Source organism: Juglans microcarpa x Juglans regia, chromosome 2D (genome assembly GCF_004785595.1).
Source record: "Juglans microcarpa x Juglans regia isolate MS1-56 chromosome 2D, Jm3101_v1.0, whole genome shotgun sequence".
In the NCBI taxonomy this organism is placed as follows: Eukaryota; Viridiplantae; Streptophyta; class Magnoliopsida; order Fagales; family Juglandaceae; genus Juglans; species Juglans microcarpa x Juglans regia.
Window position 1 is genome coordinate 9752457 of NC_054596.1, and position 121896 is coordinate 9874352.

Consider the following 121896-nt stretch of genomic DNA (forward strand, 5'->3'; position numbering starts at 1 on the left):
TATAGTCTAATATTAATCATAACCCCGTATATAATTTAGGAAACTTTTAAGTGGAATAGGCTCATAATGACCGTACTGTTAAGTTTACCCACCACCATGCACCACCACCATCGATGATCTTAAACAACTAAAAAATATTATTATACATCTAAAAATTTCTAATGATTCAAGATTCGTGACATACATACATACATACATACATACATATATACAATTTGTGTAAGATTTTTAAGTTAATTAGGGAGTGAAGAACAAGTCGTATTGGCCGGGGGCCGGGGTTGGCAGCCCCCCAATGAATTAGTAACAACAAATCCAACTTCCCATAGACTAGTTCTACTTTTACTTTCATATGGCATGGTGATAAATTTGTGCAAAAAAAGTGATAAGTGAAAAGCCTTAAACTTAGGAGAAAAGTAGTCCCCGCGTCTTTTAATTTAGTTGCTCCGCATGCAATACAATATATATAGTCCTTGAGATTCACGTTTGGAACATGTGCAGTAAAATTTAGGTAAAACCTCAACAGAAACGATCGAGTGCATGCATATAGAAATCAAAGAAACTATCATTGTCCAAAGCTAAATTAACAATGGCAGAAAACAAAAATAAAAACAAAAAACTGCAACCAAACAAAATGATGGCCCCATCAGATCTCCCCCAAACATAAAAATAAAATATTCAACAAAGATTTTGAGTTACATCATGAGAATTATAAGTACTGCATATGTTATCATCTGCTTATAACGCGTACGTACCGGCCGTAGGAGAATAGGTCTAGTGCAATATTTATCAAAAAATTAAATCCAAAAATCATTGAAGATTGTTAATAGATAAATAATATTTACAGTTTTAAGGTGTGTAAGTCTTACACACTCATTTTAAAAAAATTAGATAAATCTAGTAATCACATAAAAAAATTTTTCTTTTTAATATAATAGTAGACTCTACTTTTTTTCAAATAGAGTGTGTAAAATTTTCACACTTCATAATTATATCTAATATTATTCTTTGCAATATTAATCCCCAGCACGTTTGCCACTCCTAATTATCAAATTTCGTTTTGGTTTATTTATTCCAAGATTCTGAGCTCTAAGTCGACAACATCCATATTCCAAACCATATGGCTCGATAATGTCCAAAAACCCATAATTACCAACTCATCTTGGGGAGCACTTTCCTTTCAAATAAGGGTGATCCACTTCAACAAATTTGACTTTTAGGGATCAATTAAATTTCATCCTTAAAAGTAATTTTTGGAGACGAAATTTAAATTTCGTTCTAAAAAATTGATGACTTTACAAAACCATTCAATCAGATAAATATCCGTTTGAATAGAATCTTCTGTGACGAATTAGATCATCTCAAAAAGTTTTGTCTGTTCGAACAAACAAGTCTTGGCAGGGAAGTAATTTATTTTGCCGAGAAAAGTTCAAAGCTGTCCGAACGTAAATTTTGTTGTTCAAATGGAAAAAATTTAGTGGCAAAATCTTACGAGAATGTTTCTAGACCGTTCGAACGGAACATATTTAATTTGAACATATTCAAGCACCACATTTATACATTCAAACGTATATATTAATCTCAATACGAAACTCAAAATATAATATATATAATATATACGAATTCATAAATTAATTTTATATAATTAATTTAAAAGTATTTTAATGATTTCTTTTATGTTAAATAAGATTTTTAATTAAATAAACATTATCAGTCATATACCACATAATATAAATCAATAATTAATCCAGAAAAGATAAAAAAATATTTAATTCATAACTAAAGCAATTATCAAAACATCATATACTGTCCATAACTATAACAAAAAAAAATAGAAATAAAAAATAGAAACTACCATGATGCGAGGTCTCTGTACACATCCTTGACTGCAACTAATCGTCTATCTACTTGTGTCAGTCGAGTACTGAGCGTGACTTGAGTTGCATTACTGGCATGAATCTATATACGTAACTTAGAGATGCTAGTAGTAATCTCTGTACGCAACTCAGACATGGCAGTATGCACTGCATCGATCACCGTTGATGTGTATATGCCGATCTCAGCATGCAGTATGTCAGCCATCTCCTTGTGAGTAGGTGTGCGTGATGTCTAGGCCTGTGTAGATGCCTCACCAGCCGATACTCCAAGATCTCGAAGCTATTCATCTTTCTGAATATCAGCCCGGTCAAGAATAAATCCACGAAAATGAAGTATCGAGTGTCCCGTACTCTGTGATAGGGTGGTGCTATTGATCGGTCACATCGGCTCCCATGCACGCTTAGCAACATCTAGCATGACCTCAGAATGTAGCAAAAATCGAGTAATCAAGATCCGGAACAGCAACATATCTATCGTAATATACCAAGCTTCTAATCAGATCTTCTCAAATATATACCCCACGAGGTCGATTAGAATGCCACGAGCGACCCGTATAATAAATTTTGCTCAATCCATGTCAACCTCGGTCTTGTGCTACCGAGGGTCAATATTGTTAGTGATTATCATATTCATGATCTTAAAGAAAGAAGATAAATCTGCCTGCCTAATGCTCTTCGTCCCTCTATACACTAGAGCATCTGGACCAACAATTAGGTCTCTGACCTCATGATCAGCGAGTGTATTGACCTCATCTGTGTAAACTGGTCCCTCGTCCTGAGCCATCTCTGCATCACCTGAAAGATCAAACTCTCTAGGCAGCAAGTTCGGATGGGTATCGACCAGCCTAGGAATACTGAGATATGCAGCGTGTCCGTCCGCTAAAAATATAACTGGAGCTCCTCGGACATAGACCTTATATGCCTTTCCATCGTCTGGGCTAGCACTACCGAGCTCTTTATAGAACTCAGCGACGATGTTAATATAGGAAATTAGCTCCATTGTTTCTTTTCGCTGATCTAGGATTGGTACCCAACCACGATTGTTGAATACTGATGGGAAGGAATGACCCTCCCATATAAGAGCCACAAAATCAGACAGTTTTACCTGCCGCTCCAGTAAAACAATCCACTCTTGAACTATTTGGATGGAAGGTTTACTTAATCTACCACGTTTACTGCCCCTATAAGATATTATTATGAATCTGAAATTTAAAATAAAATATATATTCAATATTAGTGGTTAAATCTAATATGAGAAAAGATTCACAAAATTATATACTAATAGCAATTTAATAAATTAATTTATAGATCAATTTAATAAAGCAATGAAAATAAATTAATAAGCTAATATAAAATAATTGGTTCGAACAGTATTTGTAGTGGTTGAACGGACACTATAACGTTCGAATGGACAAAACGTGGTCGAACGGAAAACATCTTGTTTGATTCAAATCGTTCAAACGTCACAAAAGTGTTCGATCGGACAGGTTAAACCCGTTCAAATGGAAAACAGATCAAGTTCGCCCATGGCTGAGTCAACTCAGTGGCCATGAAAATACTTAAAAATACATCGATTCGGTGGGTTTTTTCGACAAAAAATACTACTCTTCATTTCTAAACATTTTACGGTGGATTTATGGTGTTTTACGATGCCTATTAATGGAAAAATATAAATTTTCTAGAGAAAATGAATAAAACGATAAAAAGAAACGGTAAAATAATTTATAAAGAGCATACCTTCACTTAAGAGGAAGAGTGTTCGAGGTGGGTGGTGATTATAGCGGCAAACAGTGGCGATTGATGATCGTTCAAATATTTCTCTCTATTTTCAAACAGTTAGGGACAGCGGCGTTGGAATGCCTTTGCCCGCGATAATTTATATGTGCATAACCGTTCGAACGCTATATTTAACCATTCAAACAATTTTAAATTACTGTTCGAACCGTAGTATTTACCGATTGAATGGTATTTATTTCAAATTTAGTAAAAATGTATATTATAGTATATTATAATTAGTATATGTTTTAAATGAAATTTATAATACTATAATTTAGTATAATATATATACTGTAATATATATATATATATATAATATTATAGTATATTATATATATATATATATATATATACTATGATAGTACAATACTTTAAATGAAAACATAATAATATATATATTATTATAGTATAATAGTAATATATTATAATACTTTACTATCAAAGTATTATATATGATAGTATATAGTACTATATATATGAGTTTATATTTAACTAATATATATCATACTATATATTCCATTATACTTTACTATGCTATATATGATATTATATATATGAGAGTATAGATTACTAATATATATGATCTTATAAATTTCTCTATACTATACTATATGATCTTAGTATATTTGAGGGTACATATATGTGAGTATATATTACTAATATATATGATCTTATAGTTTCCTTTATACTTTAGTATAATATAATATATATGATATATAGTATAGATTACTATATATATGATAGTATATATTACTGATATATATGATCTTACATTTTCCTTTATACTTTAGTATAGTATAATATTGTTGATACTTTATAGTATACTATTATTTAATATGTATAATGATGAAAATAAATATATTTAAACGTTATGGTACATACGTTCGAACTCTATCCATAAACCGTTTGAAAGCTATATTTGCATTTGAATCTATGAAAAAATCATTCGAACGGTTTATTACAGTGGTGGAAAAATATCTCACCAATTAATGACTTATAAATTACCGTTCGAATGTACTTTATCATCATTCGAACGGATTATTGCAGTGGTGAAAAAATATCCCACCAATTAATGACTCGTGGATTACTATTCAAATGTACTTTATCACCGTTGGAATGCTTTGCCGAAAATTTTTGCAAGCAGGAAAACTTGCGAGCTGAAAATGTTTCGTGTTTGACTGCCAATTATTTCTATTTGAATGTTAAGTGAGAACTTAAAACATTTTCACGTGCCACTAGTCCCTCATTTTGCTCTCATCTTTTGCTCTCTTATCTGTTTTCTCTCTAAAATCTTTCATTTTTTTCAGACAATCATTCATTTTATCATCTTATAAAGAGGGTTGCACACTTATATTGATTAAAAGTATGGTTTTCTTTTTCAAAATAAATTATTGATTATATTTTTTATATATATTGTGTAGTTTTTTATTGGATTAAATTCAAAATATAGGTGTTTATTGATTTTATAGTGTTTATATATATATATATATATATATATATATTGTGTATGTGTATATTTGTCATGTTTTGTATATATAGTTGCTATTCAAAGTATATATGTTGTATATTTGTAGTGTTTTATGAATATGTGTTTATGATGTTTTCTAAGATTGTGTTTCGCCTCTGACGGGCGTTTGAATTATGGGTTGAAACCGTTTGAACACTATAATATTTCTTTTGAACAGACATTTAAGTGATCGAACGGTTATACTCATGAGTTGTGATACTTAAGTTATAAATAACTTAAAAATAATAAACATAAGAATTATTAATACTTAAACTCACATTAATGCTTAAAAGATAATTAATTAAAAATTATGAGGACTAACTTAAAAAATAATAAAATTAAATTTTAATTAATACATAAAAATAACTATAATGCATAATTAATCTAATAAGTAATTAAGTATTCATAACTATAATGTATAATTAATCTAATAAGTAATACTTGAAATATGATTTTGCAATGATAGTTAAAATATACTTAATATTTAATATACTAAGGATATTTAAAATACACTTAATATTAAAAAAACATAATAATCAGGATACTTGCACTACACTTAATATTTAGAATACTTAAAATACATAATTAAGATTTGAGGATTCTCATATCTTCTATTCTCGTAGCATCTTTGTAACACCCCGTATTTTAGTGTATTTTTACTGAAGGATTATTTTTAATAATTTAAAAATTTATTCTCTTATTTTATAATTATCGGATATTTTAAATGGGTTATTTTATGATCTTTAAATTGTGAAAATTAAATTGTTATGTTTTCTTAATATTTATTTATTGTTGTACATTTAAATTGTTCTTCTTTTAAATTAATTGATTGTGGGATTTAATTATTTTATTTTCATTATATCATTACGTTTAAATTATTTTAATTGATTTGCTGTTTTAAAATCATCTTCATTGGATCATTTTTTGTGACCTAAGAGGTAAGGATTGGACCTCATTTCTTTTCCCCACTTTTCTTTTTTCTCTTTGTCTTTCCTTTTTCCTTCTTTCTTCCGCGGTTCTCCTTCCCCGCGCGACGCACCCCCCTCCCTCTCTCCCGTGCGCTTCTCTCTTTCACCCGACCCATCGCCGTCACGCCGCCGTGCGCGACACCGCCCCTCCCATCAGCTTCCCCACCGGCCGGCGACACCACCCCACCAATCTCAGCCTCCCTCGCACCGCCGACAGCCTTCACGCACCAAACCAAGCTGCAGCGCTCTCTTCACTCCAGCGCCGCCGTCGCGCCACCTCCGGCTACCATTTCTTCACCACTTCATCCTCGACCTCCTAGCAACCCAATGGACCCAACCCCAGCTCCGATCCGTCACCGGTGAAGCACATCCAACCCCATTTTCGATTTGGGTATTTTTGGCCTAAAACCACCATTTGCGCAGCCACCCACGACAAACCACCACCACCATTAGATTCACCGACCTCTCTAGGCCCTACCCTATCAATTTCGGGTCTTAGTTTGCCTCCGTTGAAAAGTGAGTTTTTGAGACCCACAGCCACAGTGTATTTTACACTGGTACGTTGCTGAGTCACCACTTCTTGCACCTTTGAGATCCTTCAAAAATCATATTATAGCGCTGTAAGTATTTTTCCAAAGAACTATTGTGATTTAAATATATTTTTGCACTAACTCATATTATTGTGAACTGGTTGGACATGCCGGACTGAGTCCAAGGAGTTCGGGGGTCGGATGGATTGTGGACGGAGTTGTGTGTTTGGTTGGTATTGTGAATTGTTGGTTGTTGATTTTGGTGTTGTTCATGTACATGACATATTGCACGCATGATCATGTTTGTAAATGAAACTGGGTTTTCGCGTACATGCATTCATGTTCATGTGTTTCATGAAAACTAGATTTTCATGTGTTAAAAGATTTTGGGTGCGTGTGTATCACGACCCCAAGTCGAGATGGGGCATTATCTCGGTGGAGCTCTTCTGGTCACTCGGGAGCGGTATATACTGAGTGACGTCTCCTGGATTGTCGCTGGGCGACGATGGGATCGGACGAGATGGTCTCGTGCAGACTCTGTGGCCCCTCTGCTGGCGGGGGCTAGAGGATGCTTGGCCACGAACGCGCTGGGCGCTAAACTGGGCATCGCTCGTTGCGTAATGGGTGCTTGGCCACGAAAGCCCTGGGCGTGGAACTGAGCATCGCTATGAAGCCGGGACGTGCGAATGATCCCTAGGGGAGATCATGGTGCATTGGTTAATGGAATAATGGACTGTTTTCTGGGAAAATAGCGTGTGTTGATTAAAATGATTTTATGTGATTCATTTTCTGGGAAAATGATGTTTTATTGACTTGGGTCAGTTTCTGGGAAAATGACGTAATATTATTTTTGGGCCAAAATGGGATTTTGGCGTGTGTTGAAAATATCTATTTTCGAGAAAAATAGTATTTTTGGATCTAATGCATATTTCATCATATGCATGCATGTTGGTCGCATTAATGTAATTTTATCCCGTAGTTGTAAAATATTTATTTCGAATGACTGTATAATATTTAAATCTTTTTACTGATTGTTTAAATTATATTAACAATTCTAGTACTTAATTGTATTAATTATCTGCTGCGTTATTTTTGTACACTGTTGCATTTACACATACTTGGCAGTAACGTTGGGATGTGTGACTCTGTTGTCATCATCCCGGCGTCTCGATTCCCATGTCTCCTTACATGGGGGTCGTGGGCGCCACAATCTTGTTTCTCGTATCTTGTATTGTTGTTGTGTTTTAATATCGTGCGCATGACAAAACGAGCATATTTGGAGAACTATGGGAAGATACTACCAAAATTTTGTTAGACGTGACAGATAATAGTTGGTAAGATGACGATTATGATCTTATAATCTCAAATAAGATAAAACCAACTACTAAATGAAAGGAAAAAATCACACAATATGTTAGATAATTGATTGTTTGTTGATGCACGTGACTGTTTGAAATATTATATTAGACATGGATAAGAGTTGGATGCGAGTTAGAGATCGGTTGGGTGAGGATTACAATGTATATGCTGAAGGTGTTAAGAAATTTTTGGAGTTCGTATCCTGTACAATTAGCAGTGACGATCGTATTAGATGTTCATGCCGATTTTACAAGAATTTACGTTCTCATAAGATAAAGTTGGTGAGAGAGCATCTGTTTGTTAAAGGTATTGACTAAAATTATACCAATTAAGTCTTACATGGATAACCGTATCTAACGTCATTTGAACTTTGAGATGAAGAAGAAGATATCAATGAAGATGTACATCCTGAGAATGTTAGTGATAATCAAGAGGATGTGGAGCCAATGCTGGACAACATTGGTGCTGGAATGTTTATGGATGAAGGTGATACGAACCCATCAAATTCAAATGATCTATGCCATAACACTTTTACCCGCTTGTGGAATGATTCATAGCGTGAGTTATATCTAGGGTGTAGAAGGCACAGTAAGTTATCATTTACAGTTAGACTACTTCATATAAAATCCATGTGCTGAACATCTATTAAGGCTGTCAATATGTTGTTCAAGCTGTTTAAAGAGACACTTCCATCAGACAATATTTTATCCTGCAACTTCTACAAAACAAAACAGTTGAAAAGAGGACTTGGGTTTGATTACAATGCAATACATGCATGTAAGAATGATTGTGTGTTATTTTGGCAAAAGAATGAGCAGCTGAGCGAGTGTCCCATTTGCCATGAATCAAGATGGACAATTGAGAAGCCGAATGTGTTGCGAAAAGTTGTACGTCACTTTCCATTGATACCAAAATTACAATGGTTATTTATGTCACGTTCAACAGCTGTGGACATGACATAGCATTCATCATCTAGAGTCAAGAATGATAATGTTTTGTCACATCATGCAGACTCTTAAGTTTTGAAAGAATTGGACTTGAAATACCCATGGTTTGTTGAAAAATTTCGTAATGTTCGACTTGGGTTAACAACAGATAGATTTAATTCATTTGGAAACATGAGTACTAGTCATAGTACTTCCAGTTGTACTATGCAGTACAATTTACCACTGTGGAAGTGTATGAAAGATCCATATTTCATGATGAGTTTGCTCATTCTAGATTTGAGATCACCGAGAAATGATATAGACATATACTCACAGCCACTGATAGCGGAATTGAAAGATTTGTGGAAGAATGAGATCTTAACATTTGATTCATCAACAGGCAAGTCATTCAAGATGCATGATATGGTGTTATGACAATAAATAATTTTTTCGCTTATGGAAACTTGTCAGGTTGGAGCACTAAGAAGAAATTGGCATGTCTGACTTGTAACAAATATACCCAATCTGAATGGCTTACGTATGAGAGGAAACTATATTTCATGGATCATCGTCAATTTTTACCTAGTGACTATAGATGACGTGAAAATGGTAGGATGCTTGATAGCACTGTTGAATGGGCGGACCCTCCACCATCCTTGTCTGGCGAAATGTTATTGCACAGTTTGTGGATGTCGGAAGTAATAATTTTGGTAAAAGACAACGGAAGAGAAAACGAAGTGTGAATGAGTTGAGTTCGACAAAGAAGAGTATATTTTTTGAACTCCTCTACTAGTCGACGTTGAAATGGTGGCATAGTCTAGATGTTATACATATTGAGAAAAATATATGTGAGTCCGTGTTAAGAACATTGATATCAATTGAAAGTAAAACGAAGGATAATATAAACTCACGGAAAGATCTAAAGCAATTGAGAATCATTCCTAAAATGTACTTGCAACAAAGTGGTTGTTTATCTACATATCAATTGGGTGTATACATTGTCAATGAACAAAAGGGTTACATTTTGTGAATGGTTGCAGAAGATTAAATTACCAGACGGGTATGTTTTGAATTTAACAAGGTGTGTGCAAACAAATAACTGAAAAATTACTGGACTAAAAAGTCGTGATTGTCATGTATTTTTAAAATGTATCTTATCTGTTGGTATCCATGGATTCTTGACAAGAGATGCACGGGTTACTTAATTGAGTTGGGTGTATTTTTTAAAAATTTATGTGCTAAAACGTTGAATGTAGAAGTCTTGAATCGTATGGAACGAGAAATTGTTATAAAATTGTGTAAGTTGGAGAGTATTTACCCACCGTCATTCTTCGACATCACGGTTCACTTAGCCATTTATTTGCCACGTGTAGCTCGACTAGCAATACCAGTTCAGTATAGATGGATGTATCCTATTAAACGATTTTTTAAAAATTTGAAACACACAATGGATTACAAGACCCGCCGAAAAGAATCAATTGCAGAAACATATATTAATGATGAGTGGCATACATTCTGTTCCAAATACTTCCACGACGTTGACACAAAATTTGATCGGCCGGAAAGAAACTTTGATGTTGACCAAGTAAGACAACAGAACAGGTTTTTTGTATTTTCTCAACGAGTACGTCAACTTGGTGCTCAGCGTGGTTATAATTTGTGTGAAAGGGAGTTCGAGAAAGTTCAGTAGTACATGCTAAACAATTGCCCTGAGATAGAGAGCCACTTGAAGTAACTTCAAATTAATTGTTAATTAATCATTGAATTTACTTATTAAATAGTTATACAAATATACTTATTGCCGGTAATTTTTTATTTCAGTGATCATATTAACGTGTTCAAAGAATTAGGAGTAAATAATATATACTAGAAACATAAATAGGAGTTCCCGAAATGGTTCGAAAAACGACTAATGACATTAATACAGATGCGATTTTGCACTAACTTAAAAAATAAGTTGGATTGTTAACGGTTGAATGTTTATACTTTATTTAATATGTAGGTTGTGCAAATGCATGCGAGTAATCCAAACAATATATCAGACAAACTATATGCATTGGCGCATGGCCCCTCGAGACACGCTGCTCGATATTCTACATATATTTTTTGAAAAAATAGGTATCACACAATTGATCGAGAACTTTATGGGAAAACATAAAATAGTAGTGTCCTTGTCGAAGGGAGTCATGATGAAGACAAAGTTGATTTCTATGAAATTATCGTAGATATAATTGGAAAGAGATTTATGTGGGAGTTTGTGATTTATATATTTAAGTGTGATTGGTGGGATTTAAGTAATCCTCGAAGGGGAAAATGCCACGATAAATATTTTCTGAGTATTAATACACCGAAAAAATGGTATGAAGATGATCATTTTATTTTAGCTTCTCAAGTATTTCAAGTATTGTATTTAGACGATCCTCAGTTAGGAAATCAACGGCAAGTAGTACAAAATTTTTCTCTTAGAATATTTATAATGACGTTATCCCTGAGGCAGAGGGACAAGATGAAAAAGAAAATGATCCCTCTACTCACGAAGCATACCAAGAGAGTCAACCTGCTTTTAACTTATTTATAAATTTGAGACAATATGAGATGATCCCATTACATAGGGAAGATATCGAGACTGAAATAGTTAAAGTGATAGTTGATCAAAGTATTGAGTCATCTGAAATATCTATAGATGATAAGAGCGAATTTACAAATAAAACTGATACAAATGATTGACCGATTTTGTCTTCATATTATACAGCATCTCACAATTATGTCACTAAAGAGGAAGGAAGTTCGCATTCTATCTCCACCAATTCCTAACTCTTTGTCTGACTCACCATTAGAGATTGACTTTATAGAAAAAAGTAAATAGTTAATACTCATTTTTTCAATTAAGATAATTGATACAAGATAAATAACTAAATATTATTTTATAGAGATAACAATACAATCTCATCACGGATGAGGCACTGCTAAAGGCATGATATTGGAGAAATATCACAAAGTGGGTAAGATTAAAGTTAACATTCATGAAGAACATACTAGAGGCGAGGGACAACAAGCAGCTTGGCTTGCATCTCATGTGAGTGCTCTTACACAAACTTATGCACATTTGACTACGAGTTCATGGCATAAAGTCTTGCAAGATGTAAAAGAGCTTATAAAGAAGCGTTGTGTGGTACGTAATATTTAAATAATAAATTTATATTGATATTATTTAATATTCTAAATGATAATATCTTTGTGTATATATTTTTTCAAGAATGATTTTGAACTAAATTTTGGTGGAAAGGAGGAGCGTAAAGCTGTCAATGAGCTGATATATAATGCATTCTACAAGTATAAGGTGAAGTGTCACGAACATTACAAGAAGTACGACGAAAAAGAAGATGCACGCCAGTATCCTTTTCAAGATGTCCGACTTGAAGATTGAGAAAAATTTTACGACATGTTTGAGGATCCATCATATAAGGTAAATTAAATGAATTCTTTATGTATTCTATTTGTAATTTTCACTTACTAATTTTTACAACTTCTATGCAGGAGCAAAGTTCTATAAACAAAATAAATAGATCGAAATTGAAAATTCATCATCATGCAGGCTTAAGATCTTTCCATCTCCTCTCTCTAAAATTGGTAATGTACTCTTTTCTTTTATTCTATATAGTTTACTTTTAATATTGACTTTATATCTTAACAATGTCTCTATAGAAATAGTCAGACACCAATTATGATTTGACAAAATTATATATTGCATCACATGCTAATAGTAATGGAAAGTGGACTAATCCCGATGCTCGTGAGAATTATGTAAGTTTTATAATTTGTTTTAATTAAATATATTTAAATTATTGCGTCAATATTAATTTTATATGTTGTGTGTATGATAAAATAGTTGCCCTCCGTGCTGAAATTGTATCAGATCATAATTCATCAACAAGTGATGTTGAAATTTTTATACAAGTTCTGAATCAAAGTTCAGGATATTTAAGGGGTTTGGATCGCTGTGTAAAACTTTCAGATTCTTCATCAACATCAAATTAGTATTTTTCATGAAAATACTAACCGTTCGAACGATCATCAAACGTTCGAACATATATACATCAGACACAACTGTTCGAACCTCATAAGTTAGAGTTTGAAGGGTAAAAAATGTTGCGTTCCGTTCAAACATATTCGAACAGGAAACTCATTCTTTCTGTCCCAAACACGTTCGAACGACTTAATCAATTATAAAAATTAATATAATTTACGTTCAATCATCAATTTGTTTGTTCGAACTTTTTTCATATGTATTTGGTTGAATGGACTGGTATCGATCGACCAGCCATGAAGTACCCGTTCGAACAGACATATTGTTCGAAAATTTTTTGGTCGTTCGAACGACTTCCTGAAACGAATTTCAATCGTTCTAGAAAAAAAATTTCGTTCGATCGTGATCAAACGGTCCAGCAAAATATCGTCCCAAAAGATATTTTTTTGGACAAATTTGTGATTTTTATCCCAAAATATTTTTTGGTACAATTATATTTAGACGACCTTGAGACACTTTTTTTTCATCTCAAAATATATTTTGAGATGAAAATCCAATCTCTTGGGATGAAACTTTTCATTCTAAAAGACCTTATTTTTTGTTGTGTGATGACTTATATTTGTAAGTTGTGTTTGTGCCATGCCGAGGCATAGGTGTACTATTATATATGTCAACTTGAGCACAATTCATTTACTTAAATATATTTAACTGATATATACCCTCACTCAACCTATTTAAATAATAGATAAAACAATACAAATATTTTTGTATAATCCGTTTAATAAATAAATTATATTGACAACTTGGTTTATATAAATAAGTTGAATTGACACAATTATTGATATAACTTAATTAATAGTTTTTTAAAATATTTTAAAGCATAAATTAATAATAAAATTATATTTTATAGCATAGAGTATACAAATTGACAACCATACATCCAAAAGTACAGTAAGGTCAAAAAACGTAAACTCATATACAGCATTCGTGTCAAAGTTATGACCGGACAATGTAAAATCATGACCAAAACTTTTTTTAAAAAACTTATATGGGTCCCAAAAACCTGCAGGACGGCTAAATAATCTGCTTGTAGGAGGTCGTTGATCGGTGTGGCATTACCTGATCGGACGGTTGACGGGACAATGCAGAACACGAGGCAATTGAATTGCACATGATATGCATAGTACATGCGTACTCAATAGGGTGCAGAAGGCTGACGTGTGGCAATACGTCAGACACATATGTTGTATGGAGAGTAACGACAAAGAATCACTTTTGGTTTTGCTGCCAAATTACTTAAAGTGACCTTTCTAACGAATGGGGAAACACATTACTCCGGCCTATATATGTACATCTCAATGGCTTATTCACGCACTACCCCTTTTGAACCATTAATACCTTTGATCTTTCGGCGTTGATCTCCACAGTCCATCTTTATATATATATATATATATATATATATATATATATATTAATGATAAATGGTTGACCCTTCCTTCTTAATATATCACTCTCTATTCTATTTAGGGCCAGCCGGCCAACTTCTTGCCTCTTTTCTCCGCACATTTCTCTTATTTGTTTTATTGAATTACTAATATGGATGATTATATAATTTGGATTTATAGTGATAGAAATATGAATTCATTACCCTACAATGAAGAGGTATTGCTCATCAATTTTTTATTTTTCTTTTAAAATAAAGAATAATCTAAAAATGATAAAAAAACACCACATTTTATATAATGAGATAAAAGTAGCATGAAAGATTAATTGTATTTTGCGTTACGTACTCTTCTAAAAAATATAAATATTTACTAAATAATGTACGTATCACTCATGTTTATATATATATATATATATATATCTCTTTTTTACAATAAGTCGTAGTGTTTAAATAGAAATTAAGTAATCTTGATCGATCCCATGTGTGTTTTTCTTAACCTAGTTTTTACGAAAAGCATCTCTCAAAATTTAGGTATTATAAGAAAACTGCTTAAGTAACTATTTCTTACGAAAATGACTATTTCCTGTTAAAATGAGTATGTTTTTATAGCAAATAGTCATTATCGTCACAAATACTCGTTTTTCTTGTAGTGAGGAAAAAAAAAAGGACAAAATAAGGGTATTGTCTTTGTCTTGATAAGTAATTAGACCCTTAATATATATACAACTTTGCTACGTATAACCGGCGTTTGCAACCGTGATGCAACTAACTGACACAGTTGGGTCCCACTTTTTGTTTTTTTTCTGCCTTTCTTCCTCCCTCTTTCTTTCCCCTTCATTTTTGTGTTCAATGAAAAACTCAGAAACTATTCTCTATACCTCCATTTATTTCTCTATCAGTTTCATTTTACCCCCGGCCCCCTCTTCTTGTTGTTATCCCAACAGCTTCTGTTGCAACCTCAGCCCAACCACAATCCTCACAACAAACCCGAAGAAGATTTATCGACTTGCCAAGGCGAGTTGATATGTTTTTGGGATTGATATTTTGGTCAAGTATTTGGTGGGTGTGCAACTCAGGACGAGTTACATGAGGGAGAAAACTATGGTGGTGAGTCTAACATGCAGTAAAAGAACAGATACGTACAATAGTGAAACTTTGTGAGCTCTTCAAATATTTGAAGCTCAAAATCATTACGGCAAACATCACCACTTTTTCTCGGAGGCTTGTGAAAACAGTCTTCATTGAGTTTAGAAAAAGTGGTGATGTTTGCCTTAATGAAATATTGAAGCAAACACATTTGATCTGCAAGAATAAGGAACCTCTATGCTAGACGACGAGCTAGAAGCCGAAGGAACCTCTACGCTGGAAGACGAAGGGGGGTACCTCTGTGTTTGGGAAAGATGAAGGAACAAATGTGCTTGTTTGATTTTGAGATGAATGAATGGTTGGGGAAGATGAAGACGTTGAGACGAAGTGTGGAAATGAGAATGAATAGTTAATTTTGAGATACGAAGAAATGAAATTGTGCCATTTTCATTTAATGCCACATAAGACACAGTTACGCCGCGGTTACGCCGCGGTTTTCTCTCTCGGTTGCCTCCAACATTAGCCATATATATATATAATCATGTGGAGGCTTTCCAGGATCTAATACTGTTGTTAGATGCACGTGTAATTTGCTTTTCACCTTAATCATTTATAAAAGAGTTACATCTTATGTACAAAGAGGCAAGCACAGGAAGACATTCCCTTGTTTCCTGGGGAAAGAAAAAATACTTATAAACGATATATACTTCGAACAAGTGGCCATGCATGCACCACGACTTGTACGGAACTTGTAGTTGTACATTAATGTATGTAACCTATACAAATATTAATTAGGCCGAAACACAGTTAAGTGATTAGTATGCGTGTACGTAAGTACGTACGTACGTAGGTCATCACATGAATAACGTTTAATTAGTTTCTAATTCAAGGAAAAGCTAGCCAAACTTGGCTTGCTTAGGAAAAGACTAGCTATAGCTGGTTGTTGCCACGTAGATCATATATAACGAGATGAATTCTTTAATTTATTACTAATTGATTTAAATGATGATCTTTTGTATTCTACGTACGTACCTAATTGCCTCACTATAAACGTTAATTCGACCGGAAACGAGCCAGAACGCCCATTAGTACATCTCAAGTAATTTACTAGAACGTCCTTAATTCCCGGATCGATTTGATATATATATAGATATATTTAGACACACTAGTAGTGGCTCAACGTGCAAGGCATGTTTGCTAGTTTGGAATGAAAAAAAAAAAAAAAATTCAGAACATAAAAGTCTCAGAATAATAGTACAAATTGATTAAAAAAGGTATCCATTACAAACATCATAAATGTATTGGTAGTAAAGCTGTAATAGCTTAGACCATAGTAAATTACTTCATTTCAATATACTGTGCAGTTAGATTTCCATGTATATTACGTAGCAGTCATCAGTTCATCTCCAAGTATGTTTTTACTCCAAAAAATAGAAAAAATCCAAAATGAGCATAATTGTTTGAATAACAAAACAGAGCTCCTCCAAATGGGAAAAGTTCAAAATGAGCACGTATCCGCTTTTTCTTTTGTTGACCATAAAAATAGAGAGACTAATGAGACACGAGCTGAATAGAAAGTTAAGCCACGATTACTTGGGGCAAAAAAACTTTCCTTGAAAATGAGTAACTGTTAACCTCTTCATAAGGTCCTTTCTATTCTTCTATCATGTCTTTCCACTCTTCACCAGTGATCTTAGCAACCTATTACAAAACCCAAATTCATCAATACAAAATATATATAAAAATCCTTTGTAAAAGCAGATAACAATACAAATTTATTAAGAAATATGTTCATTACATAGAACACAAAGGTAATGGTATTAAAACAGTAAGAGCTTAGAACATAGCAAATGATTTCGTGCATAATTATTTCAAGTCCATCAATATAAAGCTTTGATGAAATACTTAAGTGTTCACCATATAGTAAACGTACATAATATGATACTCTACATGTGACATAGGATTGAATCATTGAGTACCTATTAGTTCATAAAAATTTACAGTATAAGCCCACAATAGTAAAAAAAAAATTGGTGCTAAATAGAACCAACAACTTATTTTCATAATGCCATCTGAAAGAAATCTTGTATGCCTGATGAAGTCAACCCTTTGGCCTCCACCTATACTTGCAAATGAGAAACAAGAAAAACAATTGTCATGCACAATCATAAGAAGCAATTGAGAATGACTTATTATGTCGTATTTCTTGTATGTCGGAACAAGCTCTCTGTACCGATATTAGAGGGTGTGTGTGACTAAATTCAGGCTCCTCTCACCAAAAAGGAAATAAAATGGATAATTATATAAAATTAACAATAGGAGGTATGTAGAACACCACATATCATTCTTTTATTTATTTATTTCTATTCTAACCTGATTTAACTGTCAGCTCCTCATTTCCAACAAGTCAATTTTTATATCGTAATGACAGATTTGTTTAAATGACTCTTAACGTTTAAAGACTTATGATAAAATATGATTTTTACCCAACTACTTAGATTGCATAAGTCTCTTTTTCATAGAATTTCTAAATGAGACAGTATCAAGTTTGTACGGAAATATTAGAACAATTTCAAATGAGATGTGAAATCAATTTTTAGCATCCAACAACTACTACTTAGTAATTGCAATAATAAACTTGCAATAGATTAAATAGAAGAAATGCTAGAAAAAGAAAACACAAGATGTGGATTTTTGAATTTTGATAGATTGTACAAGAACATAGAACTTGTCAAGGGACGCCTTCACTTTCTTTATAATTAGCTGGAGCTCGCATACCCCAGTAACATATGCCAAAACAACATTAATATCCATATTAGACACACAGCATTACTATCCATATTAGACACACTAATGTGTGAATAAGTTAAAAAGAAGATGCTAATGCTAAAGTTAACTTAGAAATTTCTTGTCAAGGAAGAACACTGTCAAATTTACAGTATACCTACAAAAGAATATAACAGTTCACAAAACAATACCAATTAGTCTATTCAATAACATAACAAAATCCTGCTTTTGTTTACCAAGTGACAACAATGTCGACTATGTAATTCTTGTGAGAGGCTATAATTAGGAGGCTCGAAATAATGGCAAGTAGTGAAGCAAACTGCTTAAGATACCTGCAAGGATAAGCCCACAATATTTAAAAAAAAGTTAAGGCTACATAGAACCAAAAAATTATTTTCATAATGTCATACATCTAAAAAAAATCTCGTATGCGTGATGAATTTAGCACCTTTGTCTCCACCTATATATGCAATTGAGAAACATTAAAGACAATTATCATGAACAAGCATAAGAAGCAATTGAGAATGACTATTTACCTTATTGTGCCTTATTTCTTCCATGTTAGAACAAATAATAACGTAAAAATCATGTGTGATGAACAAATCAAATCACCACAGCCATATATCTCCCCCAATGAACTGCACATCAATTCAGATCATATGAGCAAGTTGGTGATGATTATATAATTACGAAAGCATTGAGAGGGGAAAAAAATAACAGACTACTACAAATAACAATCCAGGAGCCTATCATAAAAACCCTTTTGACTAACCAAAACTTTTCTCTATTTTAAGAATAAATAATAAAACATTTGATTTCCAGTAAGAAATTCCCTTTCAAAAAAAAAACCAAAGTTCAATATTTTAGCATTTAAGGCATTTCTATTTCTTTCTCTTAGCATTCCCAGAACTAAAGGACCAAATTCAAAGCCATAAGAAGAAGAGAAATAAAAGGAAACCTCAAAGGGGAACTTTTTTGGAAGGAAAATAATAGTTTGAAACATACGATCCTTAACATTATCTAATACAATATCATTTGTGTATATGCAGCAGGATTTGACTCGAAAACTATAGCACACAAAAAGCAAAATCCAAAACCTTTCATCTCATCTTGTTAATATATTTGGAAACTAATGCACGTCGCAATATACATAAAAAAAGGTGCAAAGAAACAGGGTGTTCAAAAAATATAACAAAACTTTCACGGTGTTTGGCTACCAAGAAAAAATTAGAGAAGTTTTGAATTCGAAATCCACATCTCTTGTCATCTAAAATCCCAGCAAAACGACAACGTAACATTCAAAAGTACCAAACCTTCATTCCCTTCCCATTACCTCCGACATACAAAGACCGACGAAGACCACTAATTCCAAATGCAACACCCAAATTAGATATGAAAATAAGAGAATAAGAAAGAAGAAGGAGAAAATACAAAACTAAAGAAAATCTCTATGTCCGTACCTTAAACAAATAAACTTTGAATCGGTGTTTATTTTCAAAATAATCCAGATTTCGGAGAAAGCATAGGAAAAGAAGAAAAGCCCACCTGACAGCACTGGGAAAGAAGTTTTCCCCAAGCGGCTTTGGAACACGATTCGGTCAGCTTTGTAGGACACTTCTTCTAACATAGTGCAGTGCCGACCGCCTTTGATTTATCTGCATCGCAAGTATCAGTGGGCTTTGACGAACCAGTGTCCCTCCCTCCCGAGTTCTCTCTTCAATGACATGAAAAAAAAAATCAATGTTGCAAATACGATTCACGAAGACGAAGAGAAAAAAAGAAGATGAAGAAACAAAGAATGAGAAGAGTTTGGTTTTGGAGAGCTGTTTGTGCCTGTTTGTATTTCATATTATGCAAAAAATGGCCACAAATGGGGTTTTACTGGGATTTAACGGAAAACAAGAAAACTAACGGTAAAAGAAGAAAAAATCATTGTTCACAGTTAGATAGACACTTATTATAATAGAGTAGATATATATATATATATATATAATATTATTTCGCCTTGTTGTTCTATTGAGAAGACGAATATATTGTTAAATTATCTCTTGTTTCACAAATTTAGATTAATGGAAGGAATATATTTAATTAATGAATTTTGCTACAAGTGTGCCACGTACACCACTTAAAGTATAACCCATTATAATTTTAAAAAAATCAAAACACTAAAGAATTTTTAGCATTGTTAATGTGAAAAGCTTAATTCCACATGATTAACTATGCGTTGGGTGTGTTAAAAAGAAGACTTCTAAATAGATTTTCTCTTAATTATTTAAATTATAAGAAGTTTTCATAATCAAAGTGTTAATATAACGTATTAGCACATTAATTATTTGATTCAATCTAGGTTGTAGCCTTATATATATGTATTTGGACCTAATTATGTTACATTAATAGTCACCATCATATATAGATATATCATATGTAGGAGTACTGTTTGGGTTTGATGATGTCCAATTTTAAATTTATAATAGTAATACTTAAGTAATATTGCATACAGTCGCACAAACGTCGTGCAGTCATTTTAAAAAATCTATCATTAAAAAATTAATTTCTTTTCATATAGGTTCTGTATTTATTTATTTTTTTCAAAATAATTATATAGTATTTCCGCACTTACGAGTGCAACTATTATTTCTCTAATAATAATAATAATAATAATAATAATAATTGTAAATTAACAAAAAAAAAAGAGTACCGGTTGTGGTCGTATATTAGTTGTTACAATATATTGTGTACGGCCTAACTGGATTGCAACGTTGACTGAATCATTTCTCACCGCGGCTTTGTTAACTGATATACGTACGTACGCCAATAGTACAGATTCACGACGAGACATATGATTTCTAATATATGGCAATTACTAAGTAACATTATTTATTTTGGTGGGCAATAAATTTTTATAATAACTAATATTCTAGCCCAGAAAAATATATATGAATTTTTTTTTAATAAGATTCAAATTAATTGCATCCGAAAAATCTTCTTTTCGATTTTTCGTGCAATTAATCTATAATATTAATCCAAAAAATTAAAGCTACACATATGATGAATCCCAATTAAAATCCAAGCATGCATCACGCGGTACGTAAAGTACGTCCTTATATAGTAATAATCATGCATGCCCAAAAACAGTCGTGAAGTGTATACGTACGATACGTACGTACGTACTGATCTCCTAAACGGGAAAACATAGTAGTAGACTGGTCCCGACTCCCTTAAAAACGACATATATAGGAATTGAGACGTTAATATATATTTATATATATGAGAAGAGGCACTAGGGAACGTATTTCACACGTCCACCAGTAAAAGTGCAGACAAGCTCTAATAATATTAGAGCAATTAATTCTGCCAAAATCTCCTATAATTATAAGCTGCTAGCTAGGATCAGATCATGAGACTGGCATTTAAAAAAACTAATATTATAGTATTCATGCACTAAGTCAATTATCTACAAAGATAAATTAGCTATATCATGTATAGCTACCAATTTATAGGCATTAGTTATCAGCCAACAACCATCGGCATTAACACTAGTCGTAGTACTCTTACCAATGGAGAAAATAGTAAGTAAAAACATTGGGCCATACATATAATATATATACAATTAAGGATGATATTATTCAATATTTTTTTTTTCAAGAGACGGAGTCACATGTCTAAGAGTGACCTCCTCCCAATTTTATTCAAAAAAACCTTACTTATGGCGGAGGAATACCATGGTACCATTAGACACATGGGATAAACCACAAAACCAAAAAAAACCCAATCCCATGTACCTAAAACACTCCAAAAAATCATGAAATACTACTACTAACCTTAGATAACACAGACGAAACGAGACTAAAATTAAAATAACCGAACCTATAAACACCTACGATATTAAGGATGATATTATTCTCCTTAAACATCTAATTAATTACCTCTGTAATGCACAATTCAAACTCCCTTGATGGGCATTAATGACCTAGCATTAGTATTAGAGTCGTGTTACACCCACCAGGGTGTAGTTTGAGGATGGGTCCTGATAAGACCATTTGACCTTTTTTATTTTTTTTTTTTTCATTCATTTTCTTATACCCTTGAATATTTTAAAAAAGAATTCATAACATTATTAAAAAAACACTTTCTAAATTACAAAATTAAAAAAAAAAAAAAGTATCGAGACCCATCCTCGAAACAATGACTAGCATTATTTTTAATATTATTGCACTCCAAGAATTGGATATTCAACTACGAACTTCACCCACATTAATTTCTCTAATCAACTCAATCCCGCACACAAAAAATATTGCCTAGTTAAACCTAAGCGGTCTACGTACGTACGTAGGGCAGCAACGGAACGCATCAGAACTGATCTGATTACATGCATGATCAAGTATTATATATGTGTAACAGTACAACGTACGAATTATGAAGAACTCCACCGGCAAAATTAGTTATAAGAGCCTAAGCACACAGTATAAACAGATTATAGCTAGCGGCTGCACCATGCATTAATTAGAGCATTGGCATTGGCATTGGCCTAGCCATTACTAAGTCTAAAATTTAGCTAGAATCTTAACTTTTGGCTATAATATCAATTTTTGACTAAATAACTCTACATTGGACTAACTATCTTAAAGTTAAAATAATAATATAATATAATATTTTTTATTTTTTTATTTTATTTTTATAAATACAATTCATATATTTCCTAGATCTTCATGCTTTGTAGAAAAATGTGTCTACTCTATCAATATTCGCAATCAGTAGAATAAATAAAAAATTTTACTAGTGCATGCCATGCATGTTTTACCATTCAAAGAGAGAGGGAAGTGATGAAATAATAAAATATTACTTTCCATTGTGAATAGTAGCTAGCCATGTTTGGAGAGGACTTAAGATTTACTGTAACTCAAGTCTTAAGTTTTGGACTATTGGCTAGTCCAATGTGGAGGCTTTTTCTCACATCTAGCTAAAGTTTAGACTTGCATTGACATTTGACTAGTCTATTACCAATGCTCTTAATAAAGAAAACGCTAGCTTGTACTGTTCTTTTTAAGGCATAAAAACCAAATTAATGCACTGTTCGATCGGTCACATGATGCTTCAATCACCACCTTTGAACAACGTATATAGCAGCCCCTTTAATAAACCATGCATTTGTAGATCATTTCCAAGCAGCTCTAGTTCATCGAGATGTTTGATCAAACCTAAATAATAATCAACTGATCATCAAAAGTCAAATAACAGCTAAGCTAGCTAACCTTTTTTTCTCCTCTACTTTTCCAAATTCAAAAATATTAAGTCAGTATGTTTACATGATATAAAAAGATTATATATATATATATATATATATATATATATATGAACAAAAGGAGGTTGATTTACTGCCGCATTTTTATTCCAACTTGATTTCCATGGATCATTACGGCCATAATTGTAAGCTGTTTACTCTTAACTTTTCTTATTTTCTACTTTCTCCTTTTGAAATTGAAAATTGAGGTCGGTTCTGACACGATGTAACAAAAGCTAGCTAGCGAAGAGACAAAATGCTAGGCTGCTAACTGCACATGAACCGGATAAAGCCAAAGGTTACGGCATTATATGTCTTTTTTAAACTAGGTACGTTTACATATGACGTTGTGTCATGCATGGTTGATGTCACAATTACTACTGTACCTAAGAATTTAATGGTAGGTTTGGACCATGAAACGAGTTAAAATGAATTAATATTATTGTTGTTTTTCTCAATTTCTTAAAATTATTATTATTATTTTAATATTTGAGAGAATTAAATTGTTAATTATATTTTGTGTGAAAATTTAAAAAAATTATAATGATTAGATGAAATGAAATATTTTTTAGTTAATTAATAAGAAGTCACATACAAATATTAGAGGGTGAACAAATTTCTATACAACAAAAACAAATTGCCCAATATATGCATGGTTTTGAATTAAACTATGAAATTAAAACACCTATTCTAAAACGCTCTTTATCATGAGGTTGCACCAAAGTACTGGAGTTCATGCCTGATGCAGTAGTAAGACGATGTTGAGATTGCTAGAGACAAGTGCAACCAAGGGATTTAGCTCAAGCAGTTAATTTGTTTCTGTAGATCCTTGAGTGTTCACTACAAGAAAAAAGGTTTTTCCCATTGATTTTAAGATCATCGCAAATAGTCCTTATTTGCGGCGGTTTTCATTTTGCCCTTGAATTCCAGCACGAATTTGGAAAATGTTAAGGGAAAAGTTATTGTTAAGTTTTTTGCCGTGACTTTTAGACCTATTAATTGCAACGATTTCATTCGCTGCCAAAAAAACTATTTTTACTGTAGAGGCTTTTTTTCTGTCGAATATAAAAATCGACGCATTTGATACTTTTTGCGACGATTTATTAAGTATTTGTGACAAAATTTTTTGTTGCTATTAACTTTTTTCAACGATTTAGTGATAAACAGATCACACTAGTTCCGATAAGTTTTTGTGAATTTGCGATGACTAAAAATTACAGTAAAAAGTAATTTTTTTCGACAATTTTTATAGTTCACTGGCTTAACTTATAATTAAGTAAACAATTGCGAAGAACGTGAGGTGCAGTATAAATCACTGAGAAAGATTAAATGCAGCAATATTATAGATTATTTCCGGCAATTATTAGTACCGAAAAAGACAGTTTTTCTTGCAATTTCGTTATTGTTCGTCGCAGTGATCGACACGTAACTGCGTCGGACTAGTACTGAATTATTATATATATATATATATATATATATATATATATATATATATATATATATGCATGGCTAGAAAAGCGCAGATCATGATCGTAACAAAAGCCGGTGAAGAGAGGAAAAAGCATTAAAGGAAGAAATAATTAAGAGAGTAGGTACGAAGAAGGGAAAAATGGGATCGACCGAGGAGCTTCTCTCCTCAAAGCTTCTGCAAAAGGGAGTGGTTGGAATCTTGAGGGATCGAGAAATTAAGGAGACAGCTAGCTAGCTAATTAAAGGGAATTAGGATTGCTTTTTTTTTTTTTGAACCCACCCCGTTCCTATTAGTTTGGAATTGAAAGGAAAGATCATATTGACCGCCAAAAAATCATGTTGGAAGGAAAATAGCTACAATTCACTACTCATGTTCTATATGTATATATATGTGTGTTGTACTTTTTCTGAGATTTTGTTTTTCACTGCCACCGACGTTCTTCAATCACCTACTCCATTAATATCACCACTACACATATTGTATAGAACTAAAAATATTTACAATAGGGTTAATTATGCTGTATTTTACACAAAAATTTATATATATATTTAGATATATGTATATGAATTGAATACAAGAATCAGTACGATCATGGCCTAATCAATTTTTTTGATCATCTCGACCGTGGTTCGCATGTACGTACGGACGTTGCCAAAAAGGTCAAAGGCAGTACTCAAATCAACTAACGTCGAAAATAGTCATTGGTTGAGACCATGGAGTTCTTAGCACGGCTTCCACACTGAATGAGAACTCGATCGTTTGGCGTGATGGATAGGAAGTATGTAGGAAATAGCCAGATAGGAATTACCAAAATATAAAGCTTGACAAAACAAAAACAAAAACAAAAAGGCAAAATATAAAATTAGTCTTTTTGAAAATGTTCAAACCTGCTTAACGCGCGACGGGTCAAAGCTCCGACATTCTTGAACCTCAATCTCTTGAGCCGGTCCTATAAATACCCATAAAATTCTTATTCATATCCACCAACATAAGCAAGTCCATTATAAGTGCTTTGAGATCAGAGAAGCTAATAAAGAAAGAGCTTTCAGAGAGATTGAAAGAGATCGATCGAGAGATCAGAGAGAGAGAGAGAGAGAGAGAGAGATGGAGTACTACTTTTTCGAGCTTTCTCGAGCTTTTAGCATAGCCATGGTTGTCTTTTTTCTCTTCCTCACCTGGAGGATATTATTCTCTTGCTGGATTTCACCAACTCAGGTGTATCAGAAGCTTCGGCGAAACGGGTTTGGAGGTCCAACTCCAAGTTTCCCATTGGGTAATATTACTGAGATGACTAAGAAGAACGGAGGTTCTTCATTGGGGCACTCCAAATCCGCCCACGATATACACTCATCTGTTTTTCCTTACTTTGCACGATGGCAAAAGTCTCATGGTGAGCTTCTAGCTAGCTAGCTAGATTTTGTAAATTCTTTGAACTGCTATGAGAATGATAAAAGAAACTATATACGCTGTCAATTTCGGATCGAAAGATCTTTTCATAATTTATTCCGAAAAATACACGTCCTTTCGGTTTCGACACGGATACATGATATATGGTGCTACTAATAGAATCCATCAGCTGCCTTGCATCAGGTTTACTTTGACGATACTATCATACTAGTAGATAGGCATAGATATTGGTGCGCATAGCCAGTGAAAGATCATGCATATCATGATTTACGTGCAAATTGGATGATAGAGCTAGAGCTTTAATTGTTTATATGTTTCATCGTGCAGGAAAAGTGTTCGTCTACTGGCTGGGCACTGAGCCATTTTTATATATAGCAGAGCCTGAGTTCCTCAAAATGATGTCAGCAGAGGTCGTCGCAAAGAGTTGGGGCAAGCCCTCTGTGTTCAGAAATGATAGAGACCCCATGTTTGGCAATGGTTTGGTTATGGTTGAAGGAGATAACTGGGTTCGCCATCGGCATGTCATCACTCCTGCATTCCACCCAACCAACTTGAAGGTCTCTGATCTCTCTCTGTCTCTCTCTCTCCTCTCTGATCTCTCTGTGGGACGTCTTGCTGTCATGCATCATTATACACTAGTAAAATTGGTTGAAATTACAACAAAGAAAATAATTACATGACAAACCACCCTTTTTGACAATCGGGGATGATCGATCGAAGTTGTTACTTCACATTAGCCCAATATGGAAAAAGATGCAATTAATAATTAAGCTAGTAATTGTAATATGTATTATCTTTGATCATTATTGTTTTTATATTATTTAAGTGAAGCCTATATATACTTTCTTCCTTTGTTGCCACTTTTAAAACTTCTCCAGCCAAAAGCTTGATCTTAATTTCCAATCGTTTTAAATTTTCCACTAAATAATATTTCTTATTAATTGTCTAGGTTATGGCTACATTAATGGTAGAGTCCACCACCAAAATGCTCGATAAGTGGGCTACGCTCATCAATTCCAGCAGACCGGAGATTGATGTTGAGAGCGAAATCACGACAACGGCTGGAGAAATCATTGCTAAGACAAGCTTCGGAATAAGTTATCAAAGTGGTCAGAACGTGTTGAAGAAATTAAAAACTCTACAAATGACTCTATTCAAGTCTAACCGTTTCGTCGGGGTCCCTTTTAACAAATTATTTTGCCCTAAGCAAACCCGAGAGGCCAAAATGCTTGGGAAAGAAATTGATCAACTGTTTTTATCAATCATTGATGATCGAAAAAAATCTATCAAAGGGCAACCTCCACAGGACTTGCTAGGGTTATTGCTTCGGGGAAATACTCATGTAGACGGCCGGTTGGGGAGGACCTTAACACCACAAGAACTCGTCGACGAGTGCAAGACTTTCTTCTTCGGGGGCCATGAGACGACAGCATTGGCAATCACCTGGACATTGCTACTTTTGGCAACCCATCCAAAGTGGCAGAACCAGTTGAGAGATGAGATTAGAGAAGTCCTTCAAGATCATAAAGAACTTGATGTCAATAAGCTTGGCGGTCTAAAGAAGGTAAGACGCATTCTCTTGCAATATTATTTCTATATATGTCGGTTGCCCCTGTAGTACCTGATTATATATATATATATGAACTTAATTTAATGGAAGAAACATAGATATTGATCAGTCTTTAACGACTAAAGGAAGAACGTCAGAACATGATATATAAATATAGAGGTATCATGTAGTCTTAGGTTGACAATTCTTGTTACCGAGTCGATAATCTTAATTTAGTCCATTTAATTAAATAAGTCAGATGACTCGACCCTTGATCATTATATTAAAAATTGTCTTAACTCTGCATATTGCGTGTTGGCCTGGACGTTTGTTCGGATAATGTCAAGAATAGTTTAGATTATCCTATGCGAATCGAACTATAACACAATATATTTGATTACAGGAATGATCAACGATTTCTTTCTTTGTCAGTTAAATTTAAAAAAATATTTTAGTTACAAAAAAATTATATAAATATGAATTATTAAAATAATTAAATTTGAATTGATATGTTAAATTATAAAATTATTTTTATCATAAAATTGATTTAAAAAATCACATAAAATCACACCATTTTATAAACTAATTTATATATTTTATGTATACCACGTCTCCTAGAATTTTTTCCTTACTCGGTGACGCACTGTCTAGCTGGTGTCAATTAGCCGACTTTTCCAAATAGGTCGTTCATAGGTCAACGGTCACCAAAGAGTGCTAGCCCACGCGTTAAAGCGCGTGAGTCGGTCGCACATGATTATAATGTCACGAGCTGAAGGCTGCTGTAGAAACTGGAAACGTCATTGCGTCAGCATGTATTTATTGCATCAGAGTACCAATAGCCTACTCCAAACACCCCTGCCATGACATCTGGCAACAGTACCCCCGACAGTTTGTTAACCGTCCAACAGTTGTCTCTATCTTCACCATGTTGACATGACCGGCCACATTAATCATTCTCTGTTATTGTCTTATTTGTTTGTGTTGAGAATAAAATCTAACAGATGAAAGCGTGAATATCATGCAGATGGGATGGGTGATGAATGAGGTACTTCGACTATACCCAACAGCGCCAAACGTTCAAAGGCAAGCAAGAGCAGACATTCGAGTGAATGAGCAAACAATTCCTAAAGGAACAAACATGTGGATAGACGTAGTGGGGATGCACCACGACCCGGCTCTATGGGGGGAGGATGTGAATGAGTTCAAGCCAGAGAGGTTCGAGAATGACATATACGGGGGATGCAAGCACAAGATGGGATATGTGCCTTTTGGGTTTGGAGGAAGAATGTGTGTTGGTAGGAACTTAACATTTTTGGAGTATAAGATTGTCCTAACCCTAATTCTCTCAAGGTTTTCCTTTACAATTTCTCCAAACTATACTCATTCTCCTTCTATTTTGCTATCCCTAAGGCCTCGGTATGGGTTGCCTCTCATAATAAAACCCCTTTAAATCCCAGCTAGCTAGCTAGAAAGTTCGACTCACCAAATTCATTGTACCTGTAGAATTTAAACTGGGAAGATTTACTGTATTTTTCTTTTTGTTAAATTTAATGTAAACTTCATTATGTGAAATGAAATAAAGTCCCGAAATAGATGGCGCCTTTAGTCCTTCATCATTATCATTGATCTGCAGCCTAGTCTCCAATGGCCCAAAATCGTCCGCTTCCACGTATCATGTGTACTTACTTAAGAACTCTCTGTGCGATCTAATATATATCTTCCAATTATTTGGTTGATCATGAGCTTCTTATAATATATCCTGAAGTCTACATGACTTGCCATGCATGCAGAGAACGTTAAATGAGGGATCTATCATCTATAGATGAGACCAGCTGCTAGCTAGCTGGTAACCAAGCCACGTACGTTCGTTGTTGAGGTCTCCATGGAGAGGCGCTTGGATTCATTCGAGAACCTTAATTTATTCTAAACTAATTAAACCCAAGACATCCTAACCCAGGCAAAAGAAATTTTGTACTAATACAAGTATTGTTTTCGGATGCTTATACGCTTGATAATGAACATTAATAATTTAGAGGTAATTTTGACTTAATTTTAACTGCAGTACGTCCATTATATATACATCACATTTTTTTCGAGTTTCAGCATTTAATGGATAGTAATCAGAAACTTAGACCAAACATGGATATTAATTAGAAAAAATTAAGCAGGATCGGATATTAATTAATCTTAACTGCACGTATATACGGCCATACACGTACGTACCGGGTGAGCTTTTTGTCTACCGACTTCCTGTCTCTTGAATGCCATCGATAGAGGTGGAGTCCTACGTTTTGACTAGACTCGTTTTTTAGGAAAAACGCGAAGATTCCCGTGTCGTGGGCTGTATAGCTAACTAATTAGTAGCTCTTGAAAGTAGAAAGATAAGCCGCTAGCTAGCTAAGACGGGTCAAATATATTTAGCTAGCTAGCTTGCCTCAGGGAGCGTTTGCAAATCCCCGTTTAAGACTTGAGAGACATTCTTGAGTGTTTTTTTTTTTTTTGAGATTAGATGAAATCAGAAGATGAGTTAAAATTAAAGTTAAAAATTTAAGTAATATATTATTATAATATATTTTTTAATATTATTCTTATTTTAAAATTTAAAAAAATTAAATTATTTATTTTATTTTATGTGAAATTTTGAAAAAATTATAATAATGAAATGAGATTAGATGAGAGGTTTTCAAAGTTTTGAATTTTATCCCACAATGTCACGTGATGCCTATATCACTACTTTTACAAAAGAATAAAGTTATATATAGGCAGTTTGGATTTAGAGATAAGTTGAGATGATTTTAGATAAGTTGAATAAAATATTGTTAGAATATTATTTTTAATATTATTATTATTTTGAGATTTGAAAAAGTTAAATTGTTTATTATATTTTATGTGTAAATTTAAAAAAAATTATAATAATAAGATAAAATGAGTTTAGGTGAATTTTGAATTCAAATAAGATCATCTTACAAGTTTCGCGAATTTTTTAAAAAAAAAAATTTTTAATCCATCATAAAACAAAATGATTTCATCGTATGCGTTCAAAATTTTCTTATTTTTCTCAAATAAAATGCATAAATCTTACCGGCCCACCCTATACTCAACTTTCATTTTTCTTTCAAAAAGTCGTTTGAAGCTAGCAACGATGAGCTGGCTGCAACATTCCGATCGAGTATCTACTCGCTCGTCACTAGTCAAGGTTATAATTTTCTTTTTTCTTCTATTTTAACCACAGACAATATCGCTAGGTATTTTTTTTTTTCCTTAGTCAAAGGGAAGGTGGGGGCGAGCAACGTAGCAATCTTGCTAGACGTGATTATAAGAGCTCTTCTTCATTGTGAAATATCCAGTTTAAGCCACAGCTACTACTCCGAGAACAAGCTCGCACGTCATTACAACACCCCAAAATATTCAACTGATCCAAAACTTGATCCCATAATCCAAAAGTCAAACTTTACTACAACAAATTTTTTAACTTATCTCCTGACTCGAAAGAAGACATACCAGCCATCAAATACCATTTGAAAATCAGAGAGGACCACCTTGAGTAAAAGAAAGAATAAAATTATGGCTGCTGCTTGGAATATATATTTTCTTAAATTAAAGCAACTTTACTAGTTTTCCGTTGATGTCATTCTCTGCCCCTGCTTTTTATATCCAAGTGGAGGAATTGGATTGCGTGGTTACCCTAAGATCAGAGCCTATTGATGTTGTCCTCAACTAGCTATGCAGACGATTTTTAAAAAAAAAATTAAGATCAGAAATACAAAAGAATCAAAAGGGTCAATTCAATATACGAAAAAGAAGAAGCAATTAATCTAATAAAATAAAGACCTGGCTCATGTTCCTTAAAAAAAATGATTTGTTATAATCAAACAAATGAACCGAGGAACTCATGCGATCGAAAGTCTTTCAACGGGTACAATAGCACTACAGTGACCGTTTAAAGTGGGGTGAATGGGTTTCGTCGGGGGTGAAAGAGATCATCGACCGGATGCACGCGTATTTGACGGTCCAGTGTAGAATTTAGTATTTGCGGCGTCTTTTTTAGTCTTACCCACTATAAGCATGTAGTCTCAAATTATTAAACGCCTGAGACTCGATCAATACACGGAATCAATTAGATTTTTGTTCAGTATTGGAGGGCTGGTCTTAGAAAATTAAAAGGATTACTAATAAAAATGATCAATACATGTTTTTTTTTTTTTTTTGTCTGTTTTATAGTAATCATTTTAACGTCAAAAGATCTAGTAATCTTAAATAAAAAAACAATGGATCACGTAGATAAGGTTCAGAATTGGAGGGCTGGCCTTGAAATATAGGATTACTAAAAATGGTTTCTTTTTTTGTTTTGAGGCATCATTTTTTATGTCAGAAAGAGTAGTCTTAAAAATAAAAAAATAAAAATAAAAAAAAAATACCGCAGGATCGAATTACGGTTCAGATTTGGAGGGGTGGTCTTTATACTGAAGGAGTACCACACTCCCCTTTATTTTATTTGTAAATTAAGTTAACATTTTGATATCGAAACAGTACAGAAACTGGTCATTTTATTTTGTAAGATTATCATGCATACAGAAATCAAATCACTTGACTGGGTCTCCCCTACTTTTCCAATCCGATAGACCTGATCTGAAATGGAACAACCTTAAAAAAGTGGCAAGCTGGCCGGAAAGCGCACATACATCCATTGCCTTTCATATGCTGCCAAATGACTCCATCCAATCTCATCAAGTAAAGAGAGCTTTAGTTCATAGAGCTTCTTCTTTGGAGGATCCCCGGCTTCTTGAATTATGTCATTCAATACCTGATCCAGTAAAATTTTAAGTTAGACAAATGACGGATTCGTTCAAGAAATTCTTCAAATATAAAGTTTTTTTTCCTGTCATAACACCATGTCCAGTAGGGGAAATGCAATGTTATAGATTTAGGATCAACAGCATTGTTGGGCGTGGCTTATAGCAGAAGTATTGCTTAAAGTAATACCAATCTGAAAACTTTAAGTTGTCAATCATATGAACCTAACATCATTTTGATCGAAGCATGTAAAACATAAAATAATTTTTTTATGCACATAATGAAGTTCGATGATACGAGATCCAAGAGTTAAATAACTCAGTCATGGAAGCAAGTTAAAAACGATTGGAATATACAGCACTAGTTTAACAACATAAGGTACTATTCACATGTCCATGGAAGCCACCAACCTCTGAGAGAGTTTGCTAAGTGACTCCTCATTGTCCAACAATAAACATTTTTTTAGGTAAAAATATAGACATTAAAACCACGAGAAGTAGAAAAAAATGTCTCATGGTTCTAACAGAAAATAAATTACAGTAATGGTGAAGAAAAATACCTTCAATGCTGTTCCAAGCCTTCCACTACGTCTCTCGTGTAACACTAGGAGGGTGCCATACTTAGAAGACTTCGCATCAACCCATTTCTTCAATTCTTTGAAGTTCTCTTCAAACACATCGGGCGGAATACCAGAGTCTGATTGAGGTGGATCGCGAGTCTTGTCCACATCTTTTGCATCAGATGAAACCAAAACCGACACATTCTCACCCTGAAATAGTTATAACAATAATGATGAGGAGGATTATACACCCAGTAGGCCTTGAATTGAGGACCCTGCCCTCCACTCCATTCTCATGGGCAAAGAAATATAATTTTTAGAGCTCATCAGCAACTTGCTCACTCTTTTTATTGGTGTTACAAATATGTATTCGCTTGCTTTTCGTTATAAAGTTTCAAAAACTCCAATTAAAATTAGAATCTAAAACTAAAAAGGGAAATTGACTTTAACAGTGAGATGGATGAGTTCCACTAAATCACCAAAACTTCCATGCGGAAGCAATTAGAGACTTATAACATTAGCCATGCATGTCTCTAGATCTCTAGAGAGATCATGTATGAGGAGTAGTGCCTACTGTGCATGCCAATGGCTTCTAATAAAACTAAATATAATGCACACCTAGCTAGAAACGTAAAAAAGAAAAATTCAGAGAAAAAGCCGCAAAGTATGGTAATCATAGCTCTCAGGAAAAGACGCATGTTTCCCTTTTCAATCGGGAATTTGAGACAATAAGCGACGGTAAATGGTAATCACAGCCCACAAAAGGCGACATTGTTTCTGCCTTCTCAATAGTCACTTGCTTTTATAAAGGAACAAATCACTATCAACTATTACCTTAAAATCACACACATTGGGTTGAAAAAGAGACATAAATCAAACAATAGATATTTCCTATTATCAGAATGGGGCTAGCATGGGTTAGTATGCTGCTCAGTCACTAGGCTTGTGGTTCGTTCTATTTTTTTTTATAATCTCAGCAGGATAGAGCTAGCATGGGTTATGCTCTGGAAGGTAATCAACTTGATAGTTGGAGAAGCCTTTATGGAGTTCCACAAATCGCAGCTATTTGGAAGATAATCCCTATTTGCCTCATGCGGTGCATCTGGAGGGAAAGAAATGGCCGAAAGTTCAAAGACAATGAGTGCTCCGTAGTGGATCTCAGAAGTTTCTTTTTCAAGGCACTATTTCTTTGGACCACTGTAATAGATTTCAAAGGGCTTAACTTTTGTGATTTTCTTGCTTCTATTCGTCCTCCTTCCTAACTAGATGTCTCTCTTGTATACATTCTGTGTACTCGAGCTTTGCGTAGATTCTATTACTAAAAATTTTTCTTACTTGTAAAAAAAAAAAAAGTCTTTTATCTCTCTTTTCCTTAATTTCTTAATTTGTCAAACTTTTTCCAAGACAAAATCAAGTTTTACAGAAATTTACATTAGCGTCTACACATGTTATTCTTCATAATTGATCAAAACATATAAATATTAATTGAAACATAACACTCCTACCTCTAGGGATTCAATATCCGCCAGAGCCAATCCTTTTTGGTACAGTGCCTCTGCTAATTGATCACGGGTCATCTCCATCTTCTTCTTGATTTTCTGGATTAAAGAAGAAAATATTAATTGCCTCAGACCAGAAAAGCAAACGTATGAGAGAGTGGCATAAGGTAAGCATTGGTGTAAAACAGGCACCTCTGCCTCCTCATCTTCAGGGTCACTTCTGAGTGAGAAAAATTTTGCCAACTCATCTTTGTCAATACTATCAATCACATCATTTGCAGCATCAATAACCTGCAAAGTTGCACTTTGTAAGTGGAAATAAAGCTACATTTCATAATATTAGCAGTATCATTTAGGAATGTAGACACTTTCGGAGAACGCTTGGATTTTTTTTTTTTTTTTTTTTGGAATTTTCTTTTTATAAGTAAGAAGAATTTATTAATCCACATATAGGCGCCCAAGCACACAAGAAGTATACAAGAGAAAATCCTAATTACAAGCTAATTGTTGTGAAAAGCAGCATAAATGTCATTAAAGCTAGTCCCATTCAATATAATAGAAGAAGCCCAAGATAACAAAGTATGGAAGAAAAAATCTCTAAACCCTCCCATCAAATGTTCCCTATTATCAAAACAGTGACCATTCCTCTCATTCCAAGTACACCACATTAGGCATAATGGCACCATCTTCCAAACAGCCGCGATTTGACGATTGCCCTGAATTCCTCTCCAACATGAAAATAATTCTACCATCCTCCTAGGCATTACTCAAGCGATACCTAGCCTAGTAAAGATTTCATCCCTTAAAGCATTAGCCACATCACAATGAAGAAAAGGTGGTCCACCGATTCTCCATTTCTTCTACACATAAAATATCAATCCATTATAATGATGCCGCGCTTTCTCAGCTTGTCGATAGTCAGAATTTTCCCATGGGAGGCCGGCCAAACAAAGAAAGCAACCTTGATAGGTACTTTGCTTCTCCAAATGCTCTTCCAAGGGAAATCAATAGAAGAATGGGACGACATTACCTTGTCAAAGGATCTGACCGAAAAGTTCTTACTTCCCAAGTGAATCCAAAGCAACCTATCCTCCTCTCCAGCCTTTAAATTCAGTGCATATAACACTATAAAACTCAGTAATGTCCCCCACCTCCCAATCCTGGACAACTATAATAAACCTTACAGACCACTGAAGAAAACCAGTAGATATGTCCATGTAATCAGCCACAGAGGCACCCTTATCCAATGCAATCATGTATAGAGAAGGGAAAGCATTCTTCAAAGCAACATCGCCACACCATATATCTTGCCAAAATCTGATTTGTGTTCCCCTTCCCACCTCAAATCTGAGATTTCTGAAAAAACTTTCCCAACCATTACGGATAAATTTCCAAGCACCCATACCATACCCCTCTTACTTCATTTGAGCACCAACCTCCCTAAATACTCCCATATTTGACATCAATAACATCCCTCCACAGAGAATCCTCTTCCCGATGATACCGCTACAACCGTTTCCTTAAAAGTGCCTTATTGAAAATTCTCAGTTTTCTAACCCCCAATCCTCCACAAGATAAAGGGGTACAAATCTTATCCCACTTGATCAAATGGGATTTTTTCTCATCTTCTAAACCTTCCCACAAGAAAGCACGAAAAATCTTTCCATTCTATTAGCTACCCTTGCAGGCAAAGGAAATATATGTTGGAAGGTTAGATAAAGTGCTCTTGATTAAAAGGTGATTCTACTGCCTTTGGACAAATAAGTCATTTTCCAACTAGCCAATCTACATTCAATCTTTTCAATAATCTCATCCCACATAGCCTTGGATTTATGAGGAGCCCCAAAGGAAGACCAAGATACTTCATAGGCAAAGATGGCACCTTGCAACTCAGAATATCAGCCAACTCCTCTAAATTATTAACCAAACCAACAAGAACCATTTCAGATTTTGATAAATTCACCTTAAGTCCGGAATTAGAGAACGGCAGAAAGATTTATGATTAATTCATTGCATTCTTAAGGAAAACAAATAAAAAAAATAAAAAAAAAAATCAGCGCCATATTAAAATTTATAAGAATATTTAGAAATCACAAATAATGAATTTGGACAAGCTCTGTTTGAATAGCATCACAAAAGGAGTCAAGATGCTGCTATTTCCTGTATCTCCAATGCTATAAGAAATAGGTGATCTAAAACAGCTGCTTCCCCCACCCTCTCTCTCTACGCTCTCCCCCTTTCCCACTAAATTCAATAATTTTTCATTTCTGTGGGTAGTGGTCAAGAAGAAAATGCAGGAACCACATTGCAAGCAACTAAATCAGAGTTGGTACTCGACCCTAGGTATTGGGAAATGGCATACTTATGTTCCAAGATTTCTAAACAACTTTGCCTCTGAATCTCTGAAGGCTGTTGCAAAAAGCCCATGAGATAATTTTTTTTTTTATAAGTAAACAATTGTATTAATGATTATAGGCATAGCCCAAGTACACAAGATGGTATACAAGAGATAAAACCTATCTAGGTCGTAGCAATAGAAACAAGAAAGTCATGAAAATCTAGGCCATTAAAGTCTGCAACTATGGCCCATAGGAATGAAGTTCTAAAAAATAAAGATCTAAGTTCCTCTAGTGAATGCTCCTTATCTTCAAACGTTCAGTCGTTACGCTCCTGCCACAGGCACCACATAATACGGATAGGTATTATCTTCCACACGGCTTTGATTTGTGGAATACCTCTTGGATGTGTCCAACTAGCCAAAAACCCAACCATTGTGGCAAGCATTACCCAAGCTAACTCTGCTCGAACGAACACTTCATTCCACAGCGCTCTAGCAATCTCGCAACGTAGTAAGAGATGATCCACAGTCTCACTGGATTTCTTACACATGCAGCACCAATCTAGTATAATCACCTTGCGCTTCCTCAGGTTATCTGTTGTCAAAATCTTACCTAGAGAAGTTGTCCAAGGAATAAATGCCACTTTGGGAGGCGCCTTATTCTGCCAAATCCTTCACCATGGAAATTGATTATTCGGCGAATGTGAGGGACTTGTAGAAGAATCAAACCGAGAATGTACTCTTACCTGTAAGTACCCACCACAACGTGACAACTCGTTGTCTACTCGATTTCGCAAAATACAACAGGCTAAAAAAAGTCCTCGAAGCTGCCCACTTTCCAATCTTGTGCTGCCCTACTGAAAGTGATGTACCATTGGACTTGATCTCCCGATAACACCATGAGATTTGCCATTGAAGCTACTTGACCACATGCAACCCGGAAAACTTAAGGAAATGAGTCCTTTAGGGCATTATTTCCACAACATTTGTCAATCCAAAATTTTATTCTAGAGCCTGCTCCCAACATCAGTTTGGTATGGCGAATAAAAACCCCCCAGCCTCATCTAATGTGCTTCCAGACTCTCACTCCATAAGCCCCACTCATCTCTCTAGTACACCAAACCCCCACAAACTACCATATTTGCAATCAACTACCGACTTCTATTCCATATTATATCTCCACAACCATTTCCCAAATAAAGCCCGATTGAAAATTCTCATATTTCTAATTCTCAACCCAGCAGAGGAGATTAGAGTGCATACTTGTCCCAACTGACTAGATGGAATTTGAATTCATCCCCCACACCACTCTACAAGAAATCATTGTGAAGTTTTCAATCCAGGCCGCCACACTAATTGGAATTGGGAAAAGAGACAAGAAATATGTTGGTAAGTTAAAGAGAGTACTCTTGATTAAGGTAATCCAGTCACCTTTCGACAAGTATAACTATTTCCACCCTGCCAATCTACATTCTATCTTCTCGATCACTATATCCCATATTGATATAGCCCTTGAGGCAGCCCCCAACGAAAATCCAAGGCATGGGAAGAGAGGAAACCTTGCATCCAAGCGTACTGGCCATTTGCCGAATGTTGCTAACACTACCAACTGGCACTAACTCTGATTTATCAAAATTCACTTTCCAACCTGATGCTGCTTCAAAACACAGTAGAAGTGCGTTCAGTGCATGGAACTGGTTTTGGTCTACCTCACAAAATATTGTGCGTCATCTGCAAACAATAAGTGAGAGATGTTAATAATACCCCCATTGGGGTCACCAACCGAGAAGCCTGGCACAAAGCCATTCATAACCAAAGCCGATATCATCCTGCTAAGTGCCTCCATAATAATGACGAAAAGGAGTGGGGACAACGGATCCCCTTGTCTTAGGCCTCATGAACTGCTTAAAAAATCAACCGGACTGCCATTAATCGAAACTGAAAATCTTGCCGTTGAAATGCACCATCTGATCCATGAACACCCTCTCTTCCCAAATCTGCACCTCCAATAAGTAAAGTAGAAAATCCCAATTTACACGATCATAGGTCTTCTCCATATCCAACTTACAAAGGATCCCTGTAGAAACAGATTTTAGTCAGCTATCCAAGCATTCATTGGCGATAAGAACTGAGTCCAGAATTTGCCTACCCCTTACAAATGCATTTTGTAATTTCATAATGATCTTCCCCAATACCTCCCCTAAGCGATTTGCAAGCACCTTGGAGATGATCTTGTACACTCCATTGACAATGCTAATGGGCCTATAATCATTTACCTCTGATGCCCCAATCTTCTTAGGAATCAATGCAATAAAAGTGGCATTTAGACTTTTCTCAAATTTTCCAGCAGAAAACAGCTCTTAGAACATCTTCATTAGATCCTCTTTCACTACCTTCCAACATGTTTGGAAGAATCCTATAGAAAAGCGGTCCGGACCTCGTGCTTTGTCTTTGACCATTCTTCTTACCACACCATAAACCTCCACCTCCTCAAAAGGCCTCTCCAACCAAGAGGCATTCTGCGGCTCAATAAAAGCTAGTCCATCATGCTTTGACCTCCACCCCTCTTGCTCTGTAAGCAAATGTTCAAAAAAATCAGCAACATGCTCACGAATCACGGGAGCCTCCATACGATCCGCACCATTGATATTTAGCATCAATGACATTAGTTCTCCTATGAGAGTTAGTTATATTCTATGAAAGAACTTCGTACTTCGGTCCCCTTCTTTCAACAACAATGCTCTTGATTTTTGGTGCCAAGAAATCTCCTCTAAAGAGATTACCTCTATAATTTTGAAACCAACTTGTCTTCCGAGATATCTCTTATGGTGAAAGAACCCTATCCTCGTGTATCCTCTCTAACTCCTATATCTCCTCCAACATGGTTTTCTTATGTTCCCCTATATTTCCAACGGATTGAGTATTCCAAAGCTTGAAATCATACTTTAAAGCTTTTAATTTTCCTGCAAGGATGAAATTGAGGGTGCCATGAATATAAGGACCACCATTGCCTTACCTTGTCCACAGAGCCTTCAGTTTCAACCACATATTTTCAAACTTAAAATACCGCCGCCCTCCTTGGATACCACCACAATTTAGCAAGATGGGGAAATGGTCCGAACAAATGCGATGCAAACTCTTTTGACAAAGATCCGGATAGTGCATTTCCCATTCCAGATAGACTAAAAATGTCTAATCGAGACCAAGTCTGAGTATTAGACCACGTGAAAGTACCCCCCCCCCCCAAAAAAAAATGAGAGGAAGGTCCACCATATTCAAGTCGAAAATATACTCCGAAAATTCTGTCATTGCTGGTCGCAGCATACTGTCTCCAAAACGTTTGCTTGGAACCTTATAACATCTAAATCACCACCTATGCACCATGGAAGGTCCCACAGCTATGTACACTAGCTAATTCTTCCCATAATAATCTTCTAGTACTGTCTAAGTTCAGCCCATAGAAACCTGTGAAATTGGAAGGAAAAAACTGAATATTCCACTTGCCTTTGAAAAAGATTACATTCCCTTCAAATAGATGATAATTCTCATCTAATTAATCGGGATATTTACAACTTATTGAAAATAGAATCAATCCTATTTAAGACAGAAAACGGTAAAATAGGAAAATACTAACTAAAGGATCGGGTAACATGCTACCTATATCCCCTAAAATCGTGGAGCCAAAATGGCTAACAAATTGATTTGTTAGCTGTAAATCTCCTAAAGATCAGCCCCTAATAAAGGCTAACAGATATCCAATTAATTCTACAATACTTGCAAAAGCTCACAAGAAATTATCTTCCACACTCTTAAAGGAACATGCCACTGTATACTCCCCTATGAAGTCCTCCATTTTCTCCACCACCCTTCTATCCCAAATTACTAATACTCCTCCCGAAGCCCCATTGGAGGCAAGAGACACCCAATCCACATATGGACAGCTCCAAATACTTCTCATAATTCTTCTTGGAATAGATTTCAGCTTGGTTTCTTGTAAGCATATTACGTCCACCTTCCACTCACGAAACAAATTTCTTATAGGAAGATGCTTGTTGGCCTCGTTAAGCCTGCAAACATTCCAAGACACAATTTTGGGCTTCATATAGAAGATACTATCCCCTTCCCTTTGGATTTGTCTCGGCTTGAGCTACCCTCATAATTCAACGACCACGTAAGTCTCTTTAGCTCCTTCTGTTTCTTAGACCCAGATTTCTTAAGTTGAGTGTGACCCACCTCTATGGCAGTAAGTAAAGCCCTAAACTGTTCCTCAAAGGCCTCACACTTCATCCCCACACAATGTTGAATTTCTTTCACCTTAAGCAGAACCCAATCAGACACACTAGATTCGTTTGGTAATATGCAGCCTAGGGGTAAGGGCTCCCCCTCTCTAGTAACCCACTGCGAGTCCAACAACATCCCCATCACCTCCTCCACGAAGTTTCTACATTCCCACTCATAATAGCCTTGCATTAGAATAAGGCTATTAACATCTCCCTCGTCACTTCTAGAGAGGGGAAAAGCATCATCATGAGATTTCCTTGCTGCTCGTGTCTCGAAATGCTCCTCAAGCTATTGTAGAGCCTCCGCCGGAAGGGATAGAGCTTCCTTGCTGTTCATCGGGGGTGTCTGGCCACAATATGCCAGAGTCCCAACACACAGTGGTAAAGAAAAGTCTAGTTCTCTTTCGAGAACTACTGTCGCCAGTACCCTCTGGGTCTCCATCAAGGGTTCCTCGACTGGTTGTGGGGCCCCCGATGAGATAATTAAAAGAACGAAAGAGCAATATAGGCGATGTGTGGAACCAGTCTAACTCCACACATTTGGTCTATTGAGCCAAGCCTCACACCTAGGTGGAAACCTATTTTTTGAGATTTGACTGAGCCAAAACTAATATAATGGATCAGTATTGTCTAGACTTCGGTTCTACTTAGACAAGAAGAAACCGCTTTTAAATTAAGTTTTTTAGGTATGCACCCATCACATCGCTGGGTTAAGAAGGTACCACCCCAACACTAGTGAGAGTCATCTGGAAAACCCAAGACAAATTCAACAGCCAGCAACTGGAAAACTACATTGCATCACATGCTATAATGAAATAAACCTCATCTATCGACATTAAAAGCAAGATAGACATTGCATGTTGACAGCATGCTTGGTATGATACTTACCTCTTGATCATGGCAGATTTTGTCCTCAACATTACTCTGAGAAAGCAAGCTTTCCAAAATCTTTGCAAGCAACGGAGTGTATTTTGGATATTCACACTGCCAAAGAAAAGATGACACAAATGGGGTTTAGCGTCGAGTATAATTCGGCAGTCCGGGAGCTGGATAAATCGGTTTAACTGCAATTTAAGCTGATAAGAAATGGTGAATTCAATCATTAAACCATTATTCTAGCACCCCCCCCCCCCCCCCAATCATGTGTGAGCCCAAACTGGATAGCTGCTCGATGGTAGGGCCCAACACACGAGATTTTAACTTTTTAAGTGGGACGTAGAGTGGAGTTAGGGTTCAAACTTAAGATCACCTATTTAAAACCATGTCATATATCAATTATCCCAAAAAACTTATAAAAAAAAAAAACCATCCAAAAAACATGAGCTAAATAAAAATGATGAATGGAAGCACTTAACCATTAAAAAGTATACATATAGTTGCTGCTAATGTTGGCAAATCACCCCCATGGTCTGATTTACGAATATAAGTTTAGCTTACCTTAAGAGAGGAAGATAACTTTTTCCATTCCAAATGTTCATCATCATTGTCTTGCTTGAGGCTTGAAAGAACTTTAATCTTCGCATCTCGAACCTGATTGACACAAGTAACAACATTGTGTATCTGTAAAACTCAGGTAACAAAAACTGGAAACCTTTTTTTTTTTTAATCGGTAAACAAAATTTTATAGAGAATTAGAATAGGCAAGAGCCCAAGTATAAACAATAACAAAAATTGGAAACCTAACAATGTAACAAGTCAGAAAATTATTATTATTTTTGTTTTTGGATCAGTAACAAGCCAGAAAATTAAAATATTGCAAGAGAAGGCTATACACAAAATAACAGGATCATAGAGAAGTGAAAGAACTCAACAGAAATCTGCTCTCAGTTTCAAAAGTTAAAATATAACTGGCATGTGCAATTGCATGTGTAGAGAAAAACTCTAATACAAATAATAGCTATTCCTTATCCTAGTGACACTAAAAGAGGAAAAGATGAATCATCAATTGCTTCCCTATACAACATAATTGTTTGATGCGTACATTAAGAGAGAGCATTTAAGGGCACTATTTTTGGTTTTTAAGCCTTTCTATGAAAAGGGCAGTCTCCACGGTGACCAATATCGCCCCATTCATATATATCCTCCACATAAAAGGAGCCTACTCTTATCTTTCAATATAAATGACCGCATTTAAAGACACTATTTTTGCTTTTTGTGCCTTTCTATGAAAAAAGCAGTCTCCACAGTGTTGGGGTTGTCCCACATCGGTTGTGGAAGGGGCTGGAGGTCAGTTTATAAGTGTGAGGAAAAGCCTCATCCCTTGAGCTAGCTTTTGGCGTTGAGAGAGGCCCAAGACCACCCAACACACTGTGACCAGTATAGCACCATTCATATATATCAACCAGATAAAAGGAGACTACTCTTATCTTTCAATTTTGTTTTTTTTTTATAGGTTACTCTTATCTTTCTATGTTAATCGCCATGTGTTGAATTTACTTATAAAAAATGTCCACGTGTTGAACTCACCAGTGGAGACATAGTTAAATTCCGCTTAAAAAAAACAGTAATTGCACACAAGGCAAAATTAATTTTGTGAATAAGTACGTCTTTCTTGATAGGCAATGCAATTAAAGACAAAACAAGAATGAAAAACAGACAACTCCGGGTGAGATTCTATAACTAAAGAATGGAAGCACAAAATTATACCAGACAACATGATTTAATTATACAGAGTCCAAATTTGAGCCAATGCAATGGAAAATCAAATTTGAAAATATATCACATAAAGAGTCCAAATTTCAGGCATTTAATAAGGGGGCACATGCTCAAGAAATAATAATACTAGGAATAGTTTAGAACGTATTTCAATTTATGGTGTACAATATGATGCATAATCAACCTGAAAAACAAAAAAGGAACAATATATGATACACAACTTAACAATGATTTTCTTTACAAATACACACGATCTAACAACTATTAATTAGATATATGTGAAAAAGCAAACAATCACCATGAAGCTTTATCACACAAAAATATTTCACACATGTTCCTCACCTCTTCTTCCAAACGTTCCAAAACAGTCTTAGTGCAAGTTGATGAAGAACCTTTTCTCTTGTCCTCATCAAGCTGTTGAACGTATTTAATACAATGATAAACGGACATTATTTAGCGTATTTAATTATAATGCTAACATCAGATGTAACTGAAGCTCAGATCATAAGTATCACTAGAAACTTTACGACTTGGTCTTAGACCATTAAACGAGACGAGGAAAAGTATGTCACAGCATGTTCTACAACCTTATTTGGTGGCACTACATAAGAAAGCTGATATGATGCAGGGTTCTTTTGAGGATTTTTCTTCCCTTCTCGACCAGCAAATGAAAGCTTTCCATATGAGATTGCTCCTAGCAATACAGACCCTTGTGGACAACACTGCACAAATATTACAAGCACCATGAACACGTTCGGAACTTTTATGTAAGTGGAAAAGAAAATTGGAGAATGTAGCACCTTAGGGAGCTTGTCTTTGGATGGTGGACCCAAATAAATTGCTTCTTTTTTTCTAAGAAAGAATTCATTAAGTCAAAAAAAACTACTATCGAAAAATAATAACACAAGTATATCATGTGAATAAATCATTCGGCGGCATACCCTGGAACTAAAACTGAGGATTTAAAGCTACCATTTCCCATAACAGGGCCATCAGGCTGGGAGAAAAAGCTCAATCGGATGACATCCTGGATTAAAAAGAAACCACTGGAACAGTTAATAGATATTTAAAATGTGTACTCAGCATTGATGACTTCTTAAAGCCTTTGCAAAAAATATGTTTTAAAGAAACTGCCCCATATATTCTGATTATGTCAGTGCGCATATAAATTGCAATAAATTATCCTCTTTTGAACACTCAAGCACATATTTGGTACCTAAAATCACAGACAATTATTTTATATGCACCGTTAAATTCTGAACTGAAATGATACCTTAAAACTTCTAATATCGCAAACAAAGTTTTTTTATAGGTAACAGTTTCAATGTTTTACAAAATAATAAATCCCAGAGAAGACCTCATACAGCATAAATGTAGAAGCTATGCAAGAACTCAGGATAAATAGCAAGGATCTCCTTAAAAACTACTAACCACATTCAGTATAAATGATATCATACATGGGACAAATCCTAGTCAAAAGCAAAGTTTAAATACATTGTATGTGTACCTGTGTGATTTACATACATAGCAATATGGAGTATAATATACATAGAAACATAGAAGTAGATTTGATTAGGGTTAGGTGACAATAATAATAAGGTGATGAATACCCATATCCGCCAACCAAACTATGTATATATTTACAAAATAACAAACTAATTACTTTTCAAATACTTGAAAACCCAATTTCCCAACAGTTCCATCATAGCAGAGAGAAAGAGAGTAATTCAATGCGTAGAGGCAACAATAAACCCCCGATAATTAAGTAACCAGATACTCCCACCTTCTCTTCCAAATTTCTTTCGATGAACAATACCAATTGCTTCAATTTTTCCAGATACTGCATACTGTCATGCCTGGAATAAGATAATTGATATGAGAGAGGAGATTGGGGTGAAAACATCTTTTATTAAATAGTATTTAAAATCTTCAGTCTAATTCTAACTGTCACAACATTCAAGGATTACGCTGGTATACATTATCGAAGCGCTAGAAACAACACCAAGGTGTTCAAATTAAGATAATGTCACAGTTCAAACATTACCATTTTCAAGATGAAGAGTTATTTTGATACGTCACTACGATCGGAATACCAAATTAAGTAGCAAAATCAAGCCCAAATGGACACAAGTTTCACCAAAGAAGAACAGGAAGCAAACAGAAAAATAAAGCAAGTGCAACTTGGTGCCTGTTATGTACTGCCTTGGAGTGGCCCATACCTTAGATATAGTTGTAGATTATATTCTCCCCCAGGAAGTTTTGAAGCATTTGGATAGGCGTCACCCACTGCATATACACGCTGCAATTGGAAAGGGAAAAAAGAAAACTGAGCATGTCTACACTAATAGAAAGCAAACTAACACTAAAACAGAGATAAATAGGAAAAGAAAAGGCTGCCATATTTTTACGGGGTAAACTTCACCAATTGTAATGGCACGCAAATCTCAGAACATAGAATTGTTATGCAAATGCAGCACTATTATTTCAGCATACATTTCTTGTTTCAAAAAATTTACATTCAAGAATGGTAATTCTACTTCCTAACCACAAACAACAAGCATGAAAAATCTCACTCTAGTGAAAGGTCAACGTACATTGTTTGTGTCAGAAATCATATAAAACTGAGACTCAAATTTTGTGTCATATATGCGGTTGTTTAGTAACGGTATTTGAGGTTTTACTTCAGCTGCATCTTCCAATTTGAACTTGTAACTGTGCAATAGAAGTAATGGATTAATATAAACTCTAAACACAGCCAAATGAAACATGAAATGAACAAAAATACACCATAACTCACATTAAAGTCAGTGTTAGAATCTGTTTGCCTGAGGGCAATTTGTCACGATCCGTTGCAAGAGTGCTAAGTTTAGACTCAATAGGACGATATGGAGTTCTTATCTGAAGGAGAGAAAGAAAGGTAGAAGACATTTCAATACAGTCGACAGATTTCTTTTAAAAAATAATAATAATACTAATAACAGAGTAATTAGCAAAAGGCATATAAATTTATAAACCCATCATCTGCAAGATGGGACCGACTTAACCTTGTTTAGAAGAGCAGCAGGTGACAGTTTCTCAGCGGCCAGTATAGCTTCAGCATCAATTCTGGTAGGTGCTTCACTGCCATCAAGTACTACTTCCTCTTTATTGATGTTTATCCCATGAAACACGACCTAGGAAACAACATAAAATTCACGTGTTGGGACTCCAGAAGAATTATCCTGCTCTTGAAGAAATCACAATAGACATGATAACTCTAAATTCACGGGAATAACTGCATGCCATAAAAAGTATTTTCATTCACAACATAATCTGTAGCTTAGAAAAATCATCCGCAATAATATTTTTTTATAAAAAGAAGCGCATATCAGAGAGCCATAAATACAATGTGTAAAACAGCGTTCCCTAGGAAGAGAGCCACAAAAACAAAACAAAAAAGGCAAAAGGTATCAAAGAAGAGAAAAATGGCGGCATCGACAGAACACTTTAAACCAAATTCACAATGTATCCAACAATTAGATAAAAGCCTGCTACCTCAAATTCAACAACAGTGATTTCATGACTTCCTATGCCACTTGACCAAAACTGAGCTATAGCTAATTCCATTGTCTGACCACCCACAACAGCAAAGGCAAAGCTTTTGGCAGCAGGAGAAGAAAAAGTTACGACGCTCTCCCACTTTTTAGGCCTTTGTAAGGGACAAATCTGAAAACTCCAAAATGTTAAAGCAGGTCCAGAAAGTCTGATATAATTTATCATTAGAACATGTACCTGAACAGCGTCAACAAAGAATCTTCGTGTTGTATCAAATCCTGATGTTTGTATTGTGGCTTCAGCCCAACTAGCACCAAGTGGCACTTCTATATATTTCCTCTCTATTTGGCCTAATAATGCAGTACATCCATCAAAGAGAAGAAGGAATTAGTTCCAGTCATTAAGGCAAACCAGGCCCTAGATGAAGGACCACATGTCAAATTTGCCACCCTTTTAAGCAAACCAATTCAAGACTATCAAATCAACAATAACAATATTGGTAATAAGGAACAGGAGAAAAGGCCAGTTGACACTACACCTGGCTGAAATGGCATCCTTGAAAATGAAACAACAGGTGGCCGATTCACTACAGCCATAGGCTTTGTGATAGTAACCGGGATTCTGAACAGAGGACCACGACAGGGTGCTTTGCAATCAACCCCATACAGTTCAAAGTAGTGAAGACCCTCACTAAGATTGGTTGGATCCACAACTATACTGAAAAGAAGATAAGATTAAACTGTGATTTATTACAAAAAAAAAAAAAATGGGAAGAACTTGTAATTAACTGGTAGAAGCAATTATAAGTCAGCATTAAAAACCGAAGTTACAGCAAACTAGAAAGGATAATTTTTTTTATATTGCAAGATAACACAACAATATCCATAAAGGTAGCAAACCAGCTAAATAGGTAATCAATAAAGATGCTTGGCCAAGGTCCCCTAAAAAATAAAGCCCCCTAAGAAAGTTTTTTTTAAGCAATGCTATATAATCTTTTTTATATGTAAAAGCAATGATATAATAGCCTGTGTCCAAGTATTCAATTACTTTACAAAGAAGAAAGGAAGTCCCGTGTGTATTTTCTCTTTGTAAGAATATTTTCACCAATTTAATGCAATAGAATCATATAAACCAAATCCCAAAAAGTACCGAAATGCCACAATTAATCAAATATCTTTCTCTATTTGAACCTAAACATCAGGAGCATTAATTCGTTATCATGATTTTTCAGCACTTTCCTCCTATTTTAATTCATGAGTCTTACTTTATCGGTCTATCACCACGCACTAAACTATTGTGATGAAGGTCCTTAATATCTATGGGCCCTGCGTTCTTCCCAAAAAAAATTAAAATAAATAAACAATACCATCTCAACAAGCAGGCACACCACCTACAAGTTACCCATCCACATACATACACCCGTGAATGCTTATATAGTAGTATGTCTACATGTTCACAACAATTGATACTGAGGCATTCGTCCCATTGGAAAGATTTAACAAAAGAAAAGAGAAATTGAATGCTAGAAATAAATAATACGTACAATTTAACAAATTTGTGGATGCTTAGAAAAGAAAACAAAAGGTGAAGTATATGCTAACTAACTTGAAGCTACGCCCATTGTAAGTAAGAAGGAGATACTCAGGAGCCCTCACAACTGCCTTTTCACTGGAATGCAACTCAATACACTCCTCAAAAGGAACCAATTCTTCTAAATTACTTGCATCTTCATGAAATTTCGGCTCAATTTGCACTGTCCACTGTAAAGGATGATACTCAGGTGGTTGTATTAGAAAAAAATGAACAGGGGAAAAAGAACATTTCTTCACAAAAAATATATCCTAAATATATTCTACCTAAGAATAAAACAGTAAGTACATGAACATATTTTACAAAACAGAAGGAAAGAAATATCATATATATTTTTTTGATAAGTGAAGAAGGAAAGAAATATCATATATACTCGGTGATACATATTACAAAGCACGATGTAATGAAAACAAATTTGATACAGCATAAAATGATAAGTACAATTCACAGTTACTTCATGATGAGAATAGGTTTCTTGTGTGTGTGAGAGAGAGAGCGTAAGAGAGAAATTTCTGTAAATAACCAATGATTACAACAAGAGGCTCAGGAGTACTCCAAAAAAATCAAGAGAAACCACACCACAATTAATCAAAATAATATTTCAAAATGTCTCATATTTTTACTAAAATACCTTTTTCCCTTAAATAAAAAGAAGAAATATAAGTCACGTCTTAGCCCAGAATACAACACTAAAATATTTAATGTCCCAGTCATACTGATTGCTCCAGCAATTTCACGCTCGGAACAAGGAACAAGTTGGTAGCCTATGTGTCATGGCTCAAGAATTAGTACAAGCTGCTGTCAAGCAGCCATGAATGAGTTGGATGAGTTGCAGTGGAATGATGGTTTGTTGTTGAAGTGTAGTTGTTGTCGTTTACTTTGGTAGAAAAGCTGTAAGTCGTGTAGTGGTAGAACGGCATCGTGTGTGTTAGTAGAAGGGTGTTATTGTGTCGGTGGGATGCTGTCGTTTTAATTGGGAATAATTGTAGAAGATCATACAATGTCGTTTGTACATAAGGGATGTATAAAACAGATGAAATCTGGAGGGAAAAGGAAACGGAAATTTGATATTCATCTTCGGTTTCTCTCTCTCTCTCTCTCTCTACTTCTTCGAGATTGACTATCTCGAATAAGTCATTGAAGGGGTCCATTACACTATGGATTGCAGCAAGAGTCCACTTCAAGATGCCTAAGAAGTTCTTTTTTTTTAAGAAATTTTTATTACCATGAATAGGAAAGCCCAAGTACACAGGACATATACAAAGGAAATACCTACTTCACACTAGAAACAAAAAGAGGCTAAAGCAAATCCCGAAAATTACCAACATTCAATACAAAAGCCTTAGCCCACAAACACAAAGTACTAAAGAAGAAATCTCTAAGTTCTCCCAATGAGCGTTCTTTGTCTTCGAAGCATATCCCATTCTTTCCAACCAAAGACACCACACCAAGCACAAAGGAATCATCTTCCATATGGCAGCATCACGTTTTCTTCCTTCAAAACCATTCCAACATGCAAGAAGATCCACCACTTCCTTAGGCATCACCCAATCAATACCCATCTGACCAAAAATCTCATTCCACAAAGACTTGGCCACCTCAAAATGAAGAAAAAGATGATTTATAGATTCCTCATCTTTCTTGCACATGAAGTACCAATCAACTACACACATACCATGCTTTCTTAAATTATCCGTGGTCAGAATTTTACCAAGAGATACCAACCAACAGAAAAACGCCACCTTCGTAGGTGCCTTCACTCTCTAGATGCTTTTTCCAAGGGTACTCAAAGCCAAAATGACAGGTTAACACCTTATAAAATGAACTAACCGAAAACCTGAAATTTCCTGCATGATCCCACAGCAATCTATCCTAAGAAGTTCTAGTAAACATAAACTATATATTATTTAGACTGATTAATATGCCCTGTCCATGAGAAAGAATTCAATGTTGTGTTGTCCACTTAACAAGACAAGCTTAAAAAAAAATATGAAAATCGATTGGTATATAATTGTTACGCATATGATTTCTCAATAGCCTATGGTTATGCCCGCAATATAATCTTCAAGTTTAATATCGAGAATATTAAACCATAAGCTAATTCTTGTTTTGACCTTCCAAAACAGCATTCTAGTAACTTCGTTTTCATCCAGCGTTCTTACCCACCAGTGAGCCGGCACATAATCTCCCCCTAACTCATACCAAACCCTTTTTTTTTATATAAGTAAACAATTTTATTAATCAATGAATAGGCATAGCCAAATACATTACAAAGGTATGCCACAACTATGTAGGCGCAATAGAGACAAGAAAAGCATGTAAATCCAGGCCATTAAAGTCAACAGCAATGGCCCAAGTACATAGAGTTCTAATAAAAAAAGCTTTTAGATCCTCCATCGATCTCTCCTTATCTTCAAACGTTCGATCATTGTGCTCCTACCACAAACACCACATGATGCATATAGGGACCATCTTCCACATAGCTTTAATCTGCTAAATGCCTCTTAGATTTGTCCAGCTAGCCAGAACTGCCACCACTGTCGCAGGCATAACCCAGGCCAAGTCCAATCTGCTAAATACCTCATCCCATAACACTCCAGCTGTCTCACAATGTAGTAGGAGATGGTCCCCAGACTCGTCCCCATTTTTACACATGCAACACGAATCTGCGATGAACACCCTGCGTTTCCTCAAATTATCGATTGTGAAGATCTTACCCAAGGAAGTTGTCCACACGAAAAATGTTGCTTTGGGAGGCACCTTACGTCTCCAAAGCCTTCTCCACAGAAACTGAATATTCGGCTCTTGTGTTAGAGACTTGTAGAAAGAGCGAACCAAGAATGAACCTTTACCTGCGGGTATCCACCATAACATATCTTCTCGCTGGTTACTCGGTTTTATGGAGTACAAAAGGCTGAAAAAGTCTTCAAAGCTGCTCATTTCCCAATCTTGTGCCACCTTACTAAAATTGATATTCCTTTGGATTTGCTCCCCCGATATCACCATGACTTCAGCCACTGAAAGTTCTTTGGCACTTGCAACCCAGAAAAGTGAAAGAAATAAATCCTTTAAAGCACTGTTACCACACCAAATATCACTCTAAAATTTAATCCTAGAACCCTCACCCAAAAGAAATCTTGTGTGTCAAGTAAAGACCCCCATCCTCTTCTTATGTGTTTCCACAATCTCACTCCATAAGCCCCTCACTTCTTTTGTACACCAGCCCCCCCATAGCCTCCATACTTTCTCTCAATCACCAACTTCCATAGGGCTTTCAATTCCTTATTGTATCTCCACATCCATTTTCCAAGTAACACCCAATTAAAAATTATCATATTTTTAATACCCAAACCACCACTGGAGATAGGGCAACATACATTCTCCCAATTGACTAGATGGAATTTGAACTCCTCGCCCACTCCACTCCACTCCACAAGAAATCACGTTGAAATTTCTCAATTCGGATAGTCACACTTGTTGGGATAGGGAATAGAGACAGAAAGTAAGTTGGTAAATTAGATAATGTACTCTTGATCAAGGTAATCCTACCACCTTTCAATAGGTACATTCTCTTCCATCCTGCCAGTCTCCACTCCACTTTCTCAATCACCATGTCCCATAATAAAGAAGCTCTCAAGGCAGCCCCTAATGGGAGTCCAAGGTAAGTCATAGGAAGAGAGGCAATCTTACACCCCAACGTGCTAGCCAGCTATCTTTATATTATGAACACCTCCAATTGGCACCATCTCTAATTTGTCAAAGTTTACTTTCAAACCGGACCCCTGCTTTAAAACAAAGGAAAGGAGCCTTCAGTGCTCGAACCTGGTTATGATTTGACTCACAACAAATAAGTGTCATCTGCAAACAACAAATGAGAAAATATTAATAATTCCCCTATCTGGGGCTCTAATCGAGAAGCCAGCCACAAAACCATCATTAACCAGTGTCGAGGTCATTCTGCTTAGTGCCTCCATCACAATAACAAAGAGCAGTGGAGACAACAGGTCTCCTTGTCTTAAACCTCGTGTGCTATTAAAAAAACCAGTTGGGCTTCCAATTATCAAAACTGAGAATTTCACCTTTGATATGCACCAGCAGATCCACGACCGCCACATCTTCCCAAAACCACACCTCCCAAGAAGGTAAAGTAGAAAATCCCAGTTAATGTGGTTGTACGCCTTCTCCATGTCTAGCTTGCAAATGATCCCTACAGTGCCAGCTTTCAATCTACTGTCAAGACATTCATTGGCAATAAGAACTGTGTCTAAAATATGTCTACCCTTTACAAATACATTTTGGGGTTTTGTAATTATCTTCCCCAATACCTCACCTAGACGATTCGCAAGCACCTTGAAAATTATCTTGTATGCCCAATTTACTAAGCTAATGGGCCAGAACTCCCTAATCTCCTCTTCCCCAACCTTCTTCGGTATCAATGCAAGAAAAGTGGCATTAAGGCTTTTCTCAAATTTTCCAGCCAAGAATAGCTCCTGAAACACCCTCATAAGATCATCATTTAACACATCGCAACATGTTTGAAAGAAGCCCATAAAAAAGCCGTCAGGACTCGGTGCCTTATCTTTGACCATTTTCCTCACCACTTCGTGAACCTCTGCCTCCTCAAAAAGGCTCTCCAACCAACAAACATCATGCAGCCCAATGGACTCAAAACCAAGCCCATCAAGCGTAGGCTGCCATCCCACCTGCTCGGTAAGTAATTGCTCAAAAAAATCAACTACATGATTATGAATCACCTGATCTTCCTTACAATCAACACCATCAATTTTCAGCATCTCAATGTTGTTGGTTCCTATGAGAGTTACCTATTCTGTGGAAGAACTTCGTGCTTCAATCTCCTTCCTTTAACCACAATACTCCTGATTTTTCATGCCAAGAAGTCTCTTCTAATAAAATAATTCTCTCAAGATCTGCGACCAACACTGTCTTCCGAGTTAATTCTTCCTGAATGAGAGTCTAATCCTCTTGTATCCTCTCTAACTCCTAGATCTTCATCACCTTACTTTTCTTGTGTTTCCCTATATCACTAAAAGATTGAGTGTTACAAAGCTTTAAATCTTTTTTTAGACCTTTCAGCTTATCGGCAAAGATGAAGCTAGGGGTACTCTATATATAATATGAGGACCACCATTGTCTGACCTTGTCCACAAAGCCTTTCAATTTCAGCCACATATTTTCAAATTTAAAGTACCAACGCCTTCTTTGGAGACCACCACAATCCAGCATGATCGACCAATAATCCGAACAAAAACGAGACATTCACTTTTGACATACATCTGGAAAACGACTTTCCCATTATGGTGATATTAAGAATCTATACAGTCGAAACCACGTCTGATTATTAGACCACGTCAAAGAACCTCCCACTAGAGGCAGATCCAAAATAAAAATGCACTCCGAGAATTCTGTCATTGCTAGCGCAATCTTCAATTTCCGGAGCACTCACTAGGAAATCTTATGACATTAAAAACCCACCAATGCACCATGGAAAGTCCCACCAGCTATGAACTCCAGGTAATTCTTCCCACAATAGTCTTCTGTTGTTGTCTAAGTTTGGTCCATAGACACCTGCAAAAGCCCACAAAAAGTTATCTGTCACACTCTTAAAGGAACATGCCATCGTGAACACCCGTACGAATTCCTCCCTTTTCTCCACCACCCATCTATCCCACATCACCAATACACCTCCTGACACCCCATTAGATACCAAAGACACCCAATCCACATGTACACAACTCAATAAACTTCGCACAATTTTTCTAGTAATTAATTTCATCTAAGTCTCCTGTAAACATACAATGTCCGCCTTCCACTCACGAAGCAAGTTTCTTATTTGGCAACGCTTTTCGGCCTCATTGAGCCCGCGGACATTCCACGACACAATTTTGGGTTTCATTGGGGGGAGGCTAGCCCCTTCCCTTTTGATCTATCCCTACTAGAACTGCTCCCATAATTCCGCGACCATGTTAACCTCTTAAGCTCCAACTGATTTTTTTAGCCAGCATTCCTATGTTGTTGGTGCCCCACTTCAATGGCGGTAAGCAAAGCCATAAACAGTTCCTTGAAGCCTTCACACTCCATCCCCACACATTGTTGTATTTCCTTCACCTTATAAAATACCCAGTCTGAAACACTAGATTGATCCGGTAACAAATAATTTAGAGGGATAGGCTCACCCACTCTGAATTCCAATGACAGACCCTGTGTCTCTTCCACAAAAAAATTTCCACCCTCCCCAACAAACCCACTGTGCACCTAGATGAGTCTTTGAGAATTCTCTTCTTCCGAAAATGAAATTTCTTCACTACCAAATTGGGAAAGGTCATTTGAACACACCTCCCGATTTTCCTCTAAGTGTTCGTCCAACGCATAATCATCAAGGAGTTGTTTTTGGGGGTTCGTCGGAATATACCCTTCTCTCCCACTAGATGCTTCACCGCCATTTTCTAGACACACGGCGTGTACTGACCACCAATTAACCGTTCAACCAACATCGTCGGCGTCTTCTGTGTCCCTATTGATGAACCCTCAGACAGCCGCGCGCTTCACGACACATTTTCCAGTGGAAGAGTAAGGCTTCCGCGGTTGGAGGGAGCCCATTTGCATTCTCTCCACAAGGGCTGGGTCTCGTGACTTCTTCCATCATACTGCCCCATGGGCTGAGGCCCAACCCGTCGACCCACTTGACTTCTCTCCATGGGCGGAATCTCATTATTTCTCCACATAGGCCTAGCTCCCTTACTAGTTCAAGCATCACCCCCCTTACTAGGCCTAACAATATTCGAGCTCATCCCTATACTCTAGCTCTGCTGCTTATTTGTGGCCTTGATGGGCCTCCGTTCACCGAAGCCCACCCCAGTCCCTTTACTTGCCTGGTCCCTGTCTCTTTCCTTATTACCATCAGCAAACCTCAACACTTTTTCCACCTCATCCTGCAACTTCCACAATTGTGTCTGCATCTCCACCAACGTGTTGCGCACATCAACCTCCTCCAAGCCAACAACCTCCCTGCCAACGCCCCCTTCTATAGAGCAAAACGAGGGGCTCTATGCATATTTTCAACAGTGTACCCATTTTTAGACCTACCATCGCCATCCCCTACTCGCGGTTCACGGTGATTCCCCCGTTGGCGTGAGCACCTCCTTATAGGACCGTGTATTCGGTTGAAGCCCCACCATTGGCCTCAACTATGCTCCTCCATGAGAACCACCCATGCTTCTCCCTTCTTGCATACACTCCCTCAGTGCCTCCCTCAATCTCTTCCATCCCCTCCCCACCTCATCCTGCAACTTCCACTATTGTGCTTGCATCTCCACCAACGTGCTACGTACGTCAACCTCCTCCAGGTTGACAACTTCCCTTCCAACGCCCCCCTTCTGTAGAGCAAAACGAGGGGCTCTATGCATATTTTCAACAATGTACCCATTTTCAGACCTACCACTGTCATCCCCTACTCGCAATTCTCAGTGATTCCCCACGGGCGTGAGCACCTCCTTATGGGACCATGTATTCGGTTGAAGCTCCACCATTGGCCTCAATTGTGCTCCTCCATGAGAACCACCCATGCTTCTCCCTTCTTGCATACACTCCTTCAGTGCCTCCCTCAATCTCCTTCATCCCCTCCCCCCCTCCTCTTCAGGTATAAAGATAAAACTTAGCCTTCCTCCCTCACTATATTCCGCTACCGCCATATATCAACCACGGCTATTCAAGCACCACTATGCTATAAAACTGTGATATCCTTCCTTAATAGTCATGTAAAACTCTTTTTTAGCTCCTTTCAGACAGTCCTCCAGTGCTCTCCCGAGCCATTACACTATGGAAAATCCCAGCAATAACTCGTGCTCTATCTTCCATCCTCTCTCTATGATACGTAGCAAACTACCTTCCTTCACAAGCGAAAATAACTTTGATTCTATCACAAGCTCTCTTGTATACACCATCTGGATACCACCATTGTGCCACAACGATCGTTAACATAGCAACACCATCGATAGAACAGAAAAACTTAATCTTCGCAAATGTACGAAGAGAAGCTTAAAGTTAGTTACAGTGTTAACTTTATGCCAAACCCTTATTTTATAAGGTATCTAACTTTTTCCAATTCTGCCTTTGTGACTTCATCAGTCTACCGGTAGCAGCATGCCAGTACTTCTCACCTTAACTACGAAGCTTGAACGAAGGCTTACGGGTATAGCAGTGGTGAATCAGAGCTGGCAGGTAGCCCTCGCCTCAGCGGGTGTATGTGATAGTAGGAAATCTGAGTTTGAGTTTATGTTCCATAGGGAGAGGGGAGCTATTAAGACATCAATTCATTACATCTCTGTACTAAAGCAAGCAATCAAAGACAATTTAATACTACAATCAAGAACTCAAGATAGATGCAGCTAACTATTCCTATACATTCTGATTAAATCAATCCATCAAACTGGATTTTGTAAGCACCAAAGGCACAACTCAAGTACACAAGAAATATAGAAGAGAAACGCCTACAAGAAGGTGAAAAGATACAAGAAAATCATCATGCCTAGTCCATTAAAGTCTACAGATGCAGTCCAAAGGAAAAGGGTATTGATAAGACGTTCTTGGACTCCTTCATCGTCCATTTGCAGTCCTCGAAGTTTCTATCATTTCTTTCCTTCCAAATATGCCAAATGACGAAGATAGGAACCATCTTTTGCACTGCTGCAACTTACGAGCACCCACCTAGCCTTCTCCAAGAACAAAAAATCCACAATTCTTTTGGGCATGGCCCAAGCCAATCCAACCCAACCAAACCGAAGAAATTATTCCACAATGCACTTGCAATCTCACAATGATGTAGAAAATGATCAACGGACTTCTCACTCATCTTACGCAGGCAACACTAATCAATCACAACTATGTGTCTCTTCCTTTTATTGATCGGAACTGTGCCTCTTCCTTAAATTATCTATGGTGAGAATCTTCGCAAAAGAGGCTGCACAAGCGAAAAAACATAGCTCTCAATGGCACCTTGAATGCCAAAGTCTCTTCAATGGAAATAGGTTGTCAACATGAGAAAATTGTATATTATAGAAAGAACACACACTAGACAACCCTATCTTGGACGAGGCCCAATGAATCTTGTCTTCGCCTCCAAATCTTGTGCCGCTCTAATAAAGCCAACATTCCAAGAGGAGCACCACTCAAAATCTCCAAATTGTCCACCACAGAAGCATCTTAAGCATGAGAAACACGATAATGATCCGAGAAAAATTCCTTGAAGACCCTATCTCCACACCACAAATCATGCTAGAATCGGGTCCTGTATCTGTCTTCCACCTCAAATCTGATATAGTTAGAAAACTTCCCCCAACCTTTTCTGATATTCTTCCATAGACCTATCTCATGAAGCCCTTAGACCTTGTAAGTACTCCACCCACCTCAAAAGCATCCATTTATGGAATTTCCTACTTCTTTCTACGCATCTCTCATTTCGCTAATGCCAAAGCCATTTTCCTAGTAATGCTAACTAAAACAGAAGCAGATTGTGAGCCCTCAACTCACCCACCATGTCACCAATGGTTATTTCTGTCTCCAGTAACACCTCTGAATCTCCACTTTACAAAGCTCTCAACCTTAGAAGAGTACTTATCTAAGTCCACCAACTCTTCGTGTCCCTCTCAGCACTACCCCCACAATGTAGAGATGGACTTTCAAACATCTCAACAAACCCAATACTCTTTCCATGAAGAACTTCTTCGTCCATCCATCAATTGAATTATGATACCCTTGGACAAAGCATCAATCACAACACCAGCCAGATGACCACTAGTCTCCAGCTACCCTTTCTGTTCATCCACTAACTAAGGAAACCAAGTTGCCAGTGCATCTGTGAGAATAACCAATTCAAGACCTCAACCTCTTGAAGTCAATCCCCATAAAAAGATTTGGCCCACCACTTAAAACCAACGGCTGGGTTTCAGTCAACCACTCCATACTGATGATGAAGAAGATAGAAACAATGACAAAGCTAGTAATATAATCAAACTGGAAAGGACAAAACAAAGATCTCCTTCAAGAATTTTTGCTAAGCAACAAGGTTGACTTTTTTATATAAGCAAGCAACAAAGCTAACTTACAAGCTAGCTTTAAGGCCAACCACTCTTCATACTGATGATGGTTGGAAAGTTAAAAGCATTGGCATGAAGTGACAAAATTAGATGAATTCATATCAAAATGTGCCAAGGGAAAATATAAATACTATTTGCAGTTACTTATCCCAAAAAAATATTGTTTGCAAAAGACAGAAGATACTTTCATGAACATATAAATGATTGTGATAGAAGATAACTAAATTAGTAAAATCTAGCTATGTAGTAGCACTATTTGGGCATAACTAGAGTGAGGGAGAAACTGAAAATAGTGGCTGAAGCATTTATTGGAAAATAGGTAAGCAACCAAAATTTTATCACTATATGATGTCTCAAAGAGAAATTAATTTAGTTTAAAAAGAGGCTTATAATTCAATGAATTAAAAATTATATTATAATATATATCCACCAAGTCTATCAATATTCTCACCTCAGTGGATTGTTGGCAAGCACTAGCCTCCCTTAGGTAAATGCCTCGATATGTAGGAGCTGTAATCAATTAACATAACAAACAGTGTAATTTTATTTCACAATCTAAAGCATATGATTTGTCAAAAAAAATTTTAAATATCAACATAAGAGGGAGAAAAAGTAGTCACTGAAAATTGCTGAAAGCTTTATAGACCAACAGAATGCCATAGCATAGGTTATATACTTGATTACAGGCAAGACAAAGCACTCTCTATATCTTTCAAGTCCAAAATATTGATAAATCAAATACCATAAGAAAAACCTTACAAAAAAATCACCAAAAGAAAAAATTATCAACTCTGACACAGGCTGTCCAAAATCCTTTTAGAATCTCATAAAGATTCAACTGTGGAGGGAGAGAGGACCAAAACTTACTTGATTTTCCAGATTGGTTAATCTTTATTTGATAACATACACTTGGAACATCCCGAGACTTCTGTATATATTCATGTGCCCTGTCATGAACAAATCCGCATCATACTTATATAGAAGCCAAACAAAGTATGGAGATAAGAATGAGCTAAGGTCAAAAGCACAAATCTAACTTGTCAACTTGCATAAGCCCTTGTCCAGTGGTTAATTTATCTTCAGGCAAACTACCGACAGAAACAGCTGTATTCTCAAAAGCCTTTCTCACACTATAGGGGCTCACAGGAATGCCCTCGGCCTGCATAGAAAATGTTAAATATCTGAAGCTTCTGCATAAAGAGCAGCAGCAAGATGGCAAAGACAAAAACATGACTAAAAGAAATGCAAACCATAAGACCTTTATCGCACTTAAGAGTAATGCAATTCCCCCACATGCAGACGGAGACGCCATTGACGTTCCATTCATAAGCATTCGTCTTTGAAGAGTCCATGTAGGAACAGGAGCAACAGCCCCACCAGGAGCACTTATACAGACGCCAAGATCTCCATCAGCCGTTGGTCCCCGACTGGACCTGCATGCAATTTAAGCCAATCATGCCTCCTTAAAATACGAGCCAGAAAAGAGACCTCAAGGCTGCAAAAGTGGGGAACTCGTGCTATAATGTCAGAGTCAGACAAAATAAGTTTATTTACCAAGTGTATTCAAGCCCTTCACTGGGAGGTTCAACCACACAATGAGCCGCAGAAGCCATTGCAGGAGAGACATAAGCACCAACTCCTATTATGCTTGAGGTGGTACCACCAGGTGCACCAACAGTGCTCAATGCTGGCCCACTATTGCCAGCACTACTCACAAAAATCATCCGATGTTTATTCACCACCTAAATTTAAAGGCAACAGGAACATTTATAGCATATGGCTTGAAAAGACAAAAATAATGAAAAGAGCAAACCAAAACCATCCCAGACGAGTTCACATAGTTAAGAATGGATACTTCATTAACAAGGTCAACAAATCGACCATAGTCCGGCAATAATGTAGCTTCTCCATAACTCATGTTGATGAGATCGCACTTGTGCTGGGAAAAAAAAAAATGGCCATGGTTAAGATGTCTTGAATCTAATCACTTGCAGTGTGTAATATAAAACAAACACACCCACAATTAACAGTATTAAAATCCTTAACCAAATAAAACAAATTCAGAATGTACAACATTTTAGATAAATACATAGTCAATACAAATAAATGACAAGGCACCTCCACTGCAGCTATCAAAGCCCTAGTCAAGCCGGTGCCTGTCTCCATTGAACCCAACCGTGTATCTCCAATTTTACAAGATATTAACTGTGCTCCAGGTGCAATCCCATTCAACAAGGGCTCCTAACAGCAATAACATATATCAGAAAGTATAATAATTTATTGAGGGGAAAAAAGGCTTCAGGTGAATAAACTTGAGACAAACTTGTACAGTTGTACCTTTGGGTGGAAAGCAGTGGCAATACCAGCAACATGAGTGCCATGAGGGGAGCAATCCGTTACAATACTTAAAATTTTCCCTTCATCGTACACATTAGCAACAAATGAACAGGCATCTAATTTGCTAAAGACACCAAACTTCCGTTCAGCCCTGGGAAGGTAGATTCTATAGAGTTAAAATATCCAAATGCAAAGATCTATAAAGTCCATCATCACCAGTTACAGAGATTGTTCAAAATTAAAGCACCAAACAGGAATAAGTTAACAATTGCTACAAATAGAACATCACACTCTCCGAGATAATAAAATGTGTGATCAAGTGCTTAATAAACCAACAATAGCAATACTTAACAAGAATAGATACTAATCCAACAAAAGCAATTTCATATGTCAAGCTTCTTTTTTCTTTTCTTTATTGACAAGTGATGTCATATGACAAGTTTCATTGAAACTAAAAATAGCTTAGCACTTACAAAAGAGAAATATAAAGAAAAAAAGGAACTTCACATTTTTAAAAGCATGGTTTACAGACCTACACATGAGGACCAAATCTTAAGCAAAGGCCTTCCAGGGAACATGCTGACAGTTCAGTGTCATAACCTCTCCAAAGTGCCAGAGTATGGAATTTTTAACACAGTTTTTTTTTTTTTTTTTTTTTTGGCACCAGGTGTCTAGGAACAGTGTCCCGACTAATCCTGAGGGTGCACAGGCCCTCGGCAAAGAGTTTTATGCAAATACACCTCAGATAATTCAAGGGGAAAATCCCCAAGTTCAATGGCCCCTAGAGGTTGTTTGCACCCAGTGGGATTCGAACCTTGGCCTTGGAGGGAGCATACCACCCTTGAACACAGTTAAATACAATAGTTTCACTTGTCAAAGGCACCAAAATTGCAATTCCAATACAGATACCAAACTATTTGTAACTCCTTTTAACAGGCCTTCTAAGCTGTAATTCATAACGACTTCAAATTCGAAAAACATTAAAAGTTACGGGTATCTGGAGCTTGTTGGATTAGCTTACAACCGGACATAAAACATAATAGCATCCAACAGAAATCAGCATGTGATGAACATATAGATACTGATGGTAAAATACGTATTGAATTCCAGGCAGAAAGTAAAGTGTGCAATAAAACAGATATTAGCATTCTAGCATTTCAAGCTTCAGCTGGACTCCAAAAACACTTGTTCTAGAACCCCCAATCTCACCAACAACCCATGCTTATAGGGGATGCAGGTGCAAAGAAAAACAGAGAGGAATCTTATGCCCACAGGATAGAACAATTTTGATTTCTTCAATTGCACAAATAGGCACCATGACTGTTCCCAGAAGGATTATGAGTTTCCAGTTTCATTTGCCTCAGGGTTGCAATTGTCCAGGGCAGATGTCCCAGGACAAGGGCAAAACCTATATCTGACCATCAGGGGTGTTAAATCAAACTCTGGACAGAGTCCTGTGGGCACCCGTTGCAACAGAATTTCATGGCCCTTTCCCTTACTAGAAAGATCAGGTAGCCATCAAGTTTCTCTTACATTCCAGCTTTTGAGTAAAACTGAATGGACCTTTCCTATAGCCTAACTCAAGCTGGACATTTACTTTCTCTTCTCAGGTAATTTGTTATTGATGGTGTGGTTTGAGTTCCTATGGAGGAAATCTCTTCATCTTTGTTTGTACTTCTTCATTGGTTCTGCATTACCGTTTCATCTCTATCAAAGAACTTCAACTTTAAAAGGAAGCTCCTAATCTTTAAGCAGTTTACACACAGCTATTACAAACCAAATAACAGATATCAGTTTAGCTAATGCAGATAACTAATTTCCTGAGACTGAAAGGTTTACCACACGGCATTTCAAAAACCTAAAGCACAACTCTCAATTGCACCTATTCGTTCCGATGAACAGCCAACACACCACTGGCTCTTGAATTTAATCATCTTTCCAGATACAAATATCAGAAAAAGCAAACTTCAGGTACTCTATGCCAAAAAAGAAGGGATAGAACTTTTATATGCAATGACCATATGAGACCAGTATCAGTCAATTTATAACTGCAGCGATCAGTGATGTGCTGAACTGCAAGATACATATACCAATATACCATCAAACTTAAATTGCTATTTTCAAGGATTTTGTAAATTCTATCTTTTCCTTTCAACATCTTTTCCTTTCAACATCATCCTGATTCTATCTAAACAAGAATCCTTTTTAATCTTTTGAAGACATGCAAAAGTCACAATCAACCGAGCATACCTATAATTAGTTAGGGGGATAAAGTTAGCAAGTTTCCCAGAATCCAGGTCATCCTCAAGACTCTGTGTGTCAAGAGCAGCTCTCCATGCTTCTCCGTCATGCCACACGACGGCATCAATGACAGGCCCCTCGTCATCAAAGCTCTAAAACATAGAAACATCACAACTTAGCAACAAAGGAAACTCAGCAAATATAAAAAATAAAAAGATACTTAGGACTTACTTCTGCTTGCTTTCGTAGAATGTCGATTCTGTTTTGGAGGTCTTCGCGGGCCCTTTTCAGGTTTGTATCTTCCACTTTAGTGTGTTTCTAGAAAAATAATATCATGATAAGTTATATAAAGAAGAGAGAAAACACAGCAAGCTATGCAAGCACATTCAAACATATCTAGAAACTTTTTTATAGGTAAAAGTGAACGAGAATGAAGTAGGCATTGCCCAAGTACAATATTTAGAAACATGACAACTGAAGACTTTGAAAGATGCTTGTACAAGATTTTATCATCTGAAGGATTAATTCGGCCACAGATGCATTTACAATTTTCACATATCCCACCATCCCATGTTGTTGTCCAAAATAACGAACTGTCTCAAAATGCTAAATTAACTATACTTTAATTTCCATAGCCTTATCTGCATGTCAAACAACAGAAAAAACAAATGTTTCCAATCTAGCAAGACTTGGGGAATGTACAAAACATGAAAAAGAATCTGCAACCCAGAAGGGAAAAAAAATCAAATATGCAAAGGCCCATGAAACCCAAGTCCACAGGAAGACAATACAGGAGTCATTAATTCAAATGCAACAATAAGCTATAAAAATCAATCTGATTTCCCGTTAACATAATATGCTGAGTCTGATTCAAAAGCGCTTGTGCGTGAGAGATACACAAACTTCTAGTCTAAATCTAATTTAATGGAAACTAGCAAGCAGGAAATGCAACAACCTGATCGAATTCATCAAGATGCTTAACAGCCTTAGCAATTTCTTCCTGGTTCTTTTCATCCCACTTTTTCTTTCTTTCTTTCTGTCACCGGGGGGGGGGGGGGGAGTAAGTGCAGCATCTTTAAGGCTAGAAACAAAAGAGTGCAGTTCACTTAATCCACCTGATAAATCCAGGCAACACTTACTTTCAAGCGAGAGGTTAAAGTGTCCGTAAATAGCTCATACACCAACTTATAACCCACATGCCATTCACCAGAAGGATTTTTCCATGAAGAATTGACAACCAGAGTGGTCCCTGCACAAAATATAATCTTCAAAGCAGATCATGATAATTTCCGGAACAGAACTTGGCACAAAATCTAGATAGACATTTCTCACTAACAATTTCTAAGAGGCAACATGCGCCTAAATATACTTCATTAGTTGACAGCAAAGGAGTCAAACATTGGTTAATTTATTATTTTTTTGTCATTTTCCACAGGGAATCCTCTAGGTGCATAGACTAGAGTTCAGATACAAGAATTTGATGGAGCCAAGTTACTGATAAGCCGTCAGAACATAAATTTATGTCGTGTATAACAAGGAACACTTTCACAAATCTAGCATCTATAGATTCCGTGTGTGTTATGTCTCCCCTCAAATACTCTCTCATATATCTAGCAATAACCAAAAGAAGTCCACAAACTTTCCATTTGAATAATCCAACTAATATTTAAATTTTGGCAAAGAAACATTCTGGTGGGAAAGTTTGTGGTTACAAACAAAGGACACAAGATCCTTAATTGTCATAGCTTTAGAAAGCCCACCCACTCATAAAATATTTACACTAATTAATTATATAACCTAGAAAGTGACTAAGACTCTGTAAGTTTCAACATAAAAGAACCTTTTTGTCAAAAAATGTCTTGGGTGGGAAATTACTAAATTTTGCTGAAACTAGAAAATAATCTGAAAAAACATTTTTCACGATTTAGCTCGTAATAAAATTCGTTGACTATCACAACACCACTCCATAATCTGAAAGAAAAACCATGAACCACGAACACCATACCCCAGGACTGTTGCCAAAAGCCGGCAGCCAAGTCAAGGACATTCCCAAGCCATGCAGGAGTCAATATCAATAACATGTCAACAAAGAAGGCAAGGGAAAGGGATTTTATGGTACTCGAGCAGTCCTTGTAGTAGCCAGGGATGGGCCTAGCTATCATAGCTGAGATGGCTTTGATAGAGAAGCTTATCTTAATAGCGAAACTGCCTTGCGCTTTTTAAAATGTCTATTCATTTCCGTTAAGCAGGGAAATATAGTTTATGTTAATTAAGATTCTCGGCTGCGCCAAACACCAGAAAACATCAAAAACGTTTTCGGCACCAAAAACACGGCCTGTGATCAACTTAATAAAATATGAAAAGAGCGGTTGAAGCTCCAGGCACAATTTCCTGCTTATTAACTACGAACTATCTGTTTATATATTATAGCATTAACCTGAAGCTCCACGAATACAACCGTCCGCATCGGTTTTCACCACCTTTGAGGTATCAACATCTCCACTCCCGGTGCTGAAACGAAAAAAAAAAAATATATATATATATATATATATTGATTGGATCCAACACTTATCTAGAAGTAATTTAAGAAAAAGAAAACACTTCTCTTCTCAAGTAGCTTTCTAAATACCAATCAAGGACATCTAGTATTTTCGGCTTCCCATCCGAGGTAACTTGCAAGCCAGCAGCAGCCGGGTCAACACCAGTATCTGAAAATAAGTCATCCTTATAATTTCAGTACCTATAATACGTGTTTCTAAAAACACTTGTACCTACGTAAAACAAAGGTATCATTTGTTCTCAATATTGTTTCTGCAATATCAGAACAAACCGCAATAAAATGTCGAGAAAATTTTGGATTTTCTTAGTTAAGGCGCCACCTTTGCACTTAATTTGCCAAGTGATCAAATTTCCTTAGTATTATTTTCCAGCGAACAGAAATATGAAGGAAAAATCAATACCGAAGATAGCGATAAGGACTCCACGGCCGTCGTATTCCGGGTGAGCCTCGATGAAGCGATCGGCGGCAATCTCTTTCTTGGGCATGAGGGAGGCCAGGAAAGTGGACTCAGTCAGCTTGAAACTACGCAGACGGCCATTGTCGTCACTGCCGGAGTCTCCGAAAGAAGAGCAAGGCATGGCCCTCACCCTACTCCCAATCCAACTCCACTCTACCTTTCTTGGTCTTCTTCTACCTCTGCTGACTCTCCTAACAATGACGGACAGAAATGGCCGGGGAGGAGAGCGAAAAAGGTTAAGTAGAGGGTAAAACGGGGGAGTCTAAATAACAAGGAGTTCTGCATTTTTATTTTTTATTTTTTTATATACTTCTTATGGCGAGAGGGTGTTTTGGTAATTTCGAGTAGAGATGGTATCATGGTGGGGTGAGAGCGTAGCGGTGGAAGGAGTGTGAGAGTGCGGGCGCAAGCCGCAAAGGACAGCTGGTGCCTGGTGTAGAGACTGTTGGAAGGGGTTTGGTTGGATTGGGAATATGGGTGGGCGGAGGTCTCGCATTGGGTGGTAAAAGTAACAAGATATGTGTCCCTTGCTTTGGAACTAATGGCATCCGTGTCCCGACCTATGGGGTCCAACCGGTGGGTCGGACTTAAGATTCGCAGGGACCGGTTAGGGGAAATCAAGAGCTTGGGCTTGAGCTTCAATCTTCCTAATTAATTAATTAATAATATTTTTGGACCGATAGGTATAAAGGAGATAGATTAAAGCAAGCTAATATATAATTATACGATCCTCCTATAATATATAATTGTTCGCCATTGTCCCCCAGGAATAAATAAAGCCATCCCCAACTACAAACTAAATAATCCCAAGTCCTCCGTACTATGTTACACATTATCTTTTCGTACTACATAATGGGGGAACCTATTCTTAACCTTGTTTGATTTAAAAAGAAAAAAGAAAATGATTCCCATGTACAAATATTCGAATAGCATCCCATTAATTATTGTTTTATTTTTTAGTTTTCCTTAAAAGCTTTTGTGGGAATGGGATCCCGAGTCTCAGTCTATATATATATATATATCACTAGTGTGCTTAATTCCCTCTATCTAATAATTTCATAATCTGGGATGTAAATCAGTCTAGTCCAGTCCGGTTCAAGGGTGATGGACCCAAACTCATTTTCCCTAACCCGGTTTGATCCGGTCCAATTCAATTATTTTGTTATTTTATTTCATCTTTTTTTGTAAATAAATTAATTAAAAAATTGTTTAAATTACTAAAATTTAAAATTAAATAACTAACTCATTAAAATTAATGTAGATTACAAAACCAACTCATTAAAAGAATATTTAACTCTAATTATATTTATGTTGTTGATAGTTATTACTTACTAACTTAGATTTTACTCTTTAGTATGCATAATTATTAATAATGTAATACATTTTATATATAGTTAATGAATATCAAATAATTTCATTGTGCATAGATTATTCATGCTTGCTTGCAACTTAAGTATTTAAAAAAAATTATCTAATTAATTTAATTAAGTGTAAATAGTAGTGTATGTATGAATATATGATGTATTAATTATTTACATATAATGACATAAATTATCATATGATTTATTATTTATTATTAATTGGTAACATATATTATTTAATATTTTATATAGTCAATGATAATAAATTTGATGAAAATTACATCATTAACTTATATAATTACTATATAAAAATAATATATTAAATAATTAAAAATATTTTAAATATATATAGTTTGATCTGGTCCAATCCAAAATTTATAGACTTTGGGATCGGACCGAAATTCTTCAGTCCACAATTTGTTGGATCGAAACAGACCGGTATAATTTTTAGTCCGGTCTGGTCGATTTTTCCAGTCTAGGCCGAAAGTTGTACACCCCTAATTTTACGTTTGAAGAAATAGTTGACCAGTAAATATTGTTTAAAAAAAAGAGATGCAAAAATTAAACGTTGAATAGAAAATTTTAGTTGCAAAGTAAGATCGCATAATTCAATATGAGAGTTTTTCTTATATGCAAAATCAATTTTTAAAAGATGTAATTTTACATATGTATGTAGAGAAATCAATATTAGTGCTCTAAGATAAGTGCTTAGATCAAATGCCATTACATCACAATTCACATTATCGTCATATGCACTAATGACCCATATAAAACTAGGACATAAATTTTAAAATCAGTCTTAGTGCATCACGATTCAAATTATGTATTTAAACTATATGCATGGTTTACTACTGAAACACGTTTTGCTATAAATATTTACGTGAATAATTCCAAAAAGGACTGTAGATGAATCGAGTTTTTCTCTTCTTCTTTTTTCCCTTTCTTTTTCTCTTTCCATTATCATGACATTGGGACAACATTCTGGAGGGGAGACTGAAATGATATTCATGAGATATAATTTTCATGTGCGGTGTATTTGTAGTTTTCTGAGTTCAACTCCAATTTCTGAGAAATTTCGTCATCCACTGTAAAGGTCTATTTTTGTCATGATATGTAAACACTTCTTCTATTTGCTAGGATGTTTATTTTCCGCCTCCCATAAGAAGATACTTAGAGCATGGGCAATGACGTATCAAGTCTAAATTTTAACTAAAATATTAGATTTTAGTCATAAAATACACTTGTAGTTAAATGAGTCCACATTAGACTAGCTATTTTAAAGTCTAAATAATAATAATAAATATTATATATTTTAACAATATATAATTTTTTTTAAATATTTTACAAATATACTTCATATATTAATTAATAATTTTATTAATAAATAAAATTATTATTTTTCAACACTTCATATAATTTGTTGTTGTTCCATAAACCGAAACAACAACAAATTCAAAGAAACAAATTCTAAGTATCTTTCATTTCCTAGCAATCCCCAACAAACCGAAACAACAACATCAATAAAGGTACTTCATCAGCAAATTTTACCCTCGCAGACTTGTAGATATGCCAAAATCAACAAACAATATGCCAAAACAGAAATGGTAGAGAATCAATACGCAATCAAATACCAAGCAAATCCGTGGATACACCAAGCAAATACCAAGCAAATATCAAAACAGAGAATCAATGACAGATGAAATCACAAATTTCAGATCATGGAACCCAATCAAATACCAAGCAAATCTGTGGATACACCATAAATCCACCATACCATTTTATCGTCAAAAGAAAAAAAAAATTAACAAAGCATTTACCCAAATCGCACAACTAGATTTCTAGTGGTAGATGTTGTATAGGGTAGAGTGAAGCCGATTCGTGGGTAGTGCCTTCTGGACGATTTGTGGAGCCAGCCGAGAATGCGACCGCTAGAGAGAAGGGGACACTGCAGGCTGGGGAAGAATGGGGCAGAAGGAAAATCTCTTGCGGGTTAAAGAAGAAAGGGTTGCGGGTTGAATAAAAAATGGGTGAAGACAGAATACACAGAGGAGAGAGAGAAGATCGAGGAAGAGAAAATAACTGTTGAAGACGACGACTTTTGGCTAGAGAATGCGACCGCTAGAGAGAAGGCGACGTTGCGGGCTGGGGAAGAATAGGGCTGGAGGAAAATCTCTTGCAGAGATGAAAGGAGCGAAGACAGTTTCGAGAAAAAGAAAAAAAAATAGATGAAACGAGGGTTTTGGAAAATGGCTAGGCTATTGCCAATGCTCTTAGATACCATGATGTATGACTAAAATTTCAGAATTTGGAGGAAAACGAGTATTTTTGTAGTTAAATCCTATAGAAGTTAAAATCAAGATGAGAAAAAAAGTCTATTATGCAGCCTGGGCATAACCGCTTTCTATGCCGCCTAGTACAATTTGTACTTTTTTTTATTACATTTTTTAAAAATATTTTTTAAACATGTTTAAATATTCTAAAAAAAAAAATCAATACACTAATAGCTACTTCCTTAACTATTAAATAAATAAATATATGAGCGATCCAAATGAGAGGACAGAATGATGAGGCATACTAGCATTTATATATATATATATATATATATATATGAATTTCACTAATCGAAATGAATTGTTCCCGACCATTTATTATTAAGTTCTCTTAAACATATATTAAGAATAGGAACTTGGTTTTGGCCTTTTTGATTTGAGACATGACAAATATCTGTAGAGATTAATGATTTTTTATTGTTTTCTCTCACGAAAATGTGAAGGAAAATGAATTGAGTATAATCTGAAGACAATGAAGACGAGCACACAACATTGTTTTTTGGGTACGATGTCGTGTTTTTTTTTTTTTTTTTTGGTTATTGGGTCCGTACATTCGTCATTGAAGGCTACAGTCTTACATGCATGCATGCCATGATCAACTAGAAAGAATCATTGCTTAATTATCCAAGTACATTACACTTTCATAGCCTAAATGATACAAAAACCATTATAGAATCACACTGCAATCAGTTGTACAAATTCAATCTTGTATGCAATCTGTCTTTGCCAATAACCAATATAGTCCTTTTAGTTTCTGCGAGTCTGGAGAAGAATCAGTGTATTCTATTGATCAATTGAATGAAAAAAAATGTTTTAACACCTGAAATATTTTCTAGTTTTCTTTTTGTAGAGATGCTATAATCATCATTGTTGTATGAATGGTCCCTCCCCTTGTCCCTTAATATCTTCAAAAGCTACTAACGGCTTCATTTTTGAGAACTAGAGAAGCCTGTGAAAACAACTTTATCATTCCTCCTAACCTTTGAATCTTTATATGGTACCTGAGATATGACTACCAAGGGTCAGATTAATGCAAATGTGACTACCATGCCTCCAAAACAAGGCCATAGAATATATTTGAATTCATAAGGACATCACCTGAAACTACGGTATAAGGTTGTGGCAGGTCCTGTCGCATGGATATGCACAATCAATCTCTTTGGTCACCCTTCTGCTGAAGTACCAATCACCAACCGCTTCTGCAATGGTCTGGCAAACATAATTCTTGATTTTAATAACAATGCAAATAGCTAAGATTCTCTAAGCCTAAAAACCTATGCAATATGGATCCTCAAAATTGTTGTTGCATCAATCAGTTACAAAATATGTTAACTCAAGTGCTGTTGATCATTTCAACTGAACGCATGTAGGCTGTTATGCAATGATAGTGACCAAAGCAACACATACTACTGAACCTTCCTACTTAAAAGAATTCAAATCAGACTGTCGTATCCAAGCCTAATTCAAGAGTAAAAAAGTTGCCTGTTGATTCCATCAGTCCATTCCCCAAATCAGGTTTGAACATGCAGAGGTAGATTTATCACGTAACATTCTTGGATTTTAGCATTCTCCACTTATATGGTTCGATTGGCACACAGTTGTACATGGATTTTATGACAAGTACTTATTGAAGTCGAATGGAAAACAAAACCTTGTTTGTTGATCCACATGCTTGGTAAACAGAACATGGTCTGATCCACTGACTGGATTACACACATTTTTTAGCTTACTTAAGAACAAATTGAGAGTGAGATAAAAACAAGCATCATAAGAGATGAAACTAAATTCCTACAGCGTACAGCGGTTCATATTATAACAGGCACAGTGCAAGTTAAGTATCATTTAAAAAATAAATAAAAGGTACCTTGTTTTGAATTCTCGGTGAGTCATCTCCAAACCATGTGTCTTGTGACTCACTCTGGCAATGAGCAAAGCATGAATTTATGAACATCCCTCCTCTTCTTGAATATTTGAAGAATACTCTCAATGTTAAAAGCATATCACGCCTGAAACCTAAATGCGGAACGCAGGCGGGGGATTCAACAAGTGAGTCAGCAAGAACACTAGTGAAAGTAATATATGCAATGCCTGAAGATTTGATGCTACTTAACCATGTATGTATTATAATTGTCAAAGTGTGAATTGGAGAATAACCTTGCAATGTCTCTATCTGGTTTTCATCACATGCAGCTGGATTCAGCTTGCAATGATTCCAGTGTCCATGCAAATCAGAAGAAGGTGGCACCAATATATGATGAAACTGTAAAAAGTTAAAACTTTTACTCATTGCTCATTATAAATCCACTAGAAGCACAAAACGGATACTAAAATCAATTATGGCAGAAGAATTTTTTTTTACTTGGAATACATCATAAGCCGAGTTCAAGATAAAAAATGGCGTGGTTATGTATTTCAATGCATACTGTGGGAAGAAGCACTGCATGATAACAGGATAGATGTCAGGACCATGCCATTTATAGAAGCCAGGATACGAGAGGCTGAAAATTATGGACTTCTGCAAGGACCATACCAGATAAGGCAATTTGAGGGAACTAGTGCAGTTTTTCTCAAGATTCTGTTCCACCCCCTGTCATAGATGCAGCCACACACACCTCTCATAAGTGATTATATATTAAGAATACAGAAATTATAATCAGAATGGAAATTTATTCTTCTTATCACATATAGAATCACAGTAGTACCTGTAGCGAAACAAGATTTTTGTAGAAGGACCTCATGGTGTAGTTCAAACTTATGTCTCTTCTGTAGAAAAGGATAGGAAAAAAAAATGTAACTTGCGTCCAGTAAAGGATAAAAATAGAAGGCAAGATTGCAGTCTAGCTTGGTTTAACAAAGAGCAAACTTACTTATCAAGAAAAAATCCAGCATCGCTTAAGCACTTCACACTGGCATTCTCTGGTAAGTAATTGGTGAAGTTTTGACAATGCAAAAAGGATGCTAAACCTCCAGCTGAGCAACCTGAAAGCAAAGCCTTTAAAAAAAGGGAGTCAAACCTGGGTCAATTATCATGTTGAGAAATAATCTCATATTGCATGTGAACAAGGTCTTGGGTATGTTTATAAAGAATAAATAATTCTCTCTTATAGAACCGGTTTTATGAGATGAGTTAGGCTCATGAATTTCTTCATGGTATCAGAGTCTGTCATAGGACGAATGGAGGCCCACATTATTTATCCTGGGACAAGGATCAGAAAAAAAAATACTGGCCTGCACGTGAGGAAGGGTGTTGAGGAATAATCTCATATTGCCTGTGGACAAGGTCTTGGACATGTTTATAAGGAATGAACAATCATCTCTTGTAGAACCAATTTTATGAGATAAGTTAAGCATATGAATTTATCCGTATCATATGTCAAGTAATCCGTTGAATAGTCGTTTGAATGTGGATAAACCTCATTGCTGCTCATGTAGGCACATGAAGCTTGCAGAGATAAAGTGATTAGAGTTATGCAACTTAACATAGCAGCAGGAGAAATTTGAGTTTACCTTACGCGCACCCCCCAAACCTTTTGGTAGAAGGTCATGAATGATTGCTTCCCAAATTTTTTGCCCTCTGAAATAAAGCAATGACGTCTGTCATTTGTTTTTCACAAAAAAAGGAGTGAAGTTAATCACTTAATTCAAAACAATGCATGAGCTTTTACAGCAAAGCAACACACACACACACACAAAAAGGAAATTAAGAAGGCTCCATCGTAAAAGTGGGAGGAAATGTTTTATTTCTGGAATTACCCCATTGTCAAACTCGGCATCTCCAGCAAATGAGGCTCCATCGCAATATCTAAGCTTCACACGGTTCCAGTTGTAAAAATCTGGTCCACATTTAGTATATAATGATTATTTCTCTAATCAAGACAAGTGACGGCAATTGTCTTCAAGAGAAATACTAAAATCTAGAGACATATGGGGCTTCAAATGATTTTACAAAGAGGTATTGACAATTTGACACCACCAAAGAATGAAAGAACACAACTAATAGACTGAAAATGGATTAAATACCAGATAGACATGTCCCATAAAATGTGTTTATGAACAGAGACTATCAACGATGTAAACTAATACCTTAGCTTTTCTAAACTGGATCGAGCACAAATACAATATTTTGTACAAAGACAAGATTGTCTTCGTCGTTTTATGTATGTCAACTGTCACGAGTCCACAGACAGCGGACAAAATCTGCAAAGCCTGTTAGGCTGGAGGGGAATTCAGTCTCGAGACAGATGTGGGCAAAATAGCTATTACCCAAGGTGTCATATATTAATTTCGTGAGTGAGACAATAGAGAATGTGACCATGTTCAACATGGACAATCAATGCCAATTGCCATGGAACTTTAGTGGAATTCCCCGATTTATCCTTCTTTTACAAAGATCCAGAGACGCTGGCTTCGCAATCCAAGACACCAGTGTTGAGGACATTTATGTCTGGAAAATTTTAGAAAAAACATCCAGCGTGACATCAGGTAAAGAGGGACATTTATATCAGTGATGCTGGCCCTAACTTGGCTTTACTTATAAAGCAATCAGGGCCGTCAAAGATGCTCATCACGTGAATTGGACAGTTTAAAGCGAACTTCGATGGAGAAATATCAAATATATATATATATATATATATATATTCGTTTCTTACTTTAATGCATACTTTTAGTAAATAATTGATTACACGTAATTGTTATGTATCAGTGGGTTGATAAGAAATTTTTGTTCTTTTTCATCAGGTTAATGTTCCTATTTATTTGATTATCATTCAAATAAGCAAAAAAATTTCGGGACAGACAGAGAAATGAAGCGACATGCCTGGATTAAAAGAAGCGTTGTTACTTAGAATTCCAGAAAAGACTTCAAACTTGGTCATGAGACGCGTTGATCCTCTGCGTGTATTGGCTCTCTCAAAGCACGACGCTAAATCATTGCACCACCCACCACCCTGCAGACAAAAGAGCGTGATCTGTCACTATGAATGAACAATAAAACCCCCCAATAATGGAATGGATGGATGGATACCCTCGCACGGGACCCCTCCTTTAAGTACAATTTCTTCGGATCAAAGCTTCCAACACCCCCCCACCTCTGTATATAGTCCCCCCCACAAACACACGAAAAATCATCTTCGTTTTTGGACAGTGGTGGGGCTCCCAGTCCCAGGCCAGTGTGATGGACACTGGAAGCCACACCGTTAAAAGTAAATAAAAAATAAAAAACCCTTTTGACTTCGGACAGTTAATCATGTTATAATCACACAGATTTGCGTTAACTATATTTTAATCAAAAGCTGGCTAAATTTGTATCCAACTCATTGTTTTCGTAATATGAGTCATGACACCTCTTTTGAAAACTAACGAATCCACGTGCTAATGTTGCTCGTAGCAGTGGTATAATGAGTACGTTGTTTTTGTCCTTTTTGTCCGCACATGTCCCGGCCATGTTCACAAACAGGAACGAAGGGGATTAACGCGTGACATAACTGATATTCCAACACCAAATTCAAGTGGTAACCGATACGGATCGATGCGCACATCGGCAAACCACCTAAATATCGCCAATGGTAAAAAAAAAGGAAAAAAAACTTGCATCTTGGCCGGAGACATGCACAGAACACTAGGCCACACAAAAAGTCTGTCGTCTGTAGTACTTTTTTTGGAAGACCCGTCCAATCATCCAGAACCACCTTCTCTCACTGGATGTCAAGGCAAACCTTTACCAAACCAATTACACAGGATCCAGGCCTACCCTTCCCCACTGCCGAGGTGGCTTTTCTGGACAACAGAACCACGCTTCTTTTTTTTTCTGGTATGATAATGTTTTTGAGCAAAATAAAAATTACCTCGAACTGCAAAAGCCAGTTGTTTGTTCCGGCTCCGAATCCCCTGTGCAGATGATACGCCGGCAAACTCCCATCCAAGCAAACTATTCCACAAATAATATATCCAAGAACAAATATACTCGTTATAAATATTCAAACAAAGACATCGGAAAACCTTTTTAATGGTAGTACTGAATATCTAGAGAACAGATCGAGCGTAAAAGCTTTTGAGTTTCTTACAAGCACCGAGAGCGGAAGCGTTCCGGACAACAGTCATGGGCACGAGGAGCCGCTCCTGCGCGTTAATGCGCAGGGGCACGCTCGTGAGCAGAGCCAACACGACCACAACGAATCCAATATTCAAATTCATCTTTCACGGATTTCTCAGATTCCCATTGAAACTTCGAAAGAATAAATTAGAAAATTAAGTATGAGCAGTACGTATATCTTGGATATATGCGCGCTCCAGGCTTTTATGCAGAGCGCAGTGGAGTAAGTGGGGGAAGTTGAAACGAAGAATCTGTATATATAGAGAGAGATCCAGAGGATAGCCGAGTGTTTGATAGGTGGGAAAGAAGCGTGCTTTTTACGTATGTATATTTCAGAAGAAGAAGATGAAGAGATGATGATGAAATTAATTAGGATAACCTAGCGCTAGCTTGCAGCTTGAAAGCGATTAGCCAATGTGACAATGCGATGGTAAGGTGGTGGCTTGTCTTATTGGAGTAGAGAGGGAGTTTTCAATAAGGAGGCAATATCATGGCCATTAGGGTAGTAGTGGAGCCAAAGTTAAATTTTGGCAAAATTATAACTAGGTTGTTTAAAAATCTTCTACACCAAACTCAATAATTCTATTTTAATTTTAGTCACCCCCTTTCATTGGCCAAATATAGCCAATCCAGATTGCTGGCCAAATAATATTTTGGTCATAAAATAATCTTCATGCTTCTATCTTCATCGCACGATACACCTGGAGAAATAAAACATTGACCATTGTTGTTGTAGTCTCTCAAAGCTTTTTCGGTTCTTTTTTCAAAGATCTCTATTCCACTACAATAAAAATAGACTTTTGTGACTAATTTATTGTAATCAAAAGATTATTCGCAACCAATTTTAATTGTAAATAGTCATTTCGCTAGAATTAACTGATCGCAAATAAGCAGTTTTCTTGTAGTGTTCCTTTTTCCGGTAAGCTTATGCTACTTGATGTTCATTGTCATATCAATTTCTTCCGATTGCATGATTTCAATTTTTAACATTTCAATAAATTAATCAACATTTTCTAATTTTTCTGAATCGTGAAATTAGATCAAGTAGGTTTTGTAGTTTTTATTTTCCTCTACTGTCTACCACTTTTCAGGTTGGCTTTGCATTGAGATTCTCTTGGTTGAAATTTTAGAGTTTGGAGGATCATATATAGTGGAAACGGACTAGATAATCAATATTTTAATAGAATAGATTTGAAGAGTTTGTTATTTGGTGTTGTTGAAAAGTTATTAACTAAATTCATAAAAGTGAAATTTCTAATCAAATTTTAACTAATTTTTTATTGGGCCACTACTAATATTGCTCTTATAAAAACATAAAAGATGGTCGACTTGGATTAGGTTATGGACCAACAGCGCCACCAATGGTGGGTGATGAAGATGATGATACCACTGAAAAAAAAGAATGATTTTAATAATAGATTTGAAAAGTTTGTTATTTGGTATTGTTGAAAAGTGATTAGCTAAATTCATAAAAGTTAATTTTCTAATCAAATTTTAACCAAATTTTTATTAGGCCACTACTAATGCTCTTATAGAGACATAAAAGATGGTCGACTTAGATTAGGCTATGGGACCAACAGCGCCACCAATGGTGGGTGATGAAGATGATGATACCGCTGGAAAAATAATGACTTTAGGAGTGGTTTGGATTTAGAGATGGGTTGAGATTGATTGAGATGGTTTGTGAATAGTAAAATAAAAGTTGAATTATTTATTATATTTTGTGTGAAAATTTAGAAAAATTATTTGGAGATTTGAAAAAGTTAAATTGTTTATTATATTTTGTGTGAGAATTTGAAAAAATTGTAATTATAAAATGAGATGAGTTTTGAATGCAAACAAGGTAAATGAGAGTTTTCCATAATTCTAGATTACTTTTTCTTCAAAATGAATACAAGCTCCATTTAACTTTCAATGTGCATTTGGCCTCATGCGACTTTTCTCCAATAGTTTGTTGACCTGATTATGACACCCTCATTCCGTACCATATTTTACTTGTGAAAATAATACTTACTACCTTCTCGTGTATTTATATATTATGCCTAATAAAATAAAAGTGAAATGAAAGTGTAGTACATTCTTTCATTTCTCAATATAAGAACATGGTGTATTATATAGTGTATAGCTTAAAATTTGTTGACGTGACATTATAATTAGTTTCAACGACTTAAAATATATCATATAAACAAATGTGATTAAAGATGAAACATCCTAAAATTAAAAATATATATATATATATATTTCTCAATTTTAAAAAAGGGATCGTGATAAATTATGTTACTGTAATGTAATATACTCGTTGGTATAATTTAGATGAATCAAGAATAGTTAAAACACATCATCAAAATTTTAATTTAAAATCTACAATTGAAGAAAATGGGCGACTTCAAGTTGAGTGGCATCTACATGTTGTAGAATGATTACCCTGAGATTGTATGTGCTATTTGACAAATTCACAAGAAGACAAAATGATTGTATTTGAGCATATTCAACTTAATTGGGTAGACTAAGGCCGGATAAACATTTTATTTTATTTCATCTCATTATTATAATTTTTTTAAATTTTTATATAAAATATAATAAATAATTCAATTTTTTTAAATTAAAAATAATAATAATATTAAAAAATATTTTATAATAATATTTTATTTAACTTTTAATTTTTATTTCATCTCATCTCACTATTCAATTAGAGAAATTTTTAAAATCCAAAAGAAAAATAATTATTTAAAAAAAGAACTAAATTTTGATAGCACTAGCATCTTGATAGCATTAGCATTATGTAGTGGTGATGTGGGTTGGTGCAGACGTTTGAAGTCCATTATTATTGGATTGTTAATCAACCACTTATAAGTAAGTTGAAACCAGTTTTGGTAGGTCCTGAATTTTGACAACTTGCATGGCCAATCTGTGCGTGACTGGCGGAATTAAGTGCATGCGTGCGTGCCGAACAGTACAGCTACTGTAGTATTTATCGGCTATAAGCCTATATCTACCTAGCACGCACAAATCCATCAAAGAAAAAATAAAAATAAAAATAAAAAATATCTACCTAGCACGCACAACTCCACAAATGGTAAAAAGTCTCGAAAACGTGCGACACCAAAGATACGAATATTAGAGACAAATGAAGGAAATATTAATAATCCATAACTCGCGTTTCTTGACATCAATCGCTAATAAAAAAGCTTATAAGCTTTTTGCTTTATTGTCTCGTGAGTAGGGAGATTATGTCCGAGCTCTATAGTCTCCCTTATAGAGGAGTGATAACGTCATAAAAAAAATTACATAAAAAAAATTATAAATTAAATGATTTATTATATATATTTTATAATAAAAATAATTTTATAATTTAATAAATCATATCAAGACACGTCAGTTTATAAAATTATTTTTATATAATCTATTTATGGCTATAATATTTTCCATCCAACATTGTGTACTTTTTTTAAAAAAATAGTGCTATATTAATCTTATTTATGGGAAGTAATAATGTCTATTATACATATTCATACGTAGACACTATGTTAGTGTGTGAGTATGGTTTCTTATGGTCGGGTCTATCGATGCATCTAAAGATCAGGTCACTACAAATTGCACCTTAGCCGTACAAGTCTCCATTGTGTTGGGGTCTATTGATGGGGTCGGGTCTATTGATGCATTTAAAGATAAGTTGCTACAAACTGCACCTTAGCCGAACAAGTCTCCATCGTGTTGGGGTCTATTGATGGGCTCGGGTCTATTGATGCATCTAAAGATCAAGTCGCTACAAATTGCACGTTAACCGAACAAGTCTCCGGCGCGTTAGGAAATGCTCGAGGAATAAAATGAAATAAAAATTTTCTAAATAATAACGAATTTATTTAAATTATGATGTTTTATTAGATTTTAGAAAACGAAAAAATAAAAAATAAAAATATTATAAATTTAAATATTATTAGGATAATTTTTATTTTGAAATTTTAAAAAAATAATATTATTTTTTATATTTTATTTGAAAGTTTAGAAAATTTATAATTTATAATTAATTATTAGATGAAAAATTTAAAAATTTAAAATTAAAATATATTTATATTTGAGTGATATTTGTTTAAAATAAGATAACTATAATTTTCCAATCATGCTCTTTCTCTTTTTGCAATTAAATTTTGGTCCACCAAGAAAAATTCCGCTTTTAGCAGCCAATGGTCCAATGTAGTCAATAACATTTATCTTCGTCTCTCTCATCAGCTTGTCTCAAGAATAGTCGAGCTGAAAAATATAATTCATTATTAAAATATATAATTTATTTTCATTCTATTTATAAATTGGCATGAAAAATATATTATTCATATTGTTGATATGGATAATTAGCTACTAAAATATATAGTTTTTTAAGAGCACTAGCATCCAGCTCCCTATACATACTTATTCTCTAAATTTTGGCAATTTATTTGAGAGAAACTCTCACTTCCTCCTCCCATTTGATTTCCTATTTTAGGGTTTGAGTTTATGCTTGCTACAATTGTTCCCCATCTATAGAGAACTACTATACATCACATTTCCCATTTTAAATTATTTTCGAGTGTCCCTCTCTCTATTCCCCTCTCACAGCTTTGATGTCTCTCGTGCCTTGAACAATTATTGTCTCTCTCGCACTCTGCAATCCACGGCAGCCCCTTTGCTATTTTTCATAAAATAGGTAAAATTTTCTCGAATAAATAGCACAAAAACCTCACGATTTTGGTTTCATCTCTCACAAACTCGCACACACAGTCCCTGTCTCTCATGCCGTCAGCTTTGAGAGAAATTTTGTTGTCCATTTCATTTCTACTGTACCATTTTGGGTTTTTTTAACTCCATTGTTAAATGTTGAGATTGATCTTGAAAACTCTAGCCCACTAGACCAAAATGGTTTCTATGTATGCTTTTATAGAGTTTCTATAATGGTAATTTTTGTACAAGTTTTGGAAGAAAATTCGTAAAAGCAGTGACCAAATTTTGGTTGTTTGATTTGTATTTTGTGAAATTGATGTGTTAAGCTATTCAATCTAACTTTGCTATTTTAGTGTGTTGCGAATTTGACATGCCCTTTTGTTTTACTGTCAGTGATGAATCCATACAGATTTTGGTTCTTTTTTATTTTTATTTTTTGAGATTTATGTGTTCTGTTATTCAATCTATCTTTGCCATTTCATTGTGCTATGGAGTTGACATGCTGCTTTGTTTCATTAGGGCTGAGCATTCCATACAAACTCACTGCTTGTTTGATTTATGTTTTCTAAAATTTATGCCTCCTTCTGCTATTCAATCTAGCTTTGCCATTTTATTGTGCTTTTCTATTGACATGTTTGTACTTTATTTCACTATCAGTGAGCAACCCACATAGATTCACTGCTTGTTAGATATATGTTTAATGAAATTGTGACCCTTTTGCTATTCAATCTAGCTTTTTCATTTCAGTGTGCCTAGAATTTGACATAGCAAATCCTATGTTTCACTGTCTGTGACCAACCCATACAGATTCACTGCTTCATTTCCTTTTTGTTTTGTGAAACTTATGTCATTAATTGAATTTAGCTTGCCATTTGATTCATATGAAGAATTTCACATGCAACTCTAATGTGCTTTGTTTCAATTTAGCTTGCCATTTAATTGTCGTGTAATTTATTCAAGCTAACTTGCCATTTCACTATATGTCTAATTAAGGATGCTCACTGTAGTAGTTAAAATCAATGAGCTTGCCATTTTGGAGGAATTGCTTTTGAAATTCATGTTTTATTAAATTTCTTGGGTTTATTTAATCTAGCTCTACATGTATGATTCTATCAATATTTTCATATGAAAGTGTTTTCTGTTTGGATATATGTTATGTTTGCTTGTCATGTTTTTCTATGAATAAGTTTTGTAACTTTTTCTATTTCCAGAGTACAAAATCTTGGGCAACCTTGCACTTCGTTTTGGACAATCTAACACTTTGTTTTCTATTTGGGCAACCTAACACTTTCTTTCTATTCTGTTTGGGCAACCTGACACTTTGTTTTACTCTCTCATTCCTGTGTTGGTTGGCTTCACTAGTTGTTGGCTTTCTAGTTCTTGTTGTTGATTCTTTATTTACTTATTCTCACTATCATTACTTTGTTCTTTACAGCTTTAATTATTGACTTCAATGAGGCTGTCGTTGGGGCTGTATGTGTAGTTAGACTGTGATAATGGTTAGGCTGTAGTTAGGCTATGATGATGGTTAAATTGAATATGATAAATGTGTAAAGTCACAACTTTTGTGAATGGGGCGAGCTCGATTTGGTAAGGTAACCCAAATGGTCATTTTTTGTGAAACTTTCACAAAGGTAACCGTTTTGCAGCTATTCAAGCTTGTGTTACGTGTTTACCTATTTAGGAATGTCGGTTGTATTGCTTTGTCATTGCTTTTTGGTTTGTTATTAAGATAAGTTGGTTGAATTACTTTGTCATTTTCTTTGTTTTGTTATTTGCTTGGTTGGATTATTTACTTCTGTGAAATATCATAATTGTGATATATCCATGCTGTGATATTTTGGAAAAGTTTTTAACAATTTAGAGATGTTAAACTTGGAGATGTGATATATCCATGTTGTGATATATTGTTATTGCTCTACATGTTTTGTGAAACTCGGATGTGTGATATTTATGCTTGATTGTATTATTTACTATTTTTTTAGAGAAATTTGTTGTGATGTGATACCATTCTCGTTTGTGATAGAAAATGTATATTTTCCTTGGATGCTTTTCTCGTTTGGTATGGTTTTAGTTATGTATCTCCCTCAGCTGTGATGATAACAAAGTTGAGTGGGAACACGAGAAATTTGTAACATGCTCCATGGTAAGGGAACTCGGACGACCAATCACAAAAGCAACCGATTGTTGCAGCCATCCGGGCATGTTGCTTGTTCTTATACCATTAATTTCATAAGCCACTTTCTATGGGTTAATGATTTGGGTATGTTTGGGGATATTGCAAGATAAAGTTAAGCGTTGACAATAGAAATGGGCAAAAACTCTATGGCAAGGTAACTCGAATGACCAATGAATATTGATAGCCAATTGTTGTAGTCATTGAGGACATTGTTGCCTAATCAAGATTTTGTGCATTGTAGTAAAAATCTTTCGAATTTAGTTTGTAATAAAGATAAGAACTGTGCTCATTGTTTGTGTACAAACTTGAAGCAAAATAAAAGACTACACTACCCAATACCTGGGTTAAGTAGTAGCACTAGTAATATCTTACGCTTAGCAAACTATCGTCTAAATGAATACCCAGTATGTTATTGTGGTATTAAAGCATATCAAAGAACTACTCATACTGAGGATAATGAGGGGTGTCGGTTTTTCGGTTGCCAAAACTATGAGGTATTTTTTATTTGTTGGTGGTCTTATTTGCTGGTTTGTGTTGATACTGTTGTGTTTACATATTTCAGTATTGGTCAATTGTGCAGGCTTGCAGGTTTTTCTACTGTATAGAAATATCAGCATGTGGCCAAAAGACAATTAACCGATTAAAAACCAAATTTCATAAGATACAAGGATCAATGAACATTCAAACCAGTGGACATCGACTAGAAACATATTCAGAGAGGCGTAAGAGAAAACTGAAGAAAACTAGTTTTATTATAGCAATTTCGATGTCGTGGATATTTCTTTTGGCAAATTATTTTGGAAAATTCTGAGCAATCTTATAGCTTGCTTTGTATTAAACTTTTGGGCTCGATGTATGAGCATTTTCAGTGGTTGTAATTATAATGTAGTTTTATTGTTCACACATTAAATTTGTGTTTTGGAGTTGGTGTGAATGGGCAATAGTAGTACTTGTACATAGAATTGAGAAAATATTATGGATGTATTTTAGCTCTTTTCGTTAACTATTTCAATTATTGAGAATGAATTCACAGTTTATGAAGTGTGTATTTTATCTTAACGTGTGAAAAAATAGATTTATCTATTTATTTCCTTCGAGTGTGCATAAAGTTTAGATCATTTCGATCACTGCTGGATCTGGCAGCAAAATGATAATTTTTTATTTATTTATCCGTTACAAATAAAATAACATTAGAAAATGCCAATATTTATTATTTGTAAAATTGTAATAATTTCAAAATTATTTTTCGTACCGGGATGAAAAATCAGTTTCGTGTTTAAAATTTATGTACAAGATGATATTGCTTAACATAAGAAAAAAGACAAAAGATTGAGTAGTTAAGATTGTAAATGGAAGTGAGAGAAAAACATAATAAAGAGAGTATAGAGAAATATTATTTTAATAGAATAGAGAAAATATAATAAATGAGATGTGAGAGGGTTTTGAAATATTAGATAAATTTAGGATAAAATTTTAGAAATTGTATTTTTTAGCTAAAATTTAAGAAAAATTATAGGAAATTAGATGTGAATGCTCTAAAAGGAAAAAATGATCCCAATTATTGATTGCTTCTATTCGTGCCAAATTTCTAAAACATCAATTGGTGTACAAGCCCTTGCATATCCAGTTCAGAACTGGGCCTGCACAAGCTCTATTGGGCCTAGACAAACTGACCTTTTCTCTTAGAATCTAACATGATACACAAGATATATTTCCTTATAAAAATGTTAAATGACTCTTTAGTTTTATTTCTTTATTTTTACGGTTTATGTATTTTATTTTCTTAATTGTAGAAATGATTACTAGTGAATTTGTTTATTTTTTTAAAATATTTAAATATGTTTAAAAATTGTTTGAAAGGAAAAGAATAAAAAAATTAAATTATAATAATGGTAACTTTGAGGAGATAAAATGATGGAGGTGGGTAACATTACTATTTTTCAATTTGTAAAATAAAAATAATATTAAAAATTTATATTAAAATAGTTTTGTAACTTTATAATATTTTTATCTAATTTTTTAGAGTCGTGCTACATAGAAGTCTCATACCCTACACACCACTTAAATATATGTAATTTTATTTTTTTGAATAGTGTATAAGAGTGTAGAGCTTATATCTAAAATTTTTTAACTTTTTATCTTTAAAAATCTAATAAAATATTTTAAGTGAAATCATTTATTATTTCATTTTCTAAACCCAAACGGAAATATAATGTTGTTTGTTGATGATGCGTAATATGCTAATAGAAGTTGATAGAACTGTAATGATTTGAAACAATTGGAGTCTGGACTCTGGACCACACAACAAATTATAAAACACTGTTCGAGTCCAAAGACTATGACAATTCAAAATAGAAGTTATAGAACTCATTAAGATCATTTGAAATACCTCAATTGCAGGTTTTTCATACTCTTCCTGAAGTCTAGGGTTAGTCCTCCCAAAATCCCCCTCAGCGATCACCTCCCAGAACCCTAGTTTCTCAATTCCAACCCATTCTTCCTTCAGATCTTCAGTTGTACATATTACGTACATGTTTTCTTTAGTTTGTAGACACTAGATATGTAATCGCGCGCATACACCGATTTTATTTATCTATTTTGGAAGTCCTACATGTTGTTTTTTTGGTATCAATGCTCTATTTTGTTATTGAAAAAAGCGGAGAAAGGAATTGAGAAGCTTTACATTTTGGGTCTTATCACTTTGTTTAGATGCTGAGCAAAGTGCAAACAAAATAAAAAAGTTCTACTTTTTTGTCTGTATTAGTTTCATGTTAAAGAATTAGTGAATGTTAAGCTCAAATGTAGTTTTTTAGGAAATAATTGAGAACTTATTTGAATTTCTATTATTTATGGGCCATCAAATGGAAGGTATAAATGTTTGGGCTGGATGTAGTTTAAGACGAGTAGAATTTCTTGTTGCTTAATGTTTTGATTGTTTGGGCTGCTGAGGAAACGTAGGCAAAGGAAAGTAGAAGGCATTGGAGATTAATACATTCCATGCTGAACCAAAAGACACATGTCTAGAATGTATTTAGTGAATTGGCTTTCCACTTCTAAAACGAAGAAGAGAGAGAAAATGGAGGAAAAACTTTTGAAAGTTTTTTTTGAGGAAACATGTTTGGTTGAAATTATAGAAAATGTTTGAGAGTTGTTCTCAGGCAAGTGTTTGAGAGCCATTTTTAATATTTTCTTCTTCACGTTTCATCAAAGAGACGATATAATAGGAAATTCCAAAATGGACTTCTCATTGCATTAGCTTCTCCATTTTTCTCTTTCTTAATTTGTCTATTTTTTTTTATCCATAAGTACTTGCTAGAATGGAATCCCATAGACTCATCACGTTTCAAGTTTTATGACTCTTTCATTTCTTGCTTTATCAGGCAATTGCCGTACTAAGCTATGAGTTAGGTTTAGCTTATTTTTTAGTTGATTTAGCTGCTATTATTTCCAGTTATACTAGTTGCACTCTTACACACTTCCTTGATATGATTGCTTTGCAAGTTGCATCAATTTTTCTGATCAAGTCGTTATCTCCCCACAATGCAACTTTTGTTTCAAACATTATAATTGTGAACTTCCTCTATTGATATTTATTAATGCAAGACTGACAAGTTGAAGATCATAAATTAGAAGGAACTGAGTGTTAAGTAAGTTATGGAGCCTCTGTGGGAACTTTTATATTTGCTGGATCCACCCATTACGCTCATTGTGACTGCAGTAACTGTATCATTTGGATCTGCATTTCGGTCCCTTAATTATGAGAAGGAAATGGAGCGAAACCTTAACTTATCTGAAGCATCCATTACATTAGATAGGTCACAAGCTCTAATGATCCCAATAATGAGCTCTTGAGTTTGCTTTTGATGTTCTACCTGTTCTCTTTTGTCTCACAACTCCTTACTGCATTTACAGCCATTGCCTCTGTTTCATCCCTTTCTTTTGCTTATATCCTTATGGTGCATATATAAGGTCGCAATTTGGTTTAACCGACCCATTTGTGTCTCGTTGCTGCTCAAAGTCATTTACACGAATTCAAGGGTTATTATTTCTGGCATGCTATGGTGTTGTTGCCGCTTGGCTTGTTTCTGGCCATTGGGTATTAAATAATTTGTTGGGCATCTCCATATGTATTGCATTCGTGAGTCATGTGCGTCTCTCGAACATCAAAATATGTGCAATGCTTCTCGTTTGTTTATTTGTATATGACATATTCTAGGTTTTCTTCTCTGAGAGGTTTTTTGGGGCAAATGTCATGGTCTCAGTGGCAACGCAACAAGCATCGAATCCTGTCCATATAGTTGCTAATAGTTTGAGCCTTCCTGGGCTGCAATTGATTTCAAAGAAGCTGGAGTTGCCTATGAAGATTGTTTTCCCTAGGAATTTGTTGGGTGGAGTGGTTCCTGGAGGAAATGCTGCAGACTTCATGATGCTTGGGCTAGGTGACATGCTACGTCATCTTTTCTTTCTATTTGTGCTACTGTAGGTTTTACCAAATCTGGAAGTTCTGTTGCATATGATCATTATCACCTTTCAGTCAGTATTTTCTTGCAATTTAATATGGAAGAGATGTTCTCCTGTAAATCCAGGATCAATGACTGGAACATCTCTTCGTGCTCCTCCATGACATGGCCCAGCCACCTCCCTAGTGTGATCTTGACACCCCTTGTCTCCCAGACTTGCTGTTGGCACTAGTAGGCCTGTGGCTCAACCTCCCACAATTGCCTCCAGCCACTCATTAGAAGCATACCCTGAATAATAAGTCATGCATATCAATATGTGTGTTTGTGTGTGTGTGTGTGTGTGTGAGTGTGTGTGATACTCATGTTGGTGGGCGGTCAGCACCTGTCCCAATCAAGAAACTTGGTTGGATTTTAATAAAGAGGTAGATTCATCTTGTTTGTTGATTGCATGGGGGAAAATATGCTCCATTAAGACCTTTTGGCCAAAATTGCCATCCATATTCCAACCATCATGAACCCCGATTAGGATTTATCTATCATTTTCTAAATGGTTTCAAGCTCCATAAAACTTGCCTGCTATGGTCATGATGGGTTAGATTGCCAAAATAAGGCAACCTATCGATAACGCTAAGGCAAAGCTATCCTGAAAAGTGACAGTAATGCCCAGCTGTGAGTTGTTTTCTAAATTTTCTTCGCATATTGAATGTATTATATGGAGTGAATATAAGAACATCTTGCACAAATGCTTTTGATGTAAAGCCAAAAGCTTTGCTCTAATTGGAGTTTGTATACAAGAGGTATGGCATTATTCAGTATATCTCTCAGATGTATCAAGGTATATTGTTCTGTATCTGATAATATCTTAAAAGAATATTTATATTAGAATATTTATATTTTCTTTGGGTAATGTTCTTGTCGTAGGCTATTCCTTCCATGCTTTTGGCTTTAGTTCTCTGCTTTGATCATCGAAAGAGCAAGGATTCAATAAATCTCTAGACATAAATTCTTCGAAGGGGCACAAATACATATGGTATGCCCTTGTTGGGTATGCGATCAGGCTGGTAACTGCTTTAGCTGCTGGTGTTTTGACTCACTCGCCTCAACTTACACTTCTTTATCTGGTAATTTTTCTCTTTAATTTTTGTGTTGCTATCTTTGTGATGTTTTCTCGTTCATGCAATCATGAAATTATAAATACAAATTCTTTTTCTCTGTTGTTGATATACATTGATTGGTTTATTCTACAAACCTAAGTTACCATTCACAAGCTTCTTTGGGGTGTAAGCTTTCATGGTTCAAATTATCAAGTCAATATTACATTTTTTTTGGTGACCATTGTATGCTCTTATGGCTAGTAAATGGTGGAAACGATTTGATTCTCCAATAAGATCTGATTTTTTTGGCATTAAGTACGATATTTTTATCTTAAACTGTGACACTAGGGGGAAAAAACTGGTTATTCTTATTTTATGAACCTTTTCCATGAAAACATCTCTAGTAACATAGCTGTATCAAATTTTGAGGGCACTTACCTTATCTAGTTGTATAGTAGTTTTATGGCAAGTAAGAACCATTGTGCCTCTCTACCTTAAAACATTTTCCCCCATTTCGGTGAATGTAGGTACCTTCTACATTGAGACCTATTATCGTGATCTCTTGGATGAGGCAAGAGCTAATGGAATTATGGGAAGGAAGCATGCCAAACCTAAACGAAAAAGCTCGCCAAACAGATGTTTGAGATGCCTTATGGTCCAAGTAAAACTACTCGGTGCCTTTTAGAAGTTGTAGATTCATATAAAAGCTCTCTCCTTGTCAAACTTCAGAATAGCAACTATTATATGTTTATTTTGGTATCAAACATTTGGCATCAGATGTTTCCTTTTAATTCCTTAGCAATGAAAATGGAAAACTTATGCAAACCTTGTTGTGCCATGTTATGAATTTTCTTTTGAGACATATACTTCCATTTTCTACACTAAAATCTAGACATAAGGTCTCGGGATGGTCTGAGAGAAAAGGTTACACAGGGCTTTTGGCAGTAATTAACCTTGTTGGTGAACATACATGGCATGGTCTGAAATAAAGAGTGTCAATGTGTCATGCGTCAAAATCTATCTATGGCTGCAAATAATACAAACTACGTTCATACAATAATGAAAGTTGTGGTTAGGAAGAATGACGAGCAAGGTTAAATATTTGGAAGAATAGGGTTAGTATTGGATTGAAGGAGATGGACAATGTACGTGAAAATATTGAGGCAACTTGACTCTGGCTCCAAAAAAAAAAAAAAAAAAAAAAAAAGAAAAGAAAAGAAGAAGCTGTGTAAATGCAAAACTTTGAGCATGTTAAAAGCTTTTATTACCAACCTTCAGCTATACTATGCCTTAGAGCATTAGTAATGGCCTAGTCAAATGCTAATGCAAGTTCAAACTTGAGCTAGATGTGAGAAAAAGCTTCCATATTGGACTAGCCAATGATCTAAAGCTCAACACTTGATTTACAGTAATTCTTGGACACTCCAAATTTGGCGAGTTGCTATTCACACTGCATAAGTGTATTTTATTATTTTATCTACCTTCCACTCTCTTTCCTTCGTTCTTTTCTCTTTCTTCATCTTGAAAGCTGCTCATTTCCTTTATTCTTTCCTTTCTTTATCCCAAAAGCTCCCTAGCACAAGCTACCTCGCAAGCTCTTCTTCAACTAGTAAGCCCCTTCTCTTCGCCAATTGTTTACGTTGCCGTCGTCTTCCAGCCCAAATGGTAATCTCTCTTCCTCGTTCCTCTCTCCCTTTTCTCTGTGTAGGCTTTTCCCTCTCTCTTCTCTTTCCATTTTCTCTCATTTTCTCTTAATCGAGTGATTGAATCGCCATGTGTTTGGCTAATGCAAATGCAAATGAGGTTGTTTAGCTAATGCAAATCCAATGGGAGTGTTTGGCTAATAGAATTTTAAAATGTGTTGCATTAGATTATGCAAATGTAAAAGGGGATGGCTTTTTGCTATAGTAAGTTAGTGTTGTGGGTCGAATTTGATAGTTATTGTAGTATGGCCAAAAGGAATAAAAAATATATTTTTTTTTTTACTTCCTATCATGATTTGGTTGCATCAATTTTTGTAGAGTTATAATATTATTACTAATTAATATATAATCGCTAGAATGGTAAAATATAATAAAATTAAATAATTTTAAATTTTTTAAAAAATAATTAACATGATTTTATTATTATATAAAGAATATATAGATAATTTATTATAAAAATTAAATATGAATAAAATAAATAAAGATAAATTCATGTCATATTAATTAAAATTTAAGTTTGAGTTTAGCTATTGTAATGAGAGTGCTCTCATACCGAGCCTTAAAGGCATCTCGTGATGTGGAAAAAATGAAATGGATGAACGTCCTTGACCAACCAGTCTCCAAGCACTCGGTGAAAAAGGTTTCCTTTTTAAATGATGAAATATCAATAAATAATAAAAGGATAATAATTAAAAAATTATTATATATATATATATATAAATTAAGGAAAATATTAATATGTCGTTCTAATTTGATTATTCTTTTTGATCGCTTAACAAAAAATTTTTTTTTATTTAATTATTAAGAAAGTAGTTTTAAGTGTATTGATATATTTTTTTTTATTTTTTAAAAATATTTAAATATATTAAAAATATATAAAATTAAAAAAATTAAAAAAAAAAAACAGACTAACATTGCCCATAAATTAATGCAGGTGATCTCTCATTTCTGATTTGTTTGGAAGTTCCATTCTAGCATTTCCATGCTGGACTGAATCAATCAAATGTTAAAATGAAGCTGAAACGACGCCGTAGGAACACCGGCGTGGTTATACGAAAATAGCAAACCAAAGGCACTCGCTACTTCTAAACAACGATTGGAAGGACGCTCCTCGACTGCTTGCTCGCCGACCACCTTCCATAAATAGAGAGTTTCAGAGAGACAGAGAGAGAGAGAGAGAGAGGGAGAGGGAGGGAGATGGGAACTTCGGTGCAGGTGACTCCGGTGTGCGGAGTGTACAACGAGAACCCGCTGTCGTACTTAGTTTCCATAGACGATTTCAACTTCCTCATCGACTGTGGTTGGAACGACCTCTTCGACCCCTCTCTCCTTCAACCCCTCTCCAAGTACTATCTTCAGCTCTCTTCAATTCTTTTTCTTCTTTTCACTTTCTTTCTTAAACAAAAAAAATTTTTGGAGGCTCTGTGGTGGACATTGTCTAACCTAACTTTAAAATTTCGTAGATTGAACTCTGCCCTTATTTTAAAATTTAATTTAACAATTTGAACCAGTTGCTGAACAATGCAAGTGGTTGACTTCCTATTGAATGCCGTGTAATAGTTCACAAGAAAATAATTTTTATTTGAGTAAATTCCCAATCCTTGTTTGTATACTGAGAACATGGTGGAGATATAAATAGAATTTGATAGAATGGAGCTGATGTTCCATACAAAGTGTTCCGTTGGGTTTTTTTTCCCCGGCCCCGGGGGGGGGGGGGGGGGTGGGGTTGATGACTACTTTAACACAAGATTGGACTGGTGTGCAGAATAGCATCAACAATAGATGCCGTCTTGCTTTCATATCCGGATACACTTCACCTTGGTGCTTTGCCGTATGCCATGAAACAGCTTGGACTCTCCGCTCCGGTTTATTCTACTGAGCCTGTTTACAGATTGGGCCTCCTCACAATGTACGATCAGTATCTCGCGCGGAAGGTAAAGTTTTCATCCTGTATTGTTGCACATTTTTTGTTGACTGTTGACTAAGTGCTTTTAGTCTCATTATCCATTTATTTGACTTGATATTGTTGGTTGGCTCCGAGTGCTATACTATCCTTGCCTAAACAGCAAATTTCATTCAAATGTTTTGGTTGGTACTACCCTAGGATTGTTTAAAATAAGTTTTACCTATAAAAAAAATGATTGTTTAAAATAAGTTGTATTTTCTGCTTATGGGGTTTCCTTGGATTGACTTGATTACTGACCTTACAGATTCCTTGTTTCGTCTCGAAATTCTTAGCATGCTATGAACTGGATTATGATATCTTAAAACTCATCTTAACTTGAAATGGGTGATTAAATTATTAACTTGATGAGGGAGTAAGTTTTATATAATACTTTTCTGCATATGTTATATATGATCAGTAAAGATGTAAAGAAATGAATGAATATATGTGGAACATTTCTATATCTATAGAGTAGAGAAGTCTAAATTAAAAATTATAACCTGTGCTATTCATTTTGCAAGTGTTTACATCTTGTCTGCTAATTTGACATACAATTCTCCCTCTCTCTCTCTGCAGCAAGTGTCGGAGTTCGATCTGTTTACTTTAGATGATATTGATTCTGCCTTCCAAATGGTGACCAGACTAACCTACTCTCAGAATCATCATCTCTCCGGTATGCATTTGTTGGTGATCACTTTCTTAGAAACATGGCTTTAAATAAGTTGAGTTTTTTTTTTTTTGAACCTTTATTTTTGTTTTTTTTTTTTGGGGGGGGGGGGGGGGGTGAAAAGAAGGGTTGCTAGTTTCCACTGTCTGTTTCCAAGATTTTGATGTACAGGTGGTACACATTGAGACTAGATGGTCCATGTGGTCCTGTACCTAGTGAGAACATTGACGTGTCTAAAGTGAATTGTTTATTAATTTAGAAGGTACATTGCCTCTCACCTATGGCATAATCTGTTTTGAGTGCTTTGGCATGTTAGCATTTTTGTAGGAGCTTCTGCCTCGCTCATCATTTTTTGATACTATTCAAGACAATTGGATGCTAATCATGTTGATCAATTTCTGTGTATTGTTAACATGACATGTATTATGAATACATTGACGCTCTTATTGTGTCTCCTCTCTTCTTCCTGTCCTTTTTTGTTGTTTAATTTGGTAACCTGATAATAATTGTAGGCAAAGGGGACGGGATTGTGATTGCACCCCATGTGGCTGGGCATCTGTTGGGAGGTACTGTATGGAAGATAACAAAGGATGGTGAAGATGTTATATATGCTGTTGACTTAAACCATCGCAAAGAAAGGTAAACCTTCCTTCTAACTACCTGCACCATATTTGCTGTAATACATTACCCTAGAGAACTGCATCCTGAACAAATCAACTTAGACATGGCACAATTTTTTCAAGTACTCTAAATTTGGCAACTGGAAATCTCTTTGTTCCCCTCCCCCTCATTTATGCTCGTATGTACTTTTGAAAGCTGATATTTTAAGTAAAATCTTGTGAAGTTTTAAGTATCCCCATCATTCCCTGCTTTGGGATAAGTGTTTCTGTATCCGTTTTACATTGTTACTACAAGAATTTGCTTAATAAGATTAGCATTACTATTATACCCTTTAAGAACTTCTTGTGGTAAAGGTCTTGGGCTTGGGGGTATGCTCTCCCCAAGTCTAAGGTTCGAATCCTCTTGGGTGCAAACAATCTCTAGGGGCTATCGGACTGAGAGATTTTTCCCTTGAATTACCCGAGGTGCACTTGTGGGAAACTCCTCGCCGAGGGCCTGTACTTATTGGTTTTGTTTTTATCAGGCATTTGAATGGAACTGTTCTAGCATCTTTTGTGCGGCCTGCCGTTCTAATAACAGATGCCTATAATGCTCTAAACAATCAGCCATATAGACGTGGTGAAAAGGAGAATGAGTTTGGAGGTACTAATTCTTATGATCTTTAAACTTTTCATTCCCCTTTAAGCCCATGCTTTTGTCAGCTAGGTTCAATATTGCTATTTCCTGTAGGAATAACATACATATTTGTAAATAGTTGACACATAGTCATAAATAACACAAGATTTTTTAATTGATGCCATTTTATAAAATCCATGCCATGTTTTGTAAATGGAACTGGTCTCGCATCTTTCAAAATTCTGTTCTAATAACAGGTGCGGAAAGTTGTTTAAACAATCAGCTTTATAGATGCAAAAAGAATGACATGTGAAAAAAGGATGCGAATGAGCATATTCCGTATTTTTGCTTTCTTTTCTCTTTTTCTTTTTTGTGTCTGTAATTTTCATTTATCTCAAATTGAAATTATAAACACGTGCATGAATGCATAGTATTTAGTCGTATATGGCAACTATATGTTTCAAGATTGCCAATGAACATGTATTTTTTTATATTTATCTTTGTTATTTTTTAATTCTTATGCCATTTTTCTTGGTTGATTTAGAAACTATAAAGAAAACACTAGGTGCTGGTGGAAATGTATTACTACCTGTTGATACCGCTGGGAGAGTCTTGGAACTTATTCTAATATTAGAACAGGTCAGTAGGCGGGATGCTATTTTTCTTGGTCTGGTTAAGTATACATAATCCTGCCTTATGCAAATACCATTGGTCAATGTTTTAACATAGGATTTTGGTGATGGTTGCAGTATTGGGCGGATAAAAGTTTGAACTATCCCATATTCTTTCTTACATATGTTGCGTCTAGCACAATCGATTATGTCAAGAGTTTCCTTGAGTGGATGAGTGATTCGATTGCAAAATCTTTTGAACAAAATCGTGAAAATCCCTTTCATCTAAAGTAAGTGGTGCTTTCTTAATGTGGGTTCTTCCTTAGAATATTCATATTTAATGCTACTTTATTTTTTTTGTTATCTATATCTGTGTGCTTGAGAAAGATGTAGCATATCTGATTTGTTATTCATGTTGCTGGGTGATGTTGCTTAATGGGTATTTTCACTTGCAGGCATGTCACACTTTTAATTAACAAGACTGAACTTGATAATGCTCCAGATGGTCCGAAGGTTAGATAACCTTTGCACCCCCTTAACTCCACTTTTGCCCACTACTGATGGAAAGGACTTACACATCTTAAATAGGTTGTTATTGCATCCATGGCCAGTTTGGAAGTGGGTTTTTCTCATGATATTTTTGTTGAATGGGCGTCTGATACCAAGAATCTTGTGCTTTTTACTGACAGAGGCCAGGTATATTTTTATGACCTTGGTTGTTGAATTTTCCAAAATTAGCATTTTAAGCTGTGTTATACTTATGAAAATGAATTTGGAGTAGTATTTTCGAAATTCAGATATTGATAGCTAGATTGTTCCTTGAAGCTGTCGTGACTGAGTGTACTGCAATGCCCTATATTTTCAGCTGGAATTTAAGAAGTCGCTGTCCTCTATTATCACATTTGTAAATTTTTTAGTTCAGCTAATATAATGAACTGTTTAATTTCATTACCATTTCATCTTTGCTGCATCCTTTTCAAAGAAATAAGAAATCAATTGCTTCATGATGGCTCACTCTTGAGGAAATCAAACTGCTTTGCCCATGTAATATTTACCATGAATACTAGGTCCAAATTAATGTTTCTGTTCATTCTTAAAGTGTCAAGGTGAACATATGTTTTCATAGAAATTCTCGAGCTTGCTATTCGCCTTTTCAACTTGATTTGGCAACAGAGCGTCTTATCAACCAGATGTCTCTACTAAGGTTGATTTCCTCTATGCCATACTGAGTCTCTGGCAAAACAATATTTTTCCCTTTGATTATTTTCTTGCTTCAGTGCATCTTTGACTTGAATTGACGTATTTTTGGACTTATTATGCTTTCTAAATCATTTGGTAGTTGTCTCCCTTATGTTGTCTCAGATTGTTCTGTACTAGCTTTGGATGAGTGCATGAAGTTCTTATTACACTTTTCTTTGAATTGCCGTTCAATCCCCATGTCCCGTTCAGCTATGCTCTGCAGCATATTTCTTGATTGCCTTGCATCTATCCTGTTGACCTCAGAGGCTACAGCTATTTATGATGTTTAGAAAATGATTATCATTGCAAATAATAATTACATTTCACAAACACTTCTCTAGTTCATTCATCTTTCCCTATGATATTGTTTGATTCTCTCTGCTTCTATTCTGTTCTTTCCCGGATCTTGAATGCTGTTATTTCTTAGTTTTGCTGCCTCTTGCCAACCTAACTTCTTAAAGCATCTTTTCATTGGTCAATCTTATAGCATCTTGTTCTGGTATTTTCAACTAAGATTACACAGTTCAACTGGCATCATTTCCAATAAGTTTTTCAATAAGAGATATTTGAACTAGATTCCTTTTATAGTCAAGGATTCTGTTTTATTTTGAATCCTTTCCTGTCAATAAGTCAGAAGTTTACTGATAACATGCCTCTACTAAGGATTAGTATAATTCTTTCTGCATTGGGGGCTTTATGGCTACTGATATTATACGCATGTGAATGAAAGAATCCATGTTCTTAAGATTTATTCAGACAATTTGAATTTTCTGTAAGCATTGTGAGATAAGCTTTTTATTTGTCCCCTCCTCTTTCAGTTCTTGGTTTCCTTTCCACTTGGATAAATATGCAGTCTTTTTCCTAAGAAATGTTGGTAAATAATTGGATTTTTACAGTTGGCCTTATATTGCATTTGGTACTCATGTACATAACATGTAACTATGATATCACTACTGTATATTATCCCTATTCCATTGCAACTTTATTTGGAATAGCTTTTTCTCTAATAAAATAGGAATGTGCTGACGCCTTACAGTAAATATGTAGTTTGCCACATTAGCTCGTATACTCCAGGCAGATCCACCTCCAAAAGCTGTTAAAGTCATCATGTCCAAGAGGGTTCCTTTAGTTGGAGAGGAGCTAATTGCTTATGAAGAAGAGCAGAACCGAATAAAAAAGGAAGAAACATTAAAAGCTGCTCTCATCAAGGAGGAGTCAAAAGCATCTCATGGGGCTGATGTTAATGTGAGCGATCCAATGGTCATTGATGTTAGTAAAGCTCATTCTTCGCCAGATGGTATGATAACAAGGATTAAAATTCCATTCCTGGCCAATTTGAGATTCATTCTACACTTTATTTCACCATTTTCTGGGGTATATACTGAATCTTCCTGACTGTACCTCTCAGTGGCTGCTCCACATGGCGGTAAATACCGGGACATATTAACTGATGGATTTGTTCCTTCATCCACCAGTGTTGCCCCAATGTTTCCTTTTTATGAAAATGCTTCAGAGTGGGATGATTTTGGCGAAGTCATAAATCCTGATGATTATGTTATCAAGGACGAAGACATGGACCAAGCAGGAATGCACGTAAGTTCTATTTGTGGGATATATTCCTCTTTGCTGTGAATTTTGATATTTAAGTAGCTTACTTTACAGTTGACTACTTGTGCCCTTTTATCAAATTATTGGGGTGTATAGAACAATGACTTCACTATTGTCAATGTGTGCTGCAATTTTTTGTTATGGAATTTGAATAACAGCTGCTTGGTAGTAATGACTATGTGCTCAACTAAATTTAGTGTGAAGGAAAATTAAAACTTCTAGCATGCGAAATGAGATTAGAGTGAACTGTGAAAGAACAAGAAAAAGAAAAAAAAGAAGAAGAAATGTAGCATTCGGGTTGAGTGACAACATTGAGGAGGTGGCTGTACCAGTTCTCAATTTCTGAGCAGCTGGGAAGAAATGGGGAGATGGAACATGCTGAGGCTTGCAAAAAGTAAAGACGAAAAACATGGACAATCACATTTGGGAAAAAAAAAAAAAAACAGCATTTGAGTACTGTTGGTTCATTGAAAATTGAGGAAAAGTACAGTAAGGAACCCACTGTTGACCTGAAAATTGAAATTGTTTTTTCCTTTTTTTAATTTAAAGAAAGATAGTTTTTATTAATGATCAAGAAGAATGAACAAGGAATTATCGAGATAGAGGGTATACATCAGATAAACCTAATGACAAAAGCAAAAAAGACATAGGTAGGTTGTCCCCCAATGGTAAAGTGAGCTGAAAATAAAAAGGCACCAAGGTCTTTTGTGGTCCTTGTGCTCTCTTCAAATTGTTGGTCATTTATTTCCCTTCATATGTACCACAACAAACAGATAATAATTATTTTTCATGAGGTCTCACTGTGATGAATGGTCATCCACTCTAGTCTGCCCTTTCTAGCATGCAAATAGATCAACCACCGGTCTAGGCATCAGCCCAAATAGACTAGGCACTGCTTGCTGGAGTTAACTACCTTATAACGGAGTAAAAGATGATCCATGGATTCCCCACTCCACTTGTGCATACGACACCATTGTATCACCATGACTTTTCTCTTCCTTAAGTTATCTGGGACAAGATCCTCCCCAGTGCAGCTGTCTGAATGTGCATACATAACTCTGTGAGCTAGCTGCCTAACATTGAAGTTGTTTGATATATAAAGAGAAGGTAGCATAAACTAACAGCATTTACCAAGTTTATGCTAGGGTTGCGAGCATAGCTTTGTCCTTTAGCAGAAACATGTTATCACTTGAGTGCATCTTTTTTACGAAAATGTTTGTACTACCATCTCTGCATTATTGCATCAAGACTTGGGTTTGGTTTGGATTGAGAGTTAATCTCAACCCATCTCATCTCATCTCATCATTACAATTTTCACAAATTCCCACACAAAATAGAATAAAAAATTCAACTTTTTCAAATCCCAAAACAATAATAATATTAAAAAATAATATTCTAACAATATTTTATTCATTTTTCAACTTTCATCTCAACTCATCTTATCTCAACTCACTATCCAAACCTAACCTTAAAATGATAGATGGAGAATTGTTTGTATTATGTTTGAATCTTACTGATGGTCCACTGAATTTCTCATCTATCTCAGGTAGGTGGCAATGCAGATGGAAAATTTGATGATGGATCTGCCAGTTTGATACTTGATGCAAAACCTTCAAAAGTCGTTTCTAATGAATTAACAGTAAGTTCAACTCTGGCTTAGGGTTATATAAAGAGTTATATCTCTTAATTATGATAACTTCTGTCATAGACTCTACAAAATAATTGTCACCGAGTCATTTCTGTTTTATTTTCATTGCAATGTGGTTTCATAGGTAGGAAAATGGTATGTTATGCTGATCATCAGTTATATTTTAGCTTTATTGCAATATGGTTTTCATAGTAGGAAATAGTATTTTATGTTGATCAGAAATCTGATTCTGGCTATTATGTATTGTTGTGCTATTTATAATAATTATTACAGGGGGAAAATGTGTTTCCCTTTTGTTATTGCCACTTCCTTCTTGTATCTTGTTCTCATTCTATATTGGTGTCTCTCTTGTACAGGTTCTGTGCACTAGGGTTGCCCCTTTTGTGCTTTTTAATAAAGGTTTATTACTTATAAAAAATTCATTTTAAATCTTCATTCTTCGCCGCATGTGATAGTCTTTTTGAACAAAAAGTAATAGCGTGCTTTATTGTAGTGCCTCAAGGAATAAATTAATTAATAATTTTTTATAAGTATTTTGTGTTTTTGGTTCATAAAAAATAGATCATGTTGATGAAATTTTACTTAATATTGAAACATGCTGAAATATCGGACCTCATTTAAGATTTTATGAGTGTGGAATCATTGCCATATATTTTGCTTGAACGTCTTTATAATGTGTCTTGTAAACTTGAAATGTTGGACAACTTTTATTTTGGGCGTACAGGCTCTCATAAGTTCTTGATGTGATGTGATGTTGTTTTGGTTTTGAATTTGGCTTTTTCAGGTGCAAGTGAAGTGTTCATTGATTTACATGGACTTTGAGGGCCGTTCCGATGGGCGTTCTATTAAATCAATTCTCTCCCATGTGGCTCCCCTAAAGCTAGTGAGAATGCATTTTATGCTCGTTAATTTACAATTTCCCCAATTATTATTCAACTTATGTCAGTTAAGGTCAAGATTTTGAAGTCTATATTGCTTGGCATCCCTTGTTCCTTCATAACATGCCATTACTTGCAATTGTTGTGTTACCATGATCATGCGCATGCATTTTGCATGTGCGCTTTTCACATGATTATGTAACAATTGAGTCACATAAGTAGTGCAAATTTACAAGTTATCATGCTTGTTTGGATGTCCAGTACTTTTTTCTGCACAATTAGAAGTTTTCTTAATGAGGTTGTAAGTGGTCTAAAAGGGGACTGGCTGAAGACATTCGAAGCTCTACAGTGGTAGGAAGGGGAGACAGTGATTTTTTAAGTGTTATTACTGGTTTTTGTTCAGCACCGGCATGTGGAGTCTTGACTGGTTTTTACTTTTGTCCTTGGAGGTTCTGGTGCATGGATCGGCCGAGGCCACAGAGCATTTGAAGCAACACTGCTTGAAACACGTTTGCCCTCATGTTTATGCTCCCCATATTGAGAAAACAATTGATGTCACCTCTGATTTGTGTGCTTACAAGGTATAATCAGAGAAATCTGTTTTCTTCGTGGACCAATTATTTCAGAAACTAAACTCATATATTTTTCCTACATGAAATATAGGTACAACTTTCTGAGAGGCTGATGAGTAATGTGCTCTTTAAGAAGGTAAGGATGCGGTAGTCTTTTTGCTCAACAATATTATATCATCCCCAGTACATCTGATTTAAGTGCAATTACAGCTCGGAGATTATGAAATAGCTTGGGTTGATGCTGAAGTAGGGAAGACAGAGAATGGCATGCTGTCTTTACTTCCGTGTTCAAAGGCAGCACCAACACATAGATCTGTTCTTGTTGGTGATCTAAAAATGGCAGATTTTAAGCAGTTTCTAGCCAGTAAGGGCATCCAGGTACAGTTTCTCCACTCTGCATAAAATTTCCACTTTTTCTTTTTCTTCTTTTTGTTGTTGTTGGGGGGGGGGGGGGGGGGGGGGGGGGGGGGGGGGGGGGTGATGGTCAATAATCAATCAATATCTCAGATATGGCAAAACCCGTAAGTGTGAGCTAGTCAATGATCAAGATGTGTCAATCAATTGGACTGCCGACCTGTCTTGACTGAAAAAAAGACAGGCCAGTCATTTGACCATGTTTGGTCCCTTAGTAAATCATGGAAAATAAGTTGCGTCCTGGAGCCAGGCTTGGGAAAACTTTAGGCCAGTATCGGATGTGTGCTTAATAGAGGAAAAAGATCATAACTTGTTCCAAAACCCCCTGGGTAAGATTCTGACTACTGATGATCTGCGGAAGCGCCGGGTAATTATTCCAGAAAGGTGTTGTATGTGCAAGAAAGCTGGCGAGACAGTGGATCATCTTTTGTTACATTGTGAGACAGCTAGAGCCCTGTGGAGCGACGTGTTCAGTCGAATAGGATTAAATTGGGTGATGCCTGCTACAAGGGTAAGAGTTATTGGCTAGTTGGGTAATGCCCGATGGTGCTCCACAAATCAAACTGTGTGGAAGATGGTTCCTATTTGCATTATGTGGTGCATATGGTGGGAGTGTAATGATCGGACATTTGAAGATAAGGAGCAGACAATAGAGGAACTTAGAACTTTATTTTTCCGCATCTTATTTCTTTGGGCTATTGCTGTAGATTTTAATGGCTTAAATGTACATGATTTTCTTATTTCTTTTATAGCAAACTAGATAGGTTTTATCTCTTGTATACCATCTTGTGTACTTGGGCTATGCCTATTCTTATTAATACTACCATTTACTTATTAAAAAAAGAAAGATCATAACTTGTTAAAGTTTACAGGTTGAATTTGCTGGTGGGGCTTTACGGTGTGGCGAGTATGTGACCCTACGCAAGATTGGGGATGCGAGCCAGAAAGTGAGTGATTCTGGTTTACATTTCTGTTTTCAGCTGTGCAACTTAAAATGAAATTCACCTTGCTTTCAATCCAGTATCAGTTATAAACCAAGACAAATTCCTCGCCAGTTTGCAGATGAAAAGCTTCACTTCTAACTCCTTTTGTTTTGGCAGGGTGGCGCTTCTGGTCCTCAGCAAATTCTTATTGAAGGCCCTTTGTGTGAGGATTACTACAAGATCCGGGACTATCTGTGTTCACAGTTTTTTTTGCTTTAAATCTTCTTTTCACAATCTGTAATCCCATTTGGCCAACACTTGATGAGAAATTGGAGGTAGTTCCTGTAGGCGGAGAATACTGACTTGCTAGTAATTCTGCAAAATGTAGTTTAGAGTTTAAAGGTACTTTTGTAAATGTCTCGTGTTTGGTTGGCATTCATATGCATGGGAAACTGCTCTGATATTCCCTTTTTCCTTCTTTTTAAGTATATTACATTTATTTCCAATTATATATGTTATATATGGACTCGTTTGAAAACTCTGAGTATCTCATAATTTTTTGAATAATAGTGAAAGAGCGGTGCTACACTCACGGTGGGTGTAGCACGAGGATGGCTACTGACGAGTTATAATTTTTTTTTGATTCATTTTTTCCGCAGCCTTAAATATATATATTTTTTTAAAAACTAGCATCATTTGAAAAATATAGTCTTAATCATTAAGTAAAAAAAAAAAAAAAAAAATTGCATCGGGATCCATCCTCGATGAGTGTAGATTTATTCAGAGTGAAATAGTTTGAGTTAATATATTTTATTTGATTTTTTAGAAAATAAGAGAAAAAATTAAATAAAAATATTATAAAGTTAAAAATTTATTTGAATATAATTTTTGTTTGAAAGTTTGTAAAAATTGTATTGATTTTTGTATTTTGTTTTGAGATTTATAAAAGTTGTATTGAGTTTTGTATTTGAATAATGATTAGATAATGATTAAATAAAAAAAATTTAAATTTTAAAAGTATTTTATGTTTGAATTATTTGAGAATAAAATTTTGAGAATTTAAAGAATTTTATGTCTGATCTATGTGTCTAAACGTTTCCATAGTCTCGTATTCTCTATAGATAGGTGTGCCCGGATTATCTACTCATCTACGGGTAGAATTATTTGCAAAGGCAAATAAATATAGCGTTTTTATCTCGAAAGAAAAAAGGATGGATTGGTCGGACCAATCCAAGATCAATGGTCATGACAAATCTTCTTTTACACGTTGATGGCATCGTTTGCTGGACGTTTGGTTAACCTGCAGCGTCTCATGAATTTGTAGTAAAACTTCCTAATTATCCAAAATAAAAAGAGAATTACGTGAATGGCGCCAAGAACCTGTTGCAGTACAAGCCAGATTCCTGGTAATACGGTGGTAATCAGTAAATGTCTTGAAAATAAGTCGGGTTCACCAATTTCACTGCATATAGGCCAATACCACGGAATAAATTGCTCCAAAGGTACAAAAAGAAAATGGTTGTCTTTTCCGAAACTTCAGGGTTCCTGTATTTTCTCTCTAACATATACACTGCAAATTAAAGTTAATTCCGTAAAGTTTCTGCAATTATTCATCCTTCAGCATTGCAGCTGCACGGGTAAACAACAAATTTTCCTGTTCATACTTTTCTCGAAAGTAAATAAGATGATGATTCACCCCATCACTCCCGACACCGAAAGGCAAATTTTCGAATGGGAAGCGAAAAGAGAAAAGGCCAAAAAAAAAAAAAAAAACAAGAAACCAATGTTAGAGGGAGCATTGAACACGTGCTCCTACAGCCTACACACGCAGTGACAGGCACAAAATCACATTTACAGTACACAACAAACTAAAACCCTAGAAATTCCCCCCAATCTCCTGCACTTCAATCAATTATCTCTTTCTCTTCCTCTCTCCATGCTGTTGTAGACTAGCTCCTTGGAATTCTTACTCATATCCCCGGATTCGATTCCTCTCTCACCACTGTTTCCTTCCTTTCTAGCTTTCATTTTTTTTTTCTATGGCTTCTACGACTGCCACGTGCTCCCCGAGTTCTCTCCAGCTCCGACTCGCTTTCAATTGCCGCAGATCCCCAGAAATTCTCGTGCGGATGCGGATGGGGAAGCCGATTTCTCGGTTTCGGGTGCTCTGTGTAGCTCAAGACGAATCCCGAAATGGGAGTGCATCGGGACGCCGTCGTGATTGGGCTTTGTGGGTCGGTTCCGATTCTACAGTTGATGGGTTCTCTGGATGGTCCGAGTCCGATGGTAATGACGAGTCTGTTGAGTCTCAGAGGAAGAAATGGTTTGGAGGTAAGGACTTCTGTATTGACAGTTGCTTTTGATCTTCTGCTCCCTGTTTGACAGAAACTCGGGGTATTGATATGAAAAAGAAAGAAAATTTTCTTAAAGAATATGATGTATAATTTGTTGAGTAGTTTTATCATTTTTTAATTTTTTAGTTATAGAATATTGAGGAGCTGAGCTAAATAAATATGTTATTTTATGGGCACTGTTGAGCTGTGGGTGCTGCTTTATAAATTTATCTCATAAATAGGAAGGGATTGACATATATAAGAAAATTTTGAACGTAATGACAATTGTACCAACTCAGACAAATTATTTATTTTCCTGGTTAAGTTGGCGAAATGACTTGCGTTTTCTGTTGAATGCATATATTGCCTCCATTGTCTTGATTAGTTACGTTGCAGTGATGTTATGTTATGTTTGATATCTATCCCAAGAATTCCTAAAGTAGAGATTGAATACATCGGAAATGACTTTTTGATTTTCACGTTTGCTGTTTTTGGAGCTGTTTGGTATCTCTATCAACTAATTAACACTTTTAAAGTAGCTCGCTTTCATGGTTTGTGAGAGCAGGAGTAGCTGGAGTCATCCTTTTCTCGGGGCTTACATTTGCAGCATTTTCTTTCAGTAAACGAAACAATTTGAGTAAGTTTTCATTTTCCCTCATGTAATCTTATGTCGCATTGGTGGCTATTGTTATCTGTTTTTTTTCCCCAATTATATATGGCCGTAGGTCAATGTTTGGGTTTTGAATACATTTCTGTTTTATAGGTCCTGTGTTTATCAGAACAAATTTAGCTGAGTCATGTCTGCTATCTCGCTAATCTTTTTGATGTATCTATGAATGCATGGATGATTCTACGTAGGATCAAGCCAACTGATGGAGCCCTTGAATACTCAGCAGGAAGTATCATTGACCTCTGATGACCAGAATGATGACGTTAAAGATGGGAATGCAAGTGGCAATATTAAGCCAGAAGATAGTAGTCTGGATGGTGGGACAGGTACATATAAGGATTCTTCTTCATGTCCTGGCTTTGATGAAAATCCCAGCAAAAGTAAAAGTAGTGATGATTCTGACTGCGGGGTATCATCAGTACAAGATATTGTATATGCATCTAATGTTACTGATGGCAATAAAAATGCTTCCATTCAAGAAGATTTGCAGCATGAATCAACTTTTGATGACACCCTTAATTTGCCTGAATCTGAAAATGTTGGTGATACTTTTGTTACCTCTGGATTTAAAGATGTTGACAACAACTCTCCTGTGGGTACAGCAGAATTAAGTTCTGAGCTTACTGAGAACCCTGTTAATGTCAAACAAACCAATTTGTTAGTCTCTGATGCTAATTCGTCAGAGATCAACACTGACCTCCAGGATGAAATATATGGTTCAAGTGAGCATCAAAATCCTAATCTTTCATTGGATTCTTCTTTTACTACTATTGCTCACACAGTCAATGAGCCCGTGGCTCTGAATGGCTCTGCCAGTTCACAGTTATATACAACTTTAGAAACTCAAGACTCACCCAAAAATGATATAGAGACTGTAGCCCAACCTTCAACCAAAGAAAATCCTGGCCTTATCGAAACAGCGCAGGTCTCAGCTGAGAAGAATAGTTCATCCCTGGAAGGTCATAACTTTAGTGAAAGTGAGTCATCTGGAACTTCTCTGTCGGCGTTAGCCTACACGTTTGCAAATGAAAAAGATTCAAACCATCCTAATGAGATGAATAGAAGCAGATCAGAATCAACATATCCTGGGAATTCCTTCTCCTCCACTGGTATACCTGCTCCATCTGTTGTTTCTGCAGCTCTACAGGTGTTTCCCGGAAAGGTTTTGGTTCCTGCAGTTGTTGATCAGGCTCAGAGTCATGCACTGGCCGCACTTCAAGTTTTAAAGGTACTTCTTTGACCTCATTAATTGTGCATATGATCTAGATATTTTGTAGGATGTACTTATAAAAAAAAGTTATTTTGTAGTATGTGCATGGCAATCATGCATTTCAATTCTTGAATTCTATTGTTAACATCTTGAATTTTCAGTTTCTGTTCTTGTTTTACTAGATTGCAAGAAAAGATAATTAAACCAAAGTAACAAAGGAGGAAAGTTTTGGGGTTGGGTGTTCAGGTAGAGTTTTAGGTCTACGAGAAACAAGGGTCGGGGACCGGTCTGGTGTATTTTGGGTTATTAGGGGCTTTTTGGGTCATTTTGGGCAATGTGTTTTCTTGTATACATTCAGTGTACTTGGTTTTTCCTTTGATATATAATATTTTTTACTTACAAAAAAAAAAAAAAACAAAGGAGGAAAGTGCATTCCCCATATTCCCCATATTCATCTTGTGAATGATCTATGATAATTGTTAGGAGTGCTTGATCTTTTTCTTATTTTCTTTGCGCTTACTCATTCCTTTTGGTGCCTTGCGTTAGAATTGAGAGTCGATAGGACTAAATTTTGACAACTTGCTTGATGTAGTGGCTTTAATGTGGACCATACTTCTATAGGTGAATAATTGAAATGAAAATATTTTGCTGCAGTTGTCATGTTGTCCTTGGGATATTTATGTGAAGCATTCTAGATAGCATTTCCATGAAAAGCTTTAACATCATAATGCTTTTCAGGTCATTGAGGCTGATGTTCAACCTAGTGATCTATGTACCCGTCGTGACTATGCTCGTTGGTTAGTCTCTGCAAGCAGTGCCCTTTCAAGGTATACATTTCTCTCTTCTTGCTGTTAAGTGTTATGCTGCTTATGGGAAATCAGCATCTCACTAGCCATTATAAATTATAATGTGTACATTTTTGTTTTTCTAAGATCATAAAATGGATCACTTTTTATCTACCGGTAGGAACACAATTTCAAAAGTATATCCTGCAATGTATATAGAGAACGTTTCTGAGCTTGCATTTGATGATATCACACCTGATGACCCTGATTTTGCTTCCATTCAAGGTGAGAATTGGATATTAAATTTGGGGCAATAATAGTAGTAGAAGTCCTACCAGTGTGTTAAGCTATTTTTCTTGCTTGATAGTTTGTAATTGATTTGGATGTTACAGGCTTGGCAGAAGCTGGACTTATTGCAAGCAAGCTTTCAAGACGGGATATGCTTTCTTCTTTAGATGAAGACCAGAGTCCATTCTACTTTTCTCCAGAAAGGTGCTTACAGAATTCCAATGCAACATACAAGTAATTAAAAAAAAGGAACAATTCCCAGTGACATAACCTGTTTTAATTTTTCTAGATTAGTTTTTCTTTTTCAATACTAACTGCAATCTGAAATCTGGCATATGCTAATGGAAATTTTTTTGATAGGTAAACGAATTTTTTTTGAATAAGACCAGCTAATGCTAGTGGAATTAGAATTAGCCAGAGTGGTTTCTCAGTTCCTATGAACCATTTTTCATAGTAATTCCTTGTACAGAATGTTTGATTACTCAGACGGATGATATATTTGATGTCTCAGATTGGGGGGAAGGTATATGTATCAATTATTTTATGTTACCTCCTCTTTCTTCTATTTTTCTTGATGCAGGCCTCTATCACGTCAAGACCTTATCAGTTGGAAGATGGCTTTAGAAAAAAGACAGCTCCCTGAAGCCGACAGAAAGGTTTCTTAATTAAAATTTGGTTTGATATTATTCTGTTAGCTATTGTGTTGCTAGTTATAGTGAATGTATTTGTATTCTTCAAAACTTTGTATGCATGGACAGAAGCTGTATCAAATATCTGGTTTCATTGACGTTGATAAGATACACCCAGATGCATGTCCTGCACTTGTGGCTGATATATCTGCTGGAGAACAGGGAATCATGGCTCTTGCATTTGGTGAGTTCAAGTCCCTTGTAACTGCCTTCGCAAAAATTTTATCTTCAATTTTATAGTCAATCTGCCCCTTTTTTCGGGGATAGGTTACACACGACTCTTCCAGCCAGATAAACCAGTCACAAAAGCCCAGGCTGCTGTTGCCCTCGCAACTGGTGAGGCTTCTGACATTGTAAGTGAGGAGCTTGCACGAATAGAAGCAGAATCAATGGCAGAAAATGCAGTTGCGGCACATAGTGCATTAGTAGCTGAAGTTGAGAAAGATATCAATGCAAGTTTTGAAAAAGAGCTTTCCTTGGAGAGGGAAAAAATTGATGCTGTGGAGAAGATGGCTGAGGAGGCAAGGCAAGAATTGGAAAGATTAAGAACTGAGAGAGAGGAAGGTAATATTGCCTTAATGAAAGAACGTGCTGCTGCTGACTCAGAAATGGAAATTCTTTCACGGCTGAGGCATGATGTTGAGGAGCAGTTGCAGAGCCTAATGACTAGCAAGGCTGAAATATCATATGAAAAGGAAAGGACCAGCCAACTTCGGAAAGCAGCAGAAATTGAAAACCAGGAGATTGCCCGCTTACAATATGAGCTAGAGGTTGAGCGAAAAGCATTGTCTATGGCCAGGTATGAGAGCAAAGTTCTTTCTAGGAGCCAGTCATTTTGTTGCATTTTGAAATTGATGCCATTTCGAGAGAGAATTTGGAGTAGATCTAGCAAGTATTTGACGTCTATATTTATTTATGTACCTTGAGATCATGTTCCATGGATCTACTTAAACATGGTGATCGACAAAGAAGTTATTCATGCTGTACCTTTGCGAAATTATTTTTTGTTTTTTCTGGTCTTTGACACCTAGGATGTGAATTCCTTATCAATATGTTAAGCCTTCTTATGAATGCTATCTTTCTCATCCAGGGCTTGGGCCGAGGATGAGGCAAGAAGAGCAAGGGAACAAGCGAAAGTCTTGGAAGAGGCTCGATATCGCTGGGAGAGGCAAGGTATCAAAGTAGTTGTTGATGATGACCTGCGGGAAGAGACCACTGCTGGAGTTTCATGGCTTGATGCTGGAAAACAGTTCTCGGTTGATGGAACGGTTAAGAGGGCTGAGAATTTGGTGGACAAGCTCAAAACAATGGCAATGGATTTGAGAGGGAAATCCAGAGATATAATTGATAAAATCATCCAGAAGATAGCATTGTTGATATCAAATTTGAGAGAATGGACCACCAAGGCTGGAAAACGAGCTGAAGAAATACAGCAAACTGCCATTTCGAGGGCAAGTAGATCAGCACAGGAGTTGCAGCAAAGCACGGCAGAATTGAACCTGTCCCTTAGGGACGGGGCAAAGAGAGTCGCTGGAGATTGTAGGGACGGAGTGGAGAAACTCACCCAAAGGTTCAAGACATGATCTCTCTCTCTCTCTCTCTCCCCTTCGAATAATTTTCTGCAGTGATTGGCTGCCGAGAACTGGGAAATGTAATTTTGTTTTCATTTTCCTCGCATCTTTCCCATGTATTTGTGCATTGGGGATTTGGTCTGCCGCGATACTGGGTTGTAGAAGAAAATATCAACACTGAGAAGTGATTTGTGTCCAAATGAAAATAAAGAGATGCAAAAAAGGAATGATTGTAGGATAATATGATTTCGTCATTGATGATTTGCCAGTACGAGACATTCAAGCAAACGAGGACAGGTGCTTTGAAAGAGTTGGGCAGTAAACCGTCCAATCGTTATGGCAATAATAATAAAATAAATGCATGGAAAATGAAAGAAATTTATAATATTTTTGATGAAGTAGTACCATCATTTTGATTGGTTGTAAAACAAGTTGAAAAATAGTTGTAAGAAATATCATAAATAAAAAACATTGCTACCATCATATGTGAATACTGTTAAGATTGATAGAACGCCACAAGCAAACTCGAGTGATGATATTGGGTTCGGATGAAGCTGCTTCCACCCTGACGGCGCTCGTGTCTTTTTGCCGTTTTGATAAAGATAAAACCTGTTAGAGAGAGCATGTATGGCAGAGGCATTAATGCAAAAAAAAATCTGACAAAGGAGGAGATCTCCAGAGGGCAAGACACCCTCTCGTGACGATGAAACTCCTGAACAGGCTAATAATCCCAATCCTTGAGAGGGGAGGATCAGAGCAACCAGCTAAGAACTCATCTAATGGTAATTCTTCCTCTTCTTCATAGAGATTCTGTTTCTAATGCCAAAGATGGTAGCATTCCAGAAAAAAAATAGCAGTTTTAATAATCGAAGAAGAAAGCATCTGCCCTTACAAACAGGAAACTACTATATATTTACAAACACATATTTATTACTTTGCTTCTTTGATTTCAATAACTTGTTCAGATGATATGGTTTGCTAGACCACTGTCTCCGTCTCCGCCTTCTCCATTTCTTTTCCCCATAGAGTTGCATACAGACCAAGAATTATCAAAGTAGCTCCAACAATACTGGAATGCAAGTAAAAAACATTACAAATAAAATTATTCCAAACTTCTTACCTTAATTATTTTCCCTAGACCAAAAGAATCACATACATACCGACATAAACTGTAATTCCAAATTTCACAACTCCCTGCAAAAAGACAGAGGAAGGAAAATCATACATTATATATAGTAGATTGGAGCAAGAAGGGTGATGTTTTAGGAAATCACCATAAATAGAGAGAATGGTGACATTCGGGAAGTACTATATATATGTAGATACATTATAGATTGGAGCAAGAAGGGTGATATTCCATGACAGTTTCCATGACGAAGCAGCTTTATGGTCCAAAATTGCTGTCATGATAGTGGAGAGAACAGTACCTGATAAGCATGTCAATGATGTGAGAGTTATTGGTGCTGGATACATCTTCACAGTAACTGTCTGCAATAAACATTTATGTGTCAGTTTTCACTCCATTCCTTCTTGTTGGGATCAGTCAAAATATTTAGGCAAATAATCAAGGCCTTGCCTATTTGTATTTGATCATTTACGATTGAATGAATGAATAACTTGCTAGAAAAAAAAAACTGTTATGAACAAATCAGCTGCTGAAAAATCGAATCAGACTCCATGTACAATGTGAAATTTAGCATTAATCTATGGAATTTCACATTGATGTTGGATCCTATATCTGTACACATATGAAAGAAGATGTTATCATCAACTATAAAACACCTGCAAGATGTAGACTGCTGACAATGAAATGTATGAAACCCCAAGCATCAAGGAGCCCTTTATTGAATCCTTGTCTAGCTACTGTAGTCTTGATGCGGTAGCAGGAGTACTACGTTGTTGCGAGTGCTGAGAATGAAAAAAAAGCACAGGGAAACCCTTGTACAAGGTCATGAGTGTTGCACCACCAAAGGCAACAATAGTTACATAGTTCCCAGTATCTTGGCTTGAGAATTCCACGCTTCAAAATGTCTAGTTTCTCCATTCTGAACATGCCAAAGTAAAATTTTGCTGCTCAAGAAGCATAGAGATTATTTGTACAAGACATGTCAAGCAATATTTACTTCAAAAGTGAAAAAACAGTAGTTCTATCCCATACAACACCTAGAGGGGGTAAATAGGTGCAATTCAAATTTTCTAATCTAATAAAATTTAATGACAAGAAGCAATTAAAGATGACACAAATCATACAAATAATCAATATAGAGATTTGGTCACAAAGTGGAAACTCATTTGAAGAACGTCTTCAAATTCTAAAACCACTCTGGGTGTAAGCCACCACCTAAAATCTACTATAGAAAAAGTTTATTACAACCAATATAGAGACACTTACAAAACCTTTGTAGTTCCTAAACTTGGCTTGCAACATCACGAGTGACCCACTCGATCTCTACACGCATGTAGTGTCGGAACTCCGACTTTTCTATAGCATCCCACGAGAACCTCTCGATCTCTGCATCAACAGCAGCTTCGGAAACCTTCCGGCCAAACAAAACGTCCACTTCAATGGACTTTGAATAAGATTTGATCTTGAGTGTGGTGTGGTGGAGATATGTTTGTCCAAGAGAGATTTAACAATGTGGAAAAGTTTCTCTCTATGGCTCTTGAAGCAACTAGGGTTTTTGCTCTGTTTCTCCACACCAAAGAACAGAAATAATCTGTTCTATTTATAGTCCCAGCAAGACACGGCGCTCAAAATCATGAATTTTAGGTTGTCTTGAACATTGGCTCGAGCGAGGTGTCGAGCGAAGGTCCAACGCATGTTGTCTTCTGAAACCGCTCGAGCGAGATGTCGAGCGCACATCAAACGAACCTCTCTGGATGAGTTCTGCTCGAGCGCCAAGTCAAGCGTACATCGAGCGAACCTCTCTGGATGGGTTCTGCTCGAGTGCCACGTCGAGCGCACATCGAGCGAACCACTCTGGATGGGTTCTGCTCGAACACCACGTCGAGCGCACGTCGAGCGAACCTCTCTGGAAGGTCCCGCTCAAGTGCCAGTCGAGCGCCAGTCGAGCCATGTTGAGCACACTTCAATCTTTTTCATGTTACACTGCTTCAACACTTGTTACAACTCAATTTTACACAGGTTTTCACAAGAATATGCCAATCAACTAAATTTTCTCTCAACAAAAAGGATAAGACATCGTTTGGTTATACAGTTGAGATGATATGAGATGTTTGGAGAAAGTTGAATAAAATATTGTTATAATATAATTTTATAATATAATTTTTATTTTAGAATTTGAAAAAATTGAATTATGTATTATATTTTGTGTAAAAATTTAAAAAAATTATAATAATTATATGAGATGAGATAGTTTGATTTCGTGTAAACAAACCAGCCTAGAACTCTACTTTCAACTTTTTGGTTTTGATTTTTGTACAAGTGGCAGTAAATAAGAAGCGGTGCGTGTTTTTATTTTTTTTATATGTTTAGAACACGAAATATCCATTAACAGCTTTTTAGATAATTTTATGGACACCGAAGAATCAATTTTGATAACAAAAATTTTATGTGCAGTTATTTTTATATATTTTTTGTGTATTTTATTAATGTAATTGATTGCATCATATTTTTTTAATATAAAATAAATATTTTGACCTATTACATCAGTAGAGTGTGTAAAAAATATATAAAAGTGACTACATCTAACAGTCGATTGATAAAATAGCAACATCGTAAACAGCCAATATCATTGGCACTCGAGAGCAAGATTCCAATATTTTTTTCCATTGGCGAGAGAAAGAATCCAATATACAAAGGAGACATCTTGTTTTTCTCATTTCCTGCACAAAACAGCCAGAATAAAGGTGATGGATGGAATTAAGTTGCCCAACGCAGATGCAAAAGCTGGTGCGGTGTATTCCAGTCCTTCGTAAAACAGCGTCCTCCCAAACACAGCTCTAAAATGAAAAGCCAGAAAATCAGGAGGAATTAATTACGGAAACTTTGTTACGCCTAGCCTAGCTACTCGATAACATGTGCTAGATGATCATATATATATATATATATGGAGCAGCCCATGACCTATATATTTATTTGGCAGATAATTAACTCACCCCAGCAGACCCAAGCAGAAGACATTTCGCACGATTGCTACGCTAAGTTTGCTAGCTAGTATGGTTCCTGCAAAGGGAATATATATATGATGGTTAATGTTTTTATTTAAATTATCAGAAGGATAATTTCGGGAGACCAGCATCGTGCTGATATTCTTGAGAAGTTCTAATGGAGGATGAACTTATATAGGTCTCTGCAGGGGGTAGCTGCGGGAGTTGGAAACGCTAAGATGATCAAAACATATGTAATCATAGCCTAACTCAGTCCTGGCCTCCACAAAACGTAGTGATTCTGATTAAACCGATGGGCAAGGATAACAGGCATATGTAAGTTAAAAGTTGAAGACAAAGCAGCTAGCTAGCTTTGATGTTTTTATTCTCCACTCTTCTTTCCTTTTTGGTCAGAGTGGAATTAGAAGCTAACCCAACAGGAGGTGATCGAGGATACGAAAAGAAAAGAAAAAGGGGTGACCTTTCGAAGAGAAATGCGAGGAGAGCAGTAGCAAGAGTTCCAATAGCGTATCCGTAGGAAACAAGCACATGGCGACTCGTGCCTTTGTCTAGAGAGACTTTAATTGGAGATTATGTATGTAGTATCCTGCAAAGCAAAAATTAGGGAATATGCAGTAGAAATATAGTTTCAGCACTTCAAACATGACGGCCTCTCGCTTACGGCTTCCTCTTCCAATATCTCTCACACTGATCTCTTGATCCTGATGATTTTCCATTTTGATCATTTCCCAACGAAATGACTTCACAAAATCCAAAGCTGCATGATGCACATAATAATCATCAACTTGGAGGGACTGTTAATGTAATTAATTAATTAAAACTAATACCACTCTTGCTTTTTCTTTCCCTGCATGCACCATAATTTATGATTCACACGCTAGCTTGACTCCACTGATCACAACCGGATCATGGCTAGTACCTTTGAGCTTCATCAGTGGAGTAATTTTATATTTCAGATTAAGTAGTGTTTAATTAGCATGAAGAGCTTTAGTGGTTTCCTTCTTATCATGTCCCGCTTAAGTATATATTCGATTTGTAGAGTTATATATAAAGTGTGCAAGTCTCGTATAATCAATTTAAAAGAGGTGGATAAATCTGTATCCCACATTACAAAAAAAAGAAAAAAAATCCATTTTTAATTGTGGATCATAAGCTCTTTTAAAATGAATATGAGTAGAATATGAGTAGAAATAATATTAAATTGGACAAAGAATATGAGTAGAAATAATAAATATTTCAAATAGATGAAAACAATATGGTATATATTCCCTTACTATTTCCCTTTTGAACGTACAATCAAATATGATCATGGGCCTTCGAATATCGTTTCGCACTCATAAAAGAGAGACAAACGATCGTCGGCCTAGACTACTTTATGCCAATTATTCTTACCTGCGCGCGTCTTCTGGACCACATTAAATTCCTTGTCCAACTCTATGGTTGACTCTGTACGAAATATGCGCTTTTAATGAAATCTTTATTGTTGGTGGGGCCTGGGCCTTATAGTTGTGGGCGACTTCAATGGGCTGGGCTCACCTTATAACTGTTGGATTGGGTCGGAAGTCAATTATCCGGCCGCAAACCTCAACCTCAACCGCCTGCATATTCATGAGTCATGACATTGAGTTGCACACGAAGTGTCATTGGAATTGGTATTATATCTCTCTTTTTTTGGGTAAATATTACAAAAAGGTGTCAAACCAGTACAAATCTCAAGGGGACTAAAAATCAAATTTGGATCACAAAAATGTACCGGAACTGATTGGAATGCCTCCGATATATATATATATATATATTACTCAGTTGGAGTCGGCCCATTTGACTATATTTTGTGTAATGAAATTGACACTTAATTCTGAACTTTTCAGAAAGTTATGTCTTTGAGAATTTCAAGCTACATCCTTATTCAAGGACAAGATTTTCTAATCCAAGATTATAGCTTTGTTTTGGATAACCATATAGCTCAAGAGAGTCTCCTGCTTCTATAATCAATCGATCGGTCTAATCCCAGTTTGCCAGAGCATTAATTAGTGATGGTGTAGGCAAAAGAAAAGGTAAAGTTTGACTAAAACCACATATTCTTGTCTTTTATCTTTGTCATTTAAGAAAGATTCTAACGTTAAATTATCTATTTATTAATCAAAATAATAATAAAATATTATTTTTTAATAATCATAATTTTTTTTTTATATTTTATAATTATATATGCTGACTATACGTTAATCAATAATTTAATTTTTAATTAAATTATTATTTTGCCTTCTGTTGAGAGAGAGAGCAAGTGAGAGGAAAGAGAAATAAGTAAAAAAAATTATCAATAGATGGTGAATAGTATCTATCCAAATATGTAGAGATACTGTACTATGTAAGCAAAAAATTTGCATTTGACTTTTCCAATGCAGTAAATTTAATGGGGTTATTAGCTAAATATTGGTTTGCATTGGTGTTTGCCTACACCCTTGCTAGTGCTCGTAACATGTTTAAATTTGCATAAAAGGCTCAACGTTTAAACCATTGGATTGGAAGATGTCATAGGCAATATTACTGCATGTGGGGCTTTGGTCTGATACATGCAACTAATGTTGCCATATGAGAAAAGTTTAAATCATACATGAGTTTATACTCTTAAAATTACTGGTTATTATTATAATATAAGCCAATTAATTGTATCATGTTTAGGAATGAAGTTAATTTCACATGCATTACCTAATTATTTATTTAAATAAATATTTTTAAAATAAATCTATCCACTATTAGCATTAGGATGTATATAAGTGATAAAATTAATTAAGTAGTTACATCTTAATTATTGAATAAATAAAACTATATATATATATAGTCTAGTCTAATGCATCATTTTATGCAGATAAGTGATTTAATTATAAATAATTAATACATCTTACCGAATAAATTTAAAAACAAAAGTCTATTATTTTTCTTGTTTGATTTCGATGCCAGCTTCCTCATGAGATATTATGGTTTGCTGGAACAGCTTGATCTCTGCTTTCTCCTTTTCTTTTCCCCATAGAGTGGCGTACAGACCAATAACAATCAATGTGGCTCCAATAATACTGAAATGCAAAACAGAGAATACTAGAAATGAATGACCTTTTATCATTTTTTGGTAGCCCTAAAACAATGATCGATATTATGATGATCCACGTACGTATATACGTAAGTGCATACCATTACCTGCCCATGTATAAAACATCTCCCAAAATGAAGAGTCCCATAATGGCTACAATTACTATGGCCAAAGGTCTAAAAGCTGTCATGAAAACTGGACCTTTTTTTCTTACCACCAACGTTTGAACATAAACTGTAATCCCAAATATAACAATTCCCTGCCAAAACATCATAAAAATCCTACACTTTTTAAAGATAAATCGAAATAAATATGAAGATATCATGGGTTAATGACATTAATATAGAAGTATATGTGTATATATATACGCTATAGATGGGAGCAAGAAGGGCGATGTTCCATGACAACTTCCAGGACGAAGCTTTATGATCCAAGATTGCCGTCATGATAATGGAGAGAACAGCACCTGATAGGCAGCTTAATGACGTGAGAGTTATTGGTGCTGGATACATCTTTACTGTAATCGTCTGCAATAATAATAATCATGTCATGATTGATTAATTATTGTATGAGTTAATATATATCACTAATCGTCTGCAATACTATCACAGTAAAGATTTTGATCGAGACTGTAGTTGAAATTATTAGAAGAAGATGATGATGATGATGTTAACATGATTGACCGTAAAACATGACCTGTAAGATGTAAAATGCTGACAGTGAAATGTATGAAACCACAAGAATCAAGGAGCCCTTAATTAAATCCTTGTCCAAGAGTAGTCTACTGGCTGCAGGGTGATCATGCGAGTGCTGAATATGAAAGGAAAGCAGAGGGAGACCCTTGTATAAGGTCATCAGTGTTGCACCACCAAAGGCAACAATGGTTCCCAATATCTTGGCTTGAGAACTACGCTTGGAAATGTCTAAATTCTCCATCCTGATGATCAATGTGCATGCCAATTAGCAAAATTTATCACCTCACAAATAAAGCACGAGATTATTTGGGAACAATTGAATGGATATATGTAATAAACAATATATATAGGCTTGATATTTCGAGAAATTAATTAATTAAAGGTTAAAGCTCTAATTTTTACTTTCTAGTTTTGAATTTTGAACACTCAACCTTGTAATCTTTATATATATTGCTGGATTTCTTCCCCCCCTTCCATTTTCTATTTATGTGATCTATTTTCCTCTTATTTACTCTCGTAGGTTGCGTTTAGTTGCCTGGTTCAGTTGAACTCAATCTAATTTTACGTTGAGTCTAATATTCAAACATCCAACTCTCAAATTACTAATTAAATTCATCTCAACTCAAAACTTTCTTACAAGTGGGATCTATAATCTTTTTCAACTTAACACATCTTTATACGTGGGACCTATAACTTTATTCAACTTTCTATAAAAAATACTAAATTCATAAGGCTACGTTTGGGTAGAGAGAATACTTGAGAAGTGTTGAGAATGTTTGTGAATAGTAGTGAAAAAATAGTAAAAAAGTAATAATAGAATAATGAATAGTAGGTAAAAAGTAATGAATAGTAAAAAAGTAGGTGAAAAGTAATAATAAAGTAAAGAATAGTAGTGAGAGTACTTGAGGTACTCTTGGTACCCAAACATAGTAGATCAAAGATTCTAAACACACTTTAAACTCAATTTAGATGGGCCCCACATAACTCCCTCTACTACTCAACTTGCTACTATTTATAAAGAACTAAACTGAATTCAATATCTAAATACAACCTTAGTCGCAATAGATGCACGATTGTATTCCACTAAAAATTCACACACAGTACCACACCATGTGTTTAGAGGCTAGCTGCCGATCTTCAAAAAACTGATACAAAGTTCATGTTTAGAAATAAAAAAGAATTTTTGTACATTTCACATTAAAATAATGAGTGGTACATTGTTTTACATAAAATAAATGATTCATAAAAATAAATTTATAAATTGACGTGATTTGATATGATTCTTTAAATTGTAAAATTTTTTTATAATAAAATAAAATTGGCATATGATCTCATGATCGATTAAGCTATGTCAGTTTGTAAATTTAATTTTATCATATTTTTTTTAGTAATGTTACTCATCATCATTTTTATCATCATCTTTCCATCATCTCATAATTAGAGACCATTTATTATGTTTCATTTGTAGATTTATCATTTAATGTCACATTAACAAATATTGAGAAAATGATGATAAAAATGATGATAAATAGATTTTTCCAATCTTTTTATGGATAGACACTTCTCTTTACGCGTGCTTAGATTATTACATCAATCATCCCTTAGTTTTTTAAATTTTATAGAAACAAAAGGATCCTTTTTATTAAAACGCAAAACGACGATCGATCGGAGACACTATAATTAAATTGGAAACTCATGAAAGTTAATTTGTGACAAGGAGTAGTACTATTTCCTTATTACCTACACAAAACGGCTAGGATAAAGGTGATTGATGGAATTAAGTTGGCCAACGCAGATGCAACAGCTGGTGAAGTGTATTCCAGCCCTGCGTAAAACAGTGTCCTCCCAAACACAGCTCTAAATTGAAAGGGGATAAAATCATGATCAAGGAATTAAGCTAAACTTTGTCATGCCTACTTGATAAATTAAACTAGAAAACAGGCTTCCGCAGATCATATGGAGCAGAGCCCATGGCCTATTTAATTCGCATCAACTTACCCCAGGAGACCCAAGAAAAAGACATTTCTTAAGATCGCTACGCTGAGTTTGCTGTTATTGTTTCTGCAAGGGAGTGTACAAGGGAGCTAGTCATGTCAGAGCGGAATAAGTTGACAGAACAGATTGGAAGAATGCGGAACCAAGAGGAGAAGAAGAAAGAAAATGATGGTAACCTTTCGAAGAGAAATACGAAAACAGCAGTAGCAAGAGTTCCAAAAGCGTGTCCGTAGGCAACAAGCACATAACGACTCATGCCTTTGTCGAGAGAGACCTTGGAGACTATGTTGTAACCTGCAAAGCAAAAATTAGAGAATATGCAATACATATATTGTCTAAACTCTTCACATGCCTCTCCCTTACTACTGCTTCCTAGTCTTCCATCTCTCACACCACTCTCTTGTTCCTGCTCTTCCATTTTGGTCCTTTCCCACCAAAATATGACATCACATGAATCTCCAAAGCTCTACATATATACACACTTTCACAACATTCTGTTAATTTACCTCTCTCACCATACCAAAATGGTTCACATGCTAGAACTCCACCTTTTTTTGTCGCTCCTTTTCTTTTTATGAGCAATAATCGTAGGTGCTAAATAGTAAATTCCACTTATAAGTTAAAAGTACCAGCCGCCCGCAAGTGCCATGTGACTTTTTAGTTCAGTACTGGAGTTGGTTCAGTGTATAAAAGCATACTTTAAAAATAAACAAAACAGAAAATTAAGAAACTAAGGATAAGTTCAATTACCTTTTGGTCAAATGTCCTTCATCATGAGCTACCTGGCCTGTCACCATAAATTTCTGATTTGTGACTAAACTACCATTTATCATATAACCTTATGTCATGTGTAAATACGTGATGGTCTCTATGGATTTAGAAAACAGCATCTCAGAGAATATTTTGTTGAATATCGTTCATGGCCATTAAATTCACATCTCAACCATAAATTGCAAAATAAAAGAAAAAGAAAAAAAAAAAGAGAAAAATGTGTTAATACTAAGGATGTAAGACCCAGCCCGCTGCCAGGCCCTGGCTCATGAAAAGCATTTCTAGATTCCACGTCGCACGGGTCCATCCCATTTCTCCATTTTCATGCAGGTCTCTCATTCCCTTTTCTTAAGGTTTGATCTGTTTATTACTTATAGCTATTATATATGTTAAGCAACAACAACCCTAGAATAAGTGTCGCTTGTTCTTCTCTTCACAGAAGGCCAAACCGAGGTCTCCTCTCCACTGCGCTAATGAGGATCATTGCCGTCAACCACAACCTCCATTACCCATGATTGTAATTTTTTTTTCACAAAACAGAGGGTGAGTCGGGTGATCCACTGCACCCACACGTTGTTGCCGTACAGTTCGTCCATCCCTTGTGAACCTTGGTCTAGACCTCACCACTGTGCTCAGCCACTCAAAGCCACCACCCAACGCCTCCCATAGCCTCCATTGCAAGCCACGAAACTCTCCTATTTTAAGCCACCCAAAACAGAGGTCCTACCACCAAACCACTACACCGCACCGTACCAGCCACACCAAGCCGTCGCCACCTGCATGGAAAAGGGCGTTGGACACCCACAGGCCACCTCAGCCCTTAACCACCCGTCACGGTGAGCATCTCTTTCTGTCTACACACTGCTTTCTCTCTGCCTCTCGCTCGCTCACCCTGCCCTCTCTTTTTCTCTCGTGCTCAGCCCAGCTCGACGGCATCTCCACCGCACTCTTGCTCTTTAGTCACGCCACCACTGTCTCGCCAGCCAGCCCCGTCGCGCCGTACTCCTCCACGCTTGCCTCGGTCTCCCTGGGGTAAGTCCCTGCTGCCACATACTGAGTTCTAGTCCATGT

The 121896-nt window shown here is 35.7% G+C and overlaps 6 protein-coding genes, 1 long non-coding RNA gene and 2 pseudogenes across 10 annotated transcripts; 4 read left to right on the top strand and 5 right to left on the bottom strand.

Annotated features, from left to right (window-relative positions):
* Window positions 1–18447: 18447 nt before the first annotated feature.
* On the bottom strand, window positions 18448–19489 carry LOC121248458. Its single transcript, XR_005937461.1, has 3 exons — window positions 18821–19489; window positions 18695–18744; window positions 18448–18616 (listed from the first exon to the last, which is right to left on the bottom strand). It is a non-coding gene; the product is annotated as an uncharacterized LOC121248458 (long non-coding RNA).
* Window positions 19490–26038: 6549 nt separating this feature from the next.
* Window positions 26039–29574, top strand: LOC121248459 (cytokinin hydroxylase-like). The gene is made up of 4 exons (XM_041146933.1): window positions 26039–26426; window positions 26771–27000; window positions 27393–28007; window positions 29017–29574. Exons 1-4 carry the CDS (start codon window positions 26141–26143, stop codon window positions 29440–29442), a joined length of 1557 nt encoding a protein of 518 aa, XP_041002867.1. The 5' UTR covers window positions 26039–26140; the 3' UTR covers window positions 29443–29574.
* A 2875-nt stretch (window positions 29575–32449) lies between these two features.
* On the bottom strand, window positions 32450–67223 carry LOC121248460 (tripeptidyl-peptidase 2-like). The gene is made up of 34 exons (XM_041146934.1): window positions 66892–67223; window positions 66561–66639; window positions 66369–66442; window positions 65071–65180; window positions 64887–64967; window positions 64163–64249; window positions 63941–64083; window positions 61691–61841; window positions 61472–61594; window positions 61209–61292; window positions 60908–61095; window positions 60612–60786; window positions 60391–60512; window positions 60221–60300; window positions 59805–59863; window positions 49257–49411; window positions 48190–48368; window positions 47889–48001; window positions 47652–47822; window positions 47162–47290; window positions 46915–47015; window positions 46712–46829; window positions 46337–46416; window positions 45901–45973; window positions 45059–45144; window positions 44918–44969; window positions 44705–44839; window positions 44460–44531; window positions 42900–42992; window positions 42351–42446; window positions 35037–35135; window positions 34851–34943; window positions 33346–33555; window positions 32450–32796 (listed from the first exon to the last, which is right to left on the bottom strand). The coding sequence occupies exons 1-34, from the start codon at window positions 67067–67069 to the stop codon at window positions 32638–32640; spliced, it is 3948 nt and encodes a 1315-aa protein (XP_041002868.1). The 5' UTR covers window positions 67070–67223; the 3' UTR covers window positions 32450–32637.
* Window positions 67224–71236: 4013 nt separating this feature from the next.
* Window positions 71237–77176, bottom strand: LOC121250696 (pectin acetylesterase 9). Its single transcript, XM_041149881.1, has 13 exons — window positions 76702–77176; window positions 76483–76565; window positions 75456–75585; window positions 74393–74472; window positions 74147–74233; window positions 73507–73631; window positions 73342–73402; window positions 73170–73226; window positions 72999–73076; window positions 72794–72899; window positions 72504–72652; window positions 71738–71848; window positions 71237–71640 (listed from the first exon to the last, which is right to left on the bottom strand). Exons 1-12 carry the CDS (start codon window positions 76829–76831, stop codon window positions 71744–71746), a joined length of 1191 nt encoding a protein of 396 aa, XP_041005815.1. The 5' UTR covers window positions 76832–77176; the 3' UTR covers window positions 71237–71640; window positions 71738–71743.
* Window positions 77177–87258: 10082 nt separating this feature from the next.
* Window positions 87259–89889, top strand: LOC121250915 (annotated as a pseudogene).
* A 2162-nt stretch (window positions 89890–92051) lies between these two features.
* LOC121248046 (cleavage and polyadenylation specificity factor subunit 2) lies at window positions 92052–103120 on the top strand. The gene is made up of 18 exons (XM_041146405.1): window positions 92052–92207; window positions 92627–92795; window positions 93383–93479; window positions 93986–94112; window positions 94618–94736; window positions 95254–95348; window positions 95459–95610; window positions 95776–95833; window positions 95909–96016; window positions 97607–97856; window positions 97968–98152; window positions 99714–99806; window positions 100600–100698; window positions 101143–101274; window positions 101357–101401; window positions 101476–101643; window positions 102552–102626; window positions 102780–103120. The coding sequence occupies exons 1-18, from the start codon at window positions 92059–92061 to the stop codon at window positions 102879–102881; spliced, it is 2223 nt and encodes a 740-aa protein (XP_041002339.1). The 5' UTR covers window positions 92052–92058; the 3' UTR covers window positions 102882–103120.
* A 1235-nt stretch (window positions 103121–104355) lies between these two features.
* On the top strand, window positions 104356–110389 carry LOC121248045. Of its 4 annotated transcripts, XM_041146404.1 has the most exons (11): window positions 104363–104933; window positions 105501–105572; window positions 105794–105931; window positions 106745–106833; window positions 107554–107642; window positions 107782–107885; window positions 107993–108092; window positions 108469–108544; window positions 108647–108761; window positions 108845–109376; window positions 109668–110389. In XM_041146404.1, the coding sequence occupies exons 1-11, from the start codon at window positions 104642–104644 to the stop codon at window positions 110158–110160; spliced, it is 2100 nt and encodes a 699-aa protein (XP_041002338.1). In that variant the 5' UTR covers window positions 104363–104641; the 3' UTR covers window positions 110161–110389. The 4 variants fall into 4 exon arrangements, with proteins under 4 accessions (XP_041002335.1, XP_041002338.1, XP_041002336.1 ...); XM_041146401.1 differs by having other exon boundaries at window positions 104356–104933; window positions 105794–106833; XM_041146402.1 differs by having other exon boundaries at window positions 104790–104933; window positions 105472–105572; window positions 105794–106833.
* A 635-nt stretch (window positions 110390–111024) lies between these two features.
* LOC121249229 lies at window positions 111025–115883 on the bottom strand (annotated as a pseudogene).
* Window positions 115884–117208: 1325 nt separating this feature from the next.
* Window positions 117209–120472, bottom strand: LOC121249230 (WAT1-related protein At5g07050-like). Its single transcript, XM_041147947.1, has 7 exons — window positions 120231–120472; window positions 120058–120120; window positions 119800–119916; window positions 118061–118301; window positions 117733–117891; window positions 117472–117623; window positions 117209–117350 (listed from the first exon to the last, which is right to left on the bottom strand). Exons 1-7 carry the CDS (start codon window positions 120470–120472, stop codon window positions 117209–117211), a joined length of 1116 nt encoding a protein of 371 aa, XP_041003881.1.
* Between the last annotated feature and the right edge of the window lie 1424 nt (window positions 120473–121896).

Bases quoted from the DNA above. Each gene is read 5' to 3' on its own strand.
- LOC121250696 (XM_041149881.1), bottom strand. From the start codon at position 76,831: ATGAATTTGAATATTGGATTCGTTGTGGTCGTGTTGGCTCTGCTCACG. The intron at 75,586-76,482 runs GTAATTTTTATT...TTTTGTCTGCAG, and splicing joins ACTGGCTTTTGCAGTTCGAG to GGTGGTGGGTGGTGCAATGA. The intron at 72,900-72,998 runs GTAAAAAAAAAT...AACTTTTTACAG, and splicing joins CGGCTTATGATGTATTCCAA to TTTCATCATATATTGGTGCC.
- LOC121248045 (XM_041146401.1), top strand. From the start codon at position 104,642: ATGGCTTCTACGACTGCCACGTGCTCCCCGAGTTCTCTCCAGCTCCGA. The intron at 107,886-107,992 runs GTGAGAATTGGA...TGGATGTTACAG, and splicing joins TGATTTTGCTTCCATTCAAG to GCTTGGCAGAAGCTGGACTT. The intron at 108,093-108,468 runs GTGCTTACAGAA...TTCTTGATGCAG, and splicing joins TTCTACTTTTCTCCAGAAAG to GCCTCTATCACGTCAAGACC.
- LOC121248460 (XM_041146934.1), bottom strand. From the start codon at position 67,069: ATGCCTTGCTCTTCTTTCGGAGACTCCGGCAGTGACGACAATGGCCGT. The intron at 47,823-47,888 runs GTACATGTTCTA...TGGAGTTTTCAG, and splicing joins TCTTTGTTGACGCTGTTCAG to ATTTGTCCCTTACAAAGGCC. The intron at 33,556-34,850 runs GTAGGAGTGTTA...TAACTATTTCAG, and splicing joins CGGATATTGAATCCCTAGAG to GGTGAGAATGTGTCGGTTTT.
- LOC121248046 (XM_041146405.1), top strand. From the start codon at position 92,059: ATGGGAACTTCGGTGCAGGTGACTCCGGTGTGCGGAGTGTACAACGAG. The intron at 99,807-100,599 runs GTAAGTTCAACT...TGGCTTTTTCAG, and splicing joins TCGTTTCTAATGAATTAACA to GTGCAAGTGAAGTGTTCATT. The intron at 101,275-101,356 runs GTATAATCAGAG...CATGAAATATAG, and splicing joins CTGATTTGTGTGCTTACAAG to GTACAACTTTCTGAGAGGCT.
- LOC121248459 (XM_041146933.1), top strand. From the start codon at position 26,141: ATGGAGTACTACTTTTTCGAGCTTTCTCGAGCTTTTAGCATAGCCATG. The intron at 26,427-26,770 runs GTGAGCTTCTAG...TTCATCGTGCAG, and splicing joins ACGATGGCAAAAGTCTCATG to GAAAAGTGTTCGTCTACTGG. The intron at 28,008-29,016 runs GTAAGACGCATT...AATATCATGCAG, and splicing joins AGCTTGGCGGTCTAAAGAAG to ATGGGATGGGTGATGAATGA.
- LOC121249230 (XM_041147947.1), bottom strand. From the start codon at position 120,472: ATGGAAGAGCAGGAACAAGAGAGTGGTGTGAGAGATGGAAGACTAGGA. The intron at 118,302-119,799 runs GTAATAAGGAAA...ATTGATCATCAG, and splicing joins ATCCTAGCCGTTTTGTGTAG to GATGGAGAATTTAGACATTT. The intron at 117,624-117,732 runs GTATATATATAC...ATGTTTTGGCAG, and splicing joins TTCTTGCTCCCATCTATAGC to GGAATTGTTATATTTGGGAT.